This window comes from Chiloscyllium plagiosum, unplaced genomic scaffold (genome assembly GCF_037043375.1).
Source record: "Chiloscyllium plagiosum isolate Xiang-an unplaced genomic scaffold, Cpla_swu_hap1 HiC_scaffold_30, whole genome shotgun sequence".
In the NCBI taxonomy this organism is placed as follows: Eukaryota; Metazoa; Chordata; class Chondrichthyes; order Orectolobiformes; family Hemiscylliidae; genus Chiloscyllium; species Chiloscyllium plagiosum.
This window is the reverse complement of record NW_028270168.1, coordinates 19,740,027-19,884,205: the sequence shown is the minus strand read 5'-3', so window position 1 is coordinate 19,884,205 and position 144,179 is coordinate 19,740,027. Positions and strand designations below refer to the sequence as shown.

At 44.2% G+C, this 144,179-nt stretch overlaps 2 protein-coding genes across 2 annotated transcripts; one reads left to right on the top strand and one right to left on the bottom strand.

The window, feature by feature from the left end:
- The first annotated feature begins 3,728 nt into the window (after window positions 1-3,728).
- Window positions 3,729-6,953, top strand: LOC122563380 (DNA-binding protein inhibitor ID-3-B-like). Its single transcript, XM_087976790.1, has 3 exons — window positions 3,729-4,205; window positions 4,309-4,366; window positions 5,176-6,953. The coding sequence occupies exons 1-2, from the start codon at window positions 3,891-3,893 to the stop codon at window positions 4,354-4,356; spliced, it is 363 nt and encodes a 120-aa protein (XP_087832916.1). The 5' UTR covers window positions 3,729-3,890; the 3' UTR covers window positions 4,357-4,366; window positions 5,176-6,953.
- A 23,761-nt stretch (window positions 6,954-30,714) lies between these two features.
- Window positions 30,715-92,163, bottom strand: LOC122563379 (beta/gamma crystallin domain-containing protein 2-like). Its single transcript, XM_043717120.2, has 20 exons — window positions 91,196-92,163; window positions 87,001-88,906; window positions 78,668-78,715; window positions 67,985-68,103; window positions 66,144-66,318; window positions 62,480-62,619; window positions 59,259-59,385; window positions 58,040-58,075; window positions 56,485-56,621; window positions 54,014-54,140; window positions 53,083-53,225; window positions 50,854-50,980; window positions 47,770-47,802; window positions 47,235-47,347; window positions 43,317-43,446; window positions 40,912-41,051; window positions 38,795-38,918; window positions 38,184-38,342; window positions 35,496-35,658; window positions 30,715-33,156 (listed from the first exon to the last, which is right to left on the bottom strand). Exons 1-20 carry the CDS (start codon window positions 91,453-91,455, stop codon window positions 33,068-33,070), a joined length of 4,296 nt encoding a protein of 1,431 aa, XP_043573055.2. The 5' UTR covers window positions 91,456-92,163; the 3' UTR covers window positions 30,715-33,067.
- Window positions 92,164-144,179: the final 52,016 nt, after the last annotated feature.

The following is a 144,179-nucleotide window of genomic DNA, read 5'->3' as shown; positions in this document are numbered from 1 at the left end:
TTCACGTATTTTACCTTGTCCGTGGTGCCATGGGCAGTTACACAGCCTTCAGCTAAACCCTGCTCAGTTCACACATTCACATCACGTTTTGGATCCCTGGTCAGTGTGCATGGATTCTCTGTCATCCAAGGCCCCAGATTGAGAATCAATGTCTTAAATGAGGAGCGATAACTGGAGTGGCAAAGAAATTTGGGATGGGAATTCTAAGGCTTAGGGCAATGTTTCCAAAACTGTTTCCATTGTGAAAATGGGCAGGGGGAGGAGAGATATTTATGATTGTGGGGTGGGGGAGAGGGATGGAAATGATTGCCTGTAACAGCAAGAGGGAGCAATGGTAGGCGGGGGATTGAGAGACCTGTGACAGCAGCGTGGGAGAGGGAAGGGAATGCTGTTTAATCTTCATGGATTTTGAGTGAAAAGCACCATCCTTCTTTTGAGGTTGTTCAGGGTAGGATTCAGGCCTAAATGATCTGGTAGTTAGGCCACGCTCATGATGAGCAATAATTGTGAGAATTAAAGAAGCCTTGCAGCTGTTAGCACTTGGAGCTCCACAACTGTCTTTGTTATATCAGAGTATTTAACCTTAAATTTCTGGCTGGTAACACCCTCCCCCCCCACCCCACCCCCAATAGGGAGGTGTGACCCACAGTTTGGGAAGCTCTGGCTTTGGGCCTAGTCGACTTAAGCTACAGCTGCCAATGGTTCAATAAAGAGATGCAGAAGAAGCTGGATTTGGAAGAATGCAGATATCTTAGATTATGGGACTAGAGGAATTTCAGAGATAGGGAGGGGTTAGGCCATGTGAACAGAACAAGTTAGATTATGAGCAGTACTTAGGACGGCCAGACAGCCAGACAGCCATTTTTGTATCAGGCAATCTGGTTTATAGCAAATCTGGTCATTGCCTGGTAACCAATGACTTCACATCCAGTGTTTTGGCCTGCAGTGCAGTTGCTCTCGTCAAACACCAAAACAAGTCAGTGCTCATTTATTACACAACCGATAGCAGCCTGTGTGACAGACATCCAAAAGTTAGGCATATTTTGGTACTTCTCTCGAATTCCCCTATCTCCAAAAACTGTAGACTCTCCAAGCGAGATGTTGTTACTATGTACATGTTGTTATCAAGACCACACATGCTGATGCCATCTGATGCATTTTGGTAGGATCTGGCTCTGGCTACCAAAGTCTTAACGGAACTCAAGCTTACAGAGAGTAGAAGATAGGAGGTTGGCCAGTCCAGCATAAATATATGGCAGAGCTGGAATTGCACAGCAGATCAATCAGTAACTAAAAAGTAACACCACAGGCCTGTGGGCTAGAACAGGTTTTGCTGAAAGGGCTAGTTTATAGCAGCTGTGGTTAAATGGGGCGTTCTCAGAAAATGGTAGATTTATTGTCCTATTTAAGGCGTGCACGTACAAAACCAGGGTGGACTGCAGTACTAAGAGAATGCTGCACAATTTTAAGTGCCATCTTTCAGATGAGATTTTAAACGATGGACCTGTCTGCTCTCTCGGGCAGGGGCATACATAATAGATATAGAACTATTTTGAAGACAGCGAGGAGCAGAGGGGAGGTGTTTTCTGGTGACTTGGACAATAGTCTCCCATCAAACAACTACTAAAAACAAATTATTATCATTTTGCTGTTGGAAATTTACTGCACAACCTGGGTCCTGTGTTTCCTATAATAGTGACTATGCTTTAGAAAATACTTCATTGGCGTAAAGGTTTTGGGGGTATCCTGAGCGAGAAATGGGGCAGAACTTATAACTTTATTTTCACATGTTGGCCACTGTGTCAGTCACAAGTTAATGTTTGCAGAAGAGTCGCAATCAACATGGACTGTTACCCATAATCCAAACCTGAACAAGCACCAGACATTACCAAAGTCAGCAGAAATTTTGCTTTTATATCAGTGTTCACTCTAAAAACTGTTTGAAGAAGGCGGATCTAGTACACGAATGAATCAAAACGATCATCAGATTGCCCTGTGATTGCAAAGCACCAAAAGTAAGCTTTATTGTTGGGCAGACCCAGGATCTCATGACTTTTACAACTTGCTCAGTCGCATAAGACTTGTCGCTTCTTTAAAAGAGAAAAGATGCAAATATGCAGGTGGCCTCGTAGTAAAATCATCCCCACTTGAGATGGGGGGGGGGGGGCGACGAGACAAACACATTTCCTTACTGATCTGACACCTCTAACAAACAGTTTTGGAGTAATCCCAGAGCACAGGCTGATCGCTGCAAACCAACACCCAGCCCGGGCTTTGATTGACAGCGGACGCCGGCCTCGTGGTTCGGCCTCCGGCCGCTGTTGATTGGGCACCGCGCTCACGGGTCGGTGCTTGATTGACAGCTAGGGTCCAAGCGCCTGGTTACAGTTACCATGGAAACCGCCGTGGCGGCGCCAGCGCTGGCTCTCATGAATGGGTGACGTCACGAGGCTGGCGCCAGGGAGTCTGGAGTTGAGTCTGCTGATTGCTTCTTGTTCCTGCCAATTCATCACCTGTCAAAACTAGCCCTGTTTGCCTTGAGAAAACGAATCTACCTAGATCAACACAGCTGGCAGGGACAGCCAGATGTGCAAAGATCAGATTTTTAAAAAAAAGTTATGACAAAGTGTGCAAAAGTTGAAACTTTTGAATCGTTCAAAACTTTTGCAGAAACTTGAAAACAAACTTTGCCATAAAAAATCCAACTTTACATGTACTACAAATAAAAAGCAACCTTATTTATTTATCTATCAATGAAACTCCAATAAGCTCTTAACACGAGAGAAAAAACAGGCTTTCTAATATTTGGGAGAACTATTAGGCATGTCAGCCAGAGAAACAAATTTAAGTTTTCTGAAAGTTGCAGGATTACTAAATCATGGGTTGACAGTGTGCTTGTTAAACGGACCAGTAACGGATGCAAACTTATTGTCACGTTTGGTAAGTGCCGGCAGTTTTGCAGATTTGAACCGTTTGGAATGATGCAAAAACTGCGCTTAAAAACTGTCGCTTTGCACAGCTGCGTGAAACCGCCGCTTGCATTAGTCACATCGAGAATCTTTGCAAAAAACAAGTCGTTAAGTTTTTTTGCATTTCTGAAAAGGTAGCAGTAATGGTCAACTTCAGGGCTAACTGGGGTCACATTGAAAACGAAGATTAAAAATTTGAAGAAGCGCGGGGAGAGAGAAGCGTGTAGTTTTCCAAAATAATGTCAGGGCAACTAAATTCAGCTCAGTTCAGTTATGAATCAGAAGGGGTTTTTTTTTGCACTTTTAACTGCTGACAACTGTCAGGTCTTTCGGTTCGTGAAAAGCGAACTGATTGGAACTTTCCCGAACATGAATTCTCTCTTGTTGAAACAGAGAGGCTGACAATCATGGGTTCAAAGCATTGCTTAATAGTTAACTTTTCCATTCTGATGCATGTGCATTCAAAACTCAATTGTAAAGGAATTCACACGAATCAGCGTCTACCACTATTTCTCTCTCTCTTTCCCAGCTGGCCCCGACTCTTGTTCCTTATTCCTTTTGGTGGCGCTGCTAATTCGTTAGACACTATCCAATCGAATGGAGTGTTCCTAAATCATCCCCACGCTTCTTCCCAAAGATGGCTTTTCACTGGGCCACAGGGGGAGGTGAGGTGGCGTTGGTTTACTTCGCAAAATGTGGGGGCGTGGCTGGCAACTGGGGCGAGATAAATAGGGGAAAGTCCAAAACATAGCATTTCTGTTTTTAGTGAGAGGGCCGGTTACAGTACTGCAGCTGTGCAGAGAGCTACACACAGGGAGAAATAAAAGAGTGTCATCTCCGAAATCCTCCTGCAAGCAGTCACTGAACAAGGAGGTTTCATTTTTCTACCCACCCACCCCTAAGAGGAAATTTGAGAGGGAGATGAAAGCCATCAGCCCCATCCGATCTGTCAGAAGCTGTTACGAGGCGGTGTGCTGTTTGTCTGATCAGAGTTTGGCGATCTCACGGAGCAAGAACCCTTTGGAGGAGTCTATTAGCTTGATGTACGACATGAACGACTGCTACTGTAAACTGAAGGAGCTGGTCCCCAGCATTCCCCAAAACAAGAAAGTTAGCAAAATGGAAATCCTCCAGCACGTTATCGATTATATTTTTGATTTACAGATTGCATTGGAAGGTCAACAACAAGATCCCGGCAACAATCCTGCATCAAGCGGCTCTCTCCTGACACTGCAGGTAATCCCAACTCTTCCCCACTCGTTTACAGGTGATGACAGTTTCTTTTTTTGAAACTTAAGTTCTTCTCCCCTTATAACCTTTCCCCTCTCTTTACCTTTAGCGATCGGAACTGTCCACTGAAGGAGATAGTTTGGGCTTCTGTCATTGATTAACCTACGGTAAGTACCTGGCATTACATGTTATAACTAAGTGGGGCATACTTGTGGTTCTGTATGCGATGAGAGCTAAAAAAAAATCATTAAAACTGCACTCCACTGTTTGGAGTGGACAGGTTTAATTAACTATAGGCGGGGATGTGGTTTTTTCACTAATAATCAAAGATTGTGAATATAAAATCTTATTTTTAAATGGTCCAGTCCAACAACTTAATGTAATTCGATTTTAAAATCGAATAAGTTCAAACGAAAAAAAAGTTTTAGTTGTGTGTAAGAAATCATACGAAGATGGAGCGAAGGAGAATGAATTAAATGCGAGGGAAATTGAAATTTGGCAGACAAACTTCAATATAGAAATTCGAAGGATTTTAAAAATAAATAATCACTGGGCTGTGTTTAACATCAGGAAGGGAGGTGTATAATTTATATCCTTACTGCATTAAACTCAAATGCTGGAGTTTTGCAGATCTTTATCTAGATATCCACCCCCCACCCACCCCCCGGCCGCAGGAAAGGCGCCACTGAACATTAATATTTTTGTTGCTTTTCTGCCTTGCAGTCATCTTGCCCTGGTAATTTTAGCTCCCATCTGCAAAGATTTAGGAACACAACTGTGCCAATTAAGTGTGTGTGTGGAGGGAATGGGTTGTATGTTTCAAAGCATGATCTCGCGCTCTCTCTCTCCCTCTGCTGATGTATTTATCAGTCAGGGCCAGTACAAGTTTAGTGAGTGGCGCCAGTGTGTCTGGCCCTGTTGTGTGCTGCTGTAGCACTCACTGACTGACACGCCTCTCTCCCATTCAATCCTGCAGGTGTGTGCTTCACAACTCGCCGCTCCAGCATTGCTCCAAGAGTATCCTGCCAACAATCAAGCGTCAAGAAGCCAAGATAAGATAAACCTCTCCTATCCGGTCTCCACTTTAAGCAAAATCTTGGAACAGTTTTACATTCATTTTAAGGACTCATCGTGTGAAAGAAGCAAGCCAGTACATATCTGGGAAATCCATTCCAATTAGCATCCAGATCATTGAATTTAACCCTCAGTAGTTTTTAAAGCCACTAAAAGGACCAAAGACATTTAATGGAGTCATCTGATTTCTGTCTCAGTTTTTAATGGTAATTGAATGAGGAATTATGATTAACTCTGAAAAGTTGCTGGTTGATTTAACCTGGTGAAAAGCAACAAATATCATACACTGCATTCACAACTTGAAGAACAGTATCTTCTTTTGAGGGGACCGGGACAATGGGGACTCAGCTGGTCCCCAGAGTTAAATATTAGAATGGCCTTTGTAATCTCAGCTGAAAAAAAAATCACTGAAGAGCTTTATAGCCTTTTTGCAATATTCAAAGTTGTTCTTGTTCAGATTCACCATCTCCTGTAGCACAGGTGATCTTACCTTGGGATGCAAGGCAAGTGCCTTCATCTCCGAGTCGGTCCTTCCCAAAGCTTGAATCAGTATCTCTTGGTGTTGTCGTCGTCCTGTAGTGCCTCCCTACAGTCTGGACCCATGTAGCACAAAATCAGTATCTCTCGGGGTCATTGTCCTCTAATGGGGCTCAGTGACTCCTAAAAGTGACCCTGGATTCTCTCTAATTTGTTGTGCATGGCCTGTTGTATGCTGCATTTGAGATTATTGCAGAAATGTGTGCCTTTGCTAGTTGGAGGGAATCTTGGATGGGGACTTTTTTTTTAACCTATTAAGAGGGATTTGCTTTCTCATTGCATGGGTCAAAGAGATGGCCTGAGAATGTGTGAAGTCACTAGTAGTGTGCCTCTGTGCATGAAAGCCATGTTAGAGCCACCAACAGAACTGCTTGGTTCAGTCAATCCCTTAGGACCAATTAACCACCGTTTTAAAGTTGGACCAGCAAATGCCAAGCAGTACATGAATCGTGTTGCAATGCTTGACACTTTTGATCACAGTTAATGAAAAATCTCAAATTACTAGTGGGATCCTCTGACAGACTCCAACAAAATCTAGCTCCTCCGTAGTCAATTGGCATATGGAATACACTGAGTGCGTTATGGAGAAATTTACAGATTGAGAATTGCAGCCTTTAACCCAGTGATTTTCCAATATGCTTTATGATATTTAGCCCAGGAGATGGTAGAATACAGCAAGTATTTGGCATAATTGAGATGTTCAGTGTCTAACTTTACAAACCAGAAATCCCAGGGCAGTCCAGTTTAAAAGGCTTGGTAGATGCAGCCCCATAACTGTGAATCAGACTTTGTGTTCCATAAATGATTTTTGAATCAAGTCTAGAATATTATCTTAATGCCGTTGGAACTTTAGCAATCAATACCTTGAATGAGACAAGTTTTTCTGAAGATGTTTATTCTCGTGGAAATGCACAATCTTGGAGAAGTACTTCCCAAGTAGATGTTGCTTCACCAATCTGTAGAAGAGGGAGTGAAGCTCCCCAACCGTTGCGAACTCTATACTAGAGTATCTTTTGTATATTTGCAGGGAGAGGTGTTCCTGCAAATAGTTTATTTCTTCTGACTGTTTTAAAAGAACTTTTTATAAAAGTTTGCAGAAATGTACATTTTATACATAATTAAAAAGTTACATTTACAAAAACTGTGTAGTATCTGAGTAATTTGAGAAATGATGTGTGCTAAGTATAGCAGGCCTGGGTAAAACTGGTTCCCAGTCTCCCCATTGGGGGCTTTCCTTGTCTCTCATCATTACTGGGCTTGTTGGAAGTTGTTTTAAATGATAGCTCTGGTTAATCGATTCCCATTAACAACTAATATGTGACAAGCAGCATTGTAGAAGGTGAATTCAATGGGTGTTTTGCCTTTTTTTCTATTTAGCAATTCTAATGTTAACTGTTTTAAATAGTTTATTTCAAAGGTTCTCCAAGTATTGGAGATTTCCAGCTTCACAAGAATGGCCTCCTATTTTTAAGGAATTCATTCTCTCTGTTCACAGCTCTTGTCAGTTTCTTGTACATTGTCCAAAGTTTTATAAGCCTCAAAAGGATCTCCCTGCAAATATTATAACATTCCAAGAGGCTCTTTAAAAAAACTTAATGTTCCCGGAGACATTGAAATATTAACATGCTCCTGGAGATTGTGTAAAGTTTTAGTACATTCCCAGAAATTTTGCAGAATATTAACATGTGCTTGGAGATTATCTAAACTATTAACACAGTCCCTTGATAATGAAACATTAACACACCGTGTAAAATATTGACAAACTTGCATAGAAAACAATTCCTGAAATTGTGTAAATTGCACCCCCAGGGATTGAACTGAATCCCTTTTTTTTTTGGATTAAGCATCATTGAGTTGTTTGGAGGTATTTTCACCACAAGATCCCACAGTGTATATTACTAAACTTGCCAAATTAACTGCCTAATCCACCCCGAAGGTGGCCTACTTCTAACTCTAACCCCATCTTATCACAGGCTGTTCCCATACAACTTGCTACTCGCTGGATATCTGCTGAAAGACCACTATCATTGGAACCCCAATCATCTTTGAAAGGTCACTGCATCTGACAAAGGGTGACAATCTGGCATTGCCCTTGACTGGTAATGTTATGGCACACCATACACTCTGCTCATGGTATACAGCTGGCAGGGCTACCCATGCACACAACCTCATTCTCTCAGACACCAGGCCACACAACGTACCCATCCTCAGCTACATCTCAGCCAAACATATTTTCAAAATCATTGCTGTTCTGTTTCCAATAACCTGTGTTGACCCATATCTTGCTCTTGCCCAATGGGGGAGCATCACATACAGGCAAGCAATCCGAACTATTTTAAACATATGCTTTTATTTACAGACACCAACCGTGAAATCAAACAAAATGAGTAGAGGCTGCAGTTTGTCCCCACAATCAAAGCAAATGCTGGCACCATGACCAGGAGCAGTGTTGAAGTCCATAATGGTCTGCTCCAGCTAGTTCCATGGACCAAAACTGGGTCAGACTGAGTCAGGTGTTCTGTGGTTTTTAGAGGCTGCTGCAGCTGAGCTCTACCATGGACAAGGGGAGCTTCTATCTCCCAGTGTCCTCATCCTTGGAACACTGCCGCCATTACCCACGTGCTCAGCATCTATCATATCAACTCGTCTGCTTAAATCGTGCCAAGCGTAGTAAGCCAGGATAATGAAGGCCTCTCTCTCCCAGGCCAGTCTAAGCAGTAAAACTGTACCTCCAGGTGTCTTGTTGTTTGCTCCATCATGGCAGAGGCAGCATTGTATTTGTGTTACACCCCAGTTACAGGGTTGTGCAATAGTGGCATGGTGATCACAGTGGGTATCTCTGTAGCCATCCTTTGGACCTTTAAACACAGAAGGAAAGTGGGAGTGCTGCAGGATATAGAAGTAGTGGCAGCTGCCAGGGTAGAGGGCACACAGATCACCCGAACTTGCATCGAATGGAACCCTTTCTTCTCGATGAATTCTGTAGCGCTATGATAGGCTCTCAGTGCAATTTGTGTGGAGTGGATGGCATCCTGCACCAGCTTTGTTTTCAAATCCTGTTGCCCAGCACTGACCTCATCATCAGAATGAAATGGCCCATTGTGAACTTGCATAGATGGGATCCGTCTCTGTCTTAATTTGGGGGTGGCACAGTGGCTCAGTGGTTAGCCTCACAGCACCAGGGTCCCAGGTTTGATTCCAGCCTTGGGCGACTGCCTGTGTGGAGTTTGCGCATTCTCCCTGTGTCTGCGTGGGTTTCTTCCTGGGGCTCCGGTTTCCTCCCACAATCCAAAAATGTGCAGGTCAGGTGAATTGGCTATGCTACATTGCCCATAGTGTTAGGTGCATTAGTCAGAGGGAAATGGTGGGTTACTCTTCGGAGGGTTGGTGTGGACTGCTCGGGCTGAAGGGCCTGTTTCCACACTGTAGGGAATCTAATCTTAATGACTTTGTGGGTACATGACTGAAATATCCCACACAGGTCTCCCATTGCTCCCTGGAAGAAAGCAGTAATATAGATGGTCAAAGTAGCTATTACCGGGTGAGGATGGCCTTTCATTCCTATCCATCTCTAACCTCCAGCTCTAGCATCCAGTGTAGTTCTACTCCAAATATCCTGTGTCAACACAGAGCCTCGCCAATCCCCAGGATACGGACTCAGGTGAAAAACTAAGGACCTCCTGCAGACCCAACAATTCTGCCGGGTCCTATAGCTGTGACCTCTGTCTGGATTGGGGGCTCTATGACACTCTGCTCCTGCTCCTAAATTTGCCAACAGTAATTTTTAAAATTCTCTCATGGGATGTGGGCATCACTGGCTTCAAACATTTATTGCCTGTCCTTTGTTGTCCTTAGAAGATGGGGGTGAGCTGCCTTCTTGAACGACTGCAGTCCATGAGCTGTAGGTAGATCTACAATGCCCTTAGAGAGGGGGTTTCTGGGATTTCCAGTTCAGGATAGTGAGTGGCTTGGAGAGGAACTTGCAGGTGGTGGTATTCCCATGTATCTGCTGCCCTTGTCCTTCTAGATGGAAGTAGTTGTGCGTTTGGATGGTGCTGTTTAAAGATCTTCGGTGAATTTCTGCAGCGCATCTTGTAGATAATATACAGTTGCTATTAAGCATTGGTGGGGAGGGAATGGATGCTTATGGATGTGGTGCCAATCAAACGGGCTGCTTTGTCCTGGATGGTGTCAAGCTTCTTGAATGTTGTTGGAACTGCACCCATTTAGGCAAGTGGGGTGTATTCCTGACTTGTACGCTGTAGATGGTGGACAGGCTTTAGGGAGTCTGGAGTTAAGTTACTCACAGTAATCCTAAACTGACCTGCCTTTGTAGCCACTGTGTCTACATGGTGAGTACAGTTGAGTTTCTGGTCAATGGTAGCCCTAAGGATGTTGATTGTGGGGCATTCAGTGATGGTAACACCATTGATTGACAAGGGACAGTGGTTAAAATGTTATTGCAGATGGTCATTTGTGTGGTGCCACTTGTCAGCCCAAGCCTGGATATTGTTCAGATCTGGTTGCATTTGAACATGGACTGCGTCAGTGTATGAGAAGTTGCAAATGGGGCTGAATATTGTGCAATCATCGGCGAACATTCCCACTTCCGACTTTATGATGAAGGAAATGTCATTGCTGAAGCTGGTTAGGCCGTGGACACTACCCTGAGGAATTCCTGCACAGATGTCCGGGAGCTAAGATCACTGACTTCCAACAACGACAACCATCTTCCTATGTGCCATGTGTGACTCCCTCCAGTGGAGAGTTTGCCCCCTGATAGTCATTGATTCCAGTTTTGTTCAGGGTCCTTGATGCCACAAATTGTCTAATGCTGCCTCACTGTGATTGCCCCCTCCATCTGCCTTTGCCTTCTTTAAAAGGCGACTTCGGTGAGTGACATCCCACTAGTGACTAGCTGCATTGACTCTTGGTGAAAATGACCAAAGCTCAAAAGAAAGGGAGGGAAACAGGCTCTTAGCTTTCAGAACGGTAAGTGGTGGCATACATTACAGGTAAGGATTACACACACTTCTCCGCACAGGGAGACATGCCGCACTCTGGTAACGAGGCTCATGTCTCTATCATTCATTCAATTTTAGCCTCAGCATGGGCACCAACTTGGTGATGTTGCTGTGGCTGAGTGAGCAACATATTACATGAGAAAGTGAATGCACGCTGCACTCGGTGACTCCATTGCATCCCAGACCCATAACAACCATGCAACATATCATTGAATTCATTCAAGTCCATCCTAATACTTACATGACGGATGATGAAGATAATGTCTCTGCCTTCCTCAATGCACTTAGAGTCATAGAGACGTACAACATGGAAACAGACCCTTTGGTCCAACATGTCAGTGCTGACCAGATATTCCAACCCAATCTAGTCCCACCTGCCAGCTCTTGGCCCATATCCCTCCAAACCCTTCCTATTCATATGTCCATCAGATGCCTTTTAAATGTTGCAATTGTACCAGCCTCCACCATTTCCTCTGGCAACTCATTCCATACATGCACCACCCTCTGCATGAAAACGTTGCCCCTTGGGTCCCTTTAATATCTTTTCCCTCTCACTCTAATCCTATGCCCTTTAGTTCTGGACTTTTACACCCCAGGGAAAAGACCATATCTATTTATCCTATCCATGTCCTTCATAATTTTATAAACCACTATAAGGTCACCCCTCAGCCTCCAATGCTCCAGGGAAAACAGCCCCAGCCTATTCAGCCTCACCTTATAGCTCAAACTCCAACACTGGCAACAGCCTTGTAAATTTTTTCTGAACCCTTTCAAGTTTCAGAACATCCTTCCGATAGGAAGCAGACCAGAATTGCACGCAATATTCCAAGTTTGGCTCACTTCTGTACCGCACACCTCTCTTTTTAAGTCACCGCCACTAACTTCTGCATCACTGAGGTGCCGATGTTCAATTTGCAAGCACCAATTACATGATGTAAATTGCCTTTGACCCAAATTTGAACCCGAAGCATATTCACCCTGCAAGCATTGCCATTGAACGATGAAATGATTGGAAATTAAGTGGAGCTGCAATTTGCAAACACGTGTTCATGTATTTACTCCTTCAATTCCTGTCATCCAGCAGATGTGGATCCTCTGCTTTCGTCCATCAAACTGACACCGGGTCTGCCCACTCTGGGCTTTGTCCTAGCTATTTTCCCATTACTGTCATTGTCTGCTGAACAGCAAGTGTTGGCAGGAAACATAGCTCATGGACAATCGTACATGTTTCCGAAGAACTCTCGTGTCCCCTTTTATACTGCTCCACTTTGACAGTCCATTTTCACCCCTCTAGCATAGAAAGCGTTAATGCACTTGCAGAAATTAAAATGTTAGTACATTCTCAGAGATTGTGTAAAGTATAAAGACACAATCAGAGATTAGGTAAAATATGTCACTCCCAGAGATTATATAATGTGTTAATACATTCCCTGAGGTCGTATAAAACATTAACACATTTCCAGAAATTATATAAAATATAGAGACAGTCTCAGAGATTATATAAAGTATTGGGTGGAACTTTCAATGCCATTGAGCAATGTGGGCAATGAAGGGAAATGTGGGAGCATGCAGTCTATAAAAATCTGAATCCCAACATTGAGAGAAAATGCCTAGTAGTTCCCATAAGTTTTCAGCGAATTGATAGTAACCTCATTATAAGCAGCATACACTTTATTGACATGCATTTCTATCTTATTGGTTAATGTTGCCATGTTGATTTGCAACTGATGATTCTCCATTGCACTGGTGAGAACTAGATGGAGTCGATTCCCATATTGAAAGACAGAGCAGTTCCCTAGTGGATAGAGCTAGCTGGTTGCTTCGCTGGGTTCCATTTTCAGCTCCAGCATCTCATGGTACACTCCATGGGCAGCAACCCCCTCCACTCTTTTTCCACAGATGTCAGCGTTGGCAAAATATCAGCCTCACCTCTCCATCAAGGTCAATTTCATAATACACTCCAGCACTTCACTACTGCCCATTGGAGCTCCCCAACACTTTGCAATGTTCCAGCCAGGTCATTCTGTGCACAGAGACTCATACCCATCTCATGTATCAGCGTAACATGCATCTCATGCCAGCAGCTTGCTCTCAGTATTCATTCACTTTGTGCTTACTTGGATGTACGCAGCATCTCTGTTTTGTCCTTCCACACAGACAGAAAGCCAGGTAGCCTGTCATGTTTGCCAGCACTGTACAGTCCAGGGGGCAGCCATGTTGCTGTATGGAACTGTGTTATCTCAAAGTCACAGCTAAGGTATATGCTAGCAGCTGATGTGGCAAACACATTGAATGTGGTTTAACCAGATAACCATGTCTGAAACTCTAATGGGTGTAGTTCATAGTGGACTGAAGGAATGGTCATTCTGGGGGTGCTGCGCTCTCAAAGTCTCAGATGACTGAATGGCTTCAAGAATTAACCAGGGACCAGTGTGGAATCTCTCAACTGACAGCCCACACATGCATCAAGGATGTAAAATGTAATTTGTCCAAGATCACATCTCTTCATCATTTTTCTCCCACAATGAAGTGAGTGGCACAGCCCAGGCAGTATCATTTTCCCGTATTACTGGCTTTCCCCAGATGCAGGGCACTGTAGACAGTACACACATCACATCAACTATCATAACAGGAAAGAATTCCAAACGGTCAATGTCCAACTCATCAGTGATCATCACAGCCAGATATCAGAGACCTGAACTGGTATGCTGGAAGCTGACACAATGCCTACATTCTTGATAACTCTCCAGTTCCTGTCTCATTCCTATGGGTTTTAGGAAGCCAAAACTATCCTCCATTCATGGATCATGACTCCTTTTTGGAACCTGACTGAGGTCAAACACAGATACAATGGAGCTCACTGATCCACCAGGGCCATTGTGGATCAGACAATAAGGCTCCAGAAGAGAAGGCTCTGATGCTTTGATCAACTTGGTTGGCTCTTTTAATACACTCCAGATACAGTATGCTTCTTACCCTGGTATACAATGCTCCGCACAACTAGAGCAGGCAAAGAGGGGTTGTGATGGACTTTGAAGAGCTGGGAGAGCAGGAGCAATCTTCCAAGGAAGACGATGAGGACATTGACTGGAGGGATGAGTGTTGAGTGCAACAATTCTGATAGAATGTCATTGACACTCACTTGCAAGAGATACTAATTGAGCATCTCTAAGCATCATTCAGTTCATTTATATTTTTAGTTGTCGTGAAGGCAAGCAACCTTTGTTTTGAGGTAAAAATAAATGTGCCTGCTTTGTTTTTGGCTTTTCTTCATCCTTTCTGCTGTTAGCATTAACAACTGCATGAATGCTTTATAACATCTTCTGCTCCCAAATTCAGAAATTACAACTAGATGCTAGGGAAAGGTTAACAGTCATTCGGAGACCAGTCTTAAGATTTATGGCACTGTGGAAAGTTAGGTAGTGAGGGTTCCTTCATGATTATATATCCAGGAGCTGTGTACTGAGCTCTCCTATGACCCTCCTCAGTTTGAGAGACATCCTGATAGACCCTATCACCATTTAGTACCTGTGATTTCACATTCACTGCTGAATGACCAGGCATTGCTTCAGCACATTTCATTTCAACATCTAAAATAACTGAGGCTGCTCTCACAGCATCTTTTCCCTTCAGAACCATGTGCTATGAGGCAGAGTTTGGATGTTAATGGTGCATTGGACAAGTATGGACTCTTGAATGAGTATGGACTCCCTTGTAAGACACGTAGTTGGGACGAACATTTGTCCCCAGAAAAGTGGGCATGCGTGTACACACACAATCACACACACACACACACATACAATCACACACAGACACACACACAAACACGCACAATCACACACACACACAAACCCACATAAACACACACACAATCACACAGACACACACACAAACACAAACACACACAATCACACACACAGACACACACACACACAATCACACACACACACACACACAAACACACAATAAGTGTGGAACTTAAGTGGAGTCAAGGACCTAACACAAGACATTCACATTACCCTTAGCCTCAGAGATTTCCTCATTAAAGTGCTAGGTTTTGGCTGTACTCATGACTGTAAGCATTGACAGACATCTGAAATATGCTGCTGTCCAGACTGCTTCTCAGAGATGAGCAATGTTTCAGCAAATATAACTTTCATCCCCCTCAGGATGTATGAGGAGGCTGCTTAACTCTGACATGGTAGCCCAGTGACCAAATCCAACAGGTAAAATGATACTTGAACAAACATGTGGTGATTATATACACATACACGGATGTGTAACTCTGCTTACAATGCTGTCTCACCTGTCTTACTTCTGCACCCTCAGAGCAATAAATCTTCTTGTTCTCCCATGAGAACTTGTATTGGAAATGAGCTTGGTCAGGTGATCAAAGTTTCAGTGGGGGAGTACTTTCAGTATAGTGATCATAATTCCATAAGTTTAAGATCATTATGGATCAGCATAAGTCTGATTCTCAAGTGAAAACCAATTATATCAGTATTAGACAGGAACTGGAGAAATGAGCTTGTGGGTGGCTGTATGAGAGTAAATCCACATCTGAGGTATGGGAGTCCTTTAAAGGCCAGTTGATCCGAGTTCAGGACCAGAAAGAAAAGGGTGGCAACCTTCAGGGAACCCTGGATGACAAGAGATATTGGAAGTTTAGTCAAAAATTAAAAAGAATGAAATGTAAGGTTTAGGAAACTGAAATCAGACAAGGCTCTTTAGGAATATAGATGTAGCAGGAAAGAACTTAAACAAGGAATTAGGAGAATGAGAAGGGACCATGAAGTGTCCTTGGCAAGTAGGATTAAGGAGAATCCTAAGGTATACATATATTAGGAGCAAGAGGGCAGCTAGGGAAAGGGTGGGTACACTGAAGGACAAAGGAAGGAATTTATGTTGCTGCTATATAAAACTTCCGATAGGCCACGTTTGAAGTATTGTATACAGTTCTGGTTGCCACACTATATGAAGGATGTGGAGAGTTGGAGAGGGTGCAAAAGAGTTTACTAGAATGCTGGTTGGACTGGAGTGTATTAGCTATAAGGAAATGTTGGACAAATGTGGATTATTTTCATCAGAGCGTCAAAGGCTGAGGGGTGACCTGATAGAATGAAATAAGATTATGAGAGGCATAGACAGAGTGAATAGTCAGATTCACTTTCCCATGGTGGAAATGTCAAATACTAGAGGGTATAGGTTTGAGGTGAAAGGGGGAAAGTTTCAAGGAGATGTGCGAGGTGAGCTTTTTTACATAGCATGGTCGGTGCCCGGAATGTGCTACCAGCCGGGGTGGAAGAAGCAGATATGATAGCAACATTTAAGAAGCATTCAGACAGACACATGCACAGGCAGGGAATAGAGAGATCCAGCATCTGCAGTCATTGTTTTTACCTCAATAGAGAGATACAGACCATGTGCAGTTGGATGAGATTAGTTCAGCTTGGCGTCATGAGCAATGCAGACATGGTGGGCTGAAGGGCCTGTGGCTTTGCTGTACTTGACTAGGTACAGTCCCAAGTTCTTAGGAATCATACAGTGTGGAAGTAGGCCCTTCGGCCCAACAAGTCCACACCGACCCTCCAGAGAGTAACCCACCCAGACCCATTTCCCTACCCTATTATCCTATGTTTATCCCTGACTAATGCCTAAACACTATGGGCAATTTAGCATGGCCAATTCATCTAACTTAAACATCTTTAGATTGTGGGAGGAAACTTCTCATTTGTTTCTCCACCCTTCAGGCACTCTGCCTGTATTCCTGATGAAGGGCTTTTGCCTGAAACATCGATTTTCGTGCTCCTCAGATGCTGTCTGACCTGCTGTGCTTTTCCAGCACCACTCTAATCCAGAATCTGGTTTCCAGCATCTGTAGTCATTGTTTTTACCTCGCTGTTGACACTGAGCATCAAAGGCTATAGTGAAAGTGTGTCGGTGTGTGTGCAATTCCAGTAGCCACACTGCCTTCTGCTGGACATGACTCTCCACTGCAGTTATTAACTTGCCAGAGATTGGCAGATACTGACATATTCCCAGAGATTGGGTAAAACATTGTTTCCAGAGATTGCGTAAAATAGTACCACAATCCCAGAGACTCTATGATATTGCAACACTCTTGGGGACTCCTGAAAATATTAGAACACTTACTGAGAGTCACTGAAATGTAACACAATCCAGAAACCGTATCCCTCTAAACTTTAACTCACGCCAGACGGTCTTTGAATATTAACACACTCTTGAACACTCCACAAAATATTACCACAATTCTGAAAATTTCATGGAATATTGCTATTTCTGTGGAACATTGAGAAACTCTGAGGACCCACTGCTAGCAATCTTGGGGACTCCCTGCATTTACTTCTGATGAGAGCTGCTTTTGAGACTCTTGCAACAATAATTTGTTTCACGCACTCACCAAGACCCTGAATGACAGTTTTTAAAGGAATGGCCTAATGCACAGGAATCTTCCTTCAAAAGGTGGTTTTTTGGCTTGTCTCAAAGCAAATGATCAAAGGGTTTCAACAAAGTCTTTTAGAAAAATAAAGGGGGATCTTATAGGAGCATGTAAAATTATGAAGGGGATAGATGTAGAGAGGCTCTTTCCATTGGTGGGTGAAACTAGGACAAGAGGGCACAGCCTCAAAATAAGGCGGAACAGATTTAGGGCTGAATTGAGAAGGAACCTCTTCACCCAGAGGGTTGTGAATCTATGGACTTCCCTGCTCAGTGAAGTAGTTGATGTTTCCTGATTGAAAGCTAAGATAGATACTTTTTTGAACAGTAAAGGAATTAAGGGTTATGGTGAGAGGGCGGGTGAGTGGAGCTGAGGCCACAAAAAGGTCAGCCATGTTCTTATTGAATGGCGGAGGAGGCTCGAAGGGCCAGATGGCCTTCCCCTGCTCCTAGTTCTTATGTTCTTAATGCTTCTCCATTTTCTCACTAGTTTCTGCATTATTCTCTCACTTCAGTTGAAAGGCTTTGAGTTATTTTAAATGCTATAACTACATCTGGTAATCTCAGCAAATTACAAGCTTCGATGTTGTAGGATCCAAAAATAGGATTCAATCGCACTTCCGGATGTCATTTTCTTCAATCAGTGTCCCGAAATTCCAGAGTAAGTGTGGGGAAATATTACAATGCTGAACGTAGAAGCATATGAAAACTCTCAGGGATTCATCCCATTTGTCCTGCTTTGGAAAATCCAATCTACTGTCAATCTACAGCAACAACATGCATTTATTTGGACCCTTAATGCGGTAAAACACCCCAAGCAACTTTATGAGTTGTCGTTATACTGTACTTGTGGGGAAGTTGAAAGCAGTTGAAGGGCATGTATCGATGTGTACTGCTACTCAAAGAATACCAGCCATTGATATCTCCTGGATTCCAAAAACCTTGATACTGCTCCAAACCTGAGTGGAAGCCTACATTAGAGAAAGCAAATTGGTGTTGTTCCAATGGAGTTAATTAACATGAGCAAGGTGTTCTGTTTGACTAAAATCAAGATACAGTGTTGGGAGATCTCAGCAGTCCCGGTAGAGTCTGTAGAGAAAGAGAAAGAGTAATAGCAGACTGAACTGCATCCTGTTGAACAAAGAGAAAGGTTCTGTCCTGATTTTTGTTCCCGGGTTGGGAGTGCAGAATCAGGAGAAATCCCAGCTTTGCGAACCCAACCATTAAAACATGATGTCCACACTTCCGATATTCAATCCATGTGGACTTGGGAATCAGGTAAGGTGACCCAGGAAGACTCTGACAGGCTACCTGAGAGGTTCCCAAGGTGGGCTTGGTGAATAACCAGCCCAGGACCTTTAGCACTGTATTTAAAGTTTGAAAACAAAAGACTGAAAAGTGAAAGCATCCACCCAAACGCAGCCCTAACCCTCGATGCCTCCCCATATTAACATGCGCATTTGCACCTCCACCATCAGACCTTCATACCCCATACCACTCTACGCCCACCTAACCCTCCCAATATCCCCATGCCAACCTCTGGCACTGCGACATTCCACGTGCCTCATATCCCCCTGCCAATGTATGTCCATCTTGCAAGCCCTCTTAATCTCAACCTGACCCCAATCTTCTGGGTTACCATTTATAGTTCCATGTGATGAGTGTCACTGTCAACTCATATCTCTCACTCACTATCCTTTGCCCTTCTCTCTCCATAACAATTCATCCACCATCCAGCATGGGTATTAATCAGGAGACATCATGACATTGAAGAAGGTTACCCTGACAACTGGCAATGTCACTACTGGAAAGAAAGCTCATTGATATAAAACTAACACCCAATAATGAGAAATTGAAAATCCCTTATGAAAACAAATAACTCCAAATCTTACGTCAACAAATGTCTAATCCAGGTACTAAATACTTTATTTCATTTCAGATTTCTATTCAAAGAGGAAATGCATCTTTCCATCAATAAAATCCCTATTATGAACATGAAGCACAGGAAACAGTCATGCAGCACAAAACTACCATCATTTTATGTAAACAGGCACACTGCAACACCTCCCATCTTATTTTAACTTCACATTTTATCGACAGATATTGACAACTTTGCAAGTCTCAATGAGTTTATGGACCATTTACACATTGGCATTCCTTTACTGCCTACCCACTACCAAAGGGGCACTTACCTCTCCAAAAGAGGAGAAGTATAAAACATTCCTCCCTCCCTTACCCCGCCCCAGTCATTCCAAACATGCAACCTTATGCTTTCAGCCCATTTCCTATGCCTTATATCCTAATGCTGACTGAGTACCTTCTTACACCCACCACCCTTTACCCCTTCACCAACCATGCCAACTCATTAAGTACCCTGGAGAAGTGCAGCTCCAACAATACGTATTTAAAGATCACACAACATCAGGTTATAGTCCAACAGGTTTACTTGGAAGCATTAGCTTTCGGAGAAGGAGCAGCGCAATGAAAGCTAGTGCTTCCAAATAAACCTGTTGGACTATAACCTGGTGCTGTGTGATTTTTTTTAACTTTGTACACCCCAGTCCAACACCAGCACATCCTCAATAATACTTAAGATGTAACTCAGTTGATGACTATCACATATACCACCTTCAGTTACAGGCTGTCCGAAGAAAGTTCACTACATTGATTCCAGATTTGGGGTGTGGGGGGGGGGTACTTTCTTATGGGTGAACTTATAGACGCATGACTTTCTGAAGGGGCCTTGACAGGGTAGATGTGGAGAGGTTAATTCCCCTTGTGGGAGAGTCTATGTACCATTTACACATTGGCATTCCTTTACTCAGAGTACAATCTCAGAGTAAGGGCAAAGTTAGGACAAAGGTGAGAAGAATTTTCTTTCTTAGAGGGTAGTGAATTCCTAACTTTTAATTCTTTCATCAAAGCTGATTAATAAACAGTAAGGGAGTCAAGGGTTATGAGGAAAAGGCAGGAAAATGGAAATGTAGGAATGTCAGATCAGCTGTGATCTCATTCAATGGGTGAAGCAGGTTTGATGGAGCAAATGGCCAACTTCTGTTCCTATCTTCAACTATCACCTCCTCCACCACGACACTCAGTCGCAGTAGTGTGTACCACCTACATGAAGCACTGCAGAAGCTCACCAAACCTCCTTACCCAGCACCAACCAAACCCATAATAACGAGAATTACCAGCATAGGAGGCAAAGAGGATCACCACCACCCGCAAGCTCCACTCTAAATCACTCACCATCCTGACTTGGAAATATGTTGTTGTGCCTTCACTGTCACTGAGTCAAAATCCTGGGACTCTCTCCTTAATGGCATTATAGTTCAAGTTGGTAGCTCACTACCACCTTCTCAAGGGCAATTAGGGATGGATGATAAATGTTGACCCAGCCAGCAATGCCAATATCCCATGAATTTATACAGAAAAATCCACAACTCCCTGTGCACATTGGAAAGAAAACAGCTCTCTTACTTAAATTGCTATTATGCAAACCACACTCTATCGAGAAAAGCAGAAAAACACTTTTTGTGACTTTGGGACATTTATTGACTGGTCAACACTTGTTAACAATTGTTGGTGGAGAAAGTGAGGTCTGCAGATGCTGGAGATCAAAGTTGAAACTTTATTGCTGGAACAGCACAGCAGGTCAGGCAGCATCCAGGGAACAGGAGATTCGACGTTTCGGGCACAGGCCCTTCTTCTATCATTCCTGAAGAAGGGCCTGTGCCCGAAACGTCGAATCTCCTGTTCCCTAGATGCTGCCTGACCTGCTGTGCTGTTCCAGCAATAAAGTTTCAACTAACAATTGTTGGTACATTGTACAGTTCCAAGGTGGTTTTTGCACCATTTATGTACAATGTTCTCTGTAGTTAGCGGTCTCAAAGGATCTCTGAGTCCCACATCCATGGTATGCTGGGACCATACCTGCAGGGAAACCTCAGCTTTCCACAGGGGTACCCCGGCTATCCACAACAAATCCATGAGAACAGACCTGCCCTTATCCGATCTCATCTCCACACTCCGGTTTCCAAAATCCCACTTCAGCACCACCGGGAACTGTGTCTGTGTGAAAGACGCCCCTTCTCCACCTCCCATGAAAATGTAAAGTGCACTGAGCATGGGGACAGGAATCGGTATTGCTGACTTATTCCACTGTTTTCACCGCAATGGAGACACTCTCTGTCTTGGTGAAAACTGGGATCTGGAGAAACACTGACCTCTGGCTCGGTTCGGCCATTCAGCTGTAAGCAGCACAGGCACCCTCCAGCTCCCCCAATTCCTGTCCAGGTCCAGTTGCTGTTTGTGGGTGACCCTGCTGTGTACAGGTTGACGCTCATGAACACCAGCAGCGACCACACACCCAAGTAAGATGGCAGGTGATGCGTGTTAGGACATCTCTGTGACAAGGTGCTTTGTAGCTGCATGTCAGTCCAAACGAAGGAAATGTATAATTGATTAAGAATAACCAAAACTTGGCTGCCTGTGTCATTTGGGGATGTCCAAAACAGAATAGTAAATAGCACTGCCTTCCTTTAGCCAGGTGCCTCCATAAATCCTTACCTCTTCGTTTCTCACCAATCAGGTGCTTATGACAATACAGAAGGTCAGTGTAACAGAAGTTCCCTGGTCTGATTCTTGGGTCGAGGGGATTGTCCTATGTGAAGAGATTAAAGTGGACTAACCTCCACTCTGTAGAGTTCAGAGCAATGAGAGGTCATATCACTGAAAGATATCAAATTCTTCGTGGATTTGGGAGGTGTTTCCCCAGACTGGGCAGTCCAGAATTACAGAACAGAGCTTCAGATTAAGAGGTCAGCCATTTAGATATGAAATAAGGAAATATTTTTACACTGACCGTTGGAATTCTCTACCTCGGCACACCGTGTAATGTCAGTCGTAGGAGTCTATTCAAAATAGGCTAAAGGAATGTCGGGATAATGCAGGAAGATGGAATTGAATTAAAAGCCACGAACATATCAGAAGGCCCAATGCTGCCTCCATTTCTTATATTTGTTACTTATCGACTTAACTCTTTCAGTTGGGGTTTGATTCCCACAGCAGTAACTGCACAAGCATCCGAAACTCCATCTCATCAACTGCAGTTTCTGAATTCTACAACAAAAATGATAAGCCACATGTTAATAGTGTCTCTCGCATAGAGGCAAAATCCTATGGAGCTCACTGGTTAAATACAAAGTGACATTGAGCCACAGAAAGGGACGTGAGATATTAAACAATTGGTCCAATAGATATATTGTAAGATGTAGCTTAAAGACAGAGAGGTAGTAAGGTTTCGAAGGGACACAGTGTTTGGGATCAAGCTGAAGACACAGGAATACTAAAGGAATTAAATTGGGCCTGCACAAGGTTGGATGAATGGAGGAGCACAGAGATCCCGGAGGATTGTGAAGCTGGAGGGGATACAGAGGTCGGAACAGGTTTACAGTTTGGAAATAACAGAGCAGGAGTCACTGCAGGTCAATGAGCACAAACGCAACAGTGAACGTAAGCTGGTGGCTAGACAGGATACTCACAGCAGAGTGCTCGATCAGATCAACCATACTGAAGTGGGAGACTGGCCACAACAGTATTGTAAAAAGCTCAGAAACACTCTGTAACTGAAGTCACAAGGAATCTTAGAGGCTGAAACGAATACATGGGGTATGTGCCCTCAGAAAGTTATGACGAAGGGTCACTGGAGCTGAAATATTAACTCTGCTTTCTCTCCACAGAGACAGCCAGACTTGCTGAACTTTTCCAGCAATGTCTGCTTTTGTTTCTGATTTACGAAATGTTCTAGTTTCCATTGTATGATGTGTAGTTTTAATGTGGATATCTGCTGCCATCTTGTGGACAATATGGGATAAATTTGACCCCATTTTATTTCGAGTCAGTGATGCACAGCACAGAAACAGACCCTTTGGTCCAACTTATCCATGCCGACCAGATATCCCAACCCAATCTAGTCCCACCAGCCAGCATCTGGCCCATATCCCTCCAAACCTTTCCTATCCATTAACCTATCCAGATGCCTTTTAAATGTTGTAATTGTACCAGCCTCTACCACTTCCTCTGACAGCTCATTCCATACACGTACCATCCTCTGTGTGAAAAAGTTGCCCCTTGGGTCCCTTTTAAAGCTTTCTTCTCTAATCCGAAACCTATGCCCTCTAGTTCTGAACTCTCCCACCCCAGGGAAAAGACCTTGTCTATTTATCCTATCTATGCCCCTCATGATGTTGTAAACCTCTATAAGGTCACCCATCAGCCTCCGACGCTCCAGAGAGAACAGCTCCAGCTTATTCAACCTCTCCCTATAGCACAAATCCTCCAACCCTGGCAACATCCTTGTAAATCTTTTCTGAACCCTTTCAACATCCCTCTGATAGGAGGGAGAACAAAATTGCACACAATATTCCAACAGTAGCCTAACCAATGTCTTGTACAGCCTCAACATGACCTCCCAACTCCTATACTCAATGCTCTGACCAATAAAGGAAAGCATGCCAAACGCCTTCTTCACTATCCTATCTAGCTGTGACCCTTATTTTGAGGAACTATGTACCTCTACTCCAAGTTCTCTTTGTTCAGCAACTCTCCCCAGGACTTTACCATTAAGTGTATAAGTCCTGCCTTGATTTGCCTTTCCAAAATGCAGCATCTCACATTTATCTAAATTCTCAGCCCATTGGCCCATCTAATCAAGATCCCATTGTGCTCTGAGGTAACCTTCTTCGCTGTCCACTAACCTTCAAATTTGGTGTCATCTGCAAACTTACTAACTGAACCTCCTATGTTCACATCCAACTCATTTATATAATGACACAAAATAGTGGATTCCCTCCAACAACTTGCCCACCATCGATGTCAGGCTCACAAGTCTATAGTTCTGTGGCTTTTCCTTACCACCTTTCTTAAATAGTGGAACTACGTTAGTCAACCTCCAGTGACTCTGGATCAGTGGTGCTGGAAGAGCACAGCAATTCAGGCAGCATCCGAGGACAGGCAAAATCGACGTTTCAGGCAAAAGCCCTTCATCAGGAATAAAGGCAGAGAGCCTGAAGCGTGGAGAGATAAGCTAGAGGAGGGTGGGGGTGGGGAGAGAGTAGCATAGAGTACAATAGGTGAGTGGGGAAGGAGATGAAGGTGATAGGTCAGGGAGGAGAGGGTGGAGTGGATAGGTGGAAAAGGAGCTGGGCAGGTCGGACAAGTCCGGACAAGTCGAGTTGCTGGAGGTTAGAAACTAGGATGAGGTGGGAGAAGGGGAAATGAGGAAACTGTTGAAATCCACATTGATGCCCTGGGGTTGAAGTGTTCCGAGGCGGAAGATGAGGCGTTCTTCCTCCAGGCGTCTGGTGGTGAGGGAGCGGCGGTGGAGGAGGCCCAGCACCTCCATATCCTCGGCAGAGTGGGAGGGGGAGTTGAAATGTTGAGCCACTGGGCGATTTGGTTGATTGATGCGGGTGTCTCTGAGATGTTCCCTAAAGCGCTCTGCTAGGAGGCGCCCAGTCTCCCCAATGTAGAGGAGACCGCATTGGGAGCAACAGATACAATAGATGATATTAGTGGATGTGCAGGTAAAACTTTGATGGATGTGGAAGGCTCCTTTAGGGCCTTGGATGGAGGTGAGGGAGGAGGTGTGGGCACAGGTTTTACAGTTCCTGCGGTGGCAGGGGAAAGTGCCAGGATGGGAGGGTGGGTCGTAGGGGGGCGTGGACCTGACCAGGTAGTCACGGAGGGAACGGTCTTTGCGGAAGGCGGAGAGGGGTGGGGAGGGAAATATATCCCTGGTGGTGGGGTCTGTTTGGAGGTGGCGGAAATGTCGGCGGATGATTTGGTTTATGCGAAGGTTAATCATCCGCCGACATTTCCGCCAACTCCAAACAGAAACCTTCGCATAAACCAAATCATCCGCCGACATTTCCGCCACCTCCAAACAGACCCCACCACCAGGGATATATTTCCCTCCCCACCCCTCTCCGCCTTCCGCAAAGACCGTTCCCTCCGTGACTACCTGGTCAGGTCCACGCCCCCCTACGACCCACCCTCCCATCCTGGCACTTTCCCCTGCCACCGCAGGAACTGTAAAACCTGTGCCCACACCTCCTCCCTCACCTCCATCCAAGGCCCTAAATGAGCCTTCCACATCCATCAAAGTTTTACCTGCACATCCACTAATATCATCTATTGTATCCGTTGCTCCCGATGCGGTCTCCTCTACATTGGGGAGACTGGGCGCCTCCTAGCAGAGCGCTTTAGGGAACATCTCAGAGACACCCGCATCAATCAACCAAATCGCCCAGTGGCTCAACATTTCAACTCCCCCTCCCACTCTGCCGAGGATATGGAGGTGCTGGGCCTCCTCCACCGCCGCTCCCTCACCACCAGACGCCTGGAGGAAGAACGCCTCATCTTCCGCCTCGGAACACTTCAACCCCAGGGCATCAATGTGGATTTCAAAAGTTTCCTCATTTCCCCTTCCCCCACCTCATCCTAGTTTCTAACCTCCAGCAACTCGACTTGTCCGGACTTGTCCGACCTGCCCAGCTCCTTTTCCACCTATCCACTCCACCCTCTCCTCCCTGACCTATCACCTTCATCCCTCCCCCACTCACCCATTGTACTCTATGCTACTCTCTCCCCACCCCCACCGTCCTCTAGCTTATCTCTCCACGCTTCAGGCTCTCTGCCTTTATTCCTGATGAAGGGCTTTTGCCTGAAATTTTGCCTGTCCTCGGATGCTGCCTGAATTGCTGTGCTCTTCCAGCACCACTGATCCAGAATCTGGTTTCCAGCATCTGCAGTCATTGTTTTTACCTTGTTTTAACCTCCAGTGACTCACCTGTGACTATCAATGATACAAATATCTCAGCAAGGGGCCCAGCAATCACTTACCTAGCTTCCCACAGAGTTCTAGGGTACACTTGATCAGGTCTGGGGATTTATCCATGTTATGCATTTTATAACTTCCAGCACTTCCTCCTCTGTAATATAGACATTTTTCAAGCTATCACCATCTATTTCCCCACATTCTGTATCTTCCATGTCCTTTTCCACACCAAACACTGATGCAAAATACTTGTTTAGCATGTCTCCCATCTCCTGCGGCTCCACACAAAGACTGCCTTGCTGATCTTTGAGATGCCCTATTCTCTCCCTCATAACCCTTTTGTCCTTAATGTATTTGTAAAAATCCTTTGGATTCCCCTGAACCCTATTTGCCAATGCTATATCATGTCCTCTTTTTGCCCTCCTGATTTCCCTCTTAAGTATACTCCTACTGCCTTTATACTCTTCTAAGGATTCAGTCGATCTATCCTGTCTGTACCTGACATATGCTTCATTCTTTTCTTTAACCAAAAACTCAATTTCTCTAGTCATCCAGCATTCCCTACGCCTACCAGCCTTGCCTTTCACCCAAACAGGAATATACTGTCTCTGGATTCTCGTTGTCTCATTATTGAAGGCTTCCCATTTTCCAGCTGTCCCTTTACCTGTGAACATCTGCCCACAATCAGCTTTTGAAAATTCTTGGGTGAAAGTGAGGACTGTTGATGCTGGAGATCAGAGTCAAAAGTGTGGTGCTGGAAAAATACAGCCAGTCTGGCAGCATCTGAGGAGCAGGAGAATCGATGTTTCCAGCATAAGTCTTTCTGGTGAAGACCTTATGTCCAAAATATCAACTCTTTTCCAGCACCACACTCTCGACTTCTGAAAATTCTTGCCTAATACCATCAAAATTGGCCTTCCTTCAATTTAGAACTTCAACTTTTAGATCTGGTCTATCCTTTTCCATCACTATTTCAAAACTAATAGAATTATGGTCACTGACGCTTAAGTCACTTAAGACTGACACCTCAGTCACTTGCCCGGACTTATTTCCCAAGAGTAGGTCAAATTTTGCACTTTCTCTAGTAAGTACATCCATGGGGGCATGGTGGCTCAATGCTGCCTCAGGGCACTGCTGCCTCACAGCTCCAGGGACCCAGGCTTGATTCCAGCCTTGGGCGACTGTGTGGTGTTTGCACATTCTCCCAGTGTCTGTGGCAGTTTTCTCCGGGTGCTCCGGTTTCTTCCCACAGTCCAAAGATGTGCAGGTTAGGTGAATTGGCCATGCTAAATTGCCTATAGTGTTCAGGGATATGTAGGTGCATTAGTCATGGGTAAATGTAGAGTAATAGGGTAGGGGAATGGGTTGGGTGGGATACCCGGGATACCCCTCGGGGGGTCGGTGTGGACTTGTCAGACCCTCTGTGATGACATACTGAATCAGAAAATTTTCTTGTTCACATGTAAATTCCTCTCCAACTAAACCCTTAACACTATGGCAGACCCTGTCTATGTTTGGAAAGTTAAAATCCCCTACCATAACCACCCTATTATTCTTACAGATAACTGAAATCTCCCTTACAAATTTGTTTCACAATTTCCCTCTGACTATTAGGAGGTCTATAATACAATCCCAATAAGGTGATCATCCCTTTCTTATTTCTCAGTTCCATCCAAATAACTTCCCTGGATATATTCCCAGGAATATCTTCCCAAAGTACAGCTGTAACGCTATCCCTTATCAAAAACACTGCTCCCCCTCCTCTCTTGCCTCCCTTTCTATCCTTCCTGTAGCATTTGTATCCTGGAACATTAAGCTGCCAGTCCTGTCCATCCCTGAGCCACATTTCTGTAATTGCTATGATATCCCAGTACCATGTTCCTAACCATGCCCTGAGTTCATCTGCCTTCCCTGTTAGTCCCCTTGCATTGAAATAAATGCAGTTTAATCTAACAGTCCCACCTGGTTCTCTGCTTTGTCCCTGCCTGCCCTGACTGTTTGACTCGCTCCTTTTCTCAACTGTACCAGTCTCAGATTGATCTCTTTCCTCACTATCTCCCTGGATTCTCCCACCCCGCTCATTTAAATCCTTCTGAGCAGCTCTAGCAAATCCCCTGCCAGTATACTAGTCCCCTTCCAATTCAGATGCAATCATCCTTCTTGTACAGGTCACATCTACCCCAGAAAAGATTCCAATGATCCAAAAATGTGAACCCTTCTCCCCTGCACCAGCTCCTCAGCCACACATTCATCTGCTCTATCCTCCCATTCCTGCCCTCACTAGCTTGTAGCACCGGGAGTAATCCAAATATTATTACTCTAGGGGACCTCCTTTGTAAATTCCTTCCTAACTTTCTATATTCTCCCTTCAGAATCTCATCCTTTTCCCTTCCTATGTCGTTAGTTCCAACATGTACAATGACCTCCTGCTAGTCCGTCTCCCCTTTGAGAACATCCTGCACCCTCTCTGAGATATCCCTGATCCTGGGCAACACTCCATTCTGATTTCTCTCAGCTGGCCTCAGAAATGTCTACCTGTGCCTCGGACTTACTCTTCATCTTTTTTAGGAAGTCTTTCGGTTATAGGGACACCCATAGTGATGTTAGGAAGCATGTCCCAGGACACCATTCCTCCAGTGACACTGAAGGAATGGTGATATGGAACCAAGCAAGGGTGGTGCATGACCTGGGGAGGAACTTGGAGGTGGTGTCTTTCCCATGTGTCTGCTACCTTTGTCCTTCTGAATGGTAGTGGCGATTGGTGTGGAATGTATTGTCAGAACAGCCTTGGTGAGTTACTGAAGGGTGTCTTGTAGATGGTAAACTCGGCTGCTATTGTGTGTCAGGGATGAAATAAGTGAATGGTGAAGGTGGAGGATGTCGTACCAGTCAGGCAGCTGCTTTGTCCTGGATGGCATTGATTTCCTTGAATGTTGTTGGAGTTGCACCCATCCAGGCAAAGACTTGTGAGCTTTATAGAAGTTGGACATATTCTGGAGAGTCAGGAGGTGAGTGGCTCGCCACAGGATTCCTGCCTGCTAACTTGTTCTTGTAGCCAAAGCATTTATATGGCAAGTCCACTTCAGATTCTGGTCAATGGTACCCTCAGGATGTTGGTAGTTGGAGATCTAGAGCTGGTCACGTCATTCCCTGACAAGCAGTGATGGTTATTGGAGACAGTCATTGCATGACATTTGTGAGGTGTGATTGATGGTTGCCGCTGATGAGTCCAAACCCGTCAGTGTCCAAAATTTGTCCCAAATGGACTACATGGGGAGGTCATACTGGAGTCAAACACTCAAATTCAAACCCCGACATAGACTGGAAACAGAACCCAGGCCTATGCTGTCAGAAGTTAAACAGAGGCCACTACCTGCACGTGAATGGATGCAAAAGATCCCATAGCACAGTTTGAAGAACAGCAGAATGTATTTTTTTCCCTTCAGTATCCTGGACCTCACAGCTACTATTATAAAATCAGACAATCTAATCATTTAACACACTGTAGAATCATAGTGTGCGCAAACTGTTTGCTCTTTCCAACATCACTGCTATATCCACACTTTCAAAAATTGGCAGGGAACATTTTGGGAGCCCCTGCAGTTGTGAAAGGTGCTATATAAATACAAGTATGTCTTTCTTCACCATGAAAACCACTGTGCTGCTTTCTTCCTGCTCCTGCACAGAATCTAATGTTGATCTTGCTTTTTGTACACCATCTTTGCAGCTGTAATATTATATTCCTCACTCTATTCAATGATCTTTATGTCCTTATATGGTATAATCTGCCTGTACTGCTCACAAACAGAACTTTCCACTTTGTTTCAGTACATGCGACAATAATAAATCAAAGTGGTGTTGGGACTCAGCTCTCCATATTTCCTGTTCTGTGTGACAGGGCAGCAGAGAAGATTGCACAGGGGAGGCTGTAACTGCAAAGGTATCAGTCACACACTCCCTCACACACACTCCCTTACACACACGCACATAGTCACACACTCCCTCACACACACTCACACACTCCCTTACACACACTCCCTCACACACACTTACACACACGCACATAGTCACACACACACACAGTCACACGGTCACAGAGTCCCTCACACACACTCCCTTACACACACAGTCACACGGTCACAGAGTCCCTCACACACACACACATAGTCACACACTCACACACACTCCCTCACACACACTCCCTCACACACACACACACACACACACACTCTCTCACACACACATTCCCTCACACGCACACTCCCTCACTCCTCCCCCTCACCCACTGCGTTGCTGCATTGCCCCAGGGTTGAATGAATTATGAGGTAAAACCAAATTGGATTTAGATGACAGAAAGAAACAGACTACAATCGCAAGATTAAAAAAGAACCCATTTTATATAGAACACTAAATTTACCCATCTTTACACAGAATTCCTGATCCTTTTCATATAAAATTTATTGTGCTTATAAAACTCTACAATCAAAGCTATTACTTGGTGTCTCCATTATGTAAAACACTTGGTGGGTGCAATGCTTATGTCCTAGCATCACAAATTATATTAGAACTTGAATATTTTGGATAATTTCAAAGTGTTAACAAACTCCGATATGTGGAGGGCTTTGCTTAAAGAGCAGCAGCACCACACAGTCACCTTTCTGTATTCCACTGGCACTGACACGGAGGGGGGCGGGAGTGGTACAGTCTCACAGGGGGGAGGTGGGAGTGGTACAGTCTCACAGGGGGGATGGGGGGGAGGTGGGTGTGGTACAGTCTCACAGCGGGTGTGGGGGGGAGGTGGGAGTGGTACAGTCTGGCTGGCACTAACAGTCTCATGGAGGGGGTCAGGAGTGGTACAGTCTCACTGACACTGAGTCTCTTGGGTGGGGGGAGGAATACACTTGCACTGACTCTATCTTGGGGTGGGGGTGATAACAGTTGCACTGATACTGACTCTCTCCTGGTTGGGGAGAAGGGTACAGTTGCACTGACATTTCCCCCAGGGATACAATGCTGAGTTGAAGCTAAGTTCAGAAAGGAAGCTCACTTTGTCGATTGCTGGGATGTAGAAATTGCCTAATGATGGCCGGTTGAATAAGTTGGGGGGTCTACTGGAGAGTGAGGAATATCCAGTTAAGGCTTAAAATTCTGAGAAGGACTGAAGGCATACACTGGGAGTCCAAAGATGTGCAGGCGAGGTGGATTAGCCATGGGAAATGCAGGATTACAGGGATAGTTGGGGCGGGGGATGCTCTTCGGAGGATCACTGTGGATTTCATGGACCAAATGGCCTTTTTCCTCACTGTAGGGATTCTATGATTATTGGGGAACCCAACCCACTTCAGAATGAGCTGAGAAGGAATGTTTACCCTCATTAGCCTTTGGAATTCTTTAGTCAGGGAGCAGTGGAGGCTGGGTCACAACCTCAAAACGGAGTTAGACCAATTTTTGACAACAGTGGAGCCAAAGGTTATGGGGGGTCAAGCAGAAAGTGGAGCTAAAGCCATTCTCAGATCCGACATGATCTTGTTGAATGGTATGAGTAGGCTGAAGGGCCTATTCCTGTTGGTATATCTGATGATATGATGAATTCAGAGTTGTAAATCCTAAATGGGATTGGGAACTGGAATCAAGCAAACCTCAGAAACACAGGAATAAAAATGAAACTTGAGCCTTTGTGAATGTCTGTGCTGTGAACTCCCTGTACATGCCACTGTCTCCCATACAAAGAGAATAGACTGAACCCGTGAAGCTACCAAACAGAAAGGTTGGAGCTACTTCAGATTCTGGATCAGAGTGGTGCTGGAAAAGCACAGCAGTTCAGGCAGCATCCGAGGAGCACGAAAATCGATGTTTCAGGCAAAAGCCCTTCATCAGGAATACAGGCAGAGTGCCTGAAGGGTGGAGAGATAAGTGAGAGGAGGGTGGGGGTGGGGAGAAAGTAGCATAGAGAGTACAATAGGTGAATGGGGGTGGGGTTGAAGGTGACAGGTCAGAGAGGAGGGTGGAGTGGATAGGTGGAAAGGAAGATAGGCAGTTAGGACAGGTCATGGGGACAGTGCTGAGCTGGAAGGCTGGAGCTGGGGTGAGGTGGGGGAAGGGGGAATGAGGAGACTGGTGAAATCCACATTGATGCCCTGGGGTTGAAATGTTCTGAGGCGGAAGATGAGGCGTTCTTCCTCCAGGCGTCAGGTGGTGAAGGAGCAGTGGTGAAGGAGGCCCGTGTCCTCGGCTGAGTGGGAGGGGAAGTTAAAATGTTGGGCTACAGGGCGGTGTAGTACCTGAGTTCACTTCCCGCCACACACCTTCAGGATCTGAAATCTGACCAGAGAAAAACCCCACCAGCCCACCTCTGAAATTCTTACCATGTAAACCCTTTCCCTTCCCAATCTTGTACAAAACTCAGACACTGCACTGACATGACTACAGCCTGACTGCACTTAAATTGCAATGAGGTGTTGTTTTGTGAAAGAAAAAGAGTTCCCTCTAACTCCAGACCTCTCTATCCCATTCCTTCCCCCTGGAATTCTGAGTCGGTATTCCCAAACACTCAATGAATTAACATGCTTATATAGAAAAACACTCAGGGGCCTCCGCTGTGAACGTATTGCCCCCTTCTGACACTCTCACCTTTGACCTACATCCTCAGCCCTCCCCCTGCCCCATTCTCTGAGGCTCTCTACGCGTAAAGTGGAGAACAAGAGTCAATGCGGTAGCAATGGGGCATCACACACATTGGCATCCAGTGGGTATGGAAGCTGCCTCTGAGAGGGCAGTTGTTTGTAAGAGGGTAATCCCCGGTGTCACAGCGAGGAGTTGTTCAGTTCCCGGTGAGCAGTGAACGTGGCTGATCGGGGAGGTGGGTAGGTGGGGGGGGTGGTGGTGGTGGTTTATCCGTGGGTGTGTGTCAGGGTGCTCCTTAGCAGTTTCTGTTTTCAAAGCATCTGAATCTCCCACTGCTGGAGCGGATTCTCCTCGTCGTGTTTACAGATAATCGCACTGTCCCGATCGTAAGACTTGCCACCTAAAAGTGAAGGAGACAGGAATCATGTCAGCGGCTGGACTAACACGGTGAGCTCATCACGACAAACCAGGGGGGACTTCACCGCCCGGCCCCCAAACTCCAATGGCACCACCCCCTTTCATTGGCGTCCACCACATATTGCCCATCCCTCGTTTAAGTTTAGAGGGAATTGCCCTGTTGCCAATCACCATTTTCATTCACTGCTCCGTCCACCCATTTCTTCCCCCCCGTGATTCGAGGTAAAATGGAGATATTTCTCCCTCCCTCTCGGTTCACTAGCGTGTGATTCCCCAAGTCTGTGCTGATCCCACTGATTCCACCCCAGAGCCAGTAGTTCAAAGGTTGTGAGGTGACTGTCATCTCAGTTACCAGGCTGTTCCGAGACTCAAAAATGAAGTATCTGCCCTTCTCACTTCAAGTCTTTTTTTAAAAAAGAAATTTACGGGATGAGGGCATCTCCGGGTAAGCCAGCATTCATTGTCCATCCCTAATAGCCCACAGAGCATTTAAGAGTCAAGCACATTGCTCTGGGTCTGGAGTCACATGTAGGTTAGACCAGGTAAGGATGGGAGATTTCCTTCCCTAAAGGACATTAGTGAATCGGATAGGTTTTTCAAACAATCAGCAATGGTTTCATGGTCACCATTAGTCATTTAATTCCAGATTATGGTTTGAATTCAAATTCTCCTTCCCCATTAACTGCTACCCCACAGTTACAACAGTGGAGTAAAATCCTTTGTGGAACGGAAGGCAATATGGTCAAGTATTTGGCATTAGCAGCAGCTTGGCACAATGTTAATACAGTGAGGATTGCAGCCAAGGACAAAGACACCCTGTGGCTGTCCATCCACTGCAACTGAAGGAGGGAAAGTCACCATCGCTCCCCCAAAGACCATGGGCAGCTCGAGAGAGAGACAGAGGTAATTGGGTGGTGAGATTAACCTGATGGACAGCATGCCTCGGGAGGGGGTGGGCAAGGTTTTAGATTAGATTACTTACAGTGTGGAAACAGGCCCTTCGGCCCAATAAGTCCACACCGACCCTCCGAAGAGCAACCCACCCAGACCCTACACCTAACACTATGGGCAATTTAGCATGGCCAATTCACCTGACCTGCACATCTTTTGGACTGTGGGAGGAAACCGGAGCAGCCGGAGGAAACCCACGCAGACACGGGGAGAATGTGCAAACTCCACACAGACAGTCGCCCGAAGGTGTGAATTGAACCCAGGTCTCTGGCGCTGTGAAGCAGCAGTGCTAACTACTGTGCCACCGTGCCGCCCCGGTGTGAGAAGGTTTGGTCTGCGTTTGATCTCAATCCATCAGGGAATCGAACCTGTGCTGTAGGCAACACAAATTAACCAGTCCAGCCAAATGAGCTAGCCAATCCGCCAACTGAGTGAGCAGGTCCAGTCAACGACCAGCCTAGCCTGGCACCTGGGATCCAGTATGCCTTTGTAATATGCAAATTAGCTGAGTGAGTGGGAACAGCAACCTATAGCATTCCTCCACTCAGATCAGATCCTGCAGCATTGGTTTAGCTACTGAGGCACCTGCTGACACTTCAATCTGTGGGTGTCCTCATCAATCTCACATGGGGTTCTTCACTCGGAAGACCGGTCACTGGAGAACAGCATAAGGGTGTGTACAACCACGTGGCACCTTTAACATCAGGCACTTCACAGGAGGATGATCTTGAGAACTTACTTCAGGAAACAGTAAGGATTTGTAAGATGAGAGTTGTGCAATCTGGTTGTAACTGGGCAGGGAGCTAATATAGTCGAGTGTGCGATGCTGGAAAAGCTCAGCTGGTCAGGCAGCATCCGAGGACAAGGAGAATTGACGTTTCAGGCGAAGCCCTTCATCAATATCTGCAGTCCTCACTTTCTCCAGGGAGCTAATATAGGTCAACAAGCATAGAGGTGATGGATGAACAGGATTTGGTTTGAGTTAGGACATGAACAGCAGAGTCTGGATGTGCTCCAGATTACGGAGATGGGAGTTTGGTCAGGGGAGCATGGGATAATCAAATCTGGGGGTAACAGAGGCTCGAAGTGAATGGGTACAATAGGGACTGAGTTGGGTGACATTACAGGGATGGAAATAGGTAACTGTGGTGATGGAGGAGAAGTGATTGGAAGCTCATCTTGTGCTCAAATAGTTTACAAACACGATCCAGTGTCTGGTTGAGCCTTGGAGCGCTGCCCGGATGAGGAATGAAGCCTGTGCCTGGTGAGGTAGCAAAGATCAAAAACAATGGCATCAAGTTTCTCGAAATGCAGGAACATTGATGCAAGTAGGCAGCTGGAGTCAAAGGCAGCGGCTTAGAAAACACTCACCTTTGATGTCGAGTACAAGTCCCTTGTACAAGAGGCTCTGGATTGTTCCACTCTTTTCAAATGTCCAGCAATGCCTTGGTACCCGCTTCTCAGACCAAAGCACAACTTTTGTGCCAGTCTCACTCAATGCGCCAATGGTTTGGAGGCTCAGTTCTGGAGCAAACTGTGACACAAGTGAGGGTAAAATACATGAAACGGGATATGTAACAAGACACTACATCAGATGACAGAACTTCATTTTCCACGCTTCACAAGGTATTGACTCTTTCTGGGGTACGGGCTCCAACATTACCAAGTTGCCATCTTTTGGTAAACAGCCTTTCTCAATATTGCAGGTTTAGCAGGTGAATGTCACTGAACTACCTAACATGGAGAACATCACAGTTGAACACAGTCAGGTTCTCCACCAACTGTCAGCTGTGGCTCAGTTATCAGCTGAGTTGCTTCTCTGCGTGGAGTGTGGGTTCATGCCACTCCACGTGGTACTGAATGGGTGCAGTGTTGTTGGATGAACCATCAACTGAAAGCTTTGAAGAGGTGTCCTGTAGCTGCAAGCTATTAACATATATCAAAAAGCAGTGTTTCTAGTTCTAAACCCCATTTCATTGAATGTCTCCACCCAGTCTGCAAAACAGCCATTGATCAGAGCTCTCAGTTTTCCATCCTGTAGCCAACTTTGTGACCATGTTAATTTTATCCCATGGGCTTGAGCAAACAACTTGTTGCTTGCAACTTTATCAAGTTCCTTTCCCAGTCCATATGCACTTTAGTTACAATACACTCATCTATAAACACCATTTCATTAAAAAAATTAAGAGCCTCATGTGGGGCAGTCATAATGCCCCTGCCTCTGGACCAGGAGATCACAGTTGAAGTCCCACTCATGCTAGAGATGTGTCATGAAGACTCTGAACTGGTCGATTGAAATATCTATCAGCGCAAATTGTTTTTTTAAGATGAGGAAATCTCAATTAAGTTAGTCAAATATGACGAGCCCTTAACAAATCCATGCTGACTCTCCTTAATTAGCTCAAGTTTGTCAAAGTGGCTGTCGGTTTTCTGCCGGATCATTGCTTCCAAAAGCTTCCCAATCACTGATGTCAAGACAGCCTGGTCTGTAGTCACTGGATTTATCTTTCTCCTCTTGCTGTGAACAACAGTTGCAATCTTACAGCCCTATGGTACCCCCCACCAAACCTCTTCCTAAGTAAACATTGATGCAAACGTTCAGTTGGTATCTGCTGTTGGGCTCTGACACTATGGAGGACTCAGTACTGAGAGCAGAGCTGGGCACTCCACCTGAGTACAGGGAGACTGACCTTGCAGGGAATAAGATGCACATTTACAAGAATGAAACCTGGACTTTAAGGGTTGAGTTATTAAGAGAGATTATACACTGAGGCCAGTTTTCTGTGGAACTTAGAAGGGTATTGGGTGATCGAAGTCTTCAAGAATTAACAGGAATAGACAGGGTAGATAAAAATAACTTATTTCCACTGGTTGGGGATTCTAGATCTCAGAGATATAGTCTGTGAATGAGGGCCAGACCATTCAGGAGAGATGTTACAAAGCTAAAACAAAAAGTGTGGTAGATGCTCTGAACTCTTTTCCAAAAATGGTAGTGGATGCAGGATCAGTTGGTAATTTAAAATTTAAGCCAGATAAATCTTTCTTAAGCTAAGATAAGAAGGGATATGGGCCAAAGGAGGTAGATGGAGTTTGGTCACAAATCAGCCACGATCTCACTGAATGCAGGAACAGGCTGGAGGGACTGAATGGCCTGCTCCTGTTCCTAGGTTTCCTACAACATGATCGCCATCTATTCAGCCCAATCATTACTCAGACTAGCCTTTCCTGTGATTAGAAGAACTTCATGACTGTGGTCATCATTGACAATGTCAGCATTGTAATTCATTGCAAATGGTAGTCAATGTACTAGCACCATGTGGGTGTGGGTCTGTAGTCACATATCGACCAGACCAGGTAATTAACTGATTTGTGAGAATCATCGCTACTGAAACTCACTTTTTATTCCAGATTTTCTAAAATGATGTGAAATTTCATTCTGCCCTTGTTGGATACAACCACATCATTAAGCCAGGCCCCTGGAATATTCAGTCAGTAGTACATCTATTATGCCCCATTGCCCAAACTTGTCTGTAAAAGACCATTAATTCTGTCTATTATCCGCCAATCTATTCCTGTCCTGTTGATTTGCCCTTACTTTCTGTTGACACTGTCAGAAGCTGGATTCTCCTGTGTATTGTCAAGCTGACATCTCGACTCCTCTTTTCCTCTTTCATTTAGAGTTCTCCGTACCCTTCTCCATTCTTTTCTCTTCGAGGTGAATCTAGAGTGTATTCAGACAGAGTTTCAGGTCCGCCCACTACTGCACTACATTTCAACTTGAGACCAGGCTAGATCTCGCCCCAGTTTGCAGACGTCTGTCTTCCTCCGGTTGTGAAGGTCATTTGGAGGGTGCTCAAGTTAAAGGGAGCTTTTTGTGGGCAAAACCATCAGAGCCTGTTCGTGTCCCACGAGCAACAAGGTGAAACCATCAGTCTCGGTTTGTCTGTATCTAGCGAGGCGGCTACATTGTCTGCACACACCCAGCCATCTTAAGCTCTCCCTAACATCACCCCACGACCACTTGAATGTCACTAGTCTCTTGCACAGTACATCTCTTACTTTGGGTTTCAGCATCCCCTTCTCATAGAACCAGAGCTGCTCCAGTTCCTTATTCTCTGCAGTGACAATGACCCGTCCAGACTTCACATCCTCCTGACACAGAGTGACCGACAGAAGGTCATTTGTCTCTTTGTTCTTGATGTGGAAAAATGCAGGTTTCTGTAAAGTCAAAGACATTTTGGTGTTACCCTCAAGAGTGGTTAGCAAGGCAGAGTTGTGATGATTCTCTGTATTTCCCCCACCACATTTGTATGAATTGTCAGGCAACAAGAGTGAGAGAACTCAGATGAGAATGGTACCATACACACTTCAAAAGGGACAACTGACATACTGAGTCCCCGAGCAAGGAATGGCACAGGTAGGAGAAGAAATGAGTGGTGAGTTATATTTGGGAGATTAAAAGATTTTATTAATAGGAGGAAGAAAAGGTAGGGGAAGCGCAGATGTCCCACAAGTTGTCTCCGTATTCCTCGGAGTTGGTGGACAGGGATCAGAGGGGCTACAGACTTACAGTATCATGGTTGAGGTTGAGATTGGAGTTTGGAGGTTGGATTATGGAGCTAAACATATTTAGCCGCTCAGTTACAAGAAGCACAGTGTCCGGCACTAACCTGTGAGACCGGTGCTAAGGATCCAATCCTCAAGAAGCCGCTGTACTTGGGCCAGTTAGAAATCTCAATGGGCTCCAGGAGCACTTGGCGACCTCGGAAGTTGCTGTGCTCATACAGCACCCAGCTACAGATGGCAAAGATAAACTGAATGAGCATCAGTGACAGTGGGCAAGATAATGCCAGCCCTTTAACCTTTGGGGTTCTGTGAAGCCTGAACTTGGTTTGGGCTAGGAATGCCTGGAAATTTTACATCATGATGTCTCGCAGGTTTGAGGTGTTACCTCGAGGGGTTTGGTGTCTCTGCCCACTATATTGTGACAGGGAGTAATACTCTAAATGACAGTGTACACAAGTGGGTGTGTGGAATAGCCTCATACTGTTTGACTAGTCGCACTTTGAGACTGTTGTAACTATACAGATCAAGGCCAGGATTTCTGAACTTCCAGCAATGTTCTGAACCTCATGACATTGAAGAGTTAACTGCAAGCTTCCCAAGAGAAAATACACACCAATATTAACTAAAATAATGTTTTTTCTCCCATTTTAGTTAAACTACTTTGCCCTTCAGATCTAAATATTCTGGAGCTGGAGGAAAGAAAGACTGAATGGGTGATTTTTGACTCTTTTCAGACATGGAGGACCCTGTTCACTCTCTTATTGGTCCTGGGAAGACAGGACACTTTATTTTATTCATTCGTGGGATCTGGGCATCATTGGCCAGGCCAATATTTTATACCTACCCCTAATTTCCCAGAAGGCAGTTAAATGTCAATCACATTGTGGGTCTGGAGTCACATGTAGGCCTCAGACCAGGTAAGGATTCCTTCCCTGAAGGACATTAGTGAACCAGATGGGTTTTTCTGACGTACAGCAATCATTTTGTGGTCATCATTAGACTCGACTTGGAGGTGCCGGTGTTGGACTGGGGTGGACAAAGTTAACAATCACACAACACCAGGTTATTGTCCAACAGGTTTATTTGGAAGCACCAGCTTTTGAAGCACTGCCTGTCAAAGCAACCACTTGATGAGGGAGCAGCACTCCAAAAGATAGTCCTTCCAAATAAACCTGTTGGACTATAGCTTTGTCATGTGATTTTTAACATCATTAGACTCCTAATTCTAGATATCTACTGAATTAAAATTCCACCATCTGCCATAGCAGGATTCAAACTCAGGTCCCCAGAACATTACCAGGGTTTCTGAATTAACAGTCGAGTGGTAATACCACTGGCCATCACCTCTCCTATCAAGGAATCAATAACAGCATGGAGCCAAGATGATTGGAGGCAGGATGACACCTCCAGGAAGAGAAATTGGAGACAGGGGCAAATTGCTTGATTAACCAGTGTCAAAGATCATTAGTAATCAAATCAAATAAAATGCTTTCAAGTTAAAAAATTCTTTGCTTTGCTATTAAAAAGTGAATTAACCATATGTTTGTGGTTTTATTTCTCAATTGTCTAATGAGTCTCTTGGTCAAATGTTTAAGATGACAACAAACACTGTTCTCCACGTTGCCATTGCCTCCTATGTCGGCTCTTCAAGTGTAGTAAAGGGTCACTTAGATCCGACAGACCCATTGGATGTCCCTGATTGGGGAATCCCTATCCTTCAGCCAATGCCTGCCAACTCAGACTGAAGTCTCTATGAATGACACCCTTACTCAGCTTTGTAATACTGTCTGATCTGATCAACAGGAATAAACAGTGTGTAAATTCCAGGATGCAAGGGGTCAGCCATTCAGGGGGTTGTTAAAGGGGGGGGGGGGGGGGGGGGAGGGTGCGAAGCTGTTAATGCTGACACCATAGCCCGTGGGCAGGATGGGAATGAACGGGTCATTCCTGTCAGTTCAACTTGGAAATGGTCAATTTTACAAAACTGATATTCTGTTAATATCCTCCACTATTTGTATTTTAGTGGAGAAATAATCCTGCTATACTTTGGAATACTTTGGTGTAGTTTTGACCATGTATTTGGTGACTCTGTTCACTACAGTTGATGAGTAAATATCCACATCCAAGTAAAAAGCTGACAATATCTGTCCTGGAAAGTAACTACTTTCTAAAGACAATCAAATTAAAAGGAGTTGGTCATTAAACCTCATTGCATACTTACACACCACCATTGACACGGAGGGACAAAACCAGATTATTGTAACCGTCGGAGACCAGATTCTTCAATTCAGAGTCGAGTTCAATCTCTTTTCCTTCAAAGTTCTCCAAACTGTACAAAGTGATTGAAGGCTCAGAGAAGACCTGTGCAAAACAGATGGTAAACCAATAGACCATATTCTAGCTCCACCATTACTGGCTCTGTTCCAATCCCCTCCCTTTCAATTCTGCTTTTCAAGCACATCTTTCAACTTCTTTCTTGTGAGCGATGCAGATTTTTAAAAGAACATCCCAAAGCACAAGGAAGAGCTTGCCATGGATAGATTTTTTTAAAGCACCTCTGGAGCTGGTGGGATTTGAATCTGGGTCTTCTGATCCAGGGCTGTGGACACTACCACTGCACCACAGGAGCCTGCAGAAACTGCATTTACATAGCGACCTCAGTAGTCTGAAAGCCCTTCGCAGGCAGATTCCTGATGAAGGGCTTATGCCTGAAACATCGATCCGCCTGCTCCTTGGATGCTGCCTGACCTGCTGTGCTTTTCCAGCACCACACACTTGACCCTTGACCCTTCACAGGCAATCAGGTACCCTGGAAATACAGCCACTGTTGGTCAAGTTGCTGTGGACTATTCAAGTAGGCTAATCCCATTGGAAGTCTCTGCTTACTCTATGTGGCTGCGATAGCAAGAGGACAGAAATGTCCAAAGTTTGCTTCAGAAGCTGAGCGTTGAAATATTTTCAGCAAATGCGGAAGCCAATCTTCACTTAGTGGGGGGGCCCCTCCAAATGTATTAAGTGGAATGGCTCGAGGGTAAGCAGGAAGGTGTGTGCTAGTGACTGACAGAGTTTATGTGCTTACCCCCTCCCCCAAAGAAATAGGTTTGACAGTGAGAGGGTGGGCTGGTGAAGGGGACCGTAACAATGAGCCCCATGCGCAATCTATTCCATTTGCTCATCCACTTTCTATGGTAGCAGGCTCCACATTCTCCCTGCTCCCTGTGTAAAGACGTTTCTCCCAAATTTCACGTTGGATTTAATTTTGGGCTACTCTATAATTTATGCCAAAAAAAGTGTGGTGCTGGAAAAACACAGCGGGTCAGGCAGCTTCCAAGGAGCAGGAGAATCGACGTTTCGGGCATAACCTCTTCATCAGGAATGATCACATTCCTGAAGAAGGGCTTATGCATGAAATGTTGACTCTCCTGCTCCTCGGATGCTGCCTGACCGGCTGTGCTTTTCCAACATCACACATTTTGACTTTGATCTCCAGCATTTGCAGTTTTCATTTTCTCCTACTGTATAATTTATGACTGCTAGTGTCTGACTCCTCTCCACATCCACCTTCTCAAACCCTTGCATTATATAAATGACATTACTCCCTGGAGAGAGAGGAAATCTCTGGATTATTCAGCCTGTCAGTTCATAACATCACAGTGCCTGGTTGCTTCTTGCTGGCTTTGGGCCTGGGAAGATTGAGTTGCTTAGCGGATGCCTAGCTCCAATCAGGCTGATCACAAGGGTTTGAACATCCAGGAGAGTCGTGTAGGTCACAGAGCAATGGAGGGATGGGGGGGAACGGAGCATTTCTTTGTGGATACTCCTGCTTCCCATGTGATGTCTTACAGTGTATTCAAAGAGTCTGAATTGTTGTGCCAATGCATACTCCTGTGCGCGCTGTAGCACAAAGCTATTGCGAGGACCCAACTTTCTCTCCGTCACATGGCTGACCCGCAATCTCTTCCTACCACAAAAATCTAAACTCATAACTTACTGAACTGGATCCTCAGCCAAACAAGACTGAACTCAGTCACTGCTGAATACCTGGTGAAAGATGTAAGTTCCTCATAAAATGATAGGGTCCCAATCTGAATTTACACAGGAGGCTTCTCCTGGAGGAGAAAGTGAGGACTGCAGATGCTGGAGATCAGAGCTGAAAATGTGTTGCTGGAAAAGCGCAGCAGGTCAGGCAGCATTCAAGGGACAGGAGAACCGACGTTTCGGGCATAAGCCCTTCTTCAGGAATTCCTGGAGCCAATGGTAAAACCAGTGGGTGATGGAGAACAAACAGAAAGCTCACTGTTCTGATTTTAACTCCCATTCCACCTAATTACCTCCAAGAGGTGAAGGAGGATGTTAAAGTGGTCCCTCAAAGAGCAGCTCTGTTTATACCAGTAAATTTAATCTAGTGTCTTTCACCAACTGAACCATTTACAGAATAATGAACCAGCTCCTCCAATAGTCATGACCCACAGCTGGTATTTACCTAGCACATGAAATACAGTGAAATGTCCCGAGTTACTGCATTGGAACATGAGCAAATTTCAACATCAAGTCACATGAGGTGTTAGGTCAGGCAACCCAAACTTTGATCAAGGAAGCTACAGTTTGCCAATAGGGGAGACTTACATGCGGTATGGCCATCACACTTCGGATGTGGGCAGTCACCCTGCTGCCCATCGATGGGAGGTCTGGATAATCTCCCTCACCAACCACAAAGACTCTCCCACTGTAATCCTGGCCCTCATACAGCGCCCAACTGAAAGACAATACATGCTTGAATTGGTGAACAGTGCATTGTGCTGGAACGTAGAGCTATGGCTATTAGCTGGATCGCAAGAACAGAACTACACTGAACAGACCATTCAGCCCATCAAGTCAATGTTGTGGCTTGTGCTCCAAGTGAGCCTACTATTAACATTCTTAACCTAACCCTACTAACATGTCCTTTTTCTCCTTATATATTAAGGGAAGCTAGATAAGTGTAGAACAAGTCAACAAAAAATGAAAATTGGACTTTAAAGAATCTGGGAAGAGGGAGTGTTTCAGTTGTAGAGTCTTGTTCAGAGACCATTTAGAGTACTGCTTTAATCAGGGTCCTCAAGCCCAGCAGCAGGTACAGCACAGATGATAATAAAAAAAACAGAAATTGCTGGAGATACTCAGCAGGTCTGGCAACATCTGTGGAGAGAAAACAAGTCCCGAGACATTTCTTCTGAATATCCTCCAACATCGGTGGTTTTTGTCTTATTCCACTATGGGACATCGAGACCAAATGTGTTGCATGATGGCATTTAATTTCACAGATTAAACTCATATTCCCATGAGTCTGGGAGAAAGAAGTGTGTTCTGGTTGAGATGTAAAAAACGATAAGTGGATATATATTTCTCCAGAACCAGGGCAAAAAAATCTTAAAAATGGAGCCAAGACTTTCAGAAATCTTTTTTATGTAAAAGATCATGAAAATCTAGAACTCTCACACCAAGATTGATGGATGGACCAATTGGAGTTTTCAAGATAAAATGCAACACATTTTTCTGTGAGATCAGATATTAAGGAACATGTAGCAACATTAACTAAATGGAGCTGAGCTACATTTAACCCAGATATCATTAAAACGCGGAACAGTTGAGGCACTGAATGACACACTTATATTCTGAAACCTATCAAAGGACAGAAACCAGCATATCCCATTCTAAAAGATGAAAGATTTGATCTAAAATTGTTTAATGTATCACATCTCTATGACACTGGACTCCTTTGGCTATAAATTCTGTGATCATGATCTTATTCTCCACAACCACCTGATGAAGGAGCGGTGGTCAGAAAGCTAATGCTTCCAAATAAACTTGTTGGACTATAACCTGTTGCACTATAACCTGGTGTGGTGTAGTTTTTAATGGCTTGCGACCAATAGAGTGCCACAAGGATCGGTGCTCGGTCCACTACTTTTCATCATTTATATAAATGATTTGGACGTGAGCATAAGAGGGAAAGTTAGTAAGTTTGCAGATGACACCAAAATTGGAGGTGCAGTGGACAGCAAAGAAGCTTACCTCAGATTACAACAGGATCTTGATCAGATGGGCCGATGTGCCGAGAAGTGGCTGATGGAGTTAATTTAGATAAATGAGAGATGCTGCATTTTGGGAAAGCAAATCTTAGCAGGACTTATAGACTTAATGGTAAGATAAGTGGGAGTGTTGCTGAACAAAGAGATCTTGGAGTGCAGGTTCATAGTACTCAAAGTGGAGTCGCAGATAGATAGGATAGTGAAGGCAGCATTTGTTATGCTTTCCTTTATTGGTCAGAGTATTGAGTACAGGAGTTGAGAGGTCATGTTGAGGCTGTGCAGGACATTGGTTAGGCCACTGTTGGAATATTGCGTGCAATTCTAGTCTCCTTCCTATCGGAAGGATGTTGTGAAACTTGAAAGAGTTCAGAAAAGATTTACAAGGATTTTGCCAAGGTTGGAGGATTTGAGCTACAGGAAGAGGCTAAACAGGTTGGGGCTGTTTCCTCTAGAGCGTCGGAGGCTGAGGGGTGACCTTATAGAGGCTTATAAAATCATGAGGGGCATGGATAGGATAAATAGACAAAGTCTTTTCCCTGGGGTGGGGCAGTCCAGAACTAGAGGGCATAGGTTTAGGGTGAGAGTGGAAAGATATAAAAGAGACCTAAGGGGCAACTTTTTCAAGCAGAGGGTAGTACATGTATGGAATGAGCTGCCAGAGGATATGGTGGAGGCTAATACGATTGTAACATTTAAAAGGCATCTGGATGGGTCTATGAATAGGAAGGATTTGGAGGGATATGGGTCAGGTGCTGGCAGGTGGGACCAGATTGGGTTGGGATATCTGGTCGGCGTGGACAAGTTGGACCAAAGGGTCTGTTTCTGTGCTGTACATCTCTATGACTCTATATTCTGAAAAAATTGGAAGCTTTGTGCTCAGACCGTGCAGTGCTTTAGGATGTCACTGTGCGGCGCTAGTGAGCAAAGATGCAAATGGCTGCCCACTGCTGGCGAAGTGGTGGAAAGTCAGACAGGGAGTTCTTGCAACAAAGCAACGTAACAAAGGACTGAGACCAGAAATCCATGTCCCATTCTCAGACAGAAATAGCACCCCCTCCAGTATTCTCACTAATAATCATTAAAAGTCAAATGCTTCTGTAATAGTTGCACTGCCTCTGTTAGCTTAATGAAGGTGGTAACTCACTGTGTTTGCAATTGAACAGGATGATGTTGCTGCATGATTGGTGCCTATTTAACTTGCTATAAATACTTAGGGATAATAATTAAAAGGGTGACTGCACATGCTGATGACATTAAATGTGTATTGTCATCCTTTTTATATTGTGATTCACTTTGGGAATTTAAAATGTACACATTTTTAATCTTTGTATTTAAAACATTTTGCTGTCTCTCTCCTCAATCTTCTTCAAACCAATCTTTCTTTCTCTTTCTCGTTCTCTTCTGTATCTGATATGACACTAAACTGAACTATTTTCTGGTGGCAGATTGGCTCAGTGGTTAGCACTGCTGCCTTACAGTGCCAGGGACTCGGGCTTGATTCCACCCTCGGGGCAACTGTGTGGAGTTTGCACATTCTCTCCATGTCTGCATGTGTTTCCTCTGGGTGCTCCGGTTTCCTTCCACAGTCCAAAGATGTGCAGATTAGGTGGATTGGCAATGTTAAATTGCCCCATTGCGTCCAGGGATGTATAAGTTGAGTGGACTAGCCATGGGAATTACAGAGATAGTGTGGGTCTGGATGGGATGCTTTTCAGAGGGGCAGTGTGTACTCAGTGGGTTGAATGGCCCACTTCCATAATGTGGGGATTCTAGCTTAATTCAACCTATTTCTCAGTCTTTCCACTATATAATTTCAGTCATTAATGTTCATTGATTAAAACACCCATGCAGTTGCACTGTTCACTGAGAAGTGTCTGATTCGCTGTTGCCTTCAATAAAACTCTATCAGTTCACATTTTCTGTGACCTAACAGTAAATAATGTTTGAGCTGAAGTATGGAGGGCTAAGTGTGACACAGCCACTATTATATTGTTTATTTATGGAACTGGTCTCAGATAACAATTGGGGGTGGTAGGGTGATTTTGGATGTAAAAAGGTAAGACTTGCATTTATATAGTGCCTTTGTCAACCTCAGGACTTCTCCAACTATATTAAACTACACTATTTTTGAAGTGTAGTCAAGGCTGTAATGTAGTTTATACAAAGCAAGCTCCCATAAATATCAAAGTGACATCTCTGAAAAATGGTCGCTGGACCAGAAACATTAACTCTGCTTTCTCTCCACAAATGCTGCCAGACCTGCTGAATTGCAGTAGCAATTTCTGTTTTTGTTTCAGGTTTTCTGTGCCCGCAGTTTGTTGGTTTATAACATCAAAGTGATAATAGCCAGATAAATCTAGTTTAGGGATGTTGATTGAAACGTACCATTTGTCAGGCCATCAGGCCTGCCTCCTCAGTTTACACATGCCACACTGATGGTATGCAATATGTTGCAACAATAAACTGCATTTACCTGCCACTTAGAACCCTGCAAGACTGCATCTTAAAATCTTTTGGGAGCTCCATCTTGTTCCCCTCAAGCATCATGCAGCGTCCACTGAATTCCACCTCTGCATAGGCCTTTATCTTTATTGTGAAAGAAAAGAATTTAAATTTAAATTCCAGGAAAAAGGAACTTTTGTCAATCATCTTATCCATATCCTCTGGCATTGACTATTTCGCCCCCTTAACCTTATCAAAACACTTCAAGATTTTTAATCCCTTTATCAGATCCCTATTTAGCTTTCCCAGCTTGAGGCAGAATAGCATCAGGCTCACTGTGGAACTAAAGTTCCTTATCTGTGGTACCAGATTAGTCAATCTCTCTAAGTCTTGCCACCCTACCTAAACAGCGATGGGCAGCATTAGACACAATACTCTAGCTAGAATCTAGCCAATGTTTTAGAAAGGCTCATAATACCTTCTATGTTCTTTCTCACCGAGCTTGAGTGATAAAGCTAACTCAAGTTCGCTTACAAAATAAATAAATTGCAGAGAATAATACTTACCTTCAATTGGAGTTGTGGATTGCTTGGCTCCACCTGAACATACAAAACACAAGATGGTGTCACATTGTTGGTCAGCCAATGTTTATGCCATGACCTAATCCCTACTCTCAGCTCTCTGGGACATACACCGTGAAACAGGTTCGGTCAGGGCCCCTCTCAACATGTTTGCTTGCAAACCACCACTCCCCCACCCCCATGTCTTCAACATTCCATACAGCTCCCTGCTGCACAACAAAATTGATTTTCTGAATAAAGTGCAGTAATACAATGAAAAATACATTTGCCGAGACATTTGCATCATTACTTAATCTGAAACTGAATTCATTAGTTGAAAATAGAGTAGCCCTGTCCAGAAGCAGACTGATTGAGACCCACTGAATAAAGTGCAGTGGAGAACTGATTCAGTCACACTTGTGATGGAACAAAGCAGTTGATTATTTTTTCACATTGCCCATAGAAGGAATTGTCTGAGCAGGTGTTGTCTTGATCATGAGAGCCCATATGTGGTCAGTATTGAACAAAGATCTGCCAGGTCCTGGCTTGTGCCCAGTGTGTATCCCCACCCGAAAAAAGATGCTTGTTCTGATTTGACCACATTACTCTCCATCAAAGGACATTTTAAATCTCTCAGCCCTTCATCCCCATTTACTATTTAGGCCCAGGGTTATCATTATAAATGTTTCATGTTTATTTAGTTTCAAATGCACTTTTGGAAAATATTGAAGTCTGGTTTTAGCATATCATTTTTAATTGTTTCTCCATCAGCCTCAGCAAAATGGACACAATCAGTGATGGCCAATTTGCTACCTGTCTCCCAACCTTGACAACACCCAGAGAGTGTGTGGCTGGGCACTGGTGAGTGTGTGAGCGAGTCAGGGAAGTGCAGAATAAGATAGCCCCGTCTAAAGCAGGGTCACTGTCACAGGGAAGGAGCCAACCTGGATTCAACTTGTGTAGTCCTGGCAATTGAACAAGTGGGGTCCTTCACTTCCTCAAGATGCCTTGAACTTCTCTCCTGGATGCCTCAGATTGTAAGTTCAGAACCTTTATAGTACATGTGGCAAACATCAAGGTAGGAACATGTCCCTTTATTGTGAGATTGAATTTGCACAGGAGTACAGTGGAAAATGCAGCAATGATTGAACTGAATGGCAAAATAATTTGGGAGTGTTGTATGGTCCCACCATATGATTTAATAAAATAAAATGCCAATTTTAAAACCAAAGAAAGAAGGTTTTTCACATCCTGTTGGATTACAGTGTATGTTCCTTCCAAAAAATGTTAATGATGATTTACTTGCCCCTTGAGCAATATCTTGAACACCTTGCCGTTGTCCCAACGGTTTCTCAATAGAGGTCAGTGCAACTCTGAGTGGAAAGTATCTCATGTACACATCGCCCCCTCTGAAACAAGTTCCAGTGGCAAATAGATATACAAATACACTGTCACTTGTATAGAAGCAATTTTTGAGAAGAATGTTAACGTGCTTCCTCAAGATTAGATTCTCATAGTTTTTCTTTCTCCTTTCTTCAGTCCCAAAGGTGTTTATGGCAGCAGACACCTGGTTGCTTTCCCTGGCTCAATCCCCTACACCTCGGCTATAAGTGTGTACTTTCCTCTCAATACTTAAAAGAAACATAAAGATGTTTGAGTTCCCACCTACCATCTACTTGCCTCTGTAAGGGGGCACCAATTAGAAATCAGCAAGAGAAACCCTCATCAATTCCTGTTTCTCTCTCTCTGCTTTGTCAGGCCAAGAAAAAGCTGCTAACTCCAGTTGAATTTTGACAATTTTAACCAACCTGTCCAGATGTGTTATGACACAGCACTGGTGCAGGTGGGGACTCAAACCCAGGTCTACTGGCTCAGAGCTACAGACACTACCACTGCACCACAACAGTCCTCCAGTTGAATGTATTTTTTTTCCTTTTAGACACCCATGTGGCCAATCCCCTATTTGTTTTTGTGGACAAGGTCCAGGCTGCAGTAGTAGCAGTAGCTGCTTGTGCAGCTGGACATAGTTCAAACTAAAGGAAAAACAAACACACACTACATAAAACCAAAAAGAAACAAATACTTCCGGATGAATGTATTTCTGGAAGGTTCATCACATGACCATCTGCTTCCAATCACATCACTCTACCCACCCACCATTTATCAACTTACCTGTCACTCTTCAGTTGTCCCGCCTTCCCACAGCCAATTGAATGATTTGGGGGAAGTTCTTGGCTAATCTAATTGTAACCACAAACGGATATTCCTTACACCACCATTGCTTACCAAGAATCTATCCAGCTCTGCCTTAAAAATATGAAAAGATTTTGCTTTCATTGCCCTTCTAGGAAGAGAGTTTCAAAGACTTGTAACTCTCAAAAAAAAACTTCACCTCATCTGATTGAAGTTGGAGATCCCTTATTTTTAAAGTGACCCCTAGTTCTAGATTCTCCTGTAAGAATCTGGCCTGTCAAGAACTCTCAGGGTTTTATATGCTTCAATCAAGTTGCCACCTACTCTCCTGGACTCTGATGGTTACAAGGCTAGCCTGTCCAACCTTTTCCCATAAGGCAACCTGCCCAATTCAGGTTCCAGGTATTAGTGTGGTGCTGCTCTCTACCTGTAGAGTAATCTAACCCGAGGAGAAAGTGAGGTCTGCAGATGCTGGAGATCAGAGCTGAAAATGTGTTGCTGGAAAAGCGCAGCAGGTCAGGCAGCATCCAGGGAATAGGAGAATCGACGTTTCGGGCATAAGCCTTTCTGAAGAAGGGCTTATTCCCGAAACGTCGATTCTCCTGTTCCCTGGATGCTGCCTGACCTGCTGCGCTTTTCCAGCAACACATTTTCAGCGAGTAATCTAACCTCCCCACCCTGCCCTCCGCCACACACACACACACACATCCTGGGCTGGTGGTAGAACTTCAAATGCTGCATTGATGAAGAACTTGGACATCAATTGGAGAGTGCATTTTCCAGAGTACAGCAGCAGCTCAGAACACAGCAGTTTCTTCATCAAGGTATTGGTGGAAGGGACAGGCACATTATTAAGATTATAAGAGGACACGGTATTGAGGTAAAAGTTCTGCTTACCAGTAAGATAGGGTGCAGGGAGCTAATATTACAATTCTGGGCACCCCAGTCCTGAGGATTCCGGTAAATTCCTTTCTCGACAATGTACTGAGCTCCGGAATAATTGACACCTTCGTAAGCCACCCATCTGAAAGATGAAATGATGAATATTTACCAGCAAGGCAGCAGCTCAATTCAGATTTGAAAACAGGAATTGCAGCTCAATTCCTGGGAAAGGAAAAGCATTTTCTAGGCATTGAGCCCAGCTACTGTCAGCTCAAGGTCTTAAATTATTCACTTTTATATTAAGCTTATTTGCTTTTCCTGGAGGATATTCTCCCTCGGGATTTGGTCCTCCTTATACCTCACCCAAGATGCCTTCCTTCAGCATGAGCACAGGCAGCTGTTTGACTGTGGAGCCTTTTGCAGGTAACACCTGAATACATCGGTGTCACACCTGATGGAAAAAACAGGTCATCCTCAGTGAGCAGTCAGCAGTGACAAAACTCCACATTTCCCATGTGTATCTGAGGTATTAGAGACAGATTTCAACATTCAATTGAACTTAGATCGCTAGAGATCAAATCTGATACAATCCCTGTCAATAATGACCAATTCCAAATAGAGAGAAGTTAATCATTGCCCCTGGACATTCAGTGGTACTGCTATCCTTATGTCCCCCATTATCAACATCCTGCAGGTTACCATCATCCAGAAACTCAACTGGACCAGCCATATTAATACAGTGGTGGCAAGAGCAGGTCAGAGCTAAGTTCAACCATGGGACTTCCCACCCAGAACCTAATTTCCAAATGGCAAGTAACAAGCCTCCTGACTCCCTGTCCATCCTCAGCAAGGCACAAGTATGAGTGAGATGGAATACTCCCCACTTGCCTGCATGAGGGCAGCTCCAATATCAGTGAAAAAAAACTCAACACCATCCAGGATGAAGCAGCCCACCTGATTGTTTGTGGATGTGGTGCCCCTCATTCCCTTTGCCTCTGATGCTCAGTAGCAGTGCTGTGTAACAGATAGACTGAGACATTACCTTACAAACACATGACCACTTCCATCCAGATAGACAAGGGCTGCATACACACAGGAGCACCAACAGCTGCAAGTTCCCTGCAAGCCACACACTATCCTGATTTTGGGAAAATAAATGACCTTTCCTTCTGTGTCACTGGGTTAAAATTTCAGAATTCCCTCCCTAACGGTACTGTGGCTGTACACCAAATGGATTGCAACGAAGGTTCAAGAAGGCACCTTCTCAAGGAGAATGGGGAGTGACCCAGCCAGTGAAGCCCACGTCCCATGAATGGAAAAGAAAAGGCTACAGCTTGCTAAGTGTACCTTAAACACTAGGGAGCGCTAGATTTCACAAAGTAGGTAGAATGTTCCTGTTTTTGGGATAAGTCTGAAAGCAGAAGAGTTTTAGATTAGATTAGATTACTTACAGTGTGGAAACAGGCCCTTCGGCCCAATAAGTCACAATGACCCGCCGAAGTGCAACCCACCCAGACCCATTCCCCTACATTTACCCCTACCCCTTACACTACGGGCAATTTTGCATGGCCAATTCATCTAACCTGCACATTTTTGGATTGTGGGAGGAAACCGGAGCACCCGGAGGAAACCCACGCAGACACGGGGAGAATGTGCAAACTCCACACAGTCGGTCACCTGAGGCGGGAATTGAACCCGGGAGTTTTGTGGAAAGAAAGCCATGGCCTACTTTAGTCATTAAAAACCTGTCAGATATTACGACAATCTGACAGTGAATAGCTGCTGGTTAGATTTCTCCTGGAGTTAAGACGCTAGAGCAAGTCCCACCCTCCCAAAGCTGCCAGCCAATCAGAGGCTGGCTGCTGCGGAACTTGGCCATTGCCTCCAGGCTCTTTCCAGACCTGCTTGGAATGCAAGTGACTGCAGCTGAGGTGGTAGGAGATCCTCAAGTAAGTCTTTAATTGACCACTTTAAGAACATTATTTGACGGAGGAGTGGAAAGTTCAACCATGGGCCTTCCCACCCAGAACCTAATTTCCAAATGGCAGGAAAAGGGGGAGTAGTTCCCCAATACCAACACACTGCCCGTCCTGCCACTTCACAGGTCAGAAAGTTCCACTTATAAATATTAAAGAAAACACTGGTGTTTGTAAAGTAAAAGGAAATGGCAGCCAAAATAAACATCATAATAACAGCGCCTTTGTATTGTGCCTACTTGCAGTCCACGGTAGTTCTGTCACTTACACTCCACTCATGACTTGCATGGATTGTACGTGGTTTTTGACATTAACCAGCTCCAGGTCTGGGATGGGCTCAGTGATCATAATTGAATCACTTTCTTCATCGTCAATTCTGTTGTTCAGAGCAATCACGGGGTTGAAAAACTCCTTTTGGAAAAAGAAAGGAAGATATGAAACAAGGTGACTTGGAACCACTTTCTGTTCAACAGCTGCCACTTACTTAAATAAAGAAATGATCCCTTTGGCTTTTTGCAAATTCATTCCACCTCTCCGCTCTTGTGCTCCCACTGATATGACTGGCAGTAGAAGATTAGTTGTCAATCTGCTGTCGCTGCCTGGAGTGTTAACCATTTGCTTTGCCATGTGGATACTACAATGGGGCATCAGTATACATTATGGGTAAATGCCACTCACCCCTCCCACAGCACATGCGTAGCAGCAGCAGCTCACCCCAATCACTTCACTAAACAGTGCAGTCTTTACAAGCAGAAATCTTGGCTAATTTTGCCTTTTCCAAACCCAAGATCACAAGATCAACTACATCATGCCTCATAGAATCATAGAATAACACTCCTCCAAAAGAGCCCTGTAACCCACCATGCCTATGGTGGCTCTTTGGAAGAGCTATCCAATTTGTCCATCTCCCTTTTAACTTTCCTAACAGCTCAACACATTTTATGATCTCAGGAATCCATATGACATCCTGGTGAATGTTGCCAATGTGTCCACCACCAGAAGCTATTCCAGCAGAACATTACTCCAGGAGGTAGTGCCACCATCTGGTCAAGATGAAAGACTGCACTTTGACTACTGGTAGTGGCTAGTCTCCAACATAGAAATGCTTACCTCTCTTCATTTATTACGTCATGTGGGGGGAGGTGGAGAAGCTTAGCTCTGTGCCTTCGCTTTACAAGAAATTGTTTCCCAATACTTACTGCCCGGATGAGGCGCATTGACTTCAAATCCTCATCACAGCCACTCCACGTCCTCCAGTCCATGAACTCGCCTTCTTCCAAGAGATACTGATGACCCCTGAACCCTTCCTTAGAGTAGCCAACCCATCTGCAAGAATATGTGAATGACAAAACACAGCAAGTCAGGATTAAGCATTTAAAAAGCAGTGGCTTCATGAATAAACAACCACCCAACATCGTTGCCTAAAAGAATTGAGGGAGCTTTACTCAGTATCTAACACCGTGTTGTTCCTGTCCTGGGAGTGTTTGTTGAGGACAGTATCGAGGAAGCTTTACTTTCAGTTCAAAAGCGTGGAATGAAAAGAAAGTACTTGCATTTCTGTTGCAGATTCTGTGACCTCAGAGCAACCCAAAGCTTCTCAGAGCTAAAGAAGTATATTCAAAATGTAGTTGCTGTTATAATATCAGAAAGGTAGATGCCAGTTTGTGCACAGCAAGCTCCCACAACGAGCAACTGAAATAAGGGACAAGTTCAGCTGTTTTTTGTTAGGGTGAGAGTTAAATGTTGCACAGGGATAATTATTGCACCAGGACATCAGAAAGAACTTCTCTGCTTTTCAAATGGTATAGAGGATACTTTGCATCTGTCCAACTTGCTAAACAGAGTTGAAGCTCCGTGTCTGATCAGTAAGTAGCCTCTCAGACAGCAGCACTTGATTTCTACTGCACTGGAGATGTCAATCTTCAGACTCCAGGTGAGAGCGCAGTTCCCACCAGCCATAGCAAACATGTCATTTTATCAGCAGTAGAAAGATTTATGGAAGTCCATCACACTGTCTGTATACAATGGATAACTTCATGGATATACGACTCAGAAACAGGCCAATTGGCCCAACCAGTTCATGCCAGCGGTTATGTTTCACTCAAACCCCCTCCTTCATCTAAATCTATCATTGTAATTCCCTATCCCTTCTCCCTTGACTACTAGTCTAGCTTCCCTTTAAATAAATCTATACTATTGACCTCAACCACACCATGTGGCACTGAGTTACTCGCATACTGAGAGTGTATATATACAGAAACAAATACTGGGGAAGTGATAGCCTAGTGGTTTTATCGTTGGGACTATTTATCCCTGAACTCAATAAAAGCAATCAGGAATTATGAATCTACTGATGGCTATGAAAACATTGTTGGGAAAACCCATCTGGCTGACTAATGTCCTTTGGGGAAGAGATCTGCCATCCTTACCTGGTCTGATCTATATGTGACTCCAGACCCACAGTAATGTGGTTGACCGTCAACTGCCCTCTGAAAAGGGCCGAGCAAGCCACTCAGTTGTATCAGTTGCTACAAAGTCTCAAAAAAAATCATTGTGGGTCAACCTACAGCACAAAGACTACAGTGGTTCAGGAGGGCAGCTCACTATCACCTTGTCTAACTAGGGCAAGAAATGCTGGCCAGCCAAAAACCTCCATTGTAAAGTGCTCCTGACCCAAGAAAGGGTGTCAGTGCAGTGGGTAGGGGGTCAGTACAGCGGGGGGAGAGAGTGCATTGGGTAGGGGGTCAGGGCAGTGGAAAGGGGGTCAGTGCAGCAGGAAGGGGGGGAAAGAGTGCATTGGGTAGGGGGTCAGTACATCGGGGGGGAAGAGTGCATTGGGTAGGGGGTCAGTACAGCAAGGGGGGGGAAGAGTGCATTGGGTAGGGGGTCAGTACAGTGGGGGGGGAAGAGTGCATTGGGTAGGGGTTCGGTACAGCGGGGGGGAAGAGTGCATTGGGTAGGGGTTCAGGCAGTGGATAGTGAATCAGTGCAGTGGGAAGGGGGTCAGTGCAGTGGGAAGGGGGTCAGTGCAGTGGGAAGGGGGGGAAAGAGTGCATTGGGTAGGGGGTCAGTACAGCGGGGGGGAAGAGTGCATTGGGTAGGAGGTCAGTACAGCGGGGGGGAAGAGTGCATTGGGTAGGGGCTCAGTACAGCGGGGGGGAAAGAGTGCATTAGGTAGGGGTTCAGGCAGTGGGTAGGGAATCAGTGCAGTAGGAAGGGGGTCAGTGCAGCTGGAAGGGAGTCAGTGCAGTGGGAAGGGAATCAGTGCAGTGGGAAGGGGGTCAGTGCAGTGGGAAGGGGGTCAGTGCAGTGGGAAGGGAATCAGTGCAGTGGGAAGGGGGTCAGTGCAGTGGATAGGGGTTTAATGCAGTGTGTAGGGGGTCAGTGCAGTGGGAAGGGAATCAGTGCAGTGGGAAGGGGGTCAGCGCAGTGGATAGGGGGTTAATGCAGTGTGTAGGGGGTCAGTGTAATGGGAGGGGGGTCAGTGCAGCAGGAATGGGGGGGTAAAGAGTGCATTAGGTAGGGGGTCAGTGCAGTGGGAAGCAGGAAGATTGGCTGGAAATCCCAGCCCTGTCCCTCACTATTCCTTCCTCAAAGCGAACAGTCCTGACTATCACTGGAAAGCTGTGTCACCAAGCTACATGAACTCTTTCTGTGCTGAGATACTCACATTCCCCCATGCACTTTAATGGAACCAGCATTAGAGAGGGCAGCACCAGTGTTGGGGTATCTGGACAGGAAGTCTGAGGAGTCATTGTACACATCTCTGCTTCTCCCAGCAAAGTACATCTTCTCAAAAATGGTGACCTGGAACAAAACAACAGATTTTTAAAAATCAGGTGAAGTATGAGGTTCCATTGTGCAAGGAAGCAGCAAGTTTGGCATGGGTATGGCTGTATACAAGTGCTCCTAAAGGGTCTGTGCACCTGGTCAATGGGCAGCGTATCTGGGTAAATTAATGTGGTTATGGTTTTGCAGGAATAATTGAACATTCTGGACTAATAACCAAGATGATTTGAGGTCAAAACAAAGCTTGAGAAGTTAAATTCACTTTTAAGAATCTAGATGTGAAAATTTGATATGAGCAAAAGTGACCACAATGCAGTCAGTTTCTAATTAAATCCCAAATTATTTCATAAATGCCTCGTTAGGGAAAGAAATCTACAGACTCTTACTCAGTCTTAACCAATGTGAAATTACTATTCTTTATCAACATGGTAAGGGGCTTATGAAGTGCACTGGTAGTGTCCCTCCTCAAGCCTGGAGGGTCTGGGTTCAGGTGTTACATGCTTCAGAGGTGTGCAATAACATCTCTGAATAGGTGGATTGGAAAATATCAATATCAACATCTTCACTATCTTCTGAAATGATCTAGCAAGATCTGCAGTTATATCAAATTGGTACATTGCAGTGGTTTAGGACTATGGATCACTATCACCAGCTTTACTGCAGCAAATACTATCATAGAATCCCTACAGTGTGGAAACAGGCCATTCAGCCCATCAGGTCCACACCCAACTCTTTGTCGAGCATCCTACCCAGACCTACTCCCTATCCTATAATCCTGCATTTCTGATGGCTAATCCAGCTAGCCTGCATTTTGCTGAACATTCTGGGTAATTTAGCATGGCCAATCCACCTAACTTCATATCTTTGGACTGTGGAAGGAAATCGGAGCACCTGGAGGTAACCCACGCAGACACGGGGAGAATATGTATAAGTTCCACACAGACAGTCGTCTGACAGTGGAATCGTACCCAGTTCCCTGGCGCTGTGAGGCAGTACTCTTAACCACTGAGCCACTGTGCCATCCCAAATGGTGAATTTGTGATGATAAATAAATTCACCAATCACCAAATGGCAATAGTGAATACATTCCTGAATGGAGGCAAGGAGGTTAGTGGTGGAGAGGGAAGGGAAACAAAGGGCAAAGATTTCCTTTGCCTGTACTCTCAGTTTTACAGGAATTCTTTTCGTGGATTACAGAGCAATCTTGATTATCCGAATGAGACAGGCGGGAAATATTTTGTTCAGATAACTTGACGGGACCTTGAGATCTTGTTCAGATAATCTGAAATTCGGTTAATTGATGTTTGGATAACCAAGGTTGTTCTGTAATCCATAAAATGCAACACTTTATCCCCAAAAGGTTCACTCGCAAAAAATGCTTCGATCTAACCAACCCACAATGAAAAATCCATCAATTCCATTTGGTGTTTGCTTACCATTGGTTCGTTAGGCTTCTCCACCCTGGGCGGACCCTGAAAAGAAATCACACAAGACACTCAATTCTTGACAGCTCCACCTGGAACACTAGATCTGTTAGATCTTCTATCTGCAGCCTTTGTTCTGGTCTTATCACACAAGAAGGGAGTCGGTTAACTCAGTTGGCTAGGTGACTGATTTATGATGCAAAGTGACATCAACAGTTTGCACGGGCTGAGGTTACCACGAAGGACTCTCTTTCTCAACCTGTCCCCTTGTCTGAGGCATAATGATCTTCAGGTTAAACAACTACTGCTTGTCTCTATCTAATCAGGGAGCAGCTTGATTGTCTGGGGAGATTATGACAACTTTACTTTTATCTTTAGGCTCATCATTTTCTTAACATCCAAATCCCTCCTGCCCCCAACATCAGCCTTGATCAAATGACGCCATGACTGAGGAGTTCCATCATAGGTCCTCTCAATCTCCTCTTTTTCTGAGGCTGGCCTCTGCTCAAATATACCTGATGGGTTATAATTCAGGCACTGCAGCTTCCTCCCTGTTGCTGACATCAAGGGAACAAACGCGGTGGATGGAAGGTGTGGAATAGGGGATTCCTCCACTGGGACTGCATCCGAAAACATACATGCCCTATCCTCAGTGTTCTGGAGAAGACAGCCAGTATTGCCATCCCTCTTCACATCTCTTAAATGAACATAGAACATTACAGGCAGTGCAGGACCTTCGATCCTTGATGTTGTGCTGACCTATGAAACACTATCACAACTTCATCCATATGTCTATCCAATGACTATTTAAATGCCCTTAAAGTTGGCAAGTCTACTACAGTTGCAGGTAGTGCATTCCACACCCCTACTACCCTGAGTAAAGAAACTACCTCTGAGACCTGTCCTAATCTATCACCCCTCAATTTAAAGCTATGCGCCCTCGTGCTAACCATCGCCATCTGAGGAAAAAGACTCTCACTATCCACCCTATCTAACCCTCTGATTATGTGTCTCAATTAAGTCACCTGTCAATCTGCTTCTCTTCAACAAAACATCCTCAAGTCCCTCAGCCTTTCCTCGTAAGACCTTCCCTCCATACCAGGCAACATCCTAGTAAATCTCCTCTAAACCCTTTCCAAAGCTTCTATATCCTTCCTATAAATGCCGTGACCAGAACAATACTTAGGTAGTGTAATGATATTTTTACTTTGCCTTGGGTGTGTGTGCTTACCATTTGTAGAGGTATCAGGGATCCCACTTGTGGTTTCTCTGCTTCCCATTCCTCTAGTGTTCGATAGCCACCCACTTCCAGAATACTTTGCTGGCCTTCAAAGAAAGGCTCAGAGTAAACAAACCACCTGTAGAAATAGAGAGACATTAGCATGGAGCTTCTAAAATCAATATGAAAGTTCTCATCCAAGTGATCAAAATCTTCTCTTTAATCCTCACCCTCTCCTGGACTCCTGAAGACTGTCCCCTTACAATCAGCAAATACACATGGGCAGTGGGCAAATTTGCCCATTAGTGTTTCCGAAACATGTAGGAAAATTAAGTTACAGCAATGACCAATTATAGGAAAGTTGTCCGCTTAGGTCAGAGGCAGAATCTTGGAGTTGCTATTTGTGAGGAACAGGGGTAGGTCGTGGTTTGGCTGGGGGAGGTGAGGCATAGGAGGAGAGAGGGAAAGAGAGGAGGCATTAAGAGGGGGAGGAGAAAGGGAAAAGAAAGTGGGCAGAGAATGTAGTGTAGAGATCAAGGCCTCAGCTGATCAAGGTAGTGGCTGTAAGGAGGGGGGAAAAGGAAGCTGCAAGGAACAGGGAGGAGGCTGCTGAAGAAAGGGAGAGAATAGCTTTATACTCATCAGCAAAGGAATATACAGTTCACAGAGAATATGGACAATCAGAAATTATTAAGGTAATGAATTCTTTGTCAATGAATTATGGAATCTTTATCTTGAGGATGTGTATATTCAGGAGCTACTATAAATGGAACATATGCTATTGCAATGACCATGGTGTGAAATATTACATTTCATTCAGAGATTGAGAAATGGATGCAGTAGAGGGATAATAACTGCCTGGTTAAATCTTCCAATGTTTTGCGTATGTAATGGAAACATATCAGCTGTGATCTCAGCAGTCGTTGGAAGGTGTGCCTAGGAATGCTTTTTGTGAGTAGGTGCATTTTGTAAAGACTGTTTCTTTTCATTTTTCTTTAGTTTTCAGAAAAGGACTATTTTAAAAACTAAGCATTGTGCAAGGGATTGTTGCGCTTTATAAAAGCAAGCTACCAGCACTCATTGTATTTGTTATTTATACTTGTTTGTTTAAGCAAAAGGTTAAAGGTTACTGCAGATGAGCTCGAGCCAGATACCATGTATGAACGGAGGTTCAATTGGCAACAAATAGCTGATTGGTCTGTGAATGGTGACCAGTTATTGATGACAAAGACATTCTGCATGCCAACAGCTATGTGATTGGCTCCCAGGGAGCTGGAAAGCTGCTATCGTGAGGTATGATAATGTGTCAGTTATTTTGAAGAAATGTTTGATGATGACTTACGCATGTTATATTGAGCCAATGTAAATGCTGTGGTATATAACTTCCATGGAGGGTTGATATTTATTGTGGAAGTTGATGAATTTTTCTAATTCTGTTTCTGACAGAGCCCCAGTGCACAAAAACAGAAGATACTGTTACAACATGACTGCGCTGCCAGATAAATAAGTTCCTGAGAATGAAAAAGGAGCTCCTGAAAATCAAAAAGGAGTTCTCGAGAAAATCTCAAGGAGACCCATCTAAAAAAAAAATTGGGCCTTGATTACAATTCTTTAAGATCTCGGTATTTCCATCACTCTGCCATTTGTGGGCTTATCTTCAGCTGTCAGAGAACTAATCTCTAAAATTTCCTTCATAAACCTCTCCAACGTCTTCTCTTCATTAAGCTGTTCCTTAAACTCTACTGTCAGAAAGTTCCTGACAGCCTAGTAGTTCACATCACTGCCGATCACAGTATTTAACACTTGGAATATCGTTCATTGCCTGGGGACAAACTTTCTACTCCTCACTCAGGCAGAGGCTGCTAGATGGGCAGATAGCTCTGGAGGTCACAGTGGGTCAGGCAGCATCCATGGAGAGAGACAGAGCAAGCTAAGGTTTCAAATCCTTAGTCTCAAGTCAAGACTCTTCATCAGAGCTAACGTGGAGGCTAATAGCTCAGTCTGACAGCAGCACAAATGGCAGCAGTGGCTAGGACTGGAAATACACACAGTCCAACGATTTAAGTTCCAGATTCTGGAGAGGGCTGTCTTATAGCAAGTTAGGGCAATGAAGCCCAAGGCTGATGGAGAGAATGGGACATGGGGTGTTGATTGGGAGGCTGGGATGGGGAGGAATTAAGCACCCGTAGGTGATGGCTTTAATAATCAGAGTTACCAGAGTGTTCTGGTGGGTATTTTATCCCGGAGTGAACACAACAACAAAACAGATTACCTGGTCATTATTGTGCATGTCTCTTTATAAGAGCTGGCTGTAGACAAACTGACTCTACACCTCTACACATTGCAACAGTGACCAAAATAGAAAGCTTAACAGAATGTCCCAAAATTAATTTCGAGACCAAAAAACTTCAGATGCTGGAATCCAACGTAGGTAAGCAGGAGGCTGGGATAGCATGGTGGCTCAGTGGTTAGGGTCAAGATTAGAGCAGTGCTGGAAAAGCACAGCAGATCAGGTAACATCCGAAGAGCAGGAAAATCAATGTTTCAGGCAAAAACCCTTCATTAGGAAGGGCTTAGTGGTTAACCCTGCTGCCTCCCAGCACCAGGGACTTGGATTCAAATCCAGCCTTGGGCGACTGTCTGTGTGGGGTTTGCACATTCTTTCTGTGTCTGGGTGGGTTTCCTCCGGGTGCTTCAGTTTCCTCCCACAGTCCAAAGATGTGCAGATTAGGTGAACTGGCCATGCTAAATTGCCCATAGTGTGCAGGGATGTGTAGGTTAGGTGCATTAGTCAGGGGTAAATGTAGAGTAATAGGCTGGGGAATACATGTGGGTGAAATACTCTTCAGTGGGTTGGTGTGGACCTGTTGAGCCAAATGGCCTGTCGGCATTCTATGAGAACACAGCAAGCCAGGCAGGATCAGGAGGTGGAGAAATCATTGTTTCAGATGTAAAATTCATTAGCAACTGGAGGTTTTGAAAGGTTCTACAAGTGTGAACTCTTTCCTTTGCTAACAATAACCACATAAAGTCTCATTATGGCATTCACACGTGTGGGGATGGAGTCCTGCTCACCACTTTCATATAGGACACTGCAAGGCATAAGGGATGGGAGAGGATATCAACAAGAAAGAAGGAGCATTCCATCCTACACTACATTCACAGATAAACCGCCCAAGCCATTGATAGTCCTCCAATGAGACCCTTTAACAACAGTGTGCTGATAGACTCACAGTCCAGAACTGACAACGATGGAGGTTGTTCTTGGTGGATATCCAAATATCCGAATATCCTCGGATTCACAGTGGAACGTCAGCTTCTTCCCCTCACCATCGGCCTCTGGGAACAAAGATATTTCTGGTATGGTGTAGTCCTGATAAAGAGCAACACAAAGAAATGATCAGGTCATGGGATTATTCTGATTAAGGAAGCTCAATCAGTGTGGAGGCACTGTTAGTGAATCACCTCCTTGTAGACTTTACTCTAGCTTCAATACTATATGCAGCTGTGTATGCTGCTTGCACTGGTTTACAGAACCATAGAAACAGGAAGAGGTTACTCAGCCTCATTTCACTCCAGAATTCTAATGGCCAGCAGAGAGAGGTGAGCTTCCTCTGGACACTGACTGTCATCCAGCTGTTCAAACCTATTGCCAGCTCATTAAGTCAATGCTAATCTGAATCTGTGCTCTATCTGCCTTGGTTTCAGAATGTGCTAAATAAAAATCTGTCAATCTCTGATCTGAAATTTTCAATTGACACTCAGTCTCTTCAACCTTTTTGTGTGGGTTGGGCATGTAGTTTATAGATGGTAGGGATTATTCCTGATTTTCACTATTCTCAGTGACAATCAGCCCTGCCTGGACATGCTTTACAATCAGGACATGCAGGTGAAGGTTTTGGTGCTGGGTCCGGGTTACCCCTTTACATATTAAAGCTTAGGACAGAGAATGTCATGGTACAGTGGGGAAAGTCCACTGTCGAAGATCTTTCTGCCAAAGTTAAATGGGGGCTCATTCAGTGATTGGATGCTTCCGATGCCATAAATATATGAACCGAGGAACCTCAATTATCTGACATTCAATTATCCGAATTTTGGATTATCCGGGTAAACTATGTTATCTGGCATTTGATTATCTGGAATTCGATTAATCAAGCGAAATATTCCCCGCCTGTGTCCTTCAGAAAATTGAGGCTCCTCTTTAAAAATAATCTTGTATAAGTAAGAAATGTCTTGGGTTTATATGCTGGATAGAGTCAAACTCCAAAGTTTGTTTGTTACTTCACTGTGGCATTCACATGTTTGTACAGAACAGAACTGCTTTGGTGACAGTGTATGTATTTAAAGCTATCTTTATGAATAAAGCAAATTTTTGAAACTGAAAATAATCTCTTTACGCAGGGTAGCTTGGGTCGCAATCAGCTGGCTGACTGGCTTGCAATGCAGACTGATGCTAACAGTGCAGGTTTAATCCGCACACCAACCAAGGTTACCTTGAAGATCCCAACTTCTCAACCGTGCCCCCTCACCTGAGGTGTAGTGACCTCATGTTAAACCACCACCAGTCATCTCTCGCTGATGAGAGAGCAGCTCTGTGGTTCTCTGTGACTGCACCTTATGCAGTTAGGTGCCAAGCTCCTGTAAGTTCCTTTGGAACATTTCACAAAATTTAAAAGTTATCTACAAGTGCAAGTTGTCATCATTGTTACCTCACACCAGTCATTTGGGGATTTGATTTTTTTAGATACCCAAATTCACATTCCATTTTAAAGAGCAGGCAATTTTTAATCACTTTTGCACAGGTCTTCAACAGAGCCCTGTGCTGGCAGAATGGATATTGGGACAGAGAAACCAAAAGAAGTTACTTGAGTACTTTTGCGCCAGACTAGGGTTAGGATTCAAATCACAGTTTGGGGACCAAAATGAAGGGACATTTATGTTATTTACGCGTCAGTCAATGTGCTGAATAATGTCTTAGCTCAATCTCATAATTATAGGTCAGTCCCACGTTCAAGTGTACCGAGCTCTCTCAGCTCCACAGTTTCCCAGTCCCTCGTCAGTTTCACTGGTGGGTGGAATAGTCAGGATGCATGAACCAGGCGAAAGTGAGGATTGCAGATGCTGGAGATTAGAGTCTAGATTAGAGTGGTGCTGGGAAAGCACAGCAGGTCAGGCAGTATCCGAGGAGTAGGAAAATCGACATTTTGGGCAAAAGTCTTTCATCAGGGCTTCCTGATGAAGGGCTTTTGCCTGAAACGTCGATTTTCCTAGGTTCAGGGATTCCCTCCCCCTCTCCTGCTCTTTTCTTTCACTGAAGACAGTCCCCAAAACCTCTGCCTTTGACCAAACCTTTGGTCACCTGTCTTACTATCTCCTAATGTAGTTCAGTGTAAAACTTTGTTCGATAATTGCTCCTGTGAAGCCCCTCTGGGTCTTTTACTACATTAAAGAGGGCAAAGAAATGAAAGTTACTGATGTTGTTGTTGTTATTAGGAATTGTTTATTTTTGCTTTCACAGGAAGTGGAGGGTCTATTATGTACATTTCCCTTTAGATCGGGATCCCTTTTAATATAAAGTTAAGATTTTTGGCCAGTCCACAATCAAACCTGAAACTCTGAACAAATGCAGTTTGTTGTATACAATCATTCCAAGATTTCCACTACTTATAATTGATTTTGTTGGGGATCTCTGAAAACAACATACATCTTGTTACACTGGCAATCCAGAGAATGCAAGTTCAAGTTCCACCAGGGCTGTTTGTTAGTCTGATTTCAGTCTAAAGTATCTGGATTAGATTAGATTAGATTACATTGCATTAGTGTGGAAACAGGCCCTTCGGCCCAACAAGTCCACACTGATCCACCGAAGCGCACCCCACCCATATCCCTACATTTACCCCTTACCTAACACTACGGGCAATTTAGCATGGCCAATTCACCTAACCTGCACATCTTTGGACTGTGGGAGGAAACTGGAGCACCCGGAGGAAACCCACGCAGACACGGGGAGAACGTGCAAACTCCACACAGTCAGTCGCCTGAGGCGGACATTGAACCCGGGTCTCTGGCGCTGTGAGGTAGCAGTGCTAACCACTGTGCCACCGTGCCGCCCACTGAGTGGTGGTCAAAGTTAAAAATCTCACAATACCAGGTTATAGTCCAACAGATTTATTTTGGAAGCACTAGCTTTCGGAGCGCTACTCCTTGATCAGGTGGTTCATCAACCACCTGATGAAGGAGCAGCGCTCTGAAAGCTAGTGCTTCCAAATAAACCTGTTGGACCATAACCTGGTGTTGTGAGATTTTTAACTTTGTCCACCCCAGTCCAACACCGGCTCCTCCACACCATGGAGTGGCGGTCTGTATGAAAGTTACCACAAAGCCATTGTATTGTTGAAAATACCTTAACTGACTCAGGTGTGTCCCTTTAGGGAAGATAACCTGCCAACCATACCCAGCTGAGGTTTATGCGCACCACCAGCCCCACACTGATGTGGCTGAATGGCAACTGAAGTGGCCTAGCAGGCTGTTCAGTTGAATCAGTTGATGCAAAGAATAGACATACCACAGTGATTCAAGGCAGAGTCTCCCCAACATTAATTATGGCTTTGTCAATTGTTAGGACATGTGCATACATGTGCATAATGGGGCGTATTTTAAATTACTGTCAACCACCATCTATTTCAACAGGGTGTGATACATTAATCCAATGATTTGTGGGCTGTCCAACTCAGACATGAAGAGATCAGATATACTACACTTACCTCCCAGTGAAAATGATGTGTAAATAATCTTATCTTCAAATAAAGGACCCACATTATTGTTTCACCAATCCATTTCCTGACCATTAAGTAAAAAAAGATGCACAAAGGAAATTGTTTCCAATGCTTTGCTTACCCTGACTACTCTTTTGAGGGAGCCAATGACGATGGGTTTGGTAGGAGATGGTTTGGAGTCAGGATCTTCAGTCTCTTCTTCAACTTCCTCTCTCCAGGGATCCGCCAACTTCACGTCCTGCTCTTCAAATATGAACTTCTTCCCTTTATAATCTGGCTTCTCATAGAACACCCAGCTAAAGCAGATCAGGAGAAGATTAAGGAACTTTTTTAGAAGTTTCCTTTTACACTCGGATGAACTCTTTGTGATCGGATCGTGATAATTGCAATCACTTGGGTGGGCAGTATTTCGTTCGGATAATTGATATTCGGATAATCGAGGCTCCTCTGTACAAGCGTTTCCTAGGGTGGAACCTTGGATTTTTTTGAGCTTCAGGTGTGAAGGCTGGCTTAAAGTTGGGTAGTGCTTCCAATTAGTGGTGGGAGCAGATCAGGTTTCCTTGTGTGATTGTGTTCTCAGCTCATGGCATATAAAGCAAACTTTGTTTTAACCAGCACCTTAATTAAACGGCACTCTTGATAAACCGACAATGATTATATACCTCAAATACCGCTATGTTCAAGTATTTATAGAGTCATAGAGATGTACAGCATGGAAACAGACCCTTCAGTCCAAGTCAACCATGCTGACAAGACATCGTCAATAAATCTAGTCCCATTTGCCAGCATTTGGCCCATACCCCTCTAAACCCTTCTTATTCATATACCAATCTAGAGGCCTTTTAAATATTGTAAATGTACCCGCCTCCACCATTTCCTTTGGTAGTTCATTCATTACACACACCACCCAATATGTGAAAATGTTGCTCCTTAGGTCCCTTTTAGATCTATCTCCTCTCACCTTAAGCCTAGGCTATAAATAAAGTACAACAGTGATGTGTATACAGTTTTTCAATGTGGTTTTACATTGACTTTAGGAGGTGTGTTGATGTTTTTACATAGATTTTGTAGTGATGTCAATGTCTCAAAGCTTTGTTTTGTAATGGTTTACTGTCATTACACGTACCTCTTGATTATCCAGAATATTTGATCAACCAGCACGCAGCTGCTCCCATAGGTATGGGTTAATAAAAAGTGTGCTATGCATGCAGGGGTAAAGGTCAGATTTTAAGGGAAGGTGGGCAAGAAGTTCAGTAATGCCACCCCCCCTCCATCTGAACACTTCTGCCCTACCTCATTACACTGATACTGCCTCCACACATCTGCCAGGATTAATACTTAAAACATAAAAGGAGCTAAAAGTCTCAGCAGCCCATCAATCATCACCTCCCTGACCAGGCGAATGTACCCGACTGACAGCTTTTCCCCAAAGGTTTGCAGCAAACAAGGGCTGAGGAAGATGGTTTTGGGATGAATTCCTCTCAGGTATCTCAACTGGTGGAAATACTTTCTTTCAACTCAACATTTTCCTTAAAATCTCAAAAGCATTGATTAAAAGTGCAGGAGCATGAATGGTGAATTCAATCTCCTGACTGGAGGATTAGAGTTATATCTTAGCCCTCTCCATCCTTGTCATTCAATCTGTGCATTTTCCAACGTGGTAATGAGGGGAATCAATGACACCTCACTGACCCTTTTGCAAAATGGAAAGCAATGCACTTCCAGATCAGAAAAGCCAACAATTCTGCTGATTATTCTGGGGCCTTAGAGGCTAATTGACACCAGAAAAATGGGTGTCAAATGCACCAATTTAACCTCCTTAACCAATCAAAAATAATTTATTTTACAGCAAGGTACAGGAGCAACAAGAGAAAAGTCTTTAGAACCGGGATATAATCAGTTAAACACATTCCAAAACATCCTCTAGCAATGAGCAATTGTGAAGTGTTTGCAATGACTTACCATCCTCGAATAACTCTTACTGAAATGACAGCAGGAAATGACCATGACGAGCAATCAGGCACATCACAAATAATTTCTCTCTGAAAACCAGTGAAGTTCGGCTTGTCGTAAATGATTATCTAAATTGCAAGAGAAGGTAAATTGAAAAGTAAACAATCATGAGCTGACCTGCTCCACAGAAAGGACCAATTATAGACGTCATCAACCACCTTAAGCTGTAAAGCTTTGATTACCACAAACCACAAGGAATTATATAAAATGATGGCACATAAACAATCTACTTAACCCAACTAGTCTATAATGATGCTTATAGTCTGTACAAGCTATTACTCTCATTTTAAACTTCACCGTATCAGCGTGTCTTGCTATTACTTTCTGGCTCATGTATTTACTTGGCTTCATCTTAAATGCCTTACCGACCTTACATGGTATTAGACATGAGGCTTAAAATGTTGTGAACAGAAGCAGTTAACCAGAGGACTAGGATAGTTTTAGATGTCAGAAAAGGACAACAAAAACACAAAGGGAAGAAAATGAATGACAATATACCAGAAAGAAATAGAAAAGTGGATGGCGAGAGCTTTTACAATTTTGCAAAATGGAAGAGTGACAATCAAATGTAAACATCCTTGGAGACTGAGACAAGAGAAATTGTAATGGTAAATAAGGAAAAGACAGAGACATCGGACAAAATCTGTATTTGTTTTTACAGTAAAAGAAACAAGAAAAGTAAGGCAAAATAATGTGGTACCAACAAACTAATGAGAATAAGAAAATTAAAGTGATTAATATCAGTTGAAAAAAATACAGAGAAAGTAGAAGTTATGAGCTGATAAAACCCACGGTTCCACAAGATGGTTGGAGAGACAGTAGATACATGTCTGTAATTTAGCAAAATTTCTCAGATCTTCAAATGTTCCCAGTAGGATACAAGGCAGCAAATGTAATGCTACGTATTCAAGAAGCGGGAAAATGGTGAGATACAAGCCAGTTAACCTGACATCATTCATGCAAAAAAAATGCTGGAATCCAATAACAACAAGGTTAATAAACACTTAAATATCATGATATGATTAGCCAGATTCAACATGGTTTTAGAAAGGAAAATTGCATTTGACATATCTGGTAAGTCTATCAGTGCTTTTTGAGGATTTAATCAATGGGTATGTAAAGGGGTTCTAGTCAATGTACTATATATGGAATTCCAAAGGTTTTCCGTAAGGAGTCATACGAGATGTTGCACACAAGAGTTTAATATGGTTAGCAGAAATATATGAGCAAATAGAGAAAAAAGGCCAGAAATCAGAGGGGAAGAATAAATAGTGCATTTTCAAGTTTGCACGTTATTGTTGGGTGACACCTGGCTCACACCAGGGTAATTGTTACTGCATTTCCAATCCATGTGAATGCCTTAAAGATGAAGGAAGCAAGATCAATGGATCCAAGTTTTCTGATGACACAAAGCTAGGGAGAAAATCCAATCAGGATTTTTTAATAATGATAAACCTACAAAGTTTCTTGTTTAGAAACATCAATTCAGCATGCAGGTACAGCAAGCAATTAGGAAGTCAAAAATCCTGCTCAGCTGCACTATGAGTGGATTGAAGTACAAGAAATTTTAACAGAGCATAGGTGAGACTACACCTGAACTACTTACAGATCTGGTCTCTATATCTCAGGAAGGATCTATTTTTCTTGGAGCTTGTCATAGAGAATTACAGTACAGAAAAATGCCCTTTGGTCAAGTACGAGCACTTGGCTATTCTAATCCTATTTTCTGGTAGTTGGCCCATAGCCTTGTATGCCTTGTCATCACAGGTACACATCTTAACACTTCTTGCATGTTATGAGCATCTCTGCCTGTACTAGAGGGTGGGCAGGATTAAGGTACTGAGCTCAATGACCAACCATGATCATATCAAATGGCAGAACAGACTCGGGGAGTCAAATGGCCCACTCCTGCTTCTGTCTTTATGTTTCTGTTTTCCCATTACAGACCACCCTCTGAGTGAAAAAGAATTCCTCACATCCCTTCAAAACCTCCTGCCCCTTCCCATAAATCTCTGCCCCCTGGTTACTGATGCCTCCACCAAGGGGAAATGCTCCTTCCCTATTGGATTCCTTTTCCAATGGGAGCAGTTTCTCCATATCTACTCTGCCAAGCCTCACATTATTTTGACAATTTCTATATTAGCCTTCTCCTCTACAAGGAGTACAATCCCAACTTCTCCAATCAAGCTTCATATCTGAAGTTTCATATCTTTGAAAACATTCTCATAAACCTTGTCTGCACTCTGTCCAATGTGTTCAAGTCCTTCCTGAAATGTGGCTCCAGAACTGTTTATAATACTCCAGCTGTGGTCTCACCCATGTCTTATCAAAGCTCAGCATGACCTTCTTGCTCTTGTGCTCTGCGCCCCTATTCATAACAAAGCCTAAGATACTACTTGCTTTAATTAACTCTTCTCCCCAATTGTCCTGCTACCTATAATGACCCGTATATGAACACACAGGTCTCTTTTCTCCTGTACATCTTCAGAGTAGGACTGTATTCTATCTGCACACGTGCTGTCTTCCAAAATGCATCACCTTACACCTTTCCGGAATTTTATCTGCACCTGTCTGCCCACTCCACCAACTTATCAATGTCCATTTTAATTTCTACACAGTCTTCTTCACAGGTACAGCAATCAATTAGGAAGTCAAATAACCTGCTCAGCTTCACTACAAGAGGATTGAAGTACAAAGAAATTTTAGCAGGGCATAGTTGAGACTACACCTGAATTACTGCTTATTGATCTTTACACTGCTTTCAAGTTTTGTACCATCTGCAAATTTTGAAACTGGATTTGGAATACCAAGATCTGAATCATTAATACTTATCAGGAAAAGCTTGTGTCCCAATACCAATCTCTATAGAATTCCACTACAAACCTTCCTCCAGCCTTAACTGTTGATCATGACTCTGTGTCTTATTACTCAGCCAAGTTTGCATCAGTGTTACTACTGTCCATGAGTCTGCACCTTCCTCCCAAGTATGTTGCATGGCATTGTATCAAATGCCTTTGGAAATCCTCATAATATTCTGATCAGTGAGCAGAAGGATCTTATTCTGTAATTAAAGGCAAAATTTGGGGGCAGCACTCAGCAAGTCAGGCAGCATGTATGGAGAACGAAGCATGGTTCATGTGTCAGACCTATGGCAGTCATGATACCAGGCCATCAACCCAAAAGCTTAATTCAATTTCTCTTTTCACAGATGCTGGTGCAGCTGCTGCCTGTTTGCAGCATTTTCTCTTTTTATTTCAGATTTCTAACATCCTTGGTATTTCTGCTTTCATTTTTAGCCTTCATCCAATTCTGTTTGCTTGATTTAATTGGCATCTCCAGTTAGAGTCATAGAGTCACAGAGATGTACAGCACAAAAACAGACCCTTCGGTCCAACCCATCCATGCTGACCAGATATCCTAATCTAATCTAGTCCCATTTGCCAACACCCAGCCCATATCCCTCTAAACTCTTCCTATTCAGATACCCATCCAGATGCCTTTTAAATGCTGTAATTGTACTACTTCCTCTGGCAGCTCATTCCATACACGCACCACCCTCTGTGTGAAAAGGTTGCCCCTTAGGTCCCTTTTATATCTTACCCCTCAACTTCAACCTATGTCCTCTACTTCTGGACTCCCCCCACCCAGGGAAAGGACTTAATCTATTTATCCTATCCATGCTCCTCATGATTTTGTAAACCTCTATAAAGTCACCCCTCAGCCTCCGACGCTCCAGTGAAAATAGCCCCAGCCTATTCAGCCTCTCCTTGTAGCTCAAATCCTCTGACCTTGGCAACATCTTTGCAAATCTTTTCTGAACCCTTTCAGTTTCACGACATACTTCAGATAGGAAGGAGACCAGAATTGCACACAATATTCCAAAAACGGTCAAACCAATGTCCTATACAGCTGCAACACGACCTCCAAACTCCTGTACTCAATATTCTGACCAATAAAGGAAAGCATACCAAATGCCTTCTTCATTATCCTATTTACCTTCTTATGGTCTTACCTACGACTCCACTTTCAAGGAGCTATGAACCTGCACTCCAAGGTCTCTTTGTTCAGCAACACTCCCTAGGATCTTACCATTAAGTGTATAAGTTCTGCTAAGATTTGCTTTCCCAAAATGCAGCACCTCGCATTTATCTAATTTAAACTCCATCTGCCACTTCCCAGCCCATTGGCCCATCTGATCAAGATCCTGTTGTAATCTGAGATAACCTTCTTCGCTGTCCACTACACCTCCAATTTTGGTGTCATCTGCAAAATTACTAACTATACCTCCTATGTTCATATCCAAATAATTTCTTTTGACTTGAGGGATCTGTGTTATCCTGTTGAATGTTTGATGCAGCTGTGTGATATATGCGCCACATTCCTGGGAATACATCAATGCAGTGGCGTGATTGTGTTGGAGGTCTACTAATTTTCTTTTAATCGTCACCTGACATTAATTGGAAAGGACGAAACTGAAGTTCCTTTTCAAGGCTGCTTTGGCTATATAAGGAATTTGCTTGATCTGTGGCTGTGAAAGAATTAAAACATTACCTGATTGACAATCAAGAAACTTGTTTTGCTATAATGAGAGCTGTCACTGCCAATATTTCCTGGTGTGAGATATATGCAAATAATCCAATCTTTTTACATTGAATTATTGACTAGAAACAAGCGGATAGGATCAAGGATAACCCAAAGGCATTTTATTGCGGATAGGATCAAGGATAACCCAAAGGCATTTTATGCGTTTGTGAGAAACATGAGAATGACGAGAAAGAGGGTAGGTCCGATCAAGGACAGTAGTGGGAGACTGTGTATTGAGTCGGAAGAGATAGGAGAGGTCTTGAATGAGTACTTTTCTTCAGTATTTACGAACGAGAGGGACCGTATTGTTGAAGAGGAGAGTGTGAAACGGACTGGTAAGCTAGAGGAGATACTTGTTAGGAAGGAAGATGTGTTGGACATTTTGAACAACTTGAGGATAGACAAGTCCCCCGGGCCTGATGGGATATATCCTAGGATTATGTGGGAAGCAAGAGAGGAAATTGCAGTACCGTTGGCAATGATCTTTTCGTCTTCACTGTCAACGGGGGTGGTACCAGGGGACTGGAGAGTGGCGAATGTTGTGCCCCTGTTCAAAAATGGGAATAGGGATAACCCCGGGAATTACAGGCCAGTTAGTCTTACTTCGGTGGTAGGTAAAGTAATGGAAAGGGTACTGAGGGATAGGATTTATGAGTATCTGGAAAGACACTGCTTGATTAGGGACAGCCAGCACGGACTTGTGAAGGGTAGGTCTTGCCTTACAAGTCTTATTGAATTCTTTGAGGAGGTGACCAAGCATGTGGATGAGGGTAGAGCAGTGGATGTAGTATACATGGATTTTAGTAAGGCATTTGATAAGGTTCCCCATGGTAGGCTTATGTGGAAAGTCAGGAGGCATGGGATAGAGGGAAATTTGGCCAATTGGATAGAAAACTGGCTAACCGGTCGAAGTCAGAGAGTGGTGGTAGATGGCAAATATTCAGCCTGGAGCCCAGTTACAAGTGGAGTTCCGCAGGGATCAGTTCTGGGTCCTCTGCTGTTTGTAATTTTTATTAATGACTTGGATGAGGGAGTCGAAGGGTGGGTCAGTAAATTTGCAGATGATACGAAGATTGGTGGAGTTGTGGATAGTGAGGAGGGCTGTTGTCGGCTGCAAAGAGACTTAGATATGATGCAGAGCTGGGCTGAGGAGTGGCAGATGGAGTTCAACCCTGCCAAGTGTGAGGTTGTCCATTTTGGAAAGACAAATAAGAATGCGGAATACAGGGTTAACGGTAGGGATCTTAGTGAGGTGGAGGAACAGAGGGATCTTGGGGTCTATGTTCATAGATCTTTGAAAGTTGCCACTCAGGTGGATAGAGCTTGTAAGAAGGCATATGGTGTATTAGCGTTCATTAGCAGAGGGATTGAATTCAAGAGTCGTGAAGTGATGTTGCAACTGTACAGGACTTTGGTTAGGTCACATTTGGAGTACTGTGTGCAGTTCTGGTCGCCTCACTTTAGGAAAGATGTGGAAGCTTTGGAGAGGGTGCAGAGGAGATTTACCAGGATGTTGCCTGGAATGGAGAATAGGTTGTACGAGGATAGGTAGAGAGTGCTAGGCTTTTATTCGTTGGAACGGCGAAGGATGAGGGGTGACTTGATAGAGGTTTATAAGATGATCAGAGGAATAGATAGAGTAGACAGTCAGAAACTTTTTCCCCGGGTGCAACAGAGTGTTACAAGGGGACATAAATTTAAGGTGAAGGGTGGAAGGTAAAGGGGAGATGTCAGGGGTGGGTTCTTTACCCAGAGAGTGGTGGGGGCATGGAATGCGCTGCCTGTGGGAGTGGTAGAGTCAGAATCTTTGGTGACCTTTAAGCGGCAATTGGATAGGTACATGGATGGGTGCTTAAGCTAGGACAAATGTTCGGCACAACATCGTGGGCCGAAGGGCCTGTTCTGTGCTGTATTGTTCTATGTTCTATGTAAGCCATTTGGTTCAACCTGTCCATGCTACAATTTATGTTCCTCAGATGTGTCCTCCCACCTTACTTTATCTCACCATGTCAACATATCCTAACATTCCTTTCTTCCTCACACATTTAGCCTCCTTTGAAATACAATTGTGCTATTTGTTTCAACTCCTCCACATGTTAGCACATTCCCCATTATTGCCACACTCTGCCTAAGGGCCTTTCTCTTGGATTTCATGCTGCTTCACTAGTAGTTGGCTTATATTTATGGCCATGAGTGGAAATATCCATTTTACATCTACCCTATCAAACCTACTCAGAGCAGAGATTTCCCACAGCTCATCTCTCAGCCTTTTTCCAAGAGAAAAGTGGGATGAGATATGTTTTCTGTACAATAGCTACTTAGTTGTTTCCAGCAACTCTCGACATGGCGACATCTGTCTGCAATTTCCTTTTGATGTTGCTCAGTGTCTGAACCTCAGCCGTCCCTTCTCCATGAAGCCTCTGGGAAATTTCCTTCCATAAGTAATCTTGCCAGAATAACCAGACATTGTTAAGAGAGAGAGAGACAACATTTGTCTGTTCTTGTGAAGAGGGAATAAACAGAGGGAAAATTAAAGAACAGGAGCAGGAGCAGTCTTTCAGCTCTTCAAGCGTCTTCCACTGTTTAATATGATCATGGCTGATCATCCAATTCAGTCCCCTGTTCCTGCATTCTCTCCATACTCTTTTGATTCCTTTAGCCCTAAGAATTATAACTAACTCCTTGAAAACATTCACTGTTCAGGCCTCAACTAATTCCAGGTAGCAGAGAATACCACAGGCTCACCACTCTCTGGGTGAGGAAATTTTTCCTTCTTTCAGTCCTGTATGGCCTGCTCGTTATCCTTAGCTCTTGGTTCTTAAGTTCATAAGTTCATAAGATGTAGGAGTAGAATTAGGCCATTCAGCCCATCGCCACCATTCAATCATGGCTGATATGCTCCTCACCCACCTTTTCCTGCTTTCTCTCCAAATCCCTTCAACTCATTACCAATTTAAAACCTGTCTAAGTCCTCCTTAAATTTACTCACTGGTTATTGGGAGCATCTTTGTTGTGTCAACCCTGTCTAGTCCTATTAGATTTGATATGTTTCTATGAGCTCCCCCTCAATCTTCCAACACCCATCAATACAGCCCTAACTGATGCAGTTTCTCTTCATACTGCAATCCTGCCATTTGAGGAATCAGTCTGGCAAACCTTTGTTACACTTGCTCCACAACCAGAACATCCTTTCTTCTTTTGACCTTTCAGAATATATTAGTGAGGTCATTCAGAGCCACTAGCCTTCCCTGGAACATGCTTCTTGGGTTTCACAATATTGGCTGTATTCTGCCAAAGGTACTGTTTATACACTTCTGTCCATTCTTCTACCTTTGTTTGTTTCTGGAGATGCTCATCTGTTGCTTTTTATAGAAGGAAACTGAATGATGAAACAGTAAATATTCAATTTTTGACACAATTTTGAGAACCTCCGCATGACGTCTGAGGTTTTGAACACACACCAGAGTCCACACTGTCATGGCTCTTTGATAATTAAACAATTGGGAAGTAAGTGAAAGCAAAATACTGCGGTTGCTAGAAATCTGAAATAGAAAATGCTGGACAAATCTAATACACGTGGCAGCATCTGTGGAGAGACAGAAACAGAATTAACGTTTCAAGTCCAATATGATTCTTCATCAGCACTGAAAAGTCTTTTTTCACTCAGAGGGGGGTGGGAGTCTGGAACTCATTGCCTGAAATGTTGGTTGAGTCACAAATGTTTGAAACTATTAAGCAGACCTTAGAAAGTCACTTGTGTTGCCATCGCCCTCAAAGGCTCTGAGCTGGATAATGGGGTTAATGTATTCAGATCTTTGTTGACGGACAGAAACAGGATGTGCAAATGGCTTTACTGTATTCTGTGCTGTAAACAGCAACAAGTTGTTTCTTATTTTTATTTAGCCCAATCCGAGTTGCCTCAGGGCTGAAGAAGGATTTCAGGCCTACTCAGTTTTCTCATACAACTTAGAGTCATAGAGATGTACAGTACAGAAAGAGACCCTTTGGTCCAACTCGTCCATCCCGACCAGATATCCCAACCCAATCTAGTCCCACCTGCCTTCACCCAGTCCATATCCCTCCAAACCCTTCCTGTTCATATACCCATCCAGATGCCTTTTAAATGTTGCAATTGTACCAGCCTCCACCACTTCCTCTGGCAGCTTACTCCATACACATACCATCCTCTGAGTGAAAAAGTTGCCCCTTAGGTCTCTTTTATATCTTTCCCCTATGCCTCTAGTTCTGGACTCCCCGACCCCAGGGAAAAGATTTTGTCTATTTATCCTATCCATACTCCTCATGATTTTATAAACTTCTATAAGGTCACCCCTCAGCCTCTGACACTCCAGGGAAACAGCCCCAGCCTATTCAACCTCTCCCTATAGCTCAAATCCTCCAACCCTGGCAACATCCTTGTAAATCTTTTCTGAACCCTTTCAAGTTTCACAACATCTTTCCGATAGGATGGAGACCAGAAATGGACGCAATATTCCAACAGTGGCCTAACCAATGTCCTGTACAGCTGCAACATGACATCCCAGCTCCTGTACTCAATATTCTGACCAACAAAGGAAAGCATACCAAATGCCTTCTACACTATCCTATCTACCTGCTACTCCACTTTCAAGGAACTATGATCCTGCACTCTAAAGTCTCTTTGTTCAGCAACACTCCCCAAGACCTTACTATTAAGTGTATAAATCCTGCTAAGATTTGCTTTCCTAAAATGCAGTACCTCACGTGAGGAATTTACAAGAGCAAGGGGATGTGATGGATGGCAATTATTGGAAGGGGGAAAAGTCGCAGGTACAGTCACATAGATGTGTTAACTCCAAGAAAGGTAAGAGAGGTAGGCAGTTAGTGCAGGAGTCTTCTGTGGCTTTCCCCATTTCAAACAAGTTGCCAAACTCATCTCATTAACTATCTACCCCGGGACTGTGGCATCCCTAATGTCTGATTCCAAACCCATCTATCCCCAGAGCACCTCGCCACTCAGCCAATATCCCAGAATTCACCAGCACCCTTTCACCCAAGATCTTTGTGAAATCAGACAAGTGCTGTCAATCCCCAACCGCACTGTGCAGTCCCTGGACATGGTAGGCACGGGGTAAAAGTGGCATCCCAACCTGCAGGCAGGGTCCTGAAGCTCCTGCTGGATGGCATGATGCAAAGGCAGGACTTTGCCTTCCCCAGGACTGGGAGTGGAAGCCATGACACCAGACCATGCCAGTCTATGCTGAGGTCGCCACCTAGATTAAAGCAGTCTCAGCTAGCTGGAGGAATGCATGACCCACATGCAGAAAATTGGGGGCCGAGGGCAAAGGTCACTTGACAAGTAATTCCAGGCTAATTTTCTGGTCGAAATAAAAACTGAAATGATGCCAATCTTGATTTAAATAAAAGGTTTTATGAACTATGGAAGGAAGGGGAGACAAATTTGAGAGGGGAAGAAGAGAGAGCAGGTTCCTAAGGAAGAAAGAAGTCAAGTTGAAGACAGGGTGATGATTCTGGGATTCAACACAATGAGAATGGAGAAAGATGGTATCACTAGAGCCCCGAGGGTTGTCAGAAGGTATTGCTGTGGGCTATTGACTCTTGGAGCATCAATAATAGGAAATGAAAACTACTGGAACAAACAAAGAGGTTTAAGGTTACCTTAAGTATGCATTATATTTGAATAGAACAGCATCTCATAAGATTCCTTTAAGAGCACCTTCAAACCCATGATCATTGGCATCTAGAAAGACAAAGGTAGCAGATACCTGGGAATACCACCACTTGCAAGTTCCTCTCCAAGTCACACACCATTCTGACTTGGAAATATATTGACTTTCCTCCATTATTACTGGGCCAAGATCCTGTTACATCCCTTCCCAATGTGGATGTATCCAAACCACATAGACTGTCATAGTTCAGGATGACAGCTCACCACCATCCTCTCAAAGGCAATCAGGGATAAGCAATAAATGCTGGCCCAACCCAGCAACATCTACATTCATGCACAAATAAATCAAAAGTTGTAAGAAAGTGATTTATAATTCTTACCTTGCCGGGTCGTTTGTTAATCTTTCCTTGATCCTTTGGTGTCTTTTTCTGCAAAGCAAAATATAAATTATTTCTTTTATTAATTAGAACTGTTTTGCAATCAATTACAAAAATACTTGTCAATTGGGAAGTGAATGTTCACATAGGGTGTGACAGTAGCACACATAATTAAAGCATTTGTTCAGGTTCACGTGTCAAAGCATACTAGTTGTCCCAGAAAACTGACTACACATAGAAAATGAAAAGAACATCATTACTTTTGCTTCAATCAGTTACATCAATGCACCCCATAAGCCCAATGATGGTAAAGTATGGAAATCATAAGGCGATCATTGGGATTATTTCATTAATACAAAGTGGCAGTGACAATGGAAAGTGACTGATGTCTTTGTAGGAGTTGCGCATCTCAGCAGGGAGCAAGATGGTGAAAATGATCATGATAAAAAGGGGGTAAAGGAATAGCAAAGGATTCCCATTCCAGATTTCATATTTAACTCCTGCCAGAAAGTACACAGGTATTTTGCAACATGCTGCATGCTGCAGAGAGAGTAACACTATGCTTAGTGGCGATACGTTTCTTCGACAAGGGGCCTGTCAATACTTATTGTTGAGGTGGATATCTGAAGGATGGCCACTTAGATGAGGTACAGGAGGGTAACCAACGATTATGGAGCTATAACCCTGTCAAGAATTGACATCAGAGGCCGCTGCCTTTATGCACCCAATCTTGCATTTGTCATTAAATTTAACAAAAAAACATCTGAATCAGGTGAAGGCGTGGTGTGTACTGGGTGGCTAATTCATTACTGCCTGCTCTACAGCCTCATCAGAACTGAAAGCTTCACAAATTACTTTCAGGAATGGAAGGAAGAAAACTGGAATGGGAAAGAGTGGTAAAACATGGGTCAGGATTTTGAAATGGTTTTTAAATCACATTGTGCCACTTTCTGTCTGAGATCTAACATTTCCTCAAGATGTTTGACATGACCCACATCCACAAACTATTCCCTTGACACCCTGTGGTTCAGGAAATAACACAATGTGGATTGAGCGCCTACTCCCTGTTGTCATGACATTGCTGGCACTATCGCAAGGAGTCTGTTTTTCTGAACTAGTGGAATTTTAATGGAAGGCAGTTTCTGATTAGGCTGCATTACTGCCTATCAGAATTACTGCAGTGATCAGAGGTTTAGTGGACCATGGGTAAACCATGTTTGGGAGACAGAGCTCATTGTAGGATAAATACAAAAATGTGTTCTCTACTTCACTTGTCCTAATAAAATTGTGCAGAAGTCTCATCTGTGCTCTTTTCAAAAAGTAAGTGAATGTTAAACAATGTGACTGCAAAGTTGCCAATTTTGAAAACTGGAAAGTTGTTAAGGAAAAGAATCATATTGTGGAATTTAAAATGTCTTCAGATGCAGTAGAGTACATTATCCACATGATTAAGTGGAATAATATTGATCTGATTGTGTGAAATGTTTTCATAGCTTTTACTTACCCCTTGAGGTTCAGCTTAGCCCTCTGTTTGTATGTGATCAAATACTCTAACAGATTCTTCTCATCATGTCATGTTCATAAAACCATCAAAGGGAATGTGCACCTGTTGACTTGTGAAGAGCTTTATAAAGACTTCCAAGTCTAGGTAAATGGGTTGGGAGTGCGTGGGGGTATGTCAGTGAGGAATTGCAGGTTCTTGGGCCTCACACTCACCTTCAGAGCTTGGCTGATGTTTCTTCTCACTCACTGCCTTGTGCTTGAGGAAGTCCTCAACTCCGCCAGTTGAGGACTTTGGCAGGCACTGCCAGGTAGGAGGTAGGACCTCAACATCAGGAAATTCCCTAACTCTGGCCTCAAAGATGAGAATGCGGCTCAAAGTCATTTGTTCTCACCTCTCGATCCTTCTGTGGCTTTGTGCCTTCTGTTTTTGTGAACTCCTTCACTTGGTTATCCACAAACTCACCCACCCTTCAACTCCCTTACAGTGATTTCATTCTTATTCATCAACTCCCTCTGTTTCATTACTCATTTCTCCTGCCCTGTTAACTTCCTTTCAAGATGAGTATCAGTTATTTATTGTCACAGATATAGAGAAAGATATAGTGAAAAGTGTTTTGTTGCCACAGTCTGGTGCCAATTTGAATTATAAAAAGAATAAAAGGAAATTACACAAATGGAGTTCATCTTCTGTACAAGGGTCCTTCAACCACAGCTTTCGAGCTTCTGCAAGGTCTCTACAAGATGTCCTGGACCTCAAGGAGTCCCAACTCTGGGCACAGCAATGCCAACCCTGCCAAGAGTCCATGCTTCATGCACACTGCAACCAGGAGTTCTCACTCTGGGCCCCATCCCTACGGGAGCCAGGGGCCTACCGAGCACCACCACAAACAACAGTCCACCGAGTCCACACTTCTTCTGAGATGCTCCTGTATGTGTGGACCGCTACAGAAATGCAAGGTCTCAATGGGTTTCCTTCCCTCTACGTATTCAACAATATTAAATCCATTGAAGACATTTCATTGACAAAACCAACCCACATTACAGCAGCATGTCTATGATTTCATCGAGTTGATTTTGGCCCTGCTTCAGTGTCGTTGCTGCACACAGAGTTCACCCGTGCAGAAAGCCAGCTCTGCAGCAACAGTGGTTTGGTGACATATTTTTACAAATCAATGCAGTGCATATTAAAAAAAAAACATTCTCTAAATTCCATTAACCTGTACTCAGCGCTAACTTGGCTTCCCAAAGGGTTTTTATCATTAAACAATAATACACTTATAGATACATACTGCACAATGACACACAATCGTTGATTTCATTTATCACAGAATCCCTACAGTGTGGAAGAAGGCCATTTGGCCCTGTGAGTCCATACTGACCCTCCAAAGAACATCCCATCCAGACCTACCCACCTATCCTAACTCTATAACCCTGCATTTCCCATGGCCAATCCACCTAACCTGCATATCTTTGTACTGTGGGAGGAAACTGGAGCATTGGAGGAAACCCACAATTTACATGCAAGACAGATACACCACTGTACTTGTAGTTTGGATAAATTGGAAACATTGCTCAGGTTTGGTCTAACTACTACGTCTTAAAAATCACACTGTTTTCATTGAACAATTGGCAAAATTTTCATCGCCTGGATGAGCAGAAGAATCATGTAGCTTCATTTGTTATAAAAGGAAAGATTTTATGCACTTTCTGGTCATGTGTTTTCTCTGTCTCATTTCATCGTGACAAAATGGCCAACAATGTCCTCAGCCTTCACAAAGTCTCAGAAAGTATAGAAATTAAGTTAGATTAGATTCCGTACAGTGTGGAAACAGGCCCTTCGGTCCAACAAGTCCACACCGACCCTCCGAAGAGTAACCCACCCAGACCCATTTCCCTCTGACTAATGTGCCTAACACAATGGGCAATTTAGCATGGCCAATTCATCTGACCTGCACATCTTTTGATCTGTGGGACGAAACCAGAGCACCTGGAGGAAACCCACATAAACATGGGGAGAATATGCAAACTCCACACAGACAGTTACCCGAAGCTGGAGTTGAACCCGGGTCTCTGGCACTGTGAGGCGGCAGTGCTAACCACTGAGTCACCGTACTGCCCTTTGCTCACTGAGACCATGGGTTCCAGAAGCAGGGACCAGTGGCTAAGGATAGCGGGCCATTTAGGACTGTGACAAGGAGAAAGTTCACCCAGAGAATGGTGAGCCTGTGGAAGTGTACAGAAAGTGGTTGAGGTCAAAGTATTAAACAGTCAAAAAGGAGTTAGGGCTTTGAGAATCTTAGTTCTAAGGACTAAAGGGATCAAAGGGTATGGGGAGAAAGCAGGTACAGGATACTGAGTTGGATGATCAGCCATTATCATATTTAATGGCGGAGCTGACTCAGAGCTGAACACCATACTCTTGCTCGTGTTTTTATGCGATGGTAACGCTGGCTGGGATGTGGGCGTCATGGGAGTAGGTCAACCTCATTATCTCATCTATGTACACACTCTTACTTTGGAAGCAGAAAATGAGCATCAAAAGGCTGGTTGGTAGAAGATGGCATCACTACTAAGTCTAATTCTGTTTTCATCTAGTGCCCAGAGAGGTTTCTAACAAAAGTAACAGAATAGCACAGGAAGCCCAAACTGATTTCTTCCCACCAGTTCATTTGATTGATTATTGTGACATGTATCGAGATAAAGTTACAAGTATTGTTTTGCATGCTATCCAGACAAATCATACCTTACATAAGTACAACAAGAAAATAGAACAGAATGCAGAATATAGTGTTACAGCTACAGTGAAAGTGTAGAGAAAGATCAACTCCAATAAATGAAAGGTTGTTCATACGTCTGATAATAGCAGAGAAGCTATTCTTAAGTCTGTTGGAACGTGTTTTAAACTTTTGTATCTTCTATCTGATGGAAGAGAGTATAGGTTTGGTTTTGTGCATGGGAAAAGTAATTTACTTTTTTGAAGATGTAACCAAAATGATAAACGAGGGCAGAGTGGTAGATGTTGTCTACACAGACTTTAGTAAAGCCTTTGACAAGGTAGGCTGATAAGTAGAGTTAGACCACATGGGACTCAAGGAGAGATTGTCAATTGGATCCAAAACTAGCTTGATGGTATGAGACAGAGGATTGTGGTAGAGGGTTGTTTATTGACCAGCAGTGTTACATAGAGATTGATAATGGTCCAATGTTGTTTGTCATTTATGTAAATAGCTTGGATGAGAATTTTGGAGGTATGGTTTGGAAGTTTGTGAATGACACCAAAATTGCTGATATAGTTGATAGTGAAAAAGGTTATCTAAGATTACAAAAGGATCTTGATCACTTGGCCCAATGGGCTGAGGAGTGGCAGACAGTTTAATTTGGATGAATGCAAAGCAATGTAAACAAGGGCAGGACTTATACAGTTAATGGTAGGGCCCCAGGTAATATTGTCAACCAGAGAAGTTGTATCACAGGTAGAAGGCATTTAGCACACTTGCCTTCATTGCTCAGACCATTGAGTATGGGAGTTGGGACGTCATGTTGAAGTGGCATAGGATGTTGGTAAGGCCACTTTTGGGATACTGTGTACAGGTTTGGTTGCCCTGTTATAGGAAGGACACTATTTAATCAGAAAGGATTCAGAAAAGATTTATCAGGATGTTGCCAGGACAGGAGGTTTTGAGTTATAAGGGGAGGCTGAATAGCTTGGGTCTTTTTTCACTGGAGTGTAGGAGGTTGAGGGTTGACTTTATAGAGGTTTATAAAATCATGTGGGGCAGGGAAAAGGTGAACAGCAAAGGTCTTTTCCTTAGGGTGGGGACATTCAAAACTAGGGGCATATTTTTAAGGTGAGAGGAGCAAGATTTAAAAGGGACGTGAGGGGACGCTTTTTCACACAGAGGGTGGTTCATATGTGGAATGAACTGCCAGAGGAAGTGGTAGATGCAGGTACAGTTATAGCATTCAAAAGGAATAGCAAAGGTTTAGAGGGATTGGGCCAATTGCAAGCGAGTGAGACTAGGCTAGTTTGGGAACTTAGTCGGCATGGACAAGTTAGACTTGAGGGTCTGTTTCTGTATGACTCTATGACTCAATAACAATCTCCAAAACACAGAAGCTGAAGGAATATCAGCCGTTAGAATTATGTGATCCTGTTCTTCAAATTCTTTGAACATTTTCACTTATTAATTAGACAAATATTGGAGGTGGGGATTATGAGCTGTTTGACTGAAGTTGAGAATCATCCAACTGGGTAAAGGAAGAGTTCATTCATTTCCCAATTTGTGGAGAATGGGAGAAGGCAGAAGGCTGCAAGGAAAGATGTGTCAGGTGACCAATGGGGTAATTAGTGACAGTGGGGTAATTGGCAACAGAAAGCCATGAGATTAAACCTCCAGGAATATGTTCAATTAAAGCTGACCACCTGATGTGAAAGGCATTGTTGTTTCTTGTTTGAAGGAGACACTTCCCAACACACCCCTCTCATCTGACTCGAGTTAGGTAACAACATAAGTGCAAAATGAAACAGCAGTCACCCTGATAGTATTGATTGTATCAATGGATTGTCAATTTGGGTGATACTTCCCAGAGACAAACAAAACTCTCTGTCACAATTTAAAATATTTCATCTGAATTCTTTTCATTCTGCCAATTTAGACATTCCAGAAATTTCCATCATGGTTGAAGAATAAATTAATGCCAGAAGTTCAACTATAATCAACACTCCAGTGCGCAGTTTGATTGGAGTGCACCTGACATGGGGGAGGCTGAACAGGCTGGGGCTGTTTTCCCTGGAGCATCAGAGGCTGAGGGGTGACCTTATAGAGGTTTATAAAATTATGAGGGGCATGGATAGGGTAAATAGACAAAGTCTTCTCCCTGGGGTGGGCGAGTCCATGACTCAACTATTCTTATGTGAAGGGAGGGGGATCTTGAGAGTGGGTTTGAAAATTGCCATGTTGAGATTGTACAGGACATTAGTGAGGCCACTTTTAGAGTACTGTGTGCAGTTCTGGTCGCCCTGCTGTAGGAAAGAATGTTATTAAATTGGAGAAAGTTCAGAAGAGATTTACCAGGATCTTGCCAGGATTGGAGGGTTTGAGTTATAAAGAGAGGCTGGGACTTATTTCACTGGAGCTTCGTCGGTTGACGGGTGCCCTTATACAGGTTTACAAAATCATAAAGGGCACAGATAAGAAGAATAGTAAAGGTCTTTCCCCAAGGGTGGTGGAGTTCAAAACTAGGGCACATATTTTTAAGATAAAGTCATAGAGATGTATAGCATGGAAAAAGACCCTTCAGTCCAACCCGTCTATGCTGACCAGATATCCCAAACCAATCTAGTCCCACCTGCCAGTCCCATGCTAATCTAGTCCCATTTGACAGCACTTGGCCCATATCCCTCCAAACCCTTCGTATTCATATACCCATCCAAATGCCTTTTAAATGTTGCAATTGGACTAGCCTCCACCACTTCCTCTGGCAGCTAATTCTATACACACACCACCCTCTGTGTGAAAACGTTGCCCCTAAGGTCCCTTTTATATCTTTCCCCTCTCACCCTAAACCTATGCCGTCTAGTTCTCGGACTCCCCGACCCCAGGGAAAAGACTTTGTTTATTTATCCTATCCATGCCCCTCACGATTTTGTAAACCTCTGTAAGGTCACCCCTCAGTCTCTGGACGCTCTAGGGAAAACAGCCCCAGCCTGTTCAGCCTCTCCCTATAGCTCAAATCCTCCAACCCTGGCAACATCCTTGTAAGTCTTTTCTGAACGCTTTCAAGTTTCACAACATCTTTCCGATAGGAAGGAGACCAGATTTGCACACAATATTCCAACAGTGACCTAACCAATGTCCTGTACAGCCGCAACATGACCTCCCAACTCCTGTACTCAATACTCTGACCAATAAAGGAAAGCATACCAAATGCCTTCTTCAATATCCTATCTACCTGCGACTCCACTTTCAAGGAGCTATGAACCTGCACTCCAAGGCCTCTTTGTTCAGCAACACTCCCTACGACCCTATCATTAAGTGTATAACTCCTGCTAAGATTTGCTTTTCCAAAATGCAGCACCTCACATTTATCTGAATTAAACTCCACCTGCCACTTCTCAGCCCATTGGCCCATCTGAGCAAGATCCCGTTGTAATCTGAGGTAACCTTCTTGATGACAGGAGAAAGATTTAAAAGGGACCTGAGGGGCAATTATTTTACACTGAGGATTTGTGGAATAAACTGCCAGAGGAAGTGATGGATGCAGATACAGTTAGAATGTTTAAAAGACATTTGGATAAATACATGAATAGGAAAGACTTAGAAGGATATGGGCCAAACAGAGACAAGTGGGACTCGTTTAATTAGGGAAACTTGGTCGATGTGGACAAGTTGGACTGAAGGGTCTGTTTCCATGACGTATGACTCCATGACTCTATGGCTATGACTCTATAGCTAAAAGAAATGCGATCTAGGATGATGTCATTATTCAAGGTTAGATTTTAGTTCCCTTCCCAGAGAAAAACTTGGGTGAATAACCTTTTCAGGCAGTACCAAAGTATTTGAGTAAGTGGTTGTTTCAGAATTTGTATATCAGACAGTTTGTGGCAGAGTCTAATTCTTCAAAGAGTAGTTACTTGAGCATGAGTGTAGAAAAACTAGCAAAGCTTGCTGAATTTACCAAAATAAAAAGAGTGTGAAGGGGGATGCCAGAGGACAAATGTAGGTTAAGGTTAGGAATAGTTGGATGTTAGGAAAACACTTAGGGTGCCTGGAGAGTGATCAGGAATGAGAATTATCAGTAAAAGGGAGGATGAGGTGAAACTTCACACTCACCCATACATCTGGAAAAGCCGTGATTTTTTTTGGAGCTTCGTTGGTAATCGTGTGCTGGCCAAAATCAGAAGTTATTCTGCGGGACTGAAGATTCTTGTTATTGTCTATCAGACTGGAGTATCCAGGCATCAGCCTTTCAGAAATGCTGGTTGGTAGGCTGGGCCTTCGAGTGTCCTCCACATTACCATCAATCATACCAGCTAGGAATGTTAGTTTAGGGAGCTGGTCAGGGGTCAATGTTGTCATGGTGACACCCTCATGTGACAAACTTCTTTGCAAGTGATTTGGAGGTCTGGTCGAGAGACTTATTGGATTTGCACTCGATGATTTCAGGTCCAATGATCTGCTAGAGAAAGACTCTGTTGACTTCTTAATGTTGTAGTACAACAAGCTGCTGCTGAGTCGAGACCACCTGCTTTCTGCTCCGAAAGGTGCTTTGTTTTCCAAATCTGCATTGCATTCCAAGTTGGTCATTCCGAGGGGATCTGATTGGGAGATAATGCCATTGTCTGCTGAAGTGTGCCGGGTCCCAGTTCTGGGTTTATCCTCCAGCTGTGTCTTCATCATCTCCATGGGGGTGAGAATTTCCTTTCTCAGAGTCGTTGAGAAATTGATCTGAGGGGCTGGTGAAACAGGTTGTGGGGGCAGGCTTGGCAAGATTTTTCCATCGAGAGCATCTTTTAGCTGCTGTGGTTTCTCGCTGTCTGATGAAGGAGGTAGGGAATTCTTTGGATTGGTTTGATCCTCTTCTATGGGAGGCAGTGTGGAAAAAGAAGAGGAGAGGGAATGTGCCCTCTGATTCCTAGGACTTTTGTTACGGCTCAAGAGCATGGGGGAGTCCAAGTTACGAATGGTGTCTACAAACCCATCTATTTCTGATAGATTATCAGTGTCATCAGTGACATCGGTGGACCATTTCTCTGTTTGATTTGGAATGAAAACATTATTAGGAGACAGGTCATTTTCTAAAATGTGGTTTCTAGAAGTTTGGAGTTGTTCAACATTTTCCTCTTGTCTGGCCTTCATGGGTGTGAATTTGAGAGTCTGTGCTAGAGACTCACCATCAAGTGCTATGGAACTTCCTGCCTGTTTGGAGTTTTCCACAGGATCATTGACAAGGGCTCCTGTAGAACGGAGAACAGGCTTTTCTGTGGTGTCTGTCTTGAAAGAGTCTGCAGTGCATTTTACAGAGTTTTGAAGTGACCCAATTTCAGGACTTGCGGAAGTAAGTTTAATTGGCTGTCGCTCAGGAAGCTGATCCGATTTCAAAGTGGCAGGAGCCCTTTCCTCACTTGTGGGAGCGGGCAGTGTAGTCGAAACCAGACCATTGTGATCAGGGTTCTGTGCGTTGAGAGCACGTCCAGAGGATTCCACAGTCTGTAACACATCGCCTTGGCCAAACGGAGGCTCGTTGCTGGGCTGCTGAGCTGAAACGCTTCCATTTCTCCCTCCGTACCCTGCTGAATTCATGGGGCTTCGGCTGTCAGTATTTACTGTATTGCTGCTTTCTGTTGGATTGCCGGGCAGAGGGAGATCACCACCAGTCACAACACCGTCTCCCTGTGCACTGGATTTCTGAGAATCAGTGTGCTTCGGATTTGTGGTGCTCCTTTGCAAGGAGCTACCTGACGGTCCTGAAGTAGCTCTCTCGGTGGCACGGAACCCCCCGTTTCTCTGGAGTTGCGCTGCACCGTTTGTAATCTGTGAGGAATCAGGGCCCCTCACAATTTTAGAAGGCGCGTGTACGGAGAGGCAGTCAGTAGTTTCAGTTCGTAGTTGGCTCCTGGTGCTTGTTGACTCACTGTTCTCACCTCCCAATTTTTCGGTCTTGTCTCGGCCACTTTCTAAGCCTTGTGCTTGCTGGAGTGTCCTTGGCAAACTTGTCAACCTCGGAAGACTTGTTTTGCTGAAGAAACAAAAAGATGAATATTCGTTTTTAAGATATGTTTTGCTAAAGAGCTTCAGAATACAAACACAATGCCTCAAAAAGACCCTTTTTATTTTAAAAAAAAGCCCTAAACTGAGATGTTGTGAAACTTGAAAGGGTTCAGAAAAGATTTACATGGATATTGCTAGGGTTGGAGGATTTGAGCTACAGGGAGAGGCTGAACAGGCTGTTTTGCCAGGAGTGTAGGAGGCTGAGGGGTGACCTTATAGAGGTTTACAAAATTATGAAGGGCATGGATAGGATAAACAGGCAAAGTCTTTTCCTGGTTGAAAAATGTGTTGCTGGAAAAGCGCAGCAGGTCAGGCAGCATCCAAGGAACAGGAGAATCGACGTTTCGGGCATAAGCCCTTCTTCAGGAATGAGGAAGGTGTGCCAAGCAGGCTAAGATAAAAGGTAGGGAGGAGGGACTTGGGGGAGGGGCGTTGGGAATGCGATAGGTGGAAGGAGGTTAAGGTGAGGGTGATAGGCAGAAGAGGGGGTGGGGCAGAGAGGTCATCTCCTCTGCCCTGAAACTCTTACCTCTTCGCCCCCCACCCCCTCTCTGGCCTATCACCCTCACCTTAACTCCTTCCACCTATCGCATTCCCAACGCCCCTCCCCAAGTCCCTCCTCCCTACCTTTTATCTTAGCCTGCTTGGCACACCCTCCTCATTCCTGAAGAAGGGCTTATGCCCGAAACGTCGATTCTCCTGCTCCTTGGATGCTGCCTGACCTGCTGCGCTTTTCCAGCAACACATTTTTCAGCTCTGATCTCCAGCATCTGCAGTCCTCACTTTCTCAAAGTCTTTTCCTGGGGTTGGGGAGTCCAGAACTAGAGAGCATAGGTTTAGGGTGAGAGGGAAAAGATATAAAAGAGTCCTAAGGGGCAACTTTTTCACACAAGGGTGGTACGTGTATGGAATGAGCTGCCAGAGGAAGTGGTGGAGGCTGGTACAATTGCAACATTTAAGAGGCATTTGGATCGGTATATGAACAGGAAGGGTTTGGAGGGATATGGGCCGGGTGCTGGCAGGTGGGACTAGATTGGGTTGGGATATCTGGTCGGCATGGATGGGTTGGACCGAAGGGTCTGTTTCCTGCTGTACATCTCTATGACTCTATGGGAACTAAAGTGACTGTGTGTGTAAACTGCTGTATGAAATTAAACTCGACAGCTTCACATTCAACAGCCCCTCGGCTATTTTGTGTACAGACCCTCAATCTTTCCTCAGACCCTCCGTCTCTCCTTTGCCTCACGCAGTGACCCTCAGCTCCTGACAGGCGATAACCACTCAAACTAACTGTCACTGACACAAAATAGAACAAAGATCTGTCAGAAAACCAAATAGCTGGAGGAACTCAGCAGGTCTGTGCAGGGAAAGCAGAGGTATCACCTCGAGTCCTGAAGAAGGCTCACTGGACCTCTGCTTAACTCTGCTTTCTCTCCACAGAGCCTGCCAGACCTGCTGAATTTCTCCAGAAGTTTCTGTTTTTGTTTCAAGATTCTCTGGCAGCTGCCCCTGAAGGAAAAACCTGTGAAACACTGCAAACGAAGTCGACTGGTCCAACTTGTTTTGTCTGTGTCAGAGCAGTGCTCCTGTATGACCAGCACATTCTTTTCCAAGTTGGACGCTGGTTTTCTCCATCTGACAGTGCAGCAGGTGTATTTCTCAGTATCTGCAGTTTTTGCTTTTCTTGGCTTGTATGTTGCTGTCAGTTTATTATTATCACAGCACTGACACTTCCTCAGTCCCTAAACCTGAAAATAATCCAGTAATAAATTATCAAAGTGACAGATAACTGCGATGGCCATATCATTAATACAAACCTTTGGCTTGTAACAAAAGCTGACAGAGGCAGAATGTCAAACATTTACAGGAGTAAAAATACTAAATAAAATATTTCCTAAAACTAGGATTATTGTTTCCGGTTGAATCGGGAGTGTGTACGTGTGTTTGGGTGTTTGTCTGTGTGCGTGTTTGTGCCTGTGTGTGGTTTTTTTGTGTGTGTGAGTCTCAGTTGTGTGCGTGTGTTCCTGTCTGTGTTGTGTGTGTGTTTTTGTGGCTATGTTTGTGTATCCGTATTGTGTGTGTGTTTTGTGTCTGTGTTGTGTTTGTGTGTGTCGCTCTGTGTCTGTGTTGTGTGTGTTTTGTATTTGTGTGTCTGTGTTGTTTGTGTGTCTATGTTTGTTTGTGTGTGGGTCTGTTTGTCTGTGTGTGTGTGTGTGAGGGGGTTCTATTTGAGTGTGTGTGTGTGTGTAGCACTCACCTGTCAGTCTGAAGGTTGTAGGGTTTCTGGAGGAAGCGGCTGTAGCCTGGATCCCTCGGGCTGAGACGGGGTTGAAAAGTTGTGATGTGTTCGCTTGGATGTTGCGAGAGTTCTCCTACTCTGAATCCTGGACCGGAATAGTAACTGATTCTGAGAGGTGTGTTCAGAGCAGCCGCCGCATTCCCCTGACATTCCACAGTGTGGGCAAAGGGAACCTGCCCAACAGGTCTACCCTGATCCGATAGGCGTCGCTCAGTCATATTGGCCTGACTTGGTCGCACTCTCACTGGGACAGATGTCTCCTGCTGGTCTAACCCTACTGCATCCTGCTCCCCCTTCCTGCCCACACAGCCTTCCTCTTTGGTCAGTGTGATGATAATGTCGTATTTAGTCTTTGCAGGTTTGGCGGGTGCTGTTTTATCCCGGGCTTGTTTCTTCACCGACAGCAATTCACAGCTACCCCCCGGACTCTGCTCAGGGACTGGCTTGGCAACAGCACCAGGAGGGTTGACCGTGGATTCCTGGGGCTGGGGTTTCACAGGCAGTGGGGGGTTGGGACTGCCAGCCGTCCCTTTGTCTAGGAAGCTATTTAAAATATCCTCGGCCCAGTCAGGGAGTTTCTGTTCTGCAGCAGTCACGATTGCAGGACTGGTTTGTTGTTGGCTATCGGGGATATTGTGACACTGATTGATTTCAGGGCGTGACTTCAGCCTTTCAGTTTCCGAAACTCGATTCTGACACTGCCTAGTCTCCTTGGCGCTCTCTCCACCCTGACTACGTGGATGCCCTCCTGGTCTTTCGCTGACCTCAGATTGTCCCAGTTCCTCCTGGGAAGCTCGGGCCAGCCTTGATGCGATGGCACTGGGCAAGGAGGTTAAGGAGCCCAGGAAGTTGGCACTTCTCTCTTTGAGCTTCTGCCCACCCAAACCACCAAACCCACTCAAAATACTCCCCCCGCCTCGCAGATCCGATTCCGAAAGGCTGAAGTAGTGTTTCTGTACATGACAAAAGAAAAACACACACAAAAGTACTTAATTAGATGTGCATTATAAACAAACACAATTGACTTGAAGGAATTGTCAGTCTCAGTATGGTGTGAATTTTCTGTTGATTTTCACTAGAGCTGTCACATCCAATGACTTAGCATTTTAGGTGTGTCACTCCAGTGTTTATCAGCGTAGATATTAACCGTTTCATTCCCAAATTATATTAAACTCTTTCAGAAATTCGTGTTGACCATAAAATCCCTTTTCTCATGTTTGCATCCTTCACAGCCTCTCTCCTCTCTATTTCTAGATTGTCTCCAGTTTTCTGATCCTCTGGGATCTCCCCCTCCCCCGTGAATTCCCAATGTTCCTCACTTCAGTTTTCCCATCAGCTACCTGGATTCAAAGGAATAGTTTCCCACAACTTTCCCTCCTTTAAGCCAATATGCTTAAATCCACTTCATTGACCAAGTTTCTTGTCATCTCACAGAACCATAGAATACCTAGAGTGGAGGGAAAGGCCATTCAGCCCATTGAGTCTGCATTGACCCTCTGAAGAGGTTCCCACCCAATCTCCCACAGCTAATCCACCTAACCTGCTCACCTCTGGACAGCGGGAGGAAACTGGAACACCCAAAGGAAACCCAAGCAGTCATGGCGAGAATGTGCAAACTCCACACAGGCAGTTGCCCGAGGGTGGAATCGAATCTGGGTCCCTGGCACTGTGAGGCAGCAGTGCTAACCACTGAGCCACCGTGCTGCCCAAATTTGTCTACCGCAGTCTTGAATAAATTCAAAGATTCAGCTGCCACTGCTGACTGAGGAAGAGAATGCCAAAGATGAGAAAGCTACGAAAGAAGAAATATCTTCTCTATCTCTATTTTAAGTGGGAGCCCCATGACTGTTAAACCGTGCCCCTCATCCAAGATTCACAGGGGGAAACATGCCCAGGTTAGAAGGTGGATTCCCGCATTGTGTTTAGAGTTTTGCGAGGAACCTCTGACTTTAGTGATGTTACCCTCACATTCGCCTACATCAGCCTTCCACTGGCTGCAGAGAGCTGGACTGAGGGGCAAACAGGAGGTAAGGGAATCTCAAGGGCTGAGGGCTGTGATGGTGTGGCGGCTTGTGTATAAGAAAGAGGAGTGGAGAGAAAAAGAATAGAGAACTCTGGGAAAATGACCAGCCCATTCAAGAGATATTTTGCACTGCACATAAATCTAAGTGTGTCTTTATTTGATTTTAGTTAAGATGTCAGGGAGCTGAGTGGGGATGAGAACATGAAAACCAGCCTTCCTTCCATTGAAGACAAGCAGGAGGCTGGAAGAACACAGGAAGCCAGGCAGCATCAGGAGGTGGAGAAGTCAACATTTCAGGTGTAAACCTTCTTCAGGACTGGGGGTGGGGGTAAGTGGAGCTGCAGATAAAGAGGGTTGGGGGGGAGGGAGGGAGGAGCGGGGTGTTGAGATAGGGATATGTGAACATCGGTGGAGGGTATGACGTGTTTGGTTGATGGGAGGAATGAATCCGGTTGGTAGCTGGAAGGAAAGTCGATCAGAGTTATGGAAGGGAAGGAGAGGGGCTGGGAAGGGTGCCAGGGGATGGGAAGGGGGGGTTATTTGAAATTGGAGAATTCAATGTTGAGTCCTTCGGGCTGTAGGCTGCCCAGGCGGAAGATGGGGTGTTATTCCTCCAATTTGCGGTCAGATTCACTGTGGCAATGGAGGGGGCCAAGGATGGTCATGTCAAAATGGGGTGGGAAGGGCAATTAAAATGGGCAGTGACTGGGAGGTCAGGTTGGCCCCTGCAGGCCCAGCTGAGATGCTCAGTGAAACAGTCTGAGTTTATGTTTGGTTTCCTCGATGTAGGGAACACCTGATGCAGTAAACTAGGCTGGAGAAGAGGCAGGTGAACCTCTGTCTCAACTGGAAGGACTGTTTGGGGCTCTGGATGGAAGTGAGGGGTATGGTGTACTGGCAGGTTTAACATCGTTTATGACTGCAGGGGAAGGTATTTGGGAAGTTCGGGGAGTTGGCGGGGTGAATGGTGCGAACCAAGGATTGGGGAAGGGAATGGTCCTTGAGGAGGGTAGAGAGGGGTGGGGAGGGGAAGATGTTCTTGGTGGTGGGGTCTAGTTGGAGTTGGCAAGTGTGTTTAAGGATGATGGAGACTGGTGGGGTGGTAGGTGAGGACAAGGGGAACTCTGTCTTTATTGTGTTCGGGGGAAGGTTTAGTGCATTGGAACAGGGAATGGAGGTGATGCAGTGGAGGGCTGTCTGGATGACAGAGAGGGGAAAAGCACATTGTTCAACATAGGTGGACATCTGGGATGTTTGGAAGTGGAACATCTCCTTGTATGAGCAGATGCGGCAGAGGCAGAGGAATCAGGAGAACCAGATGAATAGACAATAGACAATAGACAATAGGTCCAGGAGTAGGCCATTCTGCCCTTCGAGCCTGCACTACCATTCAATATGATCATGGCTGATCATCCTTAATCAGTATCCTGTTCCTAGGTAAAAACAATGACTGCAGATGCTGGAAACCAGATTCTGGATTAGTGGTGCTGGAAGAGCACAGCAGTTCAGGCAGTATCCAAGGAGCAGCAAAATCAACCTTTTGGGCAAAAGCCCCTCATTAACCTAGGAATGCTCTGAAATGTTATAATCCTGAAAAAAAACTTCAGCACAACAGTTCTTGCAGGATACTGGGTGGGAGGAGGTGTAGTCCAGGTAGTTGTGAGAGTCTGTAGGTTTATAGTAAATGTCTGTCTGGAGACTGTCACCGGAGGTGGAAATGGAGATGTCAAGAAAGGAGAGAGAGGTGTCCAGAATGAACCAAGTGAATTTGAGGGTGGGGTGCAAGTTGTGGGCCAAGTTGATGAACCGCTCCAGTTTAGCCTGGGTGCAAGATGCTGCACCATTGACTCTGTCTACACTTCCTGCTGCCTTGGGAAAGCAGGCGTCATAATCAAAGAGCCAACCCACACAGTCATACTCTTTTTTACCCTCTTCCATTAGGCAGAAGATACAAATGTTTGAAAACATGTACCAACTGATGGGAACAGCTTCTTCCCTGCTGTTATCAGACTTTTGAACAGACTTTTCATACATTAGAGTTCATCTTCCTCTGCACCTTGTCTGTAGCTGTAACACTATATTCTGCATTCTGCTCTATATCCCTGATGTACTTATGTAAGGTACCATTTGTCTGGGTAGTACACAGAACAAAACTTTTCACTGTATCTCGATACATGTGACAATAATAAATCAAATCAAAACCATAATATTTACTACTTGCTTGGCAAGTGAGTTGAAATCAAAGCTTTATGGCTCAGCCAATTTGTGGTCAGTCCAGTTCGTTATAAACATGTTAGTTTCCTATATCTGTTGTGCTGAAGCTTTTTTTCAGGACTATAACATTTCAGAGCATTCCTGGGTTGCCTTAGGGACGAGACTGCAGGTACAGATATAAAGACAGAAGATCTTGGAAATATACACAGAGAAACAGAGTTAATGTTTCAGCTCAGTGATCTTTCAAAGATCACAGATCTGAAATGTCGACCCTTCTTCTCTCTCAACAAAAGCGCCCAAGCCTGCAAAGTATTTTCCATACTTTCTGTTTTTATTTGATGTTTCTAGAATCTTTGGTACTTTGTTTTTCTACAGAAAGAAAAGCTCAAGAGTACGACTTAGTGTGCTTTGTCGTATTTCCCACACAATATTTCACGTTCCAAAGCAAAGGAAAATGCTCATCTATATACAGAGCCTGTCATAAAAGTACTGTAGCTACAAAAGTGGGTCAGAAGCTGGGAATTCTGTAGCAAGTAAATCACATCCTTACATCCCGAAGTATGTCACCCACAAGGTAAAAGTCAGAAGTATGATGGAATGCTCTCCACTTATCTAAACGAATGCAGCTCCAACTACACTCAGGAAGCTCAAAACCATCATTGATAAAGCAGTCCTGTTTGATTTACATTGCATTAAGAACATTAAAATTAAAATTCTTCCATTACCAGTTTATAAAGTCCACAGCAACAACTCTCCAAGGCTCTGTTAACAACAGCTTCAAAACTGCAACCTCTATTATAAATGGACAAAGGCCACAAGCATTTGGAACAACACCAGTTCCAAGCCATACACCATCTTGACGTGGAACCACATCACCATTCCTTCTCAGCCACTCGGTCAAAAACCCGGAACTCCCTTTCCAACAGAACTGGAAGCATGCATGCAGCAAGTGAACGGCAACAGTTCAAGGTGGCAGGACTTATTCACTTAATGGTAAGGTCCTAGGGAGAGGTGCTGAACAAAGAGACATTGGAGTGCAGGTTCATAGTTCCTTGAAAGTAGAGTCACAGGTAGATAGGATAGTGAATAAGACATTTTGTTCATCGGTCAGAGTATTGAGTACAGAAGTTGGGAGGTCATGTTGCAACTGCACAGGACATTGGTGAGGCCACTTTTGGAATATTGCGTGCAATTCTGGTCTCCTTCCTATTGGAAAGATGATGTGAAACTTGAAAAGGTTCAGAAAAGATTTACAAGGATGTTGCCAGAGTTGGAAGATTTGAGCTATAGTGAGACGTTGAATAGGCTGGGGCTGTTTTCCCTGGAGCATTGGAGGCTGGGTGGTGACCTTATAGAGGTTTATAAAATCATGAGGGGCATGGATAGGATAAATAGACAAGGTATTTTCCTGGGGGTGGGGAGTCCAGAACTAGAGGCATAGTTTGAGGATGAGAGGGGAAACATACAAAAAGGGACCTAAGGGGCAACTTTTTCACACAGAGGGTGGCTTGTGTGTGTGGAATGATCTGCTGAGGAAGTGGTAGAGGCTAGTACAATTACAACATTTAAAAAGGCATCTGGATGCGTATATGATTAGGAAGGGTTCAGAGGGATATGAGCCAGGTGCTGGCAAATGGGACTAGATTAATTTAGGATATCTGGTCGGCATGGATCAAAGGGTCTGTTTCTGTGCTGAACATTTCTATGACTGTATGATCAGCCACTGCCCATGAATAAAGTTAAAATAAAAATCAAACCTTTTTAATCTCAGCTTTAATGATGCTTTTTTTTCAAGAAAAGTGATGTTAGTTGAGCCATAAACACTGTTGAGAAATTTTCAGGGCACCCCTCTGCTTTTCTTCAAATAACAAGATCTTTTCTACCCATTTGACAGGTTGTCACAAGTGTAAGTCAACATTCTTAGAGTGCAGCATTCCCAAATTACACCGCTGAAGTATCAATTGGAATTAGGATATCTCTGCATTGAGACTTCAGCTGAAAACATTCTGACTCAGAGGTGAGCCACAGACGAGCAGACTCAGAAAAATAAAGCAAAAAGGAAAAATAATCATAGCAGAGCTATTGTCACAAACCTTTGAGCCTTAGCAAATCTGTAACACAATCACGTTAATGACAATGACACACAAAAGCATTCCTGTGTGACATGGTTAAAAGTAGCACCTGTTCTTCCAGTTGGGTCCTGTCCATATTTTTAAAAAATCCTGTTTTTTGTTTAAATTCTTTAAAATGCACTTACCCGCAATGTTCAGGAGAGTATTTCTCATCAATATGGCAGCTTCTGCATCGTGTCAAAAAAGTCCTTTGGTGAAGTGTGCAGTGTGTGAGTGTGTGGAACTTTGTCCTGTCCTAGTGGCATGACTATAATGACAGGTTTACTCCAAGTATTTGCATCCCATTGGCTGCACTCAGTAAACCCTGGTTAGGTGTGTTTGGTTTCTGCTTAGTTCGCAATTTCAAAAGCTGGACTGAACTGAAGATTCGAAGAAATAATTTTGAAAAGCAAGATGCTTTTACACCCACATATCTGCTATTGGCTCAAAGCGGGTGCCTCCCAAGATTAGCCAGTTTTTAGTTATTAATCTTACAGGCACCCTGTGAATAGACAGATTAATTTGTACTCCTTAATCAGCATTCATTTTAAATTGTCAGAAGGTTGTGTGTGAAATTCTATAGGTTACCATCAAGCAACCTGGAGTTTTTCTAGCATAGTGGTAGTGTCCCCACCTGTGCACCAAGAGGCCTGAATTCAAGTCCCACCTGTTCCAGAGGTGTGTAATAATATCTTTGAAAGGGCAGATTAGAAAAAATATCTAGCGTTGGGCAACCTGACTGAGACACCCTCAACATTTGTGTGCACGGAGTGAATTGCAGCACAGAATCAGGCAATTTAGCCAAACGTATGATCTGCAGGAACCTCCTCCTACTCACCCTCATCTCACTGATTCCCTTTGTGTGTCTATATGGATTCCCATCAAGTCCAGATATCCATTCTCTTCCACTGGCTGTTACAGTTGGTTAAACTAATAAAGCTCATTGAACCCATGCACTCCCCACCCTATTCTCTATTGTGTTATTCCATAAGGAATAAGTAACAGCCGATATGGATGAGAGTCAAACCCAGGGTCACCAGAAAAGGAAAGGAAACAATCCTATACTACAGAAATCTGATTGATTTTGTGATTTTGCTCCTGACACCATAGTGTGATCAGTAGTCATTGCCACTGGGTGGAGCCAATGAGCACAGCAAGTCAGCAGCAAAATTGGAGTAACAGATTACAGGAGGAGGACATTTGGCTCTGCGTGTGTCAGTCAGCTGGCTGTGAGAAAAAGCTGTCCAAATTACTAGGATATTCTTCAGAGGGTCGGTACAGACTCAATGGGTCAAGTGGCCTCTTTCTGCACTATAGGGATTCTATGAGTGAGGGGTAAATCTGTCTTGGGGTACATGACACCAATTTCTCAACAGTAAATGAAAAGAAGCAAAGATTTGGAGGAGTGCCACATGATCCAGGATTGGTGACAAACTGAAGTTCTACCTGCCTTTTCAAGTCAGTGGTGAAGATTCTTGGAACTGTTTGAAGAGCAGAGGAATGCTATCAGAGAGTCAAACAGCGCGGAAACAGACCCTATGGTCCATGCCGAACATAATCTCAAACTCAACTAATCCCACCTGCCTGTTCCTGGCCCATATCCCTCCAAACTGTTCCTATTCATGTACTTATCCAAATGCATTTTAAACATTGTAATTGTGCCCTCATCCGCCACTGCCTCAGGAAGTTCATTCCACATACGAACCACTCTCTGTGTAAAAGATTTGCCCCTCATGTCTTTAAAATCTCTCTCTTCTCACCTTAAAAATATGCTTCCTAGTCTCGAAACCACCCTTCCTAGGGAAAAGACATATACAATTAACCTTATCTATATCTCTCATGATACCAGGCCCTCTCAACCTCCTACAGTCCAGTGAAAAAAGTCCCAACCTATTCAGCCTTTCTTGATTACTTAAACCTTCCACACCCAGCAACATCCTGGTAAATCTTTTCTGAACCCTCTCCAGCTTAATAACATCCTTTCTGTAACTGGGTGACCAGAACTGGAGCTGAAAAGGGAGCTGAAGAAGGGCCTATGCCCGAAATGTCGATTCACCTGCTCCTTGGATGCTGCCTGACCTGCTGCGCTTTTCCAGCAACACATTTTCAGCTCTGATCTCCAGCAGCTGCAGTCCTCACTTTCTCCTGACCAGAACTGGATGCAATACTTCAGAAGAGGCATCACCAATGTCCTGAACGATCTCAACATGACTTCCCAACTCCTACACTGTCGTGGAACAATATTTTGCTCCACCTCCAAAAACAGATTATCCGGTCATCTATCATAAATCACAAAAGTGTATTAAAAACATTTGGCTGTTTTGGTGCTTTCTGAAGCTGGGAAAGTTGCTAATTAAATGCAAGTCCACTCTTCCTTGGATATTTTCAAAGAAATGCTCATGTGAATATATTCAGAAACAAGAACAGAAATTGCTGGAAAAGCTCAGCAGGTCTGGAGAGAAATCAGAGTTGATATTTAGATTAGATTACATTACAGATTAGATTAGATTACATTACAGTGTGGAAACAGGCCCTTCGGCCCAACAAGTCCACACCGACCCGCCGAAGCGAAACCCACCCATACCCCTACATTTACCCCTTACCTAACACTACGGGCAATTTAGCATGGCCAATTCACCTGACCCTGCACATCTTTGGACTGTGGGAGGAAACCGGAGCACCCGGAGGAAACCCACGCAGACACGGGGAGAATGTGCAAACTCCACACAGTCAGTCGCCTGAGGCGGGAATTGAACCCGGGTCTCAGGCGCTGTGAGGCAGCAGTGCTAACCACTGTGCCACCCACAACACATTTCATGTGTTGCTGGATATGTTCATGTGAATTTGTTATTGTCCCGACCAAACATTCCCTTCGAGTGTCACCAGTGAATAAATCCTGGGTTTGACCATTCCAGTCACAGAATATGAGTGGAGGTATCTATTAATGTCAGAGCATAAACACAGCAGCAAACACATCATCAAATGGATTTCAGGGATCAGCAGAGTGGGATTATTACAACTTTCATCTCCTTCTTTCTTCCCTTTCTCTGTCTCCAAAACCCAAAAGCTGGATTTTGAGATGTTTTCTGTCTCTGAAGAATGAAAAATGTTAGACAGCAGCAATGGAACTCATACTATCCCAGCATCCATTGCAGTTGAGAGAGTAGTCTATTAAAACTAGAGACAGATCTCTGTGATTGTTTAAAATGTTGGACCGTACCAACAGGATGGTACCAAGTTCTATCATCTCAGGCACTTGCTACCAGTGACTCCTGCAAATAACTCACAGGATTCAGTAAATAGAGGACATTCCAATAGTCTTTTTACTGGCCTCTTATTTTCCTCTGCAAAGTGGAACTCATCCATGTCCGCGCCCAAAATCACCCCAACCCCACTCACTGATGATTGTCAAACTACATTGGCTCCCAGCTCAGCAACATGTTGACAGACTGTTCAAGATTTTCCTTACTAAGAGCTTCCAAGATCTATACTCTCCTCTAATTCAGTCCTGGAAAAGCACAGGAGATCAGGCAGCATCCAAGGAACAGAAGAATCGTAAAAGAACGGCTTATGCCCGAAACGCCGATTCTCCTGCTCCTCAGATGCTGCCTGACCTGCGGTCCTTTTCCAGCACCACACTCTCGACTCTGATCTCTAGCATCTCGAAGCCCTCACTTTCTCCAATTCAATCCTCTCTACAATTCGGATCTCTGCCCATTTACCAATGCTTTGGCTGCTTAGAACCTGAACACTGGAATTTCTTCCCGAAATCCGTCCCTCATGATATTTCTTAAAACTTTGGAGAAATGTTTGGTCACCAGTCCTAATAACTCAGTGTGATTCACTGAGAATATGCATTCAACAAATGCTCCTGTGACATCTTGCAACCTCCATTATATTGAAAGATGCCACGTAAATGTGAATTGACATAATATATGGCAGGATTGGACATAGCTGTGACATCATTCAAGAGCAAATATTGTGCGGACACTCTCCACCTAAGACCATACACAGAAAATAGCCACTTGGCTGGAGACCAGGAAAGGCACGTCATCCCTAACCCCTTAAGTAGGCTGGCAGCTTTGACCTTCAGAGGCTGGCTGTGAGGACCAAAGAATGAAATAAAATAAACTTTGCCACAGAAATAAGTCACATCGGGAAGTGGAAAGGCAGAGGGCAACCATTCCACAGTAAACAGTATTCTTTAATCACACAAACTACAAAGAGTACATCCATCCCCATATACAAACACACACACACACACATGGATACACACTGCACACATGCATGCATAGATCCATATGTTTACACATAGGTAAACAAACCATACCTTCTCATTATTTTAAATGCACAGGATTTTCAAGCAAATGATAGGGATCAGAGTTAAAATATCCTGAATTCTTCATTTGAATTGCCCAGCAAGAGATAGCGACTGTGAGTTAAAGGCAGGTGTCAAACCAAGTATGTGCTGCTGATTATTGTTGTATTGGAGGAGGAAGTAAGTTTAATTCATTCTTAAGCTTTTGTTGGTAGTTACGGAGGACATACACACCATTCATTTCTCAACATTGGTCGTACTGTTTTACTCTGGGGAATGTGCCTAGGATTTAGCTTTGATCAAGATGTAGACAATTAATAGAAGCCAAACAAATTAACCTGGTGATCACTCCCACCTTGTCAGTTCCATTTGAGGTGTCGTCAGACAATCTCAAATCTGTGTGATTGAGCGCACACGGCCAGCTCTCCCTGTGCTGCTCAGCTGGAAGAAAAGAGCAAATATCTCCTCAAGACAATGAATTCTTTCAATAAATCAACCATTTGCTAATGTTTCCAAGGTTTCTGCTCTCCTCTGGCTCTGGCCTCTTGCGTAGTGCAGAATTGCCTTGCCCAGTACTGACAGCCTGTGCCTTCAGCTGCCTCAATTCTAAGCTCTTGAATTTCCACCCTAAATCTCTCCTTACATGAGACGGTATCATATCTTGCTTCATATAAACACTGCTGGAAGCTCCATGGGGCACTTGGTAAAGGAAATTTGTTGTTTGCTACTAGCAGTACACTCTATAATCTCTGTCCTTTCAGCTGTCCTTTCACTATCCTGTCCTAATGGCTGGGCTATAGTTACATTTAAACTGACAGCGTTACCACTCCCATGCCCTGGGACCTCTGATGGCAAAACCCATCTGAGAGTGTAAAACTGTGGACCTGCAGTAGGCCAGAGCTGGGAAACCAGAGGAACCTTGGAGGGTTAAAGAAGGTTATAGAGATAGGAAGGGACAAAGAAAGGTGAGAATTTCAAATCCAATTGTTGTCAGTCGGAAGTCAGTGTCAGTAAATAGACACAGGAGTAAAGAATGAACAGGACTCGGTGCAAGTCAGGACAAAACCAGCAATGTTGAATGATTATATTCATGTAGAATTGTATGTGGGAAGCTTACTGTTCCAACATGTTCTTAGTCAATTCTAAATGGTAACAAAGGCATGGACAAGAGTTCCAGTATGTGAACTGAAGCAGAGCCACAGCAAGGGAGTGTAACAGAGAGACAGGCAAATGCCAGGCAATGATTATCTCCACAAACAGGACACTTCAACCATCCCCACTGGATGTTCAATGAGACAGCCATTGTGAAAAATGCATCACCATCTACATTCTGGGCCAGGCCCAGAAAATACAGGTCACAGGTAGAGAGCTTTGCAGAATACCTCACCTCCTAAAACCCCAAAGCCTGTCCATCATTGACAAAGCAGGAGTCAGGAGTGTGATGGAATACTCTCCTTCTTACTGGATGGGTGCAGTTCAAACAACACTCAACACTTGACAGCAACTGGGACAAAGGTTAGCACTCTCCCCACAACCCTAAACATTCACTCCTTCTACCATAGCCACACAGTGGCAGCAGCGTGTACCATCTACAACGTGCACTGCAGCAAATGGCTAAAACACATTTAAGCACCTCCTAACGGTTAGGACGTAACTCCACGGTCTCTATCACCAAGAAGAACAAGGAGAGAAGATATTATCTGCAAGTGAGACACCATCCTGACTTGGAGCTCCATCACCTTCCTTCAGTGTCACTGGGTCAAAGTCCCAGAACTCCCTCCCTAACAGCAATGTTGGGCATATTTACACCAAAAGGACTGCAGAGGTTCAAGGTAACAGCTCACCACATCCTTGTCCAGAGCAATAAATATTTGCCTTGCCGACATCAACATCCCTTTATTAAATTGGGGATAATGGTATCTTAGCACTGACATGGATATGTGGTCAGACAGTCAACACTGGATCAAGTATAACCGAATTTTAGTGAACAGTCTGGTTCAGCCTGGGGCAGTTGGAACTGGTGGGACAGTGTAATGGATCAAGTCAATGGCCAAGGAACAGAGTTTATCATGGGGACCAAAGATAATGGCTTTGGTCTTCACAAAACGTCAGTTCATCAAAGCCTAGGAATGAGAAAAACGTCAGATTTGGTGCAAAGGTTGAGGGAGGTGTCTTTTGAGGCAGAGTTGGCAGACAAGTATCATCCTGCATCAAAATCATAATTATTTAGCTTATTAATCTGTCATCATTCTTTATGAGAGCTGCAAAACTATTCCCTGGCTTTTGCTTTTGAGTTTTCAAGCATGTATCAAGTCCCTTCAGAATTACTAATTCTGCTTGCACCACCCTTTCAGGAAGTGCATTCTAGATCAAAATGTTCCTCATCTCTCTTTTTCTCTGATTCTTTTGCCAATTTCCATCTCGCCGTCTCCAGTTACCCCCTCAGCCACCTGAAATAGTTTTGTTTTCCTTATTTACTTAGTCAAAACCCTTTGTAATTGAACTTTCTTATAGCATCACATCCCTCAGATTGATAGTCTGCACCCATGTGCCTCATACTAAAAAGAGAGAATATTATCCACTGAGCTCTGGTTAACAGTAATATTGAAAGTTCTTGACCCTCAGAGAATAGCGCATTCTGAAGTAAAACTTTAATGTCAATTCAGAACAGCATTCAACACCTGAGAAGAACCCTTGAGATCTTATAACCAATGTATCATAGTTCCTAAGGTCCACTGAAGTGAATCCTTAATGGCCACTGGGTTCCGATACCAAGAGTAGACACTTACAAGTTAAACAGCTAAAATATCAAACTTTAGTAAAGTCAAGCTTCACGCCTTCCATCAAGACCCTATTGACTCTAAGTGAATCATTTGGCTGACATTTAGAATATCTTGACGCATAATATTCAGCATTAATCATACTGTCAATGAAGACTGATGTGGCAGCAATATCACAGATTATGTTGATTAGTAAAAGGATTTTACAACAAATTTCAGGACAAAATTCCCACCCTCTCCCATTGACAAACTATGCACTTTGGGCTATGGGAGTGGTGGTTTGACCTTTTCCATTTTGCAGTATGTGCTGATTTGTGCACATTTACGAGAATAGGAAAGTGCTGTGAATTATTATGCAAGAAGCACATCTCCAAGTGTAACATCTGTCACGAAGCCAAGTAAGGACAAGGGTTAACATTGCTCTAAGAGCATCAAAGAACTGCCGACAATTCTATCTGGAATCTTTTGCTAGTCAACTTGTTAAACTGTGTGGTCCCATGAAGGTTGGGTATGAAATATTGTTGTTGTGTGACCAATTTGTTCTCTGTGCAATGCAGATGTCATTGTTCATGCTCTCAAAACATAGAAAACATTGACTATAGAATCTCATATCTTAACATTCTCCCTTCTGGACTCTGGCCCTAGGTTCAAATCCTAAACTAAGACTTGAGCTGGACTGACATCACAGTACAGTATGGAGGAGGGTGCTGCACTGTCAAAGGTGCAGATTTTCAGAGGAAACATTAAATTATGGTTCTCTGTGCTTGTTTGTGTAAAGTTAAAATTGTTGAGCTTGGGGGTCAATTAAACATTTCAGAATGGAGATTGATAGATTTTCGTTAGACAAAGTTATGAAGGGTAATACAGTGGAGATAGTTGGATACAACCAAGACACCAATTTTATTGAATGGAGGAACACATTCAAAGGCTCCCCTTCTCTTCCTATATTTCCATTTCATGAATACAAGACAGATACAAAATGTGTTCAGTTTCCTATCCAGAATACCTCCCTCACACAACATCACTAAACCATTAGATTAGATTAGATTAGATTCCCTACAGTATGGAAACAGGCCCTTTGGCCCGACAAGTCCACACTGACCCTCCGAAGAGCAATCCACCTTGACCCAGTCTCCTATATTTACCCCTGACTAATGCACCTAACATTATGGACAATTTAGCATGGCCAATTCACCTGACCTGCACATTTTTGGACTGTGGGAGGAAACTGGAGCACTGGGAGGAAACCTACGCAATTAAACTTGTGGATGCCAGAGATCGAAAACAAACAATAAAAGAATTGAGAAACTGGAGAAATTCAACAAGGAGAGAAAACAGAGTTAATCTTTTATGTCCAATTAAGGGTCATTCTGCTTTTTCTCCACAGATTCTGCTGAGCTTGTTGAATGTCTGCAGCAATTTCTGCTTTTTATTGGTCCTTTCCCACTGGTCCTTTTCACATATTTTGTGAGGATCTTGCTGTATACAGGGCCTCTACATTTGTTTGCATAATGGTCACTGGAAATTTGATAATTTAGTGTATATCTATCACCTCACAAACTTACACAGTGAACATAGGGGTAGGAATACGCGAGTAAATAAAAGCTTTTCTTGAGATGGCTAAGGTCCTGCCTGTCTACTCAATGACACTAACAATCCCAGTACCACTGGGAGAAGGGCAGGTCAGTTTTGCAGTGACCTGGCCACCATTCTCCCTGTAACCAAGCCAACATTTACTGAGACCCGATAGCCAACAGAGTGACGGGGGATATCGAAACAGGTTGGGGACTTTTGACACTGAGTTACAAGCTTGACTGTGTTGAGTTGGAAACCTGGTAGGGGAGATAATAGGCTAAGAGCAGGTAAGCTCCACTCCTGGGATAGAGATTGTGAAGGGAAAAGGGGCAGACAGGATTAGTACTGAGTGCCTTGTGAGGACAGGAGGAGGAATAGGGCTGGATTCTGAGATAAGTGGTAAGGATCCAATCACCATAGAAAATGGGGTTCACAGCACAGGATGGGAGTAGAGGGAGTAAAAGTGGATGCAACATTATCCTTCAGTCATTGTCTGCTATCAGGTTTTGTCTACAGTTTCTCTCTCAGTCACGAGGTTGTGAGCTCAGGTTCTGCTCCAGAAAACGGAGCACATACGTAGTGTAGTTCTCAGGGAAGGACGTACTGTCAGAGATACCACCTTCCAAGGCTTGTCCTCTCAATTATGAGAAAGCAGAATGGGCTTCGAATAAGCAGGTAGTAACACCATCACCTTCTCAAGAGCAATTAGGGATGGACAATAAATGCTGGCCCAGTCACCGATGCCCATATCCCATGACTGAATGACAAAAAAAGCTCTGGTTATACCTTTTACTAGAGGTTTGATCAGGTCAATTTTTTTTTGGAGATGGTAGTTTTCCACCCCACAAGTACAAGGTGTTCTATTTGCCTCTAAGCAGCCAAAGCCCGGATTTTGTCCAGGTCTTACTATATATCGACAATGGCAATGTAGCTTTAGTATTTGAGCATTGTGAATGGTACTGAAAATTCTGTGATCAGAGAATGTACCCATTAATGATCTTACGTTGGAGGGAAGGTCAATGATGAAGCAGCTGAAGATGGTTAGGCCTCAAACATGAACTGGAGGAACTCCTGCAGATGTCCTGGAGCTGATATGATTGACTTCCAACCATCACAACTATCTCCCTATCTGCTGATTAAGACATTTCAACAATGGAATTGTAATAAATTTGTAAAAAAAAAATCAGAAAGAATGAACTGATGGTATGGTCATTGGTCCAGTAATCTAGAATCCAAGATAATACGCTGGGTACCCAAGTTTGATTTCCACTGTAGTAGAATATGAACTCAAAAAAATCTGAAATGTAAAGACACATAAAACCTTGCCAGTTGCCATAAAAGCCCATCTGATTCAGTCTGTTCCTTGGGAAGGAAATCCACTATCCTTACCTGGTCCAGCCTCCGCGTGACTCCAGACTCACACCGATAAAGTTGAAATTTCTGTTCTATCAAACTGCCAGAAAACCTCAAAGGAACGAAGTTGGATGGACTGCCTGGCACAGCAAATAGCATTGGCAAACATAACCCTGTCACAACCTGGAGTTAGTGCCAAAATTGAGCAAGTTAGCTCACTGAATAGTCAATCAACAGCCTGACAATCACAAAACCAAATCTTACAGACAATGTTCAGACACCACCATTACCATCCCTGACTATGTCCTGAAACTGGCAGGGTAGAGCCAGCAGAAGTGGTTGCACTGTGGCATACGGTCAGGAGGGAATTGTTATGAGAGTCCTTAATATTGATTCAGACCCCATGAAGTTTCATGGCATTGGCTCAAACATTAGCAAAGAAACCTCTCACTTATTACCACCAGTCATTCCCCCTTAGTTGACAAATCATTACTCTAATTTGAACACCACTTGGTGGTATCAAAGGTGCAGAATGTACTCTGGGTGGGGGCTTCATTGCCTATCACAAAGATAGTGGCTTGGCAACAGCACTAATGGCCAAACTGGTCAAGACCTGAAGAACATAGCTCTTAATTGGCTCTGTGGCAGATTCTGAGAGAATCAACAAGAGAGAAAAATGTACTTGACCTCCATCCTCACCAATCTACCTGCTGTAGATGCAGATCTCCATGACAATATCTGTCAGAGTGTCCACCGCACAGTCTTTGTGGAGACAAAGTCTGGCCTTCACATTGAGAATTCCTTACATTATGTTACTGCCACTGTGCTAAATGGGATTGATTTTGAACTGATCTGACAACTCAAGACTGGGCATCTTTGAAGCACTGTGTGCCACTGTGTTCAACTACAGTCTGCAACCTCATGGTCTAGCAGACCCGCTCTCCCCCACCCATACTACAATTGCCATCATGCCAATTATGCTTCAACGAAGGGTCAGAAGCAAAACTAGGCAGACCAAAAGCTAAAGATGTCAATCTAATCAAGCTACAATGCAAGATTATTGGTGTACCAAGCAGCTAGCTAACAAGTCATACACAGAGATAGGTGATCCCAATGGATTAGGTCTAAGTTTGGCAGTCCTGCAACACCTAGTTGTGAATGGTGGTGGACAATTTAAGCAAATCTTGGAGGATGCAGCTGTACAGACATTCCCACCCTCAATGATGGAAGAGTCCAACGTATCATTACAAAAGCATTTGCAATCATCTTCAGCTGAAGTGCTAAGTGGATGATGCGTCTCAGCCTCCTGCAGAGCTCCCAGAATCTCAGATGCTTCAATCTTTTTATTGATATCATGTGGAATGATCAAACTGATTGAAGACACTGGATACACAAAGGCAATGGGCCCTGAAAATATTTCAACAATAACACTGAAGACATGTGGCTCCACGTCTAACCTAATTGTTTCAATACAGCTCCAACACACAGGAGTGTGAAAAATTACCAAGATATTGTACACAATAAGCAGGACAATTCCAACCCAATCAATTACCGCCCAATCAGTCTACTCTAGATAATCAATAAAATCATAGTTAAAAATCACACAACACCAGGTTATAGTCCAACAGGTTTAATTGGAAGTACACTAGTTTTCGGAGCGACGCTCCTTCATCAGGTGACTGTGGAGGGCTCGATTGTAACACAGAATTTATAGCAAAAATTTGCAGTGTGATGTAACTGAAATTATACATTGAAAAATTGATTGTCTGTTAAGCCTTTCATCTGTTAGAATACAGTGATAGTTTCACTTCTTTCATGTGCAAATCACAAAACCCTTTTATTAAAAGTTGCATTCTCGGGTTAGCTGTTAACAATGGTGATAGCTAGACAATATGTTGAAGGTGTTAGCCCCCTGTGTTCTCTGTCTATGACCTGATGTTTAGATTGATTCTAATCTAAAAAGTGAGATAACAGAGTTTTACATAAATTCCTGCACTTCTTGAGCTCAGAGTTCTACATGAATGTATGCAGTTTTTGAGCAAAGTGCAATGTAACTCTGCAAGTACAAATTCACCACATAAAATATATGTGTGCATGTGGGTCTTTGTCTGTCTGTGTGTGTGTGTCTGTCTGGGGTGGGCGTTGTGAGTGTGAGAAAGTGTGTGTGTGTGTAATGAGTGCAGAGTGTCTTAAGTCTGTGAGGGGGTGCATGTGTGAGAGTGTGTGTGTCTATAAGGGTGTGTGTGGGTGTCTGTGTGCGCGTCTGTGTGTACCTGTGTACGTGTGTATGTGAGAGTGTGTGTGTGTGTGTGTGTGTGTAGGAATATCTGTGTGTGTATGTGTAGTGCAATGGTGATCACCTGTAATGTGACATGAACCCAAGGTCCCGGTTGAGGCCCTCCCTATGGGTACCAAACTTAGCTATCAGCCTCTGCTCGGCCACTTTCCTCTGCTGCCTGTCCCGAAGTCCACCTTGGAGGATGGTCACCCGAAGGTCCGAGGCTGAATGTCCTGGACCACTGAAGTGTTCCCCAACTGGGAGGGAACCCTCCTGTCTGTTGATTGTTGTGCGGTGCCCATTCATCCGTTGTCGTATGAATGTCGCATACATTCATGTCGAACTCTGAGCTCAAAAACTGCATGAATCAATGTAGAACTCTGCTATCTCACTTTTTAGATTAGAATCAATCTAAACATCAGGTCATAGACAGAGAACACAGGGGGCTAACACCTTCAACATATTGTCTAGCTATCACCATTGTTAACAGCTAACCCGAGAATGCAACTTTAAAAAAAAAGGGTTTTGTGATTTACACATGAAGGAAGTGAAACTATCACTGTATTCTAACAGATGAAAGGCTTAACAGACAATCAATTTTTCAATGTATAATTTCAGTTACATCACACTGCAAATTTTTGCTATAAATTCTGTGTTACGATCGAGTCCTCCACAGTCACCTGATGAAGGAGCGTCGCTCCGAAAGCTAGTGTACTTCCAATTAAACCTGTTGGACTATAACCTGGTGTTGTGTGATTTTTAACTTTGTACACCCCAGTCCAACACCGGCATCTCCAAATCAATAAAATCATGGAAGGTATTATCAACAGTGCTATCAAAGAACCAGTTACTCAGCAATAACCTGCTCATTGATGCTCACTTTGGGTTTCCTCAAGACCATTCAGCTCCTGACCTCATTACAGCTTTGGTTCAAACATGGACAAAAGCATTGAACCTCTGAGGTGAGAATGACTGCCCTTGGCATCAAGGCTACATTTAACTGAATCAGACATCAAGGATTTCAAGCAAAACCAGCAGAAAATGGAAATCAGAGGGGAAATTCTTTGCAGGTTGAAGTCATACTTGACAGAAAGGGAGATGGCTGTAGTTGTTGGAGGTCAGTCACCTCAGCTCCAGGACATCTCTGCAGGAGTTTCTCAGGGTAGTGTCCATGACCCAACCATCTTCAGCTGCTTCACCAAATTAATAAAACCTTCCTTATGATAAAAGGTAAAAAGTGGGCCAATGAATGTGTAATGCTCAGCACCATTTGCAACTCCTCAGACACTTAAGCAGTCGTGTCCAATTGAAGAAAAACCAAGACATCGAGGCCTCAGCTAACAAATCTGAAAATGTGTCGCTGGAAAAGCACAGCAGGTCAGGCAGCATCCAAGGAGCAGGAGAATCGACGTTTCGGGCATGAGCCCTCCTCAGCTAACAAATGGCAAGTAACATTTATGCCAGACAAGTGCCAATCAATGAGCATCTCCAACAGGACGGAATCTAACCATTACCCCTTGACCATCACTGAATCCTTCAACATCAAATCCTAGGGGTTACCATACCATTGACTGGACTCACCATATAAATAGTGGTTACAAGAGCAGGCCAAAGGCTAGGAATCCTGCAATGAGTATCTTACCTCCTGTCTCGCCCAAGACTGTCCACCATCTAAAAGGCACAAGTCAGGAGTGCAATGGAATATTCTCCATTTTCCTGGATGAGCGCAGGTCCAACAACACAATAAGTTTGACACCATCCACGGACAAAGTAGCTCACTTGATTGCCATATCACACCCACAAACATTCACTCCCTCGACTAATCGAATCTCAGTATGTACTGTCTACAGCAGAAATTCACCAAGGCTCCTTCGAGATGACTCAATCTCCAATCCATCAGGATGAGGGCTTCACCACTTATAGCTGCCTCTCTATCCTGACCTGGAGATACATTGCAGTTCCTTTGCTGTCATCTGGATAAATCTTGGAATTCCCTCCCTAACTTCCTTCTGGATCTACCTCCGAATGGATTGCAACGGTTCATGGTAGTAACTCACTACCACCTTCTCAAAAATAAGTGCTGGGCCAGCCAGCGAAGTACGTATCCCATGAATAAGATTGAAAGAAAAAGAAAACATGCTGGAACTATTCCATCCGGTTGATAGAATTTTATTAGTCAGGTGTATTGCGAAGTTATTGAGCAATGGTGGGCGGCTAGAGTTATGACACAGATCAACTGGATATTAGGAAGACCTGAGGGGCTGAGGGGCCTCTTGCTGCTTCAATGCTCCAAACATTCAGCAGAAGCCATTTCATTAGCAGAAGGTTCAGGTTTTGACATTCCACCACAGCCTTGCTGAGCAATCTGCTTTTCGGTCTCTGCTACTCAGCCACTAGGAAGTTAAGGCTCGCCCAATGTAAGCTGGCCAGCAGATGGCAGTGCTAGCTCAGTGGGTAGCTGTCAGGAGGCTGCAGGTTCAAGACCCATCGTAGAGACGGAGGAGTCAACATCAGTGCCCAGACACCACTAACTAACTATTAGGACAACACTTTTTGTTCTTCTGACAGTGCGAGAGGAACTTTCAAATTGACCAAAAGGTCCAACAGGACCTCAAATTAATATCTCTTCTGAAATAAAGCAGCTCTGACAGTGCAGCATTCCCTCAACGTTACAGCTTTTTGTCACTGACTTCCTTACCAGCATTTGGTGTCTGGAAGCTGGGAACTTGTTCAGATGACCAGGTAATAAGGAGACTCAGAGACAGGATAAAGAAGAATCAGAGCACAGGAGGTCAAAGGGAGCATACTATGATGGGCTGGCTCAGTACAAGTGCCACTACCCGGCCTTTCCCCCGGACCTTTGTAAATCTTTCATCTCCAGAAAATTATTCATTGCCCTTTGAATTTACCTGCTGCTTTCTCAGCCTTCCAGACTTTAATTACACAATGGATAAAACTTCATGTTGTTGATATGCCAATCACCTTAGATCAATGCCATGTCAGTTTCACCTTATATCCACTCAATGGAGGTCCCTCTATCAAATCTCCTCAACCTTCTCTTCTCCAGGGAAGACAGGGTAGAGGTAGAGAGGTTGTTTTCCCTCATGGGACAATATTGGACCGGGGGTGTCATCTTAAAGTAAAGGGTTGCCCAGTTAGCACAGAGATGAAGAGGAATTTCTTCTTTCAGAGGGTGGCGAATCTGTGGGATTCTTTACCATGGGTGAGCACTGTCAAGGCTGGGTTATTAAATGTATTCAGGGGTGATGTTGTCAGATTGTTAATCAATAAGGGAGTCAAGGATTATGGGAAAAAGGCAAGAAAGTGGAGTTCAGCCATGTTCTCATCCATTCTAAATGGGCTGAATGGCCCAAATCTACTCTAGCAGTGAATCTTGTCTGCATTATTTCCAGTGCTTCCACATCCTTCCTGAAGTGTCATGCCAAAAAACAGACTCAATACTCCAGGTCAGACTGAACCAGCATTTTATAAGATTTGTCCTAGCTCCTTTAAAAGGAGCAGGGGGAAAGAGAGAGAGAGAGAGAGAGAGATTTACCAAGTTTGGGATGGTTATGTAACAAAAATGAACATTGTGCAAGACAATAATGACAGACATAAAAGATATGTCTGAGGTTTTTTTTAATAGCAAGGTCCAAGTGAGAAATTTGGAATAAAAACTCCCTCTCCAATTACTGCCAGTCTAGACAAAATCGAGGGTTACAGATTGACAACTGACTAGAGGTTTAATTTTCATTAAAGCTCTGACAACAGAATTGTTAATATATCATTGGAAGCATATCTGCAACACCAGCATCACTATAGCAAAAGGAAAAGGAGTCAGATGCTTGCCAATCTTGAACATGAACATGTTGCTAGAAGGTTTTATTTGCTGGAAATGGATCGTATTATTGTCAAACCCGGACAGACCAGTTTGAATGCAATCCTTGTATACAAGCAGCTGACACTAAGTTTAATGAGACTGCCTGAAGCATCTCCACCTCGCCTGAAATTATGGGAGCAACACAAAACTGACACGAACGTTAAATTAATTCTGTCAGTACCATGCGTGGTAAAGGTTATTCGCCACAGGCATTCAAATACTTTGTTGTTCTCTCTGTAGTTAGGAACTGTCTTCAACGTTTTCTGAACTTCCCATTCATGGTTAAGCAGGCCAAATGTTTTCTCCCTTGTTCTAAAACCACAAGGAAGTCAGAAATGTACAATAAGCCTGTTATGGAGGAATAGACACCCAGAGCAAGTAACAGAGATCGGTCAGGGAAAGACTAGGGAGGGAACTGAACACAAAGAGCAGAATTCTAATAGACGTAGTGCTGGGCCATGACCCCAATGCAGGTAAGGAAACTCAAGGAGTGATGGGTGAACAAACTTGGACTGCCCTGACTATCTAGATTAGATTACTTCAGTGATTTGTAAATAAACTAAAGCTTCTTCAACCTTCTCTCCTTACCTCCAGCATGAGTGATGGCTGCATTTGCTGTGTCACAGATACGCGATATGCTTTTAAGGGACAAGATCATGATGTTATCACTGTATCAAGGCCTAATGGTATAAAGCTCTCCGTCTCCCTCTTGAGCTCTGTCCTTTGCACCATGACATACTGAGGGAAATGTGCTACAGTATGTCCAAATTGATAAGCTTGGGTCCAGACATGCAAGTGATTGCAGTGTATCTGTAAATACCATGAACTGTAATGAAAGTTCATTGACTTCTTCAGGACTGCAATGATCCATATCTTGTCCTCATGTTACAGTGAGCTAACACATTTGTCACAGCTTGGCAGTGTCAGATCATCATTATAATTAGCCAGCTCAAGGTGGCAGCATGGTACAAAGCATCAGGAACTGTTTATATAAAATCCTCACTGAAAACTAAACAGCCTCGAATTACTCCAGCATTCAGAAGATTATTCATAATATACATGAGCACAGATCTCCAACTTAAATAGCAGATTTATCTTCTCTCCACTTAAAGTTTGAGCTATAAACCTCTATTCCATTTACAAATATAGAAAATGAAGTTTCAGTCTGCTTTTTGACAAAATTTAAAATACATCAGTCAAAAGGTTAGATTAGATTAGATTACTTACAGCGTGGAAACAGGCCCTTCGGCCCAACAAGTCCACACCGACCCGCTGAAGGGTAACCCACCCATACCCCTACATTTACCCCTTACCTAACACTACGGGCAATTTAGCATGGCCAATTCACCTGACCTGCACATCTTTTGGAGTGTGGGAGGAAACCGGAGCACCCGGAGGAAACCCACGCAGACATGGGGAGAACGTGCAAACTCCACACAGTCAGTCACCTGAGGCAGGAATTGAACCCGGGTCTCTGGAGCTGTGAGGCAGCAGTGCTGACCACTGTGCCACCGTGCCGCCCACAGGTATCTTATACATTTAAAACTAACATTAACAATCAAAGGTCACAGGAAGCTGTCTATTTTATCAGGAGGAGGGCTGTATAGTTAATGTTTTAAGTGCTAAAAGGAATGATTTTCTAACATAGAGAAGTATTATTGTGTGCAGTGGTCAGTTGGTTCTGCCATTTTGTTCCTTCAATTTGACACCATTACTCCTTATTAGCTTTCCCTCTAGTGGTTGAAACTTGCTACTGTGAGCATTTAAATCTGAAAGACACAGACTCACACTCAGCAGCTATAACAAGAAATGAACAGCAAGCATTTGATTATGGATTGGACATTGAGTGACATCTTCACTGAAGTACATCAAACTCAAATAGGAGATGATGGCTTAATGGTATTATCACTAGGCTGTTAATCCAGAAACTCTGACAATGTACTAGGGATCAAGGTTTAAATCCCACCATTTCAAATTATACAATTTTGAATTCAATAGAAAATATCTGGAATTAAGAATGAAAGCCATGGAACTATTGTCAGAAAACAAAACCCATCTGGGTCACTATTGTCCTTCAGGGAAGGAACTCCTCACCAGATCTGGCCGAAATGTGACTCCAGACCCACAGCACTGTGTTTGACTCTCAGCTATCCTCTGAAATGGCCAAGCAAGCCACTCCATTATATCAATCACAACAAAGTCTCAAAGGAATGAAAACGGGCAGACTGCCCAATATTGACCTAGGCACCGGAAACCTACAGCACATGGACTGCAGCATTTCAAGAAAGCAGCTCATCACCACCTTCAAGGACAACTCAGAAGGGGCACTGGACAGCCACCGATGCCCACATCCTCCAAGTGAATTAAATAAATGGATCTACAATTTGCAGATCAAGCCATAAGTAATACTGTGGAGAGATATCTAAAACATTTCTTGCTAGTGGTCAGGACATGCTTTGCAGAAGAAAAACACCTAGTTTTTTTGCGGACACTGAGGAAGGTGCAGTGATGATCTGCTGAGTACTTGAAGACTGTCTCCAACGTCTGTCCTGTAGGGAGAAACCCAAGAGTCCATTTCTGCCTGATGCTGCAGGCATGATGTCTCTGAGTGAGATGTAGCAGGGAGCCAATCAAGTTGGTAACCAACTTGAACACACCAGATGGCCTCCTTCTTTAGAGACCGCAATTTCCCTTCCCACGTGGTTAAAGATGCCCTCCAATGCATCTTGTCCACATCCCACACCTCCGCCCTCAGACCCCACCCCTCCAACCGTAACAAGGACAGAACGCCCCTGGTGCTCACCTTCCACCCTACCAACCTTCGCATAAACCAAATCATCCGCCGACATTTCCATCACCTCCAAACAGACCCCACCACCAAGGATATATTTCCCTCCCAACCCCTCTCTGCCTTCCGCAAAGACCGCTCCCTCCGTGACTACCTGGTCAGGTCCACGCCCCCCTACGACCCACCCTCCCATCCTGGCACTTTCCCCTGCCACCGCAGGAACTGTAAAACTTGTGCCCACACCTCCTCCCTCACCTCCATCCAAGGCCCTAAAGGAGCCTTCCACATCCAAAGTTTTACCTGCACATCCACTAATATCATTTATTGTATCCGTTGCTCCCGATGCGGTCTCCTCTACATCGGGGAGACTGGGCGCCTCCTAGCAGAGCGCTTCAGGGACCATCTCCGAGACACCCGCACCAATCAACCAAACCGCCCCATGGCCCAACATTTCAACTCCCCCTCCCACTCTGCCGAGGATATGGAGGTGCTGGGCCTCCTTCACCGCCGCTCCCTCACCACCAGGCGCCTGGAGGAAGAACGCCTCATCTTCCGCCTCGGAACACTTCAACCCCAGGGCATCAATGTGGACTTCAACAGCTTCCTCATTTCCCCTTCCCCCACCTCATCCTAGTTTCTAACCTCCAGCTCAACACTGTCTCCTTGACTTGTCCGGACTTGTCCGACCTGCCTAGCTCCTTTTCCACCTATCCACTCCACCCTCTCCTCCCTGACCTATCACCTTCATCTCCTCCCCCACTGACCTATTGTACTCTATGCTACTCTCTCCCACCCCCACCCTCCTCTAGCTTATCTCTCCACGCTTCAGGCTCTCTGCCTTTATTCCTGATGAAGGGCTTTTGCCCGCAACGTTGATTTTGCCTGTCCTCGGACTTTGCCTGTCCTCGGATGCTGCCTGAACTGCTGTGCTCTTCCAGCACCACTGATCCAGAATCTGGTTTCCAGCATCTGCAGTCATTGTTTTTACCAAGTTGGTAACCAACCCTATTCCAGTCAAAGCCTTCTGGAAAATTCTGCTGGTCAAGAGGAAGACCATACTATTGACACCACACTGGGAGATGGGCACCAGCATGGCATCATGTAGCAGGACAATGTCAACCAAATGCTTTGCGTGTTGGTAAAATCATTGCTGAGCAATGTTCCCTCTAAGTGTCCGTGATGCCAATAGTCTGTGGACACCAGGTTGGCACTTTTCCTTCCAGCTTCTCTGTGCACAGACCTTGGATATGCACTCAGCGGCTGGAGAAATCAAAGGGCAATTGGCTGCTCAGGTACAGCAAAGTGCCAAAAAACCAGCAAGACCTGACATTGACATGGCTTGTCCCACTTACCCAGATACTTTTCAGTATTCCTTCAAACCTGCAAAACAGCCTACACCAAAGGGCACATGGGGGTGGTATTTGCTGAAAACCTGCTTTTCAAAATATCAAACCAGAGTCTGACAAGATCCAGGGGACCAACAAGAAGATGCAACATGGACAACAGCGGCAGCACAGACTGTCACATCTATAAACAGATCGACAAAACAAGAAACGGAACAGCCCCCTTTGGGAGATGATTAAGCCTTTCATATTGTCAACCACACACACTACTTTGCTGGTGTAAGGTGAGCAAAGTATTTAGAACTATAACCATCCCAGGTCTGCAAAAGGCAGAGCAATGCACTCTGAAAGCCAAAATGCATAGAGGTGCTGGGTCCAACACACTACCACAAAGCATTCAAAAACACACCTACCCACCTCCCCCTGCCCCCCCACCCACCAAACTAACAGATATCCATGGTTCAACCTGCGAAAGACCGTCCCACAGAACATAACAAAGCCTTAGTCACATTGACGTGATACAATCACATTGCAGTGCCAGATTGCAAGCTCAGCTTGGATTCCTGAAATTTTCTACTGGAAAATATCAATAATCTAGCAGTAGGCAGGGCCAAAGTCTCCACAGATCTCAGCGTCCCCCGAGTCTGCTTTATTTTATAGATCCAGATGAGCTCTTACACATAACTGGGGCTTTTTCCCATCATCACCAAACCACCAGGACTTTTTTTTTGCTTTTCACAATTAATCACCACCAGGAAATCACCCGGGTAGGCAATTAGATACTTATGGGCAATGCACACCAAAGGGTGGGTGAGAGGGAGGGGGATGACATCAAAATGGAGTTGGAGAGGGAAATAAAGTTCAGTATCTCCCTCCGTGTCCACCTCTCAAGAGCATTCATGGCCACTGCGTGCTCCTTCTCCAGTGACACCCGGGTTCAAATGTAACTGCGGAAAGGGGCAGGTATTCGGCAGAGATGACCCCCTCCACAGCCCACTGACTGGTCCTGCTTCATGCCAGCCTGGCAAAGCCCAAGGGCATACCCACGAGGAAGTCTTCCCATCTGCCCACACCCCTCTGCACTGTGTGCCCAAAGATGAGGAGCGTAGGGCTGAAGTGCAGCCAAAAACACAATGTTTTTTTGTTTAAAAAAAGAAAAACCTACAACCAATATAAACATAGTCTATGGATTGCATAGTTCTGCAAAATAAACAGTTGGGCTGGATTGCATTCCACCTCAGGGTCAAGTTCCTAATCTAGGATCTGTGCAGAATGTGCATGGCTGCCACTCCAATGCAGTACTGAAAGAGTGCAGAGCTTTTGGAGGTGCTACTTGTGTATGGAATGCTAAACCAAGATCCCGTCAGCTCCCTCGAATGGACATAAATATCTATTTCAAAGAGCATGGAAAATATCCCCATTGCTCCAGCCAATAGTTAACCTTCAACCCACCAGTCAAAAATTGTTCAAGGCAGCGTTGGGTCCTAAAGGGTGTATTTATGGACACCATGTACTCCTTCTCCAATGACACCTGGGTTCAAACACTTCTCAAGATGTCGAATGAGGAAGTGCTGCTCCTCATGCTCGTGTGGAGCTGCATTGGAACACTGGTAGCTGGTCAAGGTCAGAAAGGCAGAGTAGGCAAGGGAGAGAATTCAAATGGCAGGCATTTGGAAGCTCTGGATCGTGCTTAGGAATTGAACATGGAAGGTGTTTCGCAAAGTATTCACTCAGTCTGCTTCCGCACTCTCTAAAGGAGGGTTAGCAGTGAATACTGTGTACTGTGCCAAATTGGAAGTACCACCGATAAATTGGAGTTTTGCGGAAAGAAGGTGTTTGGAGGATAAGAAGGGAGGAGGTAGTAATGTAGGTGTTACATGGAAAGGGATTGCAGGAAATTGTGGAGATATTGGGAATGAGATAAGAAGTTGAATAGAGTGTTGTGAAGGGAACAGTTCCTTCCGAATGTTGACAGGAGGGGAGGTGAAGATGTGTTTGGTGGTGGCAGAAATGGTGGAAAATAGAATGTTAAGTACAGGGGCCAGTGGAGTGGAAAACGAAGAAACTGGGATCCCTATCAACATTGAATCCAACAATTGTAGATCATGATCTCTGACATCATTTTTTTTGCTAGCTCCTTTCTTTTCTAATGACTTAACTTTGACAGTTAATATATCATTCACATGTTTTGATTCTTTATTTGTCCCATTACACAATCTTAGAATCACAGACTTGGTAGAGTATAGAAGGAGGCTTTCCAGTCCATCACGTCTGCCCTGCTCTCCCTTCGAGTTTGCACCACAGAAATTATTTGTAATTTAATCGCTTCTGTACACTGCCCTAACACAGAACTTCCCTTTTGTTCTTCTTGCTATCTTCCCACCTTACACTTATTTAAAACCTATCACATTTCCAAACCTGCCTGGTTCTGATGAGGGTCATGGGTCTGAAACATTAACTCTGTCCCTCAACAGAATGCTGCCATAATCCACTGCAGAGTGTTTCTAGTAGTTTCATTCTTTAGGTTTGGATTTCCAGAGTCCATAGTATTTTGTTTCTGTAACTTCACACGCACAGGCAACTGATACTGCTCCTGGTTATGGATTTGAATGGAAGTCAGCATTTTTCAGGGATATTAACGATCCCATTCCAAGCTTCCACTCATCAAAATAGAATGCTGTTGCTATTGACGGAATCACATCAATTTTCACAAATTTGACATCAATTTGGCACACAGACCCAATTTAAGGGTGTGGCAAGATTAATCTGCGCACGAATGGGCATGTGATAGATTAGTGTTAATTACAAGTATTGCACAAACTGAAAACTGCTAACTTTCATTATTTTGCTCAACTCTCTGAAGCTCTCATGACAAGGAGCTGCACAGGAGGCTGCTAAATGGTGTTGGGGATAAGGCACTGGCATGGAGAGGTTCTGAGACCCTCCAACTACACGGGATCAATGTCGATTTCACCAGTTTCTGCATCCCCCCTCCCCCTATTTCATCCCTGATCCAACCCTCCAGCTCAGCACCACCCTCAAACTGTCCCACCTGTCCATCTTCCTTCCCATCTATCCGCTCAAGCTTGCACCATCATCCCCACCTTCATCTACCTATTGCATTCCCAGCTACTTTGCCCCCAGCTCCACCCCCTCCCATTTATCTCCAAGCCCCCTTGCACACACCCCCAAATTCCTGATGAAGGGCTTATGGTTGAAACATTGACTCCCCTACTCCTCAGATGCTGCCTGACTGGATGTGCTTTTCCAGCACCACACTTGACTCTGATCCCCAGCAATGCTCACTTTCTCATGGATAGAGGATCAGCTGACTGGTATATTAGGTATAAAGGGGTATTTTTCAGGATGGCAGCCAGTGACTAGTGGATTTCCATAGGGTTCCATGTTGGGACTACAACTACTCACATTATACATTGATGATCAGGACAAACAGCCTCAGCGTGAAGGGATGACCTTTTGGAACTGAGATGAGGAGGAATTTCTTCAGCCAGAGGGTAATTAATCTGTGGAACTCATTTCTGCAGAAGGCTGTCAAGGCTAAGTTATTGAGTGCACTTAAGTCAGAGATAGATAGGCTCTTGATTAGTAAATGGATCAATGATTACAGGGAGAAAGCAGGAGAGTGGGGTATCAGCCACGATCCAATGGCACAACAGTATTGATGGACTAAATGACCTAATTCTGCCCTTATCTCTTCTGGTGTTCTGGTCTTATTAACATCTTAGTTACCTTCAGACCCAATTATTCTAATGCTCTCTTGACCAGCCTCCTCAAACTAGAGTTTATTCAAAACTCTGCTGTCTTTATCTTCACTCGCACCAAATTCTATCCATACTTCCCCCCCAATGTTTGCTTGATTCAATCCCAATCTCGAAACAGATTTTAAAAATCTAATTTCCTTCTTTCCAAACCCTACTGGCCTCACTGTTTCCTCATCTTAAACCTCTTCCTGCTCCACAATCCTCAAGAGTACTGTACACTCCTCTAATTCAGGCTTCGTTCACATTTCCAATTTCAACATCAATCAACGATCAATGGTGATGCCTTTAGCTGCCTGGACCCTAAATTCTAACATTCCTCTCTAAATCTCTCCGTCTCTCCCACTCTCTACTTCTCACTCACACTTTGAAAGTTACCTCTTTGACCAAACTTTTAGTCAATCGTCCTAACGTTTTATGTTGCTTGGTGTCAATCCTACAATGATAACATCCCTGTTTTCCAACACCCAAGCATCCAGAATTCCTCATGCAACCGGCAATCAGAAAGGTGCCTCCCTAGTGCACATGGTAGCTCTTTCACAATCCTATAGCCCCAGATTCAAAAGGGGAAATCAAAATTGTCTCAAGACCTTACCAAGACAGAGCAGCTGACTTATTGGGATAGGAGTAAGTTTCCTCGCTCTGGGAACTATTTCTCACTTGCATGGAAACACACAGCATGGAAACAGACCCTTCGGTCCAACCTGTCCATACCAACCAGATATCCCAACCCAATCTCGTCCCACCTTCCAGCAACCGGCCCATATCCCTCCAAACCCTTCCTATTCATATACCCATCCAAATACCTCTTAAATGTTGCAATTGTACCAGCCTCCACCACTTCCTCTGGCAGCTGATTCCATACACATACCACCCTTACTACTCATTTTAAAACATACATTTACCTTGTAGCATTGCATGCCAGATACCAGCTGAGCACTGTCACAGAATCCCAACTGTGTGGAAGCAGGCCATTTGGCCCATACCAACCCTCTGAAGGATATCCCACCCAGACCCATTCTCCCTGCCCTATCCCTGCATTTTCCATGGCTAACCAACACATCTCTGGACGCCACAGGCAGTGTAGCATGGCCAATTCACCTAACCTTCTCATTTTTGGACTGTGGGAGGAAACCACAGCCTCAGGAACCCCATGACACAGGGAGAACATACAAACTCGACACAAATATACAGTCACCTGAGAGTGGAATCGAACCCAGGTCCCTGGCATTGCAAGGCAGCAGTGCTAACCACTGAGCCGCCTTCTCACCCTGTCGTTAGAGCATTTTGCAATAAAAGGTGCTATATAAATGCAAGATGTCTGTGACTGAAGATGTCTTCAAACTCATTGAGCACCATTTGGGATCACTTTAGTTTTTACATTGAGGGTTTTACAGTGACACCCTGTGGTTTATTGTGTGTTAGCAGCTGGGTACAGATTACATTGTCACAGAGATTGAGGAAGACCAGGCTGTAGGTTTCACTGTCTACAAGTCCGTGGGCATCATAGTGGCTGGTGTACTTATGACAATCCTCAGTATCAACCCTTTCAGATCGATGTATGCTAATTACTGATATTTTTAACCAACATGTTCAGAGATGTGGTGGCATACATCTGGAGCAGGGGGTCTTGAACCTGGGTTTCCCAGCTAAAATATAGCGACACTACCACAGTTGCTCAAGTGCTGTTATACAGCAATTACAAGTCACAGAGTTTTGTGAGCAAAGCAGTTAGACAACACATACATCACATTGTGCAGCAATCAGATTGGCAAGAGGGCAGGTCTATTCTCCAGACAAATAGTGATTCTGTGTTAAATTAGTTATTCTTATTTCTAAATGATTGTGCAGATAATCTAATTAAAAATTGATTTTTTTCACGTAACGCTTCCTGACTTTCAACTGAACAGAGCCTGAGGTAACTCCAAAGGCTGGTATCCCATCACCCTTTATTTACACATGCCTGGTACATGGCACTGATCCAGCTCCTAGAGGGAGCAGAGCCCCTCACACGCCTGTTCATATTTCTTTTTCCTTTTCTTTAGTTTATTCAACAATACAGTTTACAAACAGTTAACATTAACAGCTGTATACAGATAAACAGCAATTTTACAAAGGAGAGGAGCAGCAAAGCCAGTCCCAAACACCACCATTCAACCAGTTTACAGGGAAATAAGGACAAACCTCAAATCCCACTTTGTCATCACAAAACAGTAACAGTAACAAACACATATAAGACACTCCAACTACATAAAAAACAGTGCATAGAATTCAGGCCCCCCCCCAGCAACCCAACTGTCCCTCCCACCTTCCAGCTATTCTAAGGCAGCCCGCCCCATACCCCTTCTGGCTCTTGGTCTGCCCTGACACCTTCTGACCACCTCGAAGACAGCCCATCCTGCTTCCCCAACCCCCCCCAGGGCGACAGCAATCAGGACGGCCCACCCACCTTCCGGCCTCCCTAAATCACCCTTTGCACCTTCCAGCCACCTCTAGGATAGCCCACTGCGGTACCTGCCTGGGGTGACAACACTCGGGATGGCCTACCCGTCTTCTGGCTGTCTGCCCCTACGTACCATTTGGCCTATGGACTGCCCCGACACACCTTCCAGCCACCTCTGGAAGAGCCCGTCCCCTCCCCTGGGATGACAGCGTGTAGGGCACCCCACAAGCCTTCCAAATCTCAGCCTGCCCCTACGCACCTTCTGGTGCTCAGTCGCTCTGACACACCTTCTGGCCACCTCTAGGACAGCCAGTCCGATTACCCCTTCTCGGGATGACAGCGCTCAGAATGGCCTACACACCTTCCGGCTCTTGGGGCGACAGCTTTCAGGACAATCTATGAGCCTCCCAGCTCACAGAGAGGCCTGCCAGACCCAGGGATACAAGACAGTGTGGGTGATAAACCCAACAAGCAACAAGGCTGAGTTAATTACCAATAAACAGAGTCCCTTCTGGTACAGAGTTCATTGCTATAAACAGTTCTCTTCAAAATGTAGAATCCATTCCCAGGAACACAGTCCACTCCAGTATACAAAGTGCTTTGTCAGAAATAGAGTCCACTCCAAACTGCAAAGTCCATTGCTAAAAACAGAGTCCACAACCGAGGGCAGAGTCCACTCCTGAGGGCAGCAAATGCACACCCCACAGCACACTGGTGTTCAGTCTGCATAGAGCCCTGGCCCATCCATTGAGAACCAGGCCCACTCACAGGAACACAGTATATTGTGAAGGTACTTTTAACTCACGGGGGTTTGGTCCACTCCCAAAGGCGGGGACCACTCCCGAACTCCAGGATACACCAATTGCTCACCTCCCAGCATACACACAGGTTTTCAGTCTTTACAGAGGCCTAGTCCACTGACAGAGGGCCAGGCCTACCCACAGGAACAGCTCATCAGGAAAGATGTATTTTCTCACAAGGACTTACCAAACAAAAGTGAAGACACTTATTTAAAGCAAAGAAAACCAGAGTGCAAGGGCTAATCCATGCCACAAAATCTGCATAGTCCTTTTCTCAAAGTAAAAGAGAAAAGGGTAACACACAGGCTATAACCAGCCAGTGGAATAACACAGTTCTCTTGAGGCTGAATTATACCTGAAACAATAAAAAAAGAATACCAGTTAACAAAACTGGCTATGTAAACCAGACAGTTCAGGAATCAGGTTCTCCCAAAAAAAAAGCAGAAACCAACAGCAGCAGTAACACACTGAATGTGGCCCAGCCATCACAGAGTCTCTCCCCTAAACTGAGGAGACTCTAAATCTCCTGGTTATATATTTTTATTAAACAGTATAAAATACAGTTAACAATAAACAGAAAGCAGCAGTTCACACAAAAAAACCCACTATATACAGGGGAAAGGGCAGCAAAGCCAGACCCCCAAACCCCACCGTTCAACCAGTTTTCAGAGAGATGAGGACAAACCTCAAATCCCACTTCTATTCGCCACAACAGTAACAAACAGACAGGACAGTGCAATCAAATCAGAAACAGTGCATAGAACACTGACCCAATATAACTAAAAAAAACCTGACACCAGTCCACACTACATACTGATCAGACCATCCTTGGCTAGCTTTCTTGCAGCACAGTTGTCGGCCTTCCGGTCTCTGGTCACCCTGCGTACTGACCGGACTACCCCGGGCCACTTTCTTACGAGCTGATTGTCGGCCTTCCAGTCTCCACCGTCCTGCGTACTGACTGACCCTCAGCCACCAGCTCTCGGTCACCCCGCGTACTAACCAAACCACCCCGGCTTGCTTTCCTACACAGTCTGGCTGTCAGCCTTCCAGCACCTGCCCACCCTGTGTACTGACTAACCCTTTCTCTGGCCAGCATTCCTACAGACCAGCCATTGGCTATCCGGCTCCCAGCCTCCCTGTGTATTAACTGGTCCTCCCCCGGTCGACTTTCCTACAGGCTTCTGTCAGCTCCTTGGTTCAGCCCAGCCATGTACTGACTGCCTGCCTGATACCGGCTTTCCTGCGAGGATGCCATCAGATGCCTGAGCCCACCCGCTCCATGTATTGACAGGCTCCTGTCAGCCCCCTTTCCTCCAGGCCAGTCATCAGCCCCCAGCCAGCTCATGTACTGGCTGCCCCTCCCTTCACCAGCTTTATACGGAGATGCTGTCAGCTATCTAGCCTCCAGTCACCCTGCATACTAATAGACCCCCCCCCCCCCCCAGCCTGCTTTCCCCCAGGTTGGTCATCAACCCTCAAGCTCCAGGCCACCCCACATACTGACTTGCCCACTCTGGCCCACACTTAAATGCAATAGTTTACAAAACCCACACACACTAACTAAATTCACAAAATACTCAATACAGTTTCCAGTATGAAGACAGATTCCAAGTCCAAAGGCAGAGTCCACGCCTGAACTCCAGGATGTAGCAATTGCTCACCTCCCACCACACACACTGGTGTTCAGCCTTTACAGAGGCCTCGTCAACCACAAAGGGCCAGGTCTACCCATAAGGCCCAGCTCATTTGGAAAGATGTATTTTCACACATGAGCTCAGTCCAACCACCAAAAAAGTGAAAACATATTTAAAAAAACCTGAGTGCAAGGGCTAAGCAATGCCACAAAATCAGCAGAGTCCTTTTCTCAAAATAAAGGAGAAAAGAGTAACACACGGGCTGTAACCAGCCAGTGAAACAACAGTTCCCTCATGGGATCTGAGTTACACCTGTAGCACATTGAATGTTTAAATCAGCCAGTTTCAAAGTCAGTCCTCAATAGAAAAGGAATATGAGTTAACAAACTGGCGATATAAGTCAGCCACTTCAGGAATCGGGTTTCCTTCAAAAACAAACAGAAACTAATCGCAGCAGTAACACACTGACTGTGGCCCATGCCAGCACAGAGTCAGTTCTCTAAACGAAGGGATTCTAAATCTCCTGAGGGGGGGTTTATTTTACTAAACAATACAGTTTACAAAACAGTTTACATTAACAGCTGTATGCAGATAAACAGCAATTTTACAAGGGAGAGGAGCAGCAAAACCAGGACCCAAACCCCACTGTTCAACTAGTTTTCAGGGAAAGGAAGACAAACCTCAAATGCCACTTTGTCATCACAAAACAGTAACAGTAACAAACACATATAAGACACTCCAATTAGATAACAGTGCATAGAACGCAGACCCTCAGCAACCCACCCATCCCTTTCACCTTGTGACCATTCTAAGGCAACCTGCCTCTACGACCCTTCTGGCTCTCAGTCTGCCCTGACACACCTTCTGGCTACCTCTAGGACAGCCCGCCCCAGTACCATCCCAGGGTGACAGGACTGAGCATAGTCTACCCGCTTTCTGGCTGTCTGCCCCTATGTATTATCGGGCTCGCGCACACCCTGACATGCCACCTGCCTGTGGACTGCCCTGACCCACCTTCCAGCCACCTCTAAGACAGCCCGTCCCCTTCCCTGGGATGACAGCACACAGGCCAGCCTACAAGCCTGCCGGATCTCGGCCTGCCCCTACACATCTTCTGACCACCTCTAGGACAGCCAGTCCCGATTACCCCTTCTCGGGACGACTGCACTCAGAATGGCCTACCCACCTTCCGGCTCTTGGGGCGACAGCTTTCAGGACAATCTATGAGCCTCCCAGCTGACAGAGAGGCCTGCCAGACCTAGGGACACAAGACAGTGCAGGTGATAAACCCAACAAGCAACTAGGCAGAGTTAATTACCAATAAACAGAGTTCCTTCTGGTACAGAGTTCATTACTATAAACAGTTCTCTTCAAAATGTAGAGTCCATTCCCAGGAACAGAGTCTTCTCGAGTATACAAAGTGCTTTGTCAGAAATAGAGTCCACTCCAAACTGCAGAGTCCACCGCTAAAAACAGAGTCCACAACCAAGGGCAGAGTCCACTCCTGAGGGCAGCAAATGCACACTCCACAGCACACAGGTGTTCAGTCTGCATAGAGCCCTGGCCCATCCATTGAGAACCAGGCCCACTCACAGGAACACAGTATATTGTGAAGGTGCAGTTAACCCACGGGGGTTTGGTCCACTCCCAAAGGCAGGGACCACTCCCAAACTCCAGGATGAAGCAAATGCTCACCTCCCAGCACACACACAAGTGTTCAGTCTTTACAGAGGCCTAGTCCTAGGGCCAGGCCTACTCACAGGAACAGCTCATCTGAAAAGATGTATTTTCTCACAAGGGCTCAGTCCAAACACGAAAAACAGTGAAGACACATACAAAAAGCAAAGAAAACTAAGCCCTGTCACTAAATCAGCATAGTCCTTTCCTCAAAGTAAAGGAGAAAAGGGTAACACACAGGCTGTAATCAGCAGGTGAAACAATCGGGCAGTTTAGAAATCAATCCTCAATAAAAAGCGATTACAGTTAGCAAACAGGTTATATAATTTCTCCAGGTCAGAAATCAGGTTCCACCCCAAAAAAGTAGAAACCAACAGCAGCAGTAACACATTGACTGTGGCCCAGCCATCACAGAGTCAGTCCCCAAAACTGAGGAGACTCTAAATCTTCTGGTTATATGTCAGCCAGGGCTCCTGGATTGGACCAGCTTAACAGCCTCAATCAGGGAACTCATATTCAATGTGGTCCACCTGGCTGACCTCATTACAATCATGACAGAGTCTGTTACAGAGGGACACAGAATGAGGCCACAGCTCAACCATGGATTAAAGAAAATGTGAATGCATGGTATTGAGAGCTCCCTCTGCTGGCAGCTACAACTGACTGCTCCCAATATTCCCTGCAGTGTTCCTGCCACTAACCAGCCTGACTCAACTTAGTTTCTAAAGCCAGATCCAGTTTCGGTTTAATATTCATGAGAATTATTTAACATTAAACACATTTGTAATATTCTGATCAATCCTTTGTAACACAGCAATTCTTTCTTAGCTATAGAAATCAAATCCATTAAAATCTTTATTATTCTATCACACTAACAGTCTTTTTCATTTAATAGCTTCAGAAATTGGAGCGCAGTTTGTTCCCCATGACACATTAAACTTACAGAAACTGGTCATCAAATGCTATCTTGAGATTATTTGCCAGTTAGACATCCTCCATGCTCTGTTTGTCTCTATTTGTAACATTCCTTCTATTTTTTTTCCTGTCCTGTCAGAACAGAGGATTCCTTTATTGTACAGTCACAAAGTTGGCTATGCTGAACTTTAACCTAACATCGCAGTCCAAGAATGAAACATAATATCTCAAGATATAGGAGCAGAATTAGGCCATTCGGTCCATCGAGTCTGCTACGCCATTTGTTCATGGTTGATGAGTTTCTCAAACCCATTCTCTTACCTTCTCCCCATTACCTTTGATCTTCTTACTAATGAGGACAATGAGTTCTTAGATTCATGACCCTCTGGCTGAAGAAACTCCTCCTCGCATTGGTTCTAAAGGGTCATCCCTTTGCTCTGAGGTAGTACCTATGGGTCCTCGTCTGTCCTACCAGTGGAAACATCCTCTCAATGTCCATTCTATGTATGCCTCTCAGTATTCTATAAATATCAATCAGATCTCCCCTCATCCTTTTCGACTCTATTGACTACAAACCCAGATGCCACATCTGCTCCTCATATGATAAATCCTTCATCCCTGGGATCTTTCTTGTAAACCTCTTTTGGACCCTCTCCAATGCCAGCACCTCCTTCTTAAAACTGTCCAAAACTACTTACAATATTCCAAATGCGGTCTAACCAGAGCCTTAGACAAGCTCAGCGGTATATCTCTGCTCTTGTATTCTAGCCCTGTTGATATGAATGCTAACATTGCACTTGTCTTCCTCACTGCCAACTGAACCTGTATGTTAACCTTAAGAGAATGCTCAACCAAGACTCCTAAGTCCATTTGTGTTACAGATTTCCAAAGCTTTCCCTTTAGAAACTAGTCTGTGTCTCTATTTTTCCTACTAAATACGAAACCTCACACTATCCCACATTGTATTCCATCTGCCACTTCCTTGCCCACTTTCCTAGGCTGTCCAAGTCTTTCTGCAGCCTCCCTGCCTCCTCAACACTCTTTGTCCCTCCCTCTGTTTTTGTGTCATCTGTGAACTCTCCTGCAGTCCATGTCACAGAATCCCATGGAATTCCCATTCCTGATTTTCAGCCCCTGTAAAAGTCATTTAACTGCGGACACAAAACCAGCTAACTGGACCAGAATCTTATCCCATGTCCCATGTTAACTGGCTGTCCCTTCACTTAGTTTTGTCACTCTCTCATATTGCTACTTTCTAATTGTCTTCTTCCACCACTCTGCTCTCCCTCCCTAACAGCAGTTTCTTCCATCCCAGTAACTGTGTTGCCTCCCAAACTCGAGGTCCCATCCTTTGTTAAATTTAGTTTTTTTTCAGATTTAGATTTTATTGTCACGTCTCGAATTACCTTCCCTGTGTTTCAAATTTTGCCCATGAGTCAATGTTTCATTATGTTTATAAATGCATGCTCTTGTTTCTCTCACACCTGAATGTTTACAGAATTCCAGCTCAGGAGATAGTGATGCTAGAGATCAGAGTCGAAAGTGTGGTGCTGGAATAGCACAGCCGGTCAGGCAGCATCGGAGGAGCAGGAGACTCGACGTTTCGGGCATAAGCCTTTCATTCTTGATGAAGGTCTTATGCCCTAAACGTCGATTCTCCTGCTCCTTGGATGCTGCCTGACCTGCAGAGTTCCAGTTCAGATTTATGTCTTTGTTACCCAATTCGTATTAATCAAACAACACAGAAAGATGTAGAGATATGGAATTTTATTCCCCATTCTCCCTGAATGGATTGCTACATGGTAAGTCAGTACAGACTCAGCGGGTTTAATGCCTTCCTAATGGTCCTCCCTCAGCTTCTCCCAAACAAACTGCAGAATCGAACCTTGATTGCCTTGTCTCAAGCTTCAAATCAGCTCTCATGCATAGACTAGAGGCTCCATCACTTTCACCCTGCTCCGAGATTATTCCAAAGCCCAGAACTCTCCCAAAGCCCAGCAACCCTCACCACCTCAAACTCCCTGAAAGGTCTCCACTCACCCCTCAACTGAAACAGTCACTCCATCTCATTCCTGAGTGAGCCACTCATGTCTCCATAGCAGGATCTGGAACTTATAACCTTGGAAATGACTAGCTATTGAGCAAACCTAACAGATAAGGATGCTAATGGCGGATTACTACACTATTTCCTACTGTACAGGCAAGACAATGATCTGCTATGCATGGGGGGTGGGGAGGGGGCTGCAACTTGTGTACCAGTACTCCGTCTCACTCATCCCATCCTAAAAGGCATAAGTATTTCCATTGGTTTCCTGTGTGTGGGGAACCAAACCTGGAAGCAATTTAAAAATAAATAATCATTTATTTCTCTGACTATCCAGACTACAAAATAATTTCATTTGCAGCCTCCATTCACCCCACTTTCTTACCTCTGATTTGGAAACTGGGTCCCAGTCAGAAACTTCCTCCACCTCCACATTGTCCAATGATTGATTCGTACTGAGTGAAAGGTTTGTGTAACTGCCTGCCACGCCTTTGTCATCCAGTTCTCTCTGGTTACACCTGGATGAATCGAAATGGAAAACAAATCCTTTAGCCTCTTAGCCTTGTCTGTTAGTAATTTATGCCAATGGTAGCAGTTGTCACTTCCGATGGCTCTGCCATCGAACAGGATGGACCAGTGAGGTTTCAGGCTTGATCCACATTGGACATGTTCCTGGAATTGTCATCACATGACCTCCCATTTTCAACCCTCTGACCCCCGCTAGAGGCTGGCTGAAACGTCCATCTTTGCAGTGTCTTCCCATTTCACCTTCCAAACAGAGAATGAACAGATTCTACATCACCTGATTGAATGGATCTTAACATTCCATCAATCAGCTTTGTTGCCACGTCCAATTTATTTATGACTAATTAACAGAAGGGTTCAAATATTTGTTTTTAATGCTGTTATGATGGGCTATTGGCTGCTGCTCACAGAGATTCATCCTCAGCTTCTGGACTGTTGAAATGTATAATGAGTAGGGTACACACTGAAGATGCTTTGACTTAGTGGGTTTGAGGAGATGTTAATAAATCCAATAAAGAATTCAAGAGAAATGCCAAAGCTGAGAAAGGTGTTAGAATGTGGGGGCCATTATCACATGGAATGGTTGAGCACAGACACATTTAAGGCTGGGGCTGACTACAGAATGTTTGACTGGATAAGAGATTCAGGTTCACTGTTCTAAAGTAAAATAAGCATATACAAACAATGATGGCCTATCCATACATTCACCAGGGAAAGTTATAAAAGGTTACGGGTCACATGCTCAGCACAGATATTGTGTGAGTGAATCTTTAACAAGGTAGTCCATTGTACACTGATGTCAGATAGAAAGTTGGCGCTGAAGGGCAGGACAAGTTGATGCCAATTGATCATGCGCTACAGATTGCATGAAAGGGAGTTGCTATTTGCTTTCCTTATCTACCATAGCAACTGTTACAAGATAGGCACCCCTTGCGCACACACAACCACATTCAATGCACTGACCTGCTGCAGCTCAGAGTGACAATTCTGCCTATTCAACCTGAAATGATCTTTTCTCCATTGTACATTAAGATTGAGCTGATCTCAGATCAACACTGAGACTGATCAACTCTCACATTGGTGCTGGAATGGAACAGATCCCTGGATCACTAACATCAGTAAGTGTGATCCCAAAGATGGTTAAAATAAAGCCCAGCTGAATCACTCATGTCCTTTAGGGAAAGAAATCTGTTGTCCTTCCCTGGTCCAATCTGTAAGTGACTGTTCCCAAACCAACATAGTTAATTTTTAGCATCTCTATGGTACCTCAAGGTACCTCAAAGCATAGTAAAGCCAATGTGATACTTCTGGCACACTGTTGTAATGTGGGGAACTCTCCCACAAACTGCAATGAGAAACTAGCCAAATAATCTTTGCTCTGTCCATGAGTCAGAATGCCAGGAGCATTTTTAAGTGCAGTTCTTAAATGTGCTGTTTAATAGAGGGCAGCGACAGCCAGACAGAGGGCTGTGGATGTGGCTGTTCAGAGAGTACAAGCCATGGAATGTCATATCTAAAGATGCAAAGGGAACTTCAAACAACAATCCTTCAAAGCAGGGACAGAGAAGTCAACACAGACTGGACTGTGATCATTTGAGACGACAGAGATAACAAGAGACTGCCAATTCCTGCTCAATGGTAAACCCAGCTGCTGTGGATTTTGTCCAAAACTGCAGACATCATTTTGTGTTTTTTTTAATCTTTGGAGACTATACATGTTCAGAGGTTTAAAAGCCCCCTGGGGCCAACTAGTGGCAATGACGTCCCTAAGTGTGTTTTAGTCTGCGGTTTCAATGTTAACATGCTTGCGAATGTCACTGAGTGACCCATGTTTCAGGCTAAAGAGACTCTCTCACTGAGTGCCAGCAGCCAGCTAGCTAACAAGCCAGACAAAAGGAAACAGCGCAACCAAAGGACTCTGTGTCACCTTGAATGCTGGGACTCAGTCACAATTTAAAGGAATCAAAATGACAGAATCTCAGCCAACCTGTAAAAATAAGAATCTTGAGCTTGATTGTTTAACTAGCAGAGTCTGTAAGGAGAGGCTAGAAAACTTCAGGTTGCTTTCTCTGGAGCAGCAGAGACTGAGGAGAGACTTGATAGATGTCGATATAAAAATATGAGCTGCATAGATAGGGTTGACAGTCAGAATCTTTTTCCCCAGAGTTGAAATGTCTAATACTAGGGGCAAGCATTTAAGGTGAGAGGGGGGAAAATGCAAAGGAGATGTGAGGTACATGAGTTTTACACAGAGAGTGGTAGGGGTTTGGAAGGCATTGCCAAGGGTGATGTTGGAGGCAGATACGATAGGGGTGTTAAAGCACATGCATGAGGGACATGGATAGAATAAATAGACAAGGCTTTTCCCTCTAGAACTAGAGGGCATAGGTTTAGGGTGAGAGGGGAAAGATATAAAAGAGACCTAACAGGCAACATTTTCATGTAGAGGGTGGTATGTGTATGGAATGACCTTCCAGAGGAAGTGGTGCTGGCTGGTACAATTGCAACATTCAAAAGGCATTTGGATGGGTATATGAATAGGAAGGGCTTGGAAGGATATGGGCCGGGTGCTGGCAGGCGGGACTAGATTGGGTTGGGATATCTGGTCAGCGTGGATGAGTTGGACTGAAGAGTCTGCTTCCGTGATGTACATCTCTATGACTCTAATATGTAAGGAATGGAGGGATATGGGCCAAGGGCAGGCAGAAGGGATTAGTTTAATTTGGTGTCATGCTCAACATAACATCGTGGGCTGAAGGGCCTGTCCTGTGCTGTTCTATATTTTATGTTCAACTATCTATTGTCTGCGGACAATTCAGAGACTGATTCATATATCTTATTTTTGAAATGTTATCTTTCAGACTCACCTCCTATTTATAATCCTGAGTATGTGTGCTGTGTTACTGACTCTTCTTACATTTAGTAATTTAAAAATTCACTCTTTGGTTAACTCAAGAACGCCTGGTTAAATTGGCTTCTTGAATTCTGCTCCAGCCATGACCAGCTGAGGCTCGTGCGAATAAAGAAAGGGAATTATTTGCTGCACCCCATTTGGAACCAAACCAAATTGGGAAATTTCACCCGGAGTTTGGGTGTAACAATTGTGATGTTGACTGAGAAATAAATGTCAGTCTGGACAGCACAGTCTTCTTCACAAAAAAACTCAAGGCTGTTTCTTGTCATTGCTGTTTGAAAGTGCTGCCATGGACCCAGTGGGCGAATGAGCACATTTCAGGCTGTGCTATGATCCTAAACCATGTCCAACACAATACATTGATTGGATGTGGGCACTGCCGTGACCAGCACATGTACTGGTAGGGCCAGTTCCCTCATCCCCAGAATGTGGGTGTCTCCATTATGCCCAGAGTTCATTGCTTGGAAATATGGCACTGCAAAGCTGTTGAGGCTGAATAGTTAGGTGGTAGTTCAAGATTAGTTAGATGATCATTTTTGATTTTGACCATGGCTGGTTGGATGACCAAAGCGTCTTTTTCCTGTGTTTTGGACCTCAAATGACTCGAAAAGTATCAATGAAAATTTCAAATCCGAGATGGATTTGCTTTTACTGCATTGGCTTTTCAAGGTTCTAGAACCAAGGCATGTGGTTGGAGTTAAGTCTCAAATCGGTCGCACTGAATGGTCAAAGTCAGAAATCACTCAACACGAGGAAGACATCACCTGATGAAGAAGCAGTGCTCCAAAAACTTGTGATTCCAAATAAACCTGTTGGACATTAACCTGGTGTTGTGTGACTTCTCACTTGGTCCACCCCAGTCCAACACCGGCACCTCCACATTATAACTGAACGGTGAGACAGATTTGCAGGACTCGGTCTTTTCCTGTGTATCTCCTGATTTGAAAGAGATGCAGATTTTCTTGAAACACTGCAATCTCCATGTTATAGTTTATTCTTGCCTGTGATGAGTGTGGGGGTCATTGCCCATTCTTAATTGCCCTGAAAAGAGTGATATAACTGTAGGGGTTAGTAGGGCACAATCTCACCTCAGAGCTTGAAGATTGTGGAATCGATCCCACTGTGTGATGAACTTGAAAACCAAAGCAGGCAATTTAGTGTAGTGCTGAGGGGATCCGCGCTGTCAGGGATACCATTTCTCAGCTGGGATGTTAAACCATGGCCCTGTCTTTCTGTCTCACATGGACATAAATGATCTTATGGTGCCCTTTGAAGAAGAGCAGGCTTGCTCACGTTATATTGGACTCAAAAATTTTAAACTCTGCTTCTCTTCCCACAGTGACCACAAGATGTTGCCAGGGTTGGAGGGTTTGAGCTATAGGGAGAGGCTGGGGCTGTTTTCCCAGAGGGTCAGAGGCTGAGGGGTGACCTCATAGAGGTTTTATATAATCATGAGGGACATGGATAGAGTAAATAGACAAGGCCTTTTCCCTGGAATGGGGGAGTCCAGAACTACAGAGCATAGGTGTACGGTGGGAAGGGAAAAATATAAGAGACCTAAGGGGCAACTTTTTCACGCAGAGGGTAGTATGTGTATAGAATGCATTGCCAGAGAAAGTGGTGGAGGTTAATACAATTGCAACATTTAAAAGGCATCTGGATGGGTATATGAATAGGAAGAGTTTGGAGGGATATGAGCTGGGTGCTTGCAGGTGGGACGAGATTGGGTTGGGATAGCTAGTCGGCATGGACGGGTTGGACTGAAGGGTCTGTACATCTCTATGACTCTGAATTTGCTGAATGTGCTGAATTTCTCCAGCACTTTCCGTTTTTATTTCTGATTGCCAGCATCTGCAGTATTTTACTCTTGTTCTCCCTGGTGCTCTGGGTGACATGTATTATGAAATAAAATTGATCATTGAGACAAATCCGACTGTGAATGGGAGCTTGTTGGATGCAGATTGGCTGTCATGTTTCCTAAAGCACAGCAATGCAGCAGTAGGTTTTTATTGGCTGTAAATTAGTCGGGGCTTTCAACAATAAAATGAAAGATTGTGTTTCACAGGGGCGACCAGCTGTTAGAGACTCACATTACGCTGTGAGCCTTTTTTCTGAATGAAGCAGGTATATCAGGCTGCTGGACTATAGCAGTGGGAATTTGGTGATGGATGGTAGGGAAAAGGGATTGCACCAAGTGTACATCACTGAATTGTGAGGGGTCGCCCCTGCTTGACTCCCTGATTGTAACAAGGCCAATGTGTCTCTCTGACTGTGTGAGACACCCCACCCTCCCCATTCTGCAGGTATCCAGCTGGCTGAAATGTACAATATTTGCTCAGGTTGTGTTTGTTGATCACACCCAGCACTTAAGAATAGGCAGTGTGAGCCATGAGTTCCATATGCTTCTGCCTCTGTTTGCTCAACCAATGTTATTGTGACAAGTTTGATGGAAAGATGGGGGCGTTTGTTTCTATGGTGGCATCTAGGTCTCAGAGAGTTCTGTATTTTCAGAGGAGATGTTAAGCAAGGATCTCGATTGTTCAGGTCAATATAAAATCCAAAGTGTTACAATGGAGCAAGAAAGGCCTCTATTCTACCTAACCTTCAAAACTCTCCAGCTGCAGTGCAGCTAACGAAAACACTGGACAGTGTTATGCCACACCTAGACTTCCCATATTTGTCAGACAGGCATCGTTGCTCAGTGGTTAGCATTGCTACCTCACACACCAAGAACCTGAGTTTGATTCCACCCTTGGATGACGGTCTGTATGGAGCTTGCACATTCTCCCTGTGGCTACATGGGTTTTTTCCGGGTGTCTGGTTTCCTTCCACAGTCCAAAGAGGTGTAAGTTAGGTGGATTGGCCATGCTAAATTGCCCATAGCGTCAAGGGATTTGCAGTCTAGATGGATTAGCCATGGGTAATGCAGGGCCACAGGGATAGTGTGGGCTGCTGTTCTGAGGGTGCGTGTGGACTCAGTGGGCTGAATGGTTTGCTTCCACACTGTAGGGTTTATAATTTTAAAAAATATGCATTTTACAAAGGGACCCAGAAATGGGCACAGGATTCTTTTTTGAAGATTGAAATGAATCTTATGATGTGACTACCAAAGATACTGAAGATTAACACAGTCACACTGGTTAAGATTAGATGCAAGACATCACACCCATAAATGAGTATAATTGCTCTCACGTTGCACCCAATAAACAGGCATAAATGCACGTAGATTTCTACTCATGCCGAAGCAACTGTTGCTGAATCAAGTGCAAAGAGTATTCTCTATATATTCACTGGATACATGCTCAACTGGCAAACTATTGCCTGTAACTAATTGCCCTTGTGAAGGGGCAAGTTAGCCACTTTCCCAGCAGTTGCAGTCCATGGGTTGGAAGAGGAAAGGCACAACTGTGGCTTTGTTAGGAAAGGTGTTCCAGGATTGTAACAGTGAAAGAATGTCAAAATAGTTCTACACCAGGGCAATGCCACATTGAGGGGACCTCATTGATGGTAGTAAATATTCCAGAATAAACCCTGTAATACTGAGTTTGATTCTTAATTCATTTCATCGGATCAATGCTCATTGTGAAAGGAATTGGGGGAAGAGAAGATCAAATCAAGGAATTAAAATCTCACCAGAGACCACCCCTCATGTATACATGGACACTCTGTCATTCCCTAGATCTTCTCAAACAGAGTTTAAACATTTTGTTGCCTGCAAAAACCTCCAACTTATTGTTGAAACAATTTGCTTGAAAAGAATCCTCAAAAGCAGTAGAGTACTATACAAAACTAAGGAGCTTGCCAACAATGACAGAGAAGCCCAATTAATTGTTCCATGAGTGATATTCTTGCTTTGGGCTCTGCTCTGGGTGATTAGCATTGAGTTGGTCCAGTTTCTTCCAGTAGTTATTCGGTTAACCCTCTAATGGTGGGGTTAGCCGATGAGAGAGTCAAGTTGACACACTTTAGTTGCGTTGGATGGCGTATGATTATTTCCCAATAGCAGTTTAGTCATGGGAAATGCATTTGAATAAGGCTTGAACATAGAAAACCTCCTCAAGGCATTTCGCAGGCATGTGATCAAAAGGCAATGTAAATAAAGACATCAAGCCAAGAAAGGAAGCACTAGGAGATGGTGAGCAAAGCATTGATCCAAAACTGTGGCTTTTAAACAGGAGGAGTGAAAGGTGGAGAGGTTCAAGGAAGGAATTTGAGAGGAGGAGGCTTCAGTAGCTGACAGCACATTTGGGCGATAGGAAGCAACTTCGGAAAGTCAATCATTACTTCTGGGACACTGGGGTGAGGTGAGAATGATCACTCTTGACATCTGACTGAGGGTTGAATCAAGGAACCCGAGCAAAACTGGAGTAAGTAGAAATGTAAAGGACAGAGTGGTGGATCAGTGATTCGCAGTTCTGCCTCACAGTGCCAGAGACCCGGGTTTGATTCCACCTCTGAGTGACGGTTTTCCCTTTATCTGTATGGGTTTCTTTTTGGTGCTCTGGTTTCCTCCCACAGTCCAAAGATGTACAGGTTAGGTGGATTGGTCATTTTAAATTGCCTATGGTGTCCAAGGATGTGCAGGCTAAGTAGATTAACCATGGGAAATGCAGGGTTAAAGGGATAGGGTGGGGGTTGGTAGATTTGGATGGAATGGTCTTCAGAGGGTCAGTGTGGACTCAATGGACCGAATGGCCTTCTTTCGCACGTAAGGAATTGGTTGTCTGTTGGTTGGAATCATACCTAACATGAAGGAAGATGGTTGTGGTTGTTGGAGGTCAGTTTTCCCAGACATCCCAGCAGGATTGAACTGTTCCTTCAATGACCTTCCCTCCATCACAAAGGGGTCCTCAGTGATTAGGGCCCAATATTCAGCACCATTCAGGGATTCCTCAGGTACTGCAGCAACTAGATCTGGACAATAACTGGATTTCAGCTGAAAACTGGCAAGTAACATACAAATGGCAGGCAATGACCATCACCGCGAGAGAGAATCTAACCATCACCCCTTTACAGTCAACTTAATCATCGGTGCCGAATCCCCCACGAACAATATCCTTTGGATTACCTTTGACCAGGAACTGAACTTAACCAAACATATACATATTGTGGATGCAAGAAGAAGTCAGACATTAGGAATCCTGCAGTGAGTAACTCACTTCCTAAATCTTCAAAACCTAAACCTCTCCACTATTTATTAGGCACAAGTCAGGAATGTGATGGAATCCTCCCACTTATTTAGATGAGTGCAGCTTTAATAAAACTCAGGAAACTTGACACCACTCAAGACAAAACAGCCTGCTTCAGCTGCACACTATCAAACACCTTCAACACTCACTGCCTTCGTCACTCACGTATGGTGGAAGCAAAATGTACTGGATACAAGCTACACTGCAGCAACTCACCTAAAGTTCCTTCAACTGCATCTGTCAAACCCACATCTTCTACCAGCTAGAAGGATGTGGGACCAAATGAATGGGAACACCTTCCAAATCACACATTTAGTGACTTGGAACTATATTGCTGATCTTTCACTATTGCTGAGTCAAAGTCCTGCAACAACCCACCTCAAAACTGCACAGTGGGTATAGCTACACCAGATGGGCTGTAGTGGTTTCACAGACATCTCACCATCACCTTCTCCAGGGAAATAAGGGACAGGCAAAAAATGATGGCTCAACCAGTAACACCACATCCAATGGAGTATATTAAAAGCAGAATGTCATAGCTTGAATGGTTTCCTGTGTTTGCACAATTTGATACGACTGAAGTCTGCAGGGAAAGCACTTTTCTCAAAGAACAGTTCTGGCTGACAACTAATAAAGCACTCCTATTGACACAGGATCTTGAAAACAAATCCGCACACTTGCCTGAAATCCCATGTAATCCCTACTAGATCATATGGCACATGTTACAAACTAATGGCAGCCCTGCCCCTTGATGACAAACCTCCTGAATAACTCCAATCCCCAGCTGGAGTGCTGTGTCACTGCACGATAGGAAGGATATGATTGATCTGGAGACAGTGCAGAGGAAATTCACCAGAATGCTTTTTGGGATGAAACAGTATAGTTACAAAGGGATGCTGGATAAGCTTGGGTTGTTTGCTTTCGAGCAGAGAAGGGGACCTGATTGAGATGTGTAAGACAATGAGGGGCATGGACAGACTGGATAGAAAGGAATTGCTCCCCTTAGTCAAAGGGTCAATCACAAGGAGGTTTCATTTTAACATTCAGTTCAAGAAGCTTGGCAGGGATTTGAAGAAATTGTTTCTCATTCAGAGGGTGGTGGGTATCTCGAAGGCACTGCTTGGGTCAGTGTTTGAGGTGAGAAAGTTCATGATATTTAAAAAGTACTTGTATGAACACTTAAAATGCCATGATGTTCAAGGCTATGGGCCATATGCTGGAAGTGGGAGTGGATTAGGTGTAGGGTAGGTTTGAGGACATAGACCATAGAACAGTACAGAGCAGAACAGGCCCTTCAGCCTTCAATATTGCACCAAACTGTGAATTAATCTAAGCCCATCCCCCTACACTATGCCATCACCATCCATATGCTTATCTAAGGACTGTTTAAATGCCCCTAATGTGGCTGAGTTAACTACATTGGCAGGCAGGCCATTCCACGCCCTTACCACTCTCTGAGTAAAGAACCTGTCTCTGACATCTGTCTTAAATGTATCACCCATCAGTTTGCAGCTATGCCCCATTGTACAAGCCAACGTCATCAGCCAAAGAAAAAGACTCTCACTGTCCATGCTAACTTATCCTCTGATCATCTTGTATGTCTAGATTAAATTCCCTCTTAGCCTTCTCTCCAATGAGAACAGGCCCAAGTCCCTCAGCCTTTCCTCATAAGACCTTCCCTCCAGACCAGGCAACATCCTGGTAATCTCCTCTGCACCTTTTCCAATGCTTCCACATCCTTCTTGTAATGGAATGACCAAAACTGCACACAACATTCCAAGTGAAGCAGCGCTAGCTTTTTGTACATTTGCAGCATGACATCATGGCTCCGGAACTCAATCCCTCTACCAATAAAACCTAACACATCGTATGCCTTCTTAACAGCACTATCAACCTAGGTGGCAACTTTCAGGGATCTATGTACATGGACTCCAAGATCCCTCTGCACATCCACACTCTCAAGAATCTTTCCATTGACCCAGCATTCTGCCTTCCTGTTATTCCTACCAAAGTGCATCACCTCACATTTAGCTGCACTGAACTCCAATTGCCCCCCTCTCAGCCCAATTTTGCAGTTTATCCAAAGGCCCCTGCAACCTGTAACATTCTTCCACACTGTCTACTACTCTACTGACTTTAGTGTCATCTGCAAACTTACTGACCCATCCACCTATGCCTGCGTCCAAGTCATTTATAAAAATGACAAACAGCATTGGTCCCAAAACAGATCCTGTGGCACACCACTAGTAACCGAACTCCAGGATGAATATTTTCCATCAATCGCCACTCGCTGCCTTCTTACAGAAAGCCAGTTTCTAATCCAAACTGCTAAATCACCCTCAAACCCATGCCTCCGCATTTTCTCCAATAGCCTACCATGTGGAACCTTATCAAAGGCTTTACTAAAGTCCATGTACATCATGTCAACTGCCCTACCCTCATCCACATGCTTGGTCACCTCCTCAAAAAAACTCATTGAGGTTTATGAGACATGACCTGCCCTTGACGAAACCATGTTGACCATCTGAAATCAAATTATTGCTTGCTAGATGATTATAAATCCTAACTCTTATAATCCTTTCCAAAGTTTTTCCTACAACAGACATACGGCTCACTGGTCTATAATTACCTGGGTCAACTCTGCTGCCCTTCCAGAACAAGGGCACAACATTTGCAATCCTTCAATCCACTGGTACTAAAGATCAAGGCCAAAGACTCCACCATCTCTTCCCTAGCTTCCCAGACAATCCTCGGATAAATCCCATCCAGCCCAGGGGACTTATCTACTTTCACACATTATAGAATTGATAACACCTCCTCCTTATGAACTGCAATCCTTTCTAGTCTAAAAGCCCACATCTCAGTCTTCTCCTCTACAATATTCTCCTTTTCCTGGGTGAAAACAGATGACAATTATTCGTTTAGCACCTCTCCGATCTCCACATGGTCCACACACAACTTCCCACTTCTGTCTTTGACTGGCCTTATTCCTACCGTAATCATCCTTTTATTCCTCACATACCTACACAAGGCCTTTATTTTACCTGCAAAAGACTGCTCAAGTCCCCTCCTTGCTCTTCTTAACTCTCTCTTTAAATCCTTCCTCGTTAATCTGTAACTCTCCATTGCCTTATCTGAACCATCTCGTCTCAACATCACATAAGCCTCCCTCTTCCACTTGACAAGAGATACAATTTCTTTAGTAAACCACAGTTCCCTTACCTTATCATTTCCTCCCTATCTGACAGTTACGTACCTATCAAGAACACGCAATATCTGTTCCGTAAACCAGCACCACATTTCAATTGTCACCATCCCCTGCATTTTGTTACCCCATTCTATGCCTTCTAAGTCTTGGCTAATCGCATTGTATAATTGCCCTTCCCCTATTTATAACTGTTGCCCTGTGACATGTATCTATCCCTTTCCATTGCTAGACTAAATGAAACCGATTTATGGTCACTCTCTCCAAAGTGCCCACCTACCGCTGAATCAAACACCTGGCCTGGTGCATTACCAAGTACCAGATCCAGTGTGGCCTCCCCTCTTGTCGGCCCTTTGACATACTGTGTCAGGAAACCCTCCTGTACACATTAGACAAAAACTGATCCATTCGATATACTCTAGTTATAGCATTTCCAGTCAATGTTGGGGAAGTTAAACTTTCTCATAATGACCACCCTGTTCCTTTCACTCCTACCCAGAATCGTTTTGCCAATCCTCTCCTCCACATCCCTGAAACGGAGGCCTATAAAAAACTCCCAGCAGTGTGACCTCTCCTCTCCTGTTTCTAACCTCAGCCCATTCCACCTCAGTAGATGAGTCCTCATCAAAAGTTCTTTCAGCCACCGTTATACTGTCCTTGATTAACAAAGCCACACCTATCCCTCTTTTACCACCTTCCCTGATCCTAATGAAAGACCTAAACTCTGGAACCTGCAACATCCATTCCTGACCCTGCTCTCTCCATGTCTGCGAAATGGCCACAACATCGAAGTCCCAGGTCCCTATCCATGCTGCAAGGTCAGCTACCTTATTCCCGATACTCCTGGCGTTGAAGTAGACACACTTCAAACCAGCTTGCTGTCTGCCAGTACACTCCTGTGACTGTGAAATCCTGTCCATGTCCTCCCTACTCATATCCTCCTGTGCACTGGAACTATATCACAGGTTCCTATCCCCCTTCTGAGCTAGTTCAAACCCACCGCAATAGCAATAGCAAATTTCCCACCCAGGATATTAGTACCCCTCTGGTTCAAGTGAAGACCATTTTAATGGTGTTGACTCGATGGGCTGAAGGGCCTCTTCTGTGCCATGTCCATTTCCCACCAGAATTACTGAATTCGAAATAAGTAT

What these genes read in the sequence shown, in the direction of transcription:
- LOC122563379 (XM_043717120.2), bottom strand. Translation starts at nt 91,455, where the DNA reads ATGACTGAGCGACGCCTATCGGATCAGGGTAGACCTGTTGGGCAGGTT. An exon ending in AGAAGCCTAACGAACCAATG is followed by an intron (nt 56,622 to 58,039) that starts GTAAGCAAACAC and finishes GTTTTGTTCCAG; the next exon opens with GTCACCATTTTTGAGAAGAT. An exon ending in ACTTGTACTCGACATCAAAG is followed by an intron (nt 33,157 to 35,495) that starts GTGAGTGTTTTC and finishes CTTCACTTTTAG; the next exon opens with GTGGCAAGTCTTACGATCGG.
- LOC122563380 (XM_087976790.1), top strand. Translation starts at nt 3,891, where the DNA reads ATGAAAGCCATCAGCCCCATCCGATCTGTCAGAAGCTGTTACGAGGCG. An exon ending in GCTCTCTCCTGACACTGCAG is followed by an intron (nt 4,206 to 4,308) that starts GTAATCCCAACT and finishes CTTTACCTTTAG; the next exon opens with CGATCGGAACTGTCCACTGA.